General features: G+C 43.1%; 4 protein-coding genes and 1 long non-coding RNA gene across 7 annotated transcripts; 4 read left to right on the top strand and 1 right to left on the bottom strand.

The window, feature by feature from the left end:
* Positions 1 to 21,773: 21,773 nt before the first annotated feature.
* On the bottom strand, positions 21,774 to 63,820 carry QDPR (quinoid dihydropteridine reductase). 2 transcript variants are annotated; one of them, XM_075568948.1, is made up of 9 exons: positions 63,457 to 63,820; positions 63,305 to 63,352; positions 55,689 to 55,758; positions 42,726 to 42,818; positions 41,630 to 41,726; positions 32,000 to 32,140; positions 28,665 to 28,773; positions 22,685 to 22,768; positions 21,774 to 22,261 (listed from the first exon to the last, which is right to left on the bottom strand). In XM_075568948.1, the coding sequence occupies exons 3-9, from the start codon at positions 55,695 to 55,697 to the stop codon at positions 22,156 to 22,158; spliced, it is 639 nt and encodes a 212-aa protein (XP_075425063.1). In that variant the 5' UTR covers positions 55,698 to 55,758; positions 63,305 to 63,352; positions 63,457 to 63,820; the 3' UTR covers positions 21,774 to 22,155. The 2 variants fall into 2 exon arrangements, with proteins under 2 accessions (XP_075425063.1, XP_075425055.1); XM_075568940.1 differs by lacking the exons at positions 55,689 to 55,758; positions 63,305 to 63,352; positions 63,457 to 63,820 and adding an exon at positions 43,196 to 43,354.
* Positions 43,517 to 48,368, top strand: LOC142465073 (uncharacterized). Of its 2 annotated transcripts, XR_012787776.1 has the most exons (3): positions 43,517 to 44,000; positions 47,620 to 47,836; positions 48,005 to 48,368. It is a non-coding gene; the product is annotated as an uncharacterized LOC142465073 (long non-coding RNA). The 2 variants fall into 2 exon arrangements; XR_012787775.1 differs by having other exon boundaries at positions 47,620 to 48,368.
* Positions 57,852 to 68,270, top strand: CLRN2 (clarin 2). Its single transcript, XM_075568960.1, has 3 exons — positions 57,852 to 58,294; positions 61,041 to 61,220; positions 67,721 to 68,270. The coding sequence occupies exons 1-3, from the start codon at positions 58,042 to 58,044 to the stop codon at positions 67,984 to 67,986; spliced, it is 699 nt and encodes a 232-aa protein (XP_075425075.1). The 5' UTR covers positions 57,852 to 58,041; the 3' UTR covers positions 67,987 to 68,270.
* Positions 68,271 to 76,484: 8,214 nt separating this feature from the next.
* LAP3 (leucine aminopeptidase 3) lies at positions 76,485 to 103,894 on the top strand. Its single transcript, XM_075568911.1, has 13 exons — positions 76,485 to 76,684; positions 77,179 to 77,294; positions 78,716 to 78,770; positions 81,463 to 81,568; positions 91,313 to 91,472; positions 91,730 to 91,894; positions 94,178 to 94,336; positions 95,733 to 95,857; positions 96,575 to 96,663; positions 97,963 to 98,065; positions 99,963 to 100,042; positions 101,389 to 101,501; positions 103,111 to 103,894. Exons 1-13 carry the CDS (start codon positions 76,580 to 76,582, stop codon positions 103,304 to 103,306), a joined length of 1,572 nt encoding a protein of 523 aa, XP_075425026.1. The 5' UTR covers positions 76,485 to 76,579; the 3' UTR covers positions 103,307 to 103,894.
* Positions 103,895 to 105,877: 1,983 nt separating this feature from the next.
* Positions 105,878 to 123,139, top strand: MED28 (mediator complex subunit 28). Its single transcript, XM_075568926.1, has 4 exons — positions 105,878 to 106,081; positions 120,741 to 120,807; positions 121,451 to 121,563; positions 122,796 to 123,139. The coding sequence occupies exons 1-4, from the start codon at positions 105,932 to 105,934 to the stop codon at positions 122,991 to 122,993; spliced, it is 528 nt and encodes a 175-aa protein (XP_075425041.1). The 5' UTR covers positions 105,878 to 105,931; the 3' UTR covers positions 122,994 to 123,139.
* The last annotated feature ends 11,342 nt before the right edge of the window (positions 123,140 to 134,481 follow it).

Raw genomic sequence — 134,481 nt, 5'->3', positions numbered from 1 at the left:
AATAGTATATCACTTGTGAGCACATTCACATGTCTCAGACAGGCCTGCAACCCTGCTTTTCCCCAATATCTCTTAACATACAATGCTTCCACTGCAGCCAGGGATTCTGGGTAATGGCATGCAAACAAGCAAACATGGTCCCCTATAAGCTTATGCCTGCTATATTACACAGCTTTTTCAGCAAAGCTTGGGTTAAAGAAGTGCATTCTCACCTTTTACTTCATATTCATTTTAAAATTGACCCCTATAAAATGGATATGAAGTAAAAGGTGACACTGTGTGCTTATTTGCATGTTACTAGTAGGTTCACTGGCTATGAACTTCTTTAACCCAAGCTTTGCTGAAAAAACTGTGTAATATAGCAGGCATAAGCTTATAGGGGACCATGTTTTCTCGTTTGCATGTCATTAACCAGAATCCCTGGCAGCAGTGGAAGCATGGTATGCTAAGAGATAATAGTGAAAAACAGGATTGCAGATCTGTTAAGGAAAGTGTGGGAGCAAAAGCTGGATTGTTTTTCTGTGGTCTGAACTCCAGCTGTTGCTGGTCCTAGTTGAAGCACAATTTCCTGATCTTCTCCCTGACCCTATCAGCTTCCAGCAATCACTATGCTAAGTGAGTTGGGAACCTCACTTATGGCCTTTTTTTGGAGAATTAAGAGAAAATTGTAACAAAAATTGGGATTTCCAAGCACAATACTTGGTATTAAGTATTGGATTTTTGGAGAGGAACTATAAAGATCATTTGAGAGATTCTGCAGGACAATAATAACAACCTTTTTGATTCAAACATGTTTCATCACTACGTTTAATACTGGATCTTGGCCATGACCTTCTGTGTCCGTTTTTAACAGATAACTCTAGATTTATTTTTAAATAGGCCACCTATCTTACATATATTTTGCTTAAAACATTCAACGTTACATGATTTTGGTTATTCTCAAAGCCTTGGGGTTCCCCCCCCCCGCCTCCAAAAAAAATATAATAAATGTAAAACTTATGAATATGAATTCATGGATCAGGTACATTTAAAATCCAATATTACAGGAGAGTCCTTTACCATTAGGCATGTTTTTAAGTGAACTGAAGATCATGTTATGTGGGCTACCTTCTTGAGTGCCCTTATAACCTCCAATAAGTAGGTTGCGCTAGGCTTGGGCGGTATACTGATATATCGAAATATCGCAATAACATAATCTCCCAGTGTGCAGGTATGGGAGATTGCCTGTTTTATCGCGATATTTTGAGATGCTGGCTCCTGTGGTCAGACGTGCAGTCAGAGCAGCCATGCTGGGATGTCTCTCTCTGCCTCTCTCTCTCTCTCTTTATCTGCTTCTGAATGCAGACTCAGGGAGAGGAGGAGGAGCTTGTGGCAGCATGGGGAGAGAGCGCATGTGAGAGCAGCTGGCTGCAGCACTGCAAAATAATTCCACTCTGTACTTGGTTCCTTCTGTTAACCCATTCACCACCCTTGCCCTGGGTCACTTAACCTCTTCGCCACCCTCCCCCATGGGACATTTAACCCCTTCTCTCCCCCTGGGGCACTTAACCCCTTCACACCCTCCCCGTGGGATGGGACCCATAACCCCTTCCTTTCCTTCCCCCTCCTCCCCAGGGTACTTAATCCCTACCTCTCTTCCCTCCCCCACCCCCGGGGCACTGAATCACATCCCGACCTTCCCCCAGGGGCACTTAACCCCTTCCTCTATTTCCCATGAGGCGCTTACCCCCTTCCTCTCTCCCCATGGGGCACTTAACCCCTTCCCCACTCTCCCAATGGGGCACTTAACTCCTTAGTCTCTCCCCCCATGACCCTTAACCCCTCCACCCCCTTCCATGCCTGCATTTTCTCACCTACACTGATTCCATCACCTTAACATCTCCCTCATCCCGTAACTCTCCTTTATGAAATTTTTTTAAATTTTATTAAAAGATAAGGCAGTGCACTGCCAAAAGGAACAGAAGGAAGCTCACGGCGTGCAGCATCAAAATGGTATTTATTCCATGTTAAGTGGATCAAAGGTCCCCCCTTAGGTAACAACAGGGGTCCACCAACGCATTTCGGGCATACTGCATACAGGTGGACCCCTGTTGTTACCTAAGGGGGGACCTTTGATCCACTTAACATGGAATAAATACAGCTAAACCCCGTTATAACGCGCCTCGCTATACCGCGATTCGGTTATAACGCGGTTTTCCCGTGGCTCACTGCACACACACTGCTCATTGCTCACACTGCACACACACTGCACACTGCTCATTGCACACACTGACACACTGCACACACACTGCACACACACTGCACACTGCACACACACTGCTCATTGCTCACACTGCACACACTGCACACACACTGCTCATTGCTCACACTGCACACACACTGCTCACACTGACACACACTGCTCATTGCTCACACTGCACACACTGACACACTGCTCATTGCTCACACTGCACACACACTGCTCACACTGACACACACTGCACACTGCACACACACTGCTCATTGCTCACACTGCACACACTGACACACTGCTCATTGCTCTCATTGCTCACACTGCACACACACTGCTCACACTGACACACACTGCACACTGCTCATTGCTCACACTGCACACACTGACACACTGCTCATTGCTCACACTGCACACACTGACACACTGCTCATTGCTCACACTGCACACACTGACACACTGCTCATTGCTCACACTGCACACACTGCACACTGCACACACACTGCTCACACTGACACACACTACACACACACACACACACATATACATAAATCAGCCTTACCTTGGGGATGATTGGTGAGGCATGTGGCTGCAGGGGGGGGGGCGCGTGCCGATGGGGGTGGTGCTGCGGTGGAGGGGGATGATGGCTGCGGGGGCCCCCGATGCTCCGGGGGCTGGTGGGATGGCCCGGTGCAGCGCGGGGGGGCAGGACGACCTTGCGCTACGGCAGGGCCAGGGGGCCCTGTATTGCGGCGCGGGCCCTGTGCTGCGGCGGGGGGAGCCAGACCGGAGGGGAATCCCCCCTCCCATCTCCTGTCACGCGGTGACAGGGGAAGCGGAAGCCGGAGGGGAATCCCCCCTCCCATCTCCTGTCCTGCGGTGACAGGGGAAGCTGAAGCCGGAGGGGACTCCCCCCTCCCATCTCCTGTCACGCGGTGACAGGGGGAAGCCGGGACCGCGGGGTAAATATGCACTGATGCGGTGGCCATTTTTTTTTTTTTTTAAATTAGCGCGACCCCGTTAGTAACGCGGTGGTCTCGGGGTGGACCCCGAGGACCGCGTTATAACGGGGTTTAGCTGTACCATTTTGATGCTGCACGCCGTGAGCCGCTTTCTGTTCCTTTTGGCAGTGCACTGCCTTATCTTTTACCTGTTCCTGCTACTACCTGGGAGATTGCACGCCTAAGAATTTACCTGTGGTTGGACACCCCAGGAGAATATAAGTGAGTGATACTTATGGGTCGCGTACCCTTCATTTCTCCTTTATTATGGGACTCTGGTCTGTACTATTCATATATGGTGCCGCTGGCATTAGGTACTAGTCCCCTAACCCTATTAGGGCTATGCTGCGATACATGCTTATATGGAAGGAGTTTATACCAACTGCAGTTCTTTATTACAAAACAGGACTTGTTTTTTCTGATGCGCTGGCTTTCTATATAATAAAAAAATTATTAAAACTGATTTTTTGACCATTCTTAATTGTCGAAAAATCTGTTTAATATATTAACATTTTATAAGTGAAAAGTATTTTGTGAAACTTCTTTGCTGGCACCTACAGAGTTTTGATGGGGAGAATGTCATTCGTTGTAACAAAAACGTGTGACGGAAGTGACGTCATGACGCAGAAACGGTTGTGGGCCAGTGCGCATGCACAAAGGCCTCTGGAACACGGCGCGCATGCGCTGAGGCCTCCGGCGCACGGCGCGCATGAGCCTAGATCTCCAGTGCTCGGCGCAGCAACAACAACACTTGGGAGACGGAGACCACACACACACAGAGACAGAGACACTCACACAGACACACACATAGAGAGAGACACACACAGACACACACAGATGGACAGACACACACATAGAGACACACAGAGAGACACACACACAGAGACAGACACACACATACAGAGACACACACACACAGTCACACATAAATTAGGAATTTACAGTTAGTATAAATATAGAAGTGCAAATAGCTAAAACAGGGGGGGGCGAGCATGCACGTTTTAAGTAAAACGTCTTTGCGTTTTGTCACCGAAATTGTGTTTTGCTTTTTAATTAAAAACATCATCACAAATACAAGTTCTGTGACAAAACAATGACAAAAGACAAAGAAGTTACACTTAAAATGCGCGTGCTCGGCACACCCACCCTTTTGTTTAAATGGAGGGAATATCTCAGGTGAAAGTAATGGGATGAGGGGCGGATGAATGAGGGGGATGTTAGCGTGATGGGAGCAGTGTAAGTGAGAAAAATGGAAGTGCAGACATGGGAAGGGTTTGGGAATGAAGGTCTCTTTGTACTAGTAAATGTAAAGAAGATGTATTTATTTTGAGAACACATTTTATTTACATTTATTAGACCATTTTAAGACTTTTATTTTAACAAATTTATTGTGATATATACAGTATCGTTATTGATATAACTTTCTTAATATCTAGTGTACGTGACGATCGAACCTGTAACGTACAGGAATTTTGCTGTAGGTGTCCATGTTCTCTGAGCAGATCTTGGATTGCTGGGCCGGCCATCCTCATGGTTCCATGTGTCTGTATACGCTACATTTGAATGACTTTCTCTATGAGTGTGCAATCCTATCCTGTTTTTAAAAGTTTAGCGCAATGAAAACTTGATTACACTGTCAGAGCATTTTTTTTTCTTTCATTTTGAACTGTTTAGGGAGTTTTTATACAAAGTAAAAAAGGTGTCCATAAAAGACTGACACATCATATACAGGATGTGTATAGGGGAAAAAATGTAGTGTGGAAGAAGTTATGGAAAATAATGATTGGATTTCTATTAATAGCTACAGCTACAGTACAGATCATTCAGACATGTATGTATAGCCATTTCTCTCATTGTCCTTTAATATTTTATAGGCTTTAAAGTAACCATTGAAATAGAGCAGAAAAGTTTGATAAATTACTTCTAGTCTGTATTGATTTTCTAAATGGCAGTATTTGCCCTTTGCTGCATGAACATTAAAGCAGAAACCTGAGATGGGAACGGAACAAGAAAGAGACATAAGCAGCGGTGGATTAAGCCCCTCGGGAGGCTCTAGGCACCAAGACTTTGGGTGCCTTTCTTGTAGGTTTTTTTGTTTGTTTTTTAAAGCCTGAAAATGTTCTAGTAAATCTAACTACAGTGTTCAAAAGAAATACATTTTCTTTAGATATTACTAGAGCTAAGGGCCCTTCATTCCGAAACCTTTTCCATGTCTGCGCTTCACCTTTTCTCACCTGCCCTGCTCCCATCTCCCTCATCTCATCACTCATCTACACTGCTCCCAACATCCTAACATCCCCCTCATCCCATTGTATTGTATTGTATGTCTTTATTTATTTAGCGCCATTAATGTACATAGCGCTTCACAGTAGTAATACATGTGGTAATCAAATAAATAACAGATAATATAAATAACAGATCACGGGAATAAGTGCTTTAGACATAAAAGTAACATTTCGGAAGAGGAGTCCCTGCCCCGAGGAGCTTACAGTCTAATTGGTAGGTAGAACGTACAGAGACAGTAGGAGGGAGTTCTGGTAAGTGCGTCTGCAGGGGGCCAAGCTTTACTGTATGTATCGTGTTCAGAATATCCACAGTGCTATTCATATGCTTCTTTAAGCAAGTGTGTCTTAAGGTGGGTCTTAAAGGTGGATAGAGAGGGTGCTAGTCGGGTACTGAGGGGAAGGGCATTCCAGAGGTGTGGGGCAGAAAGTGAGAAAGGTTTAAGGCGGGAGAGGGCTTTAGATACAAAGGGGGTAAAAAGAAGACATCCTTGAGAAGAACGCAAGAGTCTGGATGGTGCATAACGAGAAATTAGGGATGAGATGTAAGGAGGGGCAGAAGAATGTAAAGCTTTAAAAGTGAGGAGAAGAATGGAATGTGAGATGCGGGATTTGATCGGAAGCCAGGAGAGGGATTTCATGAGGGGAGATGCTGAGACAGATCTAGGAAAGAGTAGAGTGATTCTGGCAGCAGTGTTTAGGATAGATTGTAGGGGAGACAGGTGAGAGGCAGGAAGGCCGGACAGCAGGAGGTTACAGTAATCAAAACGGGAGAGAATGAGGGCCTGAGTCAGAGTTTTAGCAGTCGAGCAACAGAGGAAAGGGCGTATCTTTGTTATATTGCGGAGGAAAAAGCGACAAGTTTTAGAAATGTTTTGAATGTGAGGGGCGAATGTGAGAGAGGAGTCGAGTGTGACCCCTAGGCAGCGTGCTTGGGCTACTGGGTGAATGATTGTAGTTCCAACAGTAATGTGGAAGGAGGTAGTAGGGCCAGGTTTGGGAGGAAATATGAGGAGCTCTGTTTTAGCCATGTTGAGTTTAAGGCGGCGGAGGGCCATCCAGGATGATATAGCAGAGAGACATTCAGAAACTTTGGTTTGTACAGCAGGTGTAAGGACAGGTGTTGAAAAGTATATTTGTGTGTCGTCGGCATAGAGGTGATAATTAAACCCAAAAGATGTTATTAGGTCACCTAGAGAGAGTGTGTACAGAGAAAAGAGAAGAGGTCCCAGGACAGAGCCCTGGGGTAACCCCACAGAGAGATCAATAGAGGAGGAGGAGGTGTTAGCAGAAGAGACACTGAAAGTACGATGGGAGAGATAGGATGAGATCCAGGATAGAGCTTTGTTCCGAATACCTAGAGTATGGAGAATGTGGAGGAGAAGAGGGTGGTCCACTGTGCCAAATGCTGCAGAGAGGTCGAGTAATATGAGCAGAGTGTAATGACCTCTGTCTTTGGCAGCATGGAGGTCGTCAGTTATTTTAGTGAGGGCTGTTTCGGTGGAGTGAGCAGAGCGGAAGCCAGATTGTAGAGGGTCTAGGAGAGAATAGGTGTTGAGAAAATGGAGCAAGCGAGAGAATACAAGACGTTCAAGGAGTTTAGAGGCAAAAGGCAGGAGGGAGACAGGTCGATAGTTAGAAAGACAGGTAGGGTCAAGCTTGCTGTTCTTGAGTAATGGTATGACTGTTGCATGTTTGAAGGAGGATGGAAAGGTTCCAGAGCAGAGGGAGGAGTTAAAAATGTGTGTGAGCGTAGGGATTATAGTAGGAGCTAGAGGTTTTAGGAGATGGGAGGGAATGGGGGCAAGTGGTAGAGGGAGAGGAGGCGATCAACAGCGACACATCCTCCTCTGAGACAGTGGAAAAAGAGTCAAGGAAGGCAGGAGGAGAGTTAGGAAGAGGTGTAGGATGGGAGGAAGAAACAGAGGGGATGTTCTGCCGTATGGATTCCACCTTTTCCTTAAAATAGTCAGCAAAGTCCTGAGCGAAGATGGAGGAAGGAGAGGCAGCTGAGGGTGGTTTGAGTAGAGTATCAAAGACAGAGAACAGTCGGCGTGGGTTAGACTTGTGCATGTTGATTAGTGCAGAAAAATAGGCTTGTTTAGCTTGCGAGAGGGCAGAGTTGAAACAGGATAGCATAAATTTGTAGTGAAGGAAGTCTGCGAGAGTGTGAGACTTCCTCCAGAGGCGTTCAGAGGAACGAGTGGAGGAACGAGTGGAGGAACGCAGCATGCGCGTGTGGGAATTTAGCCAGGGTCTAGGGTTAGAAGGGCGAGTGCGGCAGAGAGAAAGCGGGGCATGTAGATCAAGAGACGAGGACAAGGCAGAGTTGTAGTTTCTGACCAGGTTGTCAGGGTCAGGGCCAAAAGAAGAGGTTAGAGAAAGAAAGCGGGAGGCCCAAGGGAGAGAGGGTTCATCAATGTGGCAATTGAAGTCCCCAAGGAGAAGAACAGGGGAGTCTGAGGAGAGAAAGAAAGAGAGCCAGGATTCAAAGTGAGAGAGAAAGGCAGAAGGGGAATGAGTAGAGGTAGGTGGGCGATAGATGACCGCCACATGGACCGGGAGAGGAGAGAAGATCTGGACAGTGTGAGCCTCAAAGGAGGGAAAAGCAAGAGAGGGGGGAATAGGAAGGGTTCGGTAACGGCAGAGAGAGGAGAGCAGGAGCCCCACGCCTCCACCCCTGCCATCAGGGCGCGGAGTGTGGGAGAAGGAAAGGCCACCATAGGAGAGGGCAGCTTCCAGAGCAGAGTCAGACTGAGTGAGCCAGGTCTCAGTTATAGCAAAGAGAAGCAGGGAGTGAGAGAGAAAGAAGTCATGCACAGAGAGGAACTTGTTAGAAAGAGAGCGTGCGTTCCAAAGGGCACAGGAGAAAGGGAGAGAGGAGGGAGGGTGGCGGGATGGGTATGAGGTTGGAGGGGTTAACACCAGAAGGAGTAGAAGTTGCATGTGGGAGGGAGGACGAGAGCATACAGAAATAAGGCAGGGACCAGGATTGGGAGAGATATCCCCAGAAGCAAGGAGGAGAAGCATGGATAGAAAGAGGATGTGTGAGGATGATTTGTAGGGGTGTGTTTTAGTGTAGGGGATATACACTGCTCCCAACACCCTAACATCCCCCTCATCCCATCACTCTCACCTACACTGCTCCCAACACCCTAACACCCCCCTCATCCCATTACTCTCACCTACACTGCTCCCAACACCCTAACATCCCTGTTATCTAGCCACCCCTCAGCCCATCACTCACTTACACTGCTCCCATCACCCTAACATCCCCCTCATCCCATCACTCCCACCCACACTGCTCCCATCTCCCTAACATCCCCCTCATCCCATCACTCTCACCTACACTGCTCCCAACACCCTAACACCCCCCTCATCCCATCACTCTCACCTACACTGCTCCCAACACCCTAACATCCCCCTAATACCATCACACCCACCCACACTGCTCCCATCTCCCTAACATCCCCCTCACCTACACTGCTCCCATCACCCTAACATCCCCCTCATCCTATCACTCTCACCTACACTGCTCCCATAACCCTAACATCCTCCTCATCCCATCACTCACCTACACTGCTCCCATCTCCCTAACATCCCCCTCATCCCATCACTCACCTATACTGCTCCCATCTCCCTAACATCCCCCACATCCCATCACTCTCACCTACACTGCTCCCATCTCCCTAACATCCCCCTTATTCCAAGACTCATCTACACTGTTCCCATCTCCCTAACATCCCCCTCATCCCATCACTCACCTACACTGCTCCCATCTCCCTAACATCCCCCTCATCCCATCACTCACTTACACTGCTCCCATCTCCCTAACATCCCCTTCATCCCATCCCTCACCTTCACTGCTCCCATCTCCCTAACATCCCCCTCATCCCATCACTCTCACCTACACTCCTCCTATCACCCTAACATCCCCCTCATTCCATCACTCACCTACACTGCTCCCATCTCCCTAACATCCCTCTTATCCGATCACTCACCTACACTGCTCCCATCTCCCTAATATCCCTTCATATCATCACTCACCTACACTGCTCCCATCTCCCTAACATCCCCCTCATCCCATCACTCACCTACACTGCTCCCATAACCTTAACATTCCCCTCAGCCATTTAAAAACACATTTAATTTATAAAATGTTAAAAATACATAAAATATGTTTTATGTATTTTTAACATGATATAAATTAAATGTGTCTTTTAATGGAGGGAATATCTAAGGGTGAGTGCTGGGATGAGGGATGGATGGATAAGGGGGGTGGAAGCACTGAAGGTGAGAAAAGGTGAAGCGCAGACATGGAAAGGGTTTGGGAATAATGGGATTAATCCTTTTTGTTACAGGAGGGATTTGCATCTAATCTCCCTGCAGCCTCTTTGGTAGTAAAAGGGTTAATAAAAGGTTGGATGAGAAAGGGGTTAAGAGGAATGGAGCAGAGGAGTTAAGCAGAAGGGTGAGGAACTTAGGGGGGGAGGCAGTTAACAGTGACAGGCAGGGAGGGGGTTAACAGTGACAGGCAGGGAGGGGGTTAACAGTAGCATGTAGGGAGGGGTTAAGTCCCACAGGGAGGGTGACTGAAGGGGTTAAGAGTTTTAGAGGAGGCGTTGTTTTGGGGCATGCTGAATTCCTGCTCTCACTATCACCTCTCCAGCCTCACAGACATGGAGCTGTCCATGGAGGGAGTGAGAGCAGCATGTCAGCCTGCAGCTTCAATCTCACAGTGCAGCAAGTTCCCATCTCCTGCTCTTTCCCACTCACTCTATTGGGCCCCTAAGGTTAGGGGGCCTAGTTTGGACCCCCTAACCTTGGGGCATGCCTACTGTGCCTAAGGCTTCAGCCATGGTGACCGTGCGCTCGCATTCGGCCACGCGCGCGTGACTTCATCCCCTTTTTAGCGCCAGCGCTTTGAGGCCAGGGTGGAAACGACCGGGGGGGAGGGGGTGTGGCCGCGACGCCACGGAGATGGTTCGCCCTCATTGGGCGAACCACTCATGTGACCTGGCCGTCGCGCTGTGGAATTAAATGTAACTAATTTCTCGTGCACCCCCTCGCGCTGTCGCACGCGCGGTCTATGGCTGAAATAATTGCCTTAAAGCATTGTGACCGCGCCGCGCGCGCACGCCTCCGCGCCGGCTCCACAGCCTATAATGGATAATCCGTCCCTGAGCATGAGCATGAATCGAAAAGTTTTTGGTGGTATTTCTTTTAGTAGAATGTTAGTGACACCTAGTGGTGAAGTGTACCAATAAAAAATAGAAAGTAGAATATTTACCTTTGTTTTTTAATGGTTGATTAAATCCTGGTTGGGGTTCCTCACAATGCATCTGATCTCAGGCGCGCTATTAGAGAGGGTTGGGGTTCCTTACAATGCATCTGATCTCAGGCGCGCTATTAGAGAGGGTTGGGGTTCCTCACAATGCATCTGATCTCAGAAATGCTATTATAGGCGTGGGGCTCCTCCTCTCCTCAATCTGCCATTACCGAACCCCTCCTATTCCACACTCTCTTTTCCCTCAAACTGTACAGCTTTTATCTCCTCTCCCTCACCACGTTGGCAGTCATCTATTGCTCACCTACAGTACCTCTACTCACCCCCCTTCTGTCTTTCTCGACACTTTGAATCCTGGCTCTCCTTTCTCTCCTCAGACACGAACAATTAGTGCTCATAAATGTGTGAACAGAGACCCTTAGTGTGAGTGTGTGTGCGTGCGTGCGTGCGTGCGTGTGTGAACACAAAAGAGAAATAAGAGGTCCTGTACCAAACACTGAGGTTTAGCAAAATAGGATAGATTTTATTAGTAACACAGAAAAAACAAGGGACAGTTAAAATACAAGTAAAAAACGAGAACCACTATACTCCTGAATACTAATAACTCTGCATGACAAAGAAAGTGAATGTGAATTTACATACCAAACGTGGCAGAATACATTGAATGCACACATGTGCAAATAATAAAGCAACAAGTAAAAGCTGATACAAACTAGAGGAAAAGATTATTCAACTAGGATGTTAATTGACCGGCCGGTCAGAGGACAAATCTTCCTAACAAGGTATATGGTGGCACAAAACATAAGCTCACACCCATGTGTAACCCTTATTCCCTCCCTCCCCCCCAATCTCACATGGGGTCTCCTTGGGAATATACTGCTCTGCCTACATGTCTTAGAGTGGTCCATACCTGCTGGCAACAGGGGGCCCTGAGTCTCCCATGATGGCATGGGGGATGACAGGACAGGCTTCTGGGGTTGTGCCTCAATCTCACTTACTGGTGCAGCGCCTCCATCTCGTGCAGCCCCCAGCTGTATGGGGTGAAGTATCTGCAAAAGAATGATGCACCCCTCCTCCCAATATACTTCAGTCTCAGGCAGGAGGTATAGGTAAATTTGCAGTGTCCCTTTATTTGGTCTCATCTTCTATTCAGCAGCACAGATCATACAGCAGGCTGTCTCCCTTAGGATGTTCCTGAACCCAACTCCCAGCCAAGGGCACCGAGAGAGGTTCCAGCTCTTCCCCTATCCTCTGGTAGGAAGGTATGGGTATACCCGCACTCCCCAGAGGGAGGCCTCAAGCCTGCTAGCGCCCTGGCAGCTTGGTCTAGGTAACTTTGTCCCTCTCATGGTAGGGACACACTGACTAAATAGGCAGTACACTAAGTAGCTCCAGCAGGCACCACCCCGTGTCTCTAATTAGACATAGAGACTGATGACACTGCCTTCACTGACTCACTGCACGAAGTGGGGAAAACCCATGATTACTCCTGGCAAATCTGCCCTTACACCGGTATTACGGCCAGGAGGAGGGCAGACCTATAGCCCAACCACACAGGGCTACACATGTAATAAATCTGATGGGCAAAAATAAAGAGACGTAATCCCTGTAGATTTAAGACTGCGCAGCGAGTTTTTCTTCCAGACACTGTGTATGTGTGATATAATACAGTATGTATAGAAAAGAATTGTTATGAATCAGGATAATATCATGTGTGGCATCTTGTTTTTATACACCAATTTCAAACCTAATTACAATATAATAATGTAACTGAACTGAAATTCTTACACAAACTGAACCCTGCTTATGTTTCTAGTAATTGGACTCTGCATAACTAGCTACAATGTCTCCAATATGCTTAATAAGAGTTGCCTATGGGGAATCCTGTGTTTGTATTGGAGGAGCTGTGGGCTGAATACATCCATTCTCTTTCCCCAAACTTTTCTGTTTGTTTAAAAATTGTTCACAATTCCTTTTTAAGTGACCCGTCTTTTACAATGGAAGCATTTTGATATATCTTCCCGTGGATATTGATCACTTCTTCTCCATGTGTTGTAATCATTTCTGCTATTTTGAGCTGTGTGTGGAATTTGACTATCCCAGGGACTGCTAACCCTGAGTGCAATAAGGGAAATCTCTCATTAACGATTTCTGAGATTTTAAATCAGGGATTATTTTTCAGAAGCTGGCGTCTAATACTAGCAATAAAAAGCGCTGCAGCTTTTAATGACTCTTTCTCTGAAGCAATTGCTAATGTAACCGGCTCCAAAAACGTAATGGTTTTTTTTATTTATTTTTTTACAAATTCCAGGATCATGTTTTCTTGAGAATCATTGTCTGAAAACAGTCATTTATATGCAGTTCGGAATTTTAACATGAATTGAAAGGTATCATCTGTAATTTTAGGTCTAAGATTTTCTAAGATATCTACCGTTATCGTTTGTTCCCCAGTGGTTATGTGAATTAATTGATTTAAGCCAATCTTTGCCAGTCCCTTATATCAAATAACCTCCTTGATCTTCTTCTGGGGCACTGAGATGCTTTGCTAACCTTCTCCCCATGTAAATTGGTAACCAAACTTTAAATGTCTTATTTTTCTGCTCTTCAGTCAAATTAAATCTGTCAGAGTAAGATTAAAACATGTCTGCATTATTAGTTAGCGTTATAGACTGGAATGTCCTTTACTGGTTTCATTGATTGTTCATTCATTTTTAATTCAGTGATGCTACCTTATCAAGGTACTTTTTTGTTTCAAATCTATTTAATCTTTATCACTAAACAGCACTTTTATCTCTCTTGCCCATGCACGCATACTTAATATTAGATGTTTCAATTTTTTGTTCTAATTCATGTATGCGGTGATACAAAATGTCAGTTTGAACATTTGTCTGTTTTAGTAGAAATTACATGCAAATTCTCATCTTTGAAAGCCATTCAATTGAACACGTTTACCATTTTCAGCATATTTCTCATTTTTATTCTTTTCCCTATATATAAAAAATAATTACTTATCAATCACTTGGTTTTCTTTGTGTACCTGCTTGTCCAAGGAATGCCACAGATCAATATCTGAAGTGTGAGGTAAGAAATGAAATACGATATTACTATCATCTGCAAATTTATTAATAAATTCCGTACTCCCATTTCACTGTTTTTTCTTATTAAACGTGTGCCTCCAAGGGCCGTCTGCTTTGTCCACACGAATGCAACAAATAAAACCTCAGCCCCCCTTCTGTGGAGATCTCTGCTTGCACCTGTCCTGTTCCCTCCTGGTCACTTCATGTGTTGGACTCGGGATGGCTAAAAACAATTCTTCCTGTTCGGTTCAGTCTTTTTTTTCTAAAGCCTTGGATCTTAGATTTTGCAATCTCCCTTCTTGATTCAATATGAAGGGGGAAAATAAAGGAATTCTGGTGGCTCGCCAATCTTAAGTCAATTACCATCATATCTTCTTCCAAGATATAAAATGTCAGTATTTTCGTTTTGCATATACATTTATTCAATATTACTCACCGATATATGTATTTATTTCCCATCAAATATGGCATGTGTTCTTCCAAGATGGCAAGTTGTCTTTCCTTCCTTATGTATCCTTTCATTTCTCTGATGTTATCGCTGTCCTAACTCACCCACAGGTTCTCTGCTGTTATACAGGAAAAATTACTTACACAATTTTTCCTATTCTAAGTTATATTTATGACTCCCACCTTCTAAACCCCTCTTCCGTCTAAAACATGTCACAAACGGCCCCACACCTTTTGGAATGCCCTTCCCCTCAATATCCAACTCGCACCCTCTATATCCACCTTTAAGACCCATCTTAAAACACACCTCTTTAATGACGCATATGGGTAGCTCCATGGCAGATACTATACATCTCATACCGTGCCCCTTGCAGACACTTACCAGAACAGAATGGAAACAAAAAAACAGCTCAAACCGCATAGTGAAGTACATCAAAATTATATTTGATTCGTATAAAAGGTAAGTATTAGGCGTACATCAGGTATAAAGAACAAACGCATTGAGTGCATCTAGCACAAGATGTTACCGCACTGCAGGTAGTAGTGGAGGTCACTGGCATTTACAGATGAGTCGACTCATAGGAACAGCTTCACATCCTCTGTAGAAGGGATTACTGGGACCCCGTCTGTCCGGTAGCCTCGATTTCGCCAAGGGACTCCTCTCCTCTCCGTGGAACCGGCGTGTGTGAACGCACACCACAAGCTCACATCACGGCATCAAAGATGGAAAGTCTCCTCCGCACACTTGATGTGTGGGTTAGTTCAATAGGCACCGAGTCCCGATCACATTAGAATAATGGAAGCACAGCTAATATCGCAGGTGCAATGATGCAGTTGCCAAGAATAATGGGCTAAAAGATCGTAGTATTGAAATATGTAATCCTACGCGTTTCATAGCTCACGCTACTTCATCAGGGTAGGGTGAGCTACGAAACGCGTAGGATTACATATTTCAATACTACGATCTTTAGCCCATTATTCTTGGCAACTGCATCATTGCACCTGCGATATTAGCTGTGCTTCCATTATTCTAATGTGATCGGGACTCGGTGCCTATTGAACTAACCCACACATCACGTGTGCGGAAGAGACTTTCCATCTTTGACGCCGTGATGTGAGCTTGTGGTGTGCGTTCACACACGCCAGTTCCACGGAGAGGAGTGAAGGAGTCCCTTGGCGAAATCGAGGCTACCGGACAGACGGGGTCCCAGTAATCCCTTCTACAGAGGATGTGATGCTGTTCCTATGAGCCGACTCATCTGTAAATGCCAGTGACCTCCACTACTACCTGCAGTGCGGTAACATCTTGTGCTAGATGCACTCAATGCGTTTGTTCTTTATACCTGATGTACGCCTAATACTTACCTTTTATACGAATCAAATATAATTTTGATGTACCTCTCTATGCGGTTTGCGCTGTTTTTTGTTTCCATTCTGTTTTAGTTCTGTTGGAGTGCTGAGCCACCCTGACCTTTTACAGCTGCAACCATCACATTGTTTGCACTGTCATTGTATGTATAATTATTTTTAGGCTGAGGTTAATATTGCCTCTATTTCACTATTCACTATTAATATATGATTAATGATTATTATATTAGTTAATTAGCTGTGCACTTTTTTCTGGTTTGTTACTTAGCAGAACACCCTTCTACTGTCTCTGTATGTTCTTCTTATCACTTAGATTGAAAAACAAGGATTACAAGTTCAATGGAATCTGGTTCTCCAAAATATTCCTAGCAAATAGAGACTGTTGAGGTCCCATTAAACTTGAACAACTTCTTAAAAATATATGGATACGATCAGGCCCATACATAATCATAATAATAATAATAATAGCATGTTCTTGTATAGTGCTGCTAGTTTATGTAGCGCTTTACAGAGATATTTTGCAGGCATATGTTCCTGCGCCGTGGAGATTACAATCTATGTTTTTGGTGCCTGAGGCACAGGGAGATAAAGTGACTTGCCCAATGTCACAAGGAGCCAACACCGGGAATTGAACCAGGTTCCCCTGCTTCAAACGCAGTGCCAGTCAGTGTCGACTCACTGAGCCACTCCTCCCATATGTATATGGAGTATATGTTTGGGGGTATCCAAAAATGGGCCTATCTGGCCCCACTCATAGAGCGTGCAGCATCCAGGGAGATAAATAGCATAGAATATTCTTATATGTCCTTGTGAGACTGAGTAAACACTCCCCTAGATATCCATAGGTCTTCTCCAGTAAGGTAAATGTACATATGACTTGACTATAACTGCACCTTATAACTTCGAGTTCTAGGCCTGATCGTTGTCCTCCGGTGTGCCGTCTGCAACACACCACCAAAAATGAAGGAGAGACCTCGAGAAAGCACCGTAAGTGCTAAACATGTCGGTCTATTTGCCAAGGATACATTAAAGCTATTTTTGTATCCAAGTTACCCTCCTTTATTTTTTGGTGGAGCGTCGCAGTCTCTTCGGTTTTTTCCCCCACTTAGATTGTAAGGTCTTTGGGAAAGGGACGCTTTACCCAATGTTACTTTTATGTCTCAAGCGCTTATTCACATTTTATGTTATATTATGTCACATTTATTACTGCTGTGAAGCGCTATGTACATAGATGGCGCTATATAAACATACATAGATACATACTGCGCATAGCCAGGAGATAAGCCATTTGTCACTTCCTCCCTGTAACTTCACCTCTCCACCTTGCCAGGAGCAGGGGAGCAAATATTTGGGGGGGGGGGGGCGGGGGGAGGTGAGGAGAAGGGGAGGGGGAACCGGTAGCTTCAAGGAGTGGGGCAGGCTGAGGGGGTATTTAGCAGGGGTCCATGCTCCTGTGGACACAGCCTAATGATTTTCTTACTTTTCACTTTCAAAAGCTGGTGATGTAGGAATATAACCCGGCGCTAGTGAGGTTTGTGCAATGTGCACTAAATGAGAAAGTAGCAGCTCTAAACCCAAAAATTATTTACCTCTAAATTCAAGGACATGTACGCAAAATAAATATATTGTGGGAGCGCTGAATAAAGTGTTAAAGGCAGTGAAAATATTTAAGTGCTAATAAAGTGCAGCAAGCTCCAGCCACTCCAGCCCCATATCTAGCTTCTTCCTCCTCTACCTACCTCCTGCCCCCCTCCCTCCTCCTCCTTGAGACATCTCAAAACCACATCCCCTAGTCAGACGCTCGATCCACCCATCTCGCCTCACCCACTTAATGGCCTCCTTGTTTCACAACCCAGAACCACCTACCGCTCCGCCATGCTTCTGTTCACCACATCTTGCATTGCCCCACTCCTGCCTCAGCACTAAACTTGGGTAAGTGCTGTGTGGTTTTTAAATGTCAATTGTAACAATTGGCCATAGATCTGGGACACCTCCTCCTTGGTTATAAGCTCACCCATCACACTTTCAACAAGCCGCTCTTAGCATACACTTGTGAACGATCAGTCTATTGAGACATTTCTTCCTCCAGGAGAGAGGGGAAAAGAAGAATTACAAGTAAGGCCTGCAGAAAAGGATTTTTACCTTGGCGTTGTTGCAGGCTTTAGCCAAAAGATAACTAAAATGACCCCTGCCTATAAGACAACCCATTCGTATTTAACTATAGAATTTGTCATATCGGATGCAGCAATGGGGATTCTTGTCTTTGTTGTATACATTAGGCCACTATCCCAATAGCACTGCTATTGAGAAATACAACACACACCCACGATAGGTACTAAATGGGATATATAGGGCTCCCAGGAAACTAGTTAGTTTCTATTCAGGTTAGAAAGAACAGCCACAGGGTAAATGTGCTCTCAGTTTCTTAACAAGAAGAAGTAGTATGCTGCACACAAAAAAATAAAGTATACATATGTAGCCCTTTTTGTGAACCGGCCGACCCACCCAATATCACATTGGCCCCTTGTGGTCTAACCGTCCCTTTCCCTGCAACACATCTGCTCTAAAGGACTACTGGTACTGCATAACCTGTGTGGCTCCAGGAGATCTGAGCCTCCGCTAGCTGGGAGCCTGGGGAAAACCCTTACTTGGTGCAGCGCCTCCACTTACCCAGGATCCCCCGTTAGGAAAGATAGCCCTGAGTAAGAAATACAATGACACTCGTATACGATAAAACAATAACTAACACTTTACTTAACACACACATATAACTCATTACATAACATCACATAACATAACCTGATGCTCTACCCGCATCACCTCAACCCAATGTCTGGTGTTCCCCAACCAAGTGTCCTGTGATCACCCCACACCCAATGTCTCGTAACTCCTACGGAGGTCGTGGGTGACTGCGCAGTCACTATATTAAGCTAGGGCCCAGTTGGTGCACTTTATAATATTGAAGATACCTTCCGAGCACTCCGATGCTCGGGACCGCAACTTTCTTCTCAAAGGGTCAGACGTCCGTCTGATCCTTTCCAGGTACTCTGCCGGTGGACCCCAACGAGGGTCCCACCGCTCAACGGGAACTGCAACCGGACCACGGCAACACCAACCGCATGGGAACAGCAACCGCCGCTTCCTCCTATCGCTAACTACTACTTAGAGTGACAGCAACCCTAACCTAGGGCCTGTCCCTGAAGAACCGCAACCTGGGATGGCTTGAGGGAAACTCCTAGGGCCTGTGGACATAACCTGCCCCCCCTTCCCCTAGCTACCCAGTCCTAACTGTAACTGCTACTAGCTATTCCCAACTCACCTGCAGCTGACACACCACACACACTGTCAGCCTGCAGGGATCCACACTTCACACACACTGCACGCACTGTGCCCAGCACATACAGCGACACTACTCACAGGCAGCTGCAATCACACACAGCCCCTGGATCCCGCAGCAAACACACTGCTAGCACACTGTGCCTCTTTGACAGTGCCCACAGCACTCTCCGCTGCGACACTGCCAAACCAGCACCTTCCACACTCAAGGGTCACCTCCCTAGCTAAGGCGTCCCTCTTCAGTTACCCCCTGCCCTTAACCCGGGAATTGGGGCCTGCCTGGGAATCTAGGGAGGACCCTTACCTGATGCAGGAGCCACGCGCTCCCTGCACCCTTCCTACTCCTTCCTCTGCTCTGCCCTGACTGCTGTTGCAAAGCCCGGGAAATGTATCTCTTTTCCCGGGCTGAGCTTCCTTCAGCCCTATTGGCCACTAGGGAGCACCTGACCTCTGCCTCCCTAAGCCTCCTGGGAATTGTAGTTCCCAGGGGCTGCCTAATGCATTGGGGCCGCGTGCGCGCTTCCCTCGCGCAGGCGCGAACCCCTAATGGCCGCCTCACTCTCTCTACTACCTTCCCTACTCTCGCGCGATCTCTCTGGGGCCTTCCCTGCGCTTGCCACCTACTGCGCATGCGCGAGACTCCCTGTAATGGCGGCGCACTCTCTACAAGCCGCCGAGCCGGTGGCAACGCGATCGTGGCCCTAGCGACGGCCCGATCGCGTCCCTGGCAACCACAAGCGCGATCTGCTCCCTGCACTGGCCCCCACCCTCGCGAAGTGCCGGCGGGTCCGTCAAGGCCTCCGGCGGCACCCGCTACCGCACGGCACTCGCGGAGGGGGGCCAGAAAGAGAAAATTTACCTCGGGGCTACACATACAATATTACCGGTGCTGCTGGTTCAATGGGTACCCGTCGTGGTAATCCAGATCTGAGCTAATGAAAAGGAGATCCAACGCACTACAGATTTGCTGAATAAGAAAATGTATTAAGCCACACACAGTTTCGAGCGTGTCGGTCACTTGATAAAGACCTTCACGGTCGAAACGGTGTGTGGCTTAATACATTATCTTATTCAGCCAATCCGTAGTGCGTTGGATCTCCTTTTCATTAGCTCTGTTTCACAGCTGCTGAAACTGGCGGATGGGATATCCAGACCAGAGTTGGCTGTTGCTCTTGTTTCTCTCAGCTGTACTGCTAATTGGAACAACAGGTTTTAAGGTTGTTTTCTAGCTGTCTCTCTACCAAATAAGCTGGGGTCTGGGCTGCTGGCAGCAGACAGAAAGGGGGAAAAACTGCCACCTGAATGGCAAAACTTCAACAAATAAATACAAATAAATATTTATATCTTTGAATTTTGTCCCTTTATGTTGTTGGAAAAGCATGTTGCCCAACGTTTGAGTTTCCTTTCTGTTTAGTTAATGCTTAGTTGAGCAGGACTTTATTTTGTCTTTTCATTTAAAGTGTTCCAGGCCCCATGCCTGGGACTAATAAAGCAGGCAGAAGCCTGGAGGAACCCAACATGTGTCTATCTGGTTACCCTGAAAGACCGTACAGACGGGAGAGCCACCTGGGGGGGGGGGGGGGGAGAGCAGGGATAGTGAGTGTACCAGATGTTAATAAAATTACTTCCCCTATGCATTTGGAGGTACTTACAAATCACGATGAACACCCCCCCCCCTTCCCCCACACATAAAAAAAAAAACACTCAACTCCTGTAGAACAGAATGTTGTTGTGGAATGTTGTTTGTACAATGGCTTTATTTTTTTTGCATAGGTTTGTTGCTGCATTAAAGTTTTCCAAAAGCAATGAAGAAACCTGCACTATACAAACCTTAGGGAGGAACACAGAATGTGTGGATTCTACTACCCTCTACACCAGGGGTGCTCAACTGAGTCCTCAAGGGCCACTAGCAGGTCAGCTTTTAAGGATCCCTGGTTCAGCAAAAGCGGCTGAATTAAAATGGCAGCCAACTGTGCTGAAGCAGGAATATCCTTAAAACTTGACCTGTTGTGATCCTTGAACTGAAGTTGAGCACACCTGCTCTATACAGTTGTAGTGGTGGCGAGAACTCCAACCAAACTACTGTATATATTTAAAAAAAAAAAAAAAAAAAACCACCGCTGCAGGTTTAAGTTATGTTGCCAGTGGCTGGCTTAAAATATATTCCCTCTTTTGTTTTATAGAAATACTGCATGTTTTTTGCTTTAATAACTTTATGCAAATTGATGGAATAGATCTGTTTTGTACCTTCTGATAACAGTTCAGTTAAAAAAAAAAGTTAAGAATTATGTTCCTATGCATTTGATTACGTCATTGATGCCTTAGTTCCTGGATCCTGCAAAGCATTGCTCGAACATTATTTTCTTGTCTTATAATCTGGGATTTCGTTGCTTGGCATTCTTCAGGTACAGAATATCCAATTTCTTCTGCGTGATTTAACACTTGCAATCTTTTTGTTAACATTTTTATAAGATATACTGTCTTGTAATAGCCAGTTATTCCGTAAGGATGGAATTTCTATAATGGAAGTAAACCGTTCATCCTTCAGTGTGGGGGCTTCTTACAAACAGATTGGACCGGTAAGATGTACAAATATTTTCTTTGTAGGGAGATGTCTAAATTTAATTTTTTTTTAAATCACCAGAGTGTGTAGTGTACACATGTATGGATCAATATTCTCCTACATACAGTGGTATTTACAACTAAGATTTGTGCACTTGATAAGCATGCACATACACCTGTAGATTGATATCAAATTGCAAACATCTTTATTCATTACACAAAGGCCAACTCAAATAGATGACAGGTTTATTTAAAAAACATACACCATGCTTTCTGATCACAATCCTTCCAGGTGGAAAACAGGCAAACAAATGTAGGAATACACAAAACTAACGTGGTGTAAGCCAAGATCCTTTTGCATTGAATTACACACACATTGCATGATTTAATAAATCATTTAATTTTACAATAATTATACATGATTAAATCAAGAAATATTTAACCTTAACTGAAATAATGTAGGCTATGAAATTAATGAATAGTATGTGCCACAATGTGACTCAATTGTAAACAGATAATACAGATTTCCCACACTTATTACTGATGTATGCATATACTGTATATCTTACAGGTTAGCTGGAATTAGGTCAGTCTTTCCTTTATTAGTAATCACCTCAATAAGACTACCAGACTTTGGTCGGTCTTTCCCTGTGGTCCAGTTAAAAAATGTTCTATAGAAGAAAGGAGGAAAAAAATACAAATATTTCAGTAATGTACAGTAGGTGGTAGCAAGCCTTAAACCTACATTACAATCCATTATATAAAACAGAGAACCTGCTGATCCCGTATGACAATTAACAATGGACAGGTCAGTAACCCTTTGCGACTCTCGGGGTTGGAAGCCTGTCCACAAACAAATGGGACAAGCCCCACAAGGTCAGTATTGGCTTTGCCCAGCTAAATATTTAGTATGGACACAAGACATGTAGTCACAGATTATTGCATATACACAAACTCTGTTTTAATGAATGATGGGATATTGAATCCTAAAATCTGTTACACTGGTCTGTACTGAAGCAAAAGATTAACAAACTAAGAAGAACAAAGTCTGCTGTGTACCTTTGTCAACTAATAACCAAGTATCATGTACTCACTCAGCAATAAACTCTAATGGTGTCCAGGAACTGAAGTCTGCATCAGGCATCGATGCTCTGTTGGCAGGCGTATCCAAGGTAACCCTACGATTGGGAGAGATAAGCTTATTAAAAACACACTTTACATGTAAAATAGAGCTCCTTTGTAGCATCAACTCTTCTGCAGCTGAATATCCTACAATGTTTCTTGGCCCTGGCCAGCTACAGATACACAGTTCACAATGTATATACAGCAGATAAATACTGTTTGACAATGTTACAAGAGCATAGATTGGATTGATAGACGTTCTTTACTACAAAATATTATTTTCTTATATACTGTATTGAGTAGAATGTCTGTATGCCGCCGGGCTGTATGTACAATGAGGTCCTGCCCCAAAGAACTTCCAATCTAATACTGGTATACAACAAGCGACAGAGAAGCCCAATGCTACCTCCAATATGACAAAAATACACAGTAAAACACTTCTATATTCTCTTGAAAAAAGGGTCATTTAGTTTAACCCTTTGGCCAAAGCATTGTAAGCCTGTGAGCCACGACAAGGCAGACGCTGTCCCAAAGAGAGCTTGCTGGGGTTCTGTGTGTTTATTAATCTAATACTGGTGCCCGAGACAGAGCTGAACACTGGGATTTGTTCAACTGCAAGGCAGCTACTTTATTACAACCCCACACCATCGAACAAAAGAAGCTTCTTATTATTTAACAATGACAGAACTACGGAAATGTAAAGTAACTAATGCCTTTAAATAGAAACCTATGGTAGATAAGAACTGGTTGGCCCACCTAGTCTGCACGTTTTCTTATGTGTATTAGCCTCTAGCACCTCTTTTGGGAGACTATTCCAATAGCCAATCGCCCGCAACGCACTGACGTCGATGTCACGTCGGCGCCGACATCACGGCGCCATGACGTTGACGCTGCTTAAGGCCGATTGGATGTTTTCAGCCGACAGCGCGCTGAAAAACAGCTTGGCGCTCGGCTGAAAACTCCAAAGCCTGAGCACGCCTGCGGACGCTCGCGTGAGCCCCCTCTCAAGGCATCCTCATTGAGGATGCAGAGGCTCAGCGCGGAGCGTCCGCACGCCTCAGCGCTGATTGTCCTTCTATGGACGCAGCCTAACTCAGCAGCTACAATGTATTCTTATATTACCAAGGTAACATTATCTATTGTTACGGTTTACAACTCACACTGCTGGTAATATTGGCAACAAATTATCACAAACAGGAAAGTGTTGCAAAAGTCTTGCACTACTGGGGAATAAAGCAAAAGCCAGCTATAGAAATCAAAGGATGTACATTATATTAAAACTAAAAAATGGCAGGGTTGAAAAATGTAGTAAATATCTAATACTACAGAATCGATTATTTAAAAAAAAAGTTGGATATTGTATGGATTGCGCTGTTAATAAGGTAGAGACAATTAGTCATTGACTCAACTTTATCTGTTTATGATAATTTCACTTTATTATAGTGGTCACCTGACAGTGTATTCAGAAATATGAATATTCAACCACGTAAGTGGAGCAAACACAAACTTCCTTAAATAAAAAAAAAAACACCTTCCTTCACCGCTGTCAAAAAGCAACAACGGAGATATATTCTGTGTAGCAGGGCCACCCCTGGGTACTATTCTACCCAATGGGCTGGCAGTAAACCCTGGTACTATCAGGTTGCCAGTAGTTGGTATGGGGTTTTCCCTCCCTCACCTTTGGTACTGCACTAGTGACATCAGGGGGTGGTACATCCTGTTGTAGCTGGGACAACGGGGTGCCTGCCTTCTGGATGTACTTAATGGCAGGACCGCCCTAAAGTTAGGTTGTTCCTTCCCTCTTAGGAAGGCAGGTTACACAACTGGGAGCCTGAGATTGGGGCCTTCCCATGTGCTCTTACCTTCAGGGAGGAGTGAGTGTGGACCAATACCTCTGCCTCCGCTAGGGAGGTGGGGAAGAGCTAGGACAGCTGCGGGTGCCCTGGGCCTGTAGTGACGGTCCAGGGACCCTCTTCAGTGATTGCTGATCTGAGAGACTGTATCTGGCAGAAGACTGCAGAGTACCTGTTGTGTTACTGCAGACCGTAGTAATAAACCGTTCCTGTTTTGCAATATACCTCTGGCCTGGTGTGTGATCTAACTGGTGGGAGAGGTAATCAGTTCTACCGTGGGAGATCATCTCCATTTCCCTGCAGCCTACGGCAGATGGAGGCGCTGCACTGCTAAGTATTATGTGGGGTATGAACCCCAGAAGCCTGTTCCTGTGTCCCCAAGTCATCGCGGACGACTCGGCCCTCCTGTTGCCAGCAGGTATTAGCCCCACACACTCCATAATGGCCCCTGTGATTGGGGGAGGGGGCGGGGGGGTGGGAGGCGAAACACTGTTACACCTGTTATAAATAAGTGTCATTCTATTTGGTTCTATATATGGAACTGTGACTAATTCCGAACTCAATATATGCTGCAAAGTTCGACTGCAGAGTTTTCATGCATATCTTTATTTATATAGCGCTATTAATGTACATAGCGCTTCAAAGCAGTAATACACGTGCCAATAATATAAATAACAAATCATAAAAATAACACAATGGAAAGAAATGCTTCAGAACCAAGTGACATTTAGGAAAAGGTGCCCCTGCCCCGAGGAGCTTACAATGTATTTGTAAGCATGAATGTAAATAATTGTTCCGTTATTTGTTTATGATGTTGCGGGTATACGCTATACTCTATATACACCACATTGGTGACTGCTGATACCTGATATAGTGTATGAAAACAAGAAAACGAGCGCAAAAAATACTGTGAATATAAATAGGATACTTATAGTCCCAATTTAAAGCTGTAGGCAGAAACTGGTGGGTGCAGCAGAGGGTGGTAAGTGGGTTCTTCAACCACTAGGGATGGTGTAGAGTAGGAGGATCCAATGCGCACTCACATCCAGATGATATAAAAATAAAATGTGATACACTATATGGTTATAGAATTTATATCTATATATACAGTATTACACTGTGTGTGTTTATTTCTCTATATCCGCATAATATCCTGCTGCCTGTGAGCCTGGGAGAAATTGGGAATATCCTGCCGTCAGATATATATATACATATAAGAAGTACCCTGACTCCTGACGTTTCCCTACTACAGTTTGGTTAAACTGATTAACCGAGATGCCTGCTTTATCTTACTAAATGTGAGTGCATTACCAGTGTAGCCAGGTAACCCTTTGCCCCCTGCGACCCCCTCGGGAGCCTCCGTGGGCACAAGCGATGCCGGGTACTGCCGGAGGACAGCGGCAGACCCGACGGCCATCACAAGGGTGGGGGCCGTTGCAGGGAGCGGTGCGCTGTCTCCGCGAGCAGGCCGGTTGCCGGGGACGCGATCGGGCCGTTGCTAAGGCCGCGGTCGCGTCTCTAAGGTCCCGGCGGCCGGCGAGGAGAGCGCCGCCATTAATTAGCCATTCGCACATGCGCAGTGATCGCGCATGCGCAGTTAGAGCCCCAGAGGCAGGGAAAGTCGCGCGAGGGCCAGAACAGAGTAGGGAAAGGTTGAGGAAGCTCCCTATAGCTCGCGCATGCGCAGGAAAGGCGCGCACGCGGTCCCAATGCCAGGATAGGCTCTATGGGACTACAACTCCCATGGAGCATAGCGAGGGAGGCACCAGGTGCCTCATAGGAGCCAATAGGGCTGCAGGACTGCCCTGGAGGAAAGGATACATTTCGCGGGCTTGCACCACGCTAGTCAGTCAGCGGAGGGACCCTGTGAGGGAAGGAGGTAGGGTACAGGAGAGAGGGACTCCCCTGTATTAGGCCAGCACCCCTTTGGTCCAGGATAGCTCAGCTCCCCAGTAAGGTGAGTGTTGCCAGGGGCAGCCCTCAGGTTAGGGACCCTGCCACTTACATTAGTGGGAGCTGGAAGAAGGCAGTGTTGCAGTTAGAGAGTTGGAGTCGGGGAGCTGTTAGGGAAGTAGGGTGTAGGGAGCGAGTGCAGCTTCTGCCCCATATAGGTACCTACACTCCAGGTAGACCCCAACTCCCCACTAGTTGGGTGGGTAACTGTTGAGGAAGGTGATAGAGAGTTGGAGCCAGGGAGCTGTGAGGGAAGAAGGGTGCGGGGAGTGAGAGCAGCTCCTGCACCCCATAGGTACCCACACCCCAGGTAGGCCCCAACTCCCCCCCCCGCTAGCGTAGTGGGTTAAGACCTGAGGGAGGCCCAAGATAGGGACGCTGCCCTTAGTGTTGTTAGAGTGCTGCATTGTCAGGGTCACAGCGAGCAGTGCTGTGAGGTCTGATAGGCAGGCACCTTGTTGCGCAGCACGTTGGCTGCAGCCTCCAGTGAGTTACAGCTTGCTGCGGTAGGCGCTGGGACTAGTCAGAGAGTAGTGGGTCTGGAGAAGGGCTATAGCTGTTCTAGTCACCTTGAGGTAGCGCTAGGGGTAGGATGCCTGAAGGGATAGCCTGTTAACGAGGTCAGGAATTCTGGAGAGGATCTGCACTAGGCTAGCCAACAGTAGGTAGACGCCCAAGTACTGCATGGAAGAGTACTCTAGTCCATTCCAGATCACTTACCGAAGGGACTTGGGTAGTTGGGGGAGTGGGACAGGTCATTACCCCTGCAGGCCCTAGGAGTTCCCCAAGCCACTACAGGTTGCTGTACTACAGGGACAGGCCCTAGGTTAGGGTTCCTGTCACGTTAGTACCACTTATATAGATAGGGACACAGCGGCTGCTGCTGTTCCTGTGGAAGCGGTTGGACCCACGTTGGGGTCCTCAGAGACGATTCCAGAGTGGGACCGCCCTAGCGGTCCGCACGTGCAAGGAGTTCGGTTGGAGGATCAGACGGACTCATCACACGTCTGACCCTTTGAGAAGATTGTTGCTGACCCGAGCACCGGAGTGCTCGGCAGGTATTATACCATCACATGTGCACCAACAGGCCTAGAGGTTCCTAGTGACTGCGCAGTCACCCATTGACTAACTCTGTAGGAGTACGGGACATTGGGTGGGGTTCTTGGGACACTGGGTGGAATCACCTAGTGTTTGGGAATCGTCCTGCGAGACGTCACGGGTAGTGTCTCCTCGTGAGAGGGACACAGGTTATGAGGATATGTAAAGGCGATGATATGTTCTATGTTCGAAGTAAATTCCTTAGTTATTATATAATCACTGACTGTGTGTGTGGTTTCTAATTGGGTTCCTATGTAGGGTCATTCTACACGTCCATAGAATCCTACATAGGTGGAGGCGCTGTAAAAGAAGATTCGTTCCAGAGGATTCACCCCAGGCTCTCATTAGCGGAGGCTCAGACCTCCTGTGAGCCTGCAGGTATACGCACCACACCGGTAACACTACATGTTCTACTCACCCACACTATATATGAGATTGGGTGGGGTGGAATACCCGTTACACCATCTTTATCTATACCGAATATATACAGAATGACACCATTGTGTTTTCTCTTTTATTTCTATATCATCTGGATGTGAGTGCGCATTGGATCCTCCTACTCTACCTGATATAGTGTGCAGTGTTTATTTTTTATTGTAGGTTTACTTGTTCTATCACGTAATAACATTCTGTATAATGGGCAGCTGCACTCGCTGCCAGTTTGAAAGCAACGGTCAGTGCCATACATTTGTTGCCAGGAAGACATTGCCTTTCCCAGCAGACTCGCAAGAGATTTTAATCAAGATTCAATTCATTATGAAGATTTGCGACAAAAAAAATCCATGATGTGTTTTCCTGTTATTGGATTGTATTCAGACGGATTGGCAAATGTGTTGACTTAATGCTTTATTTAAAGGGGAGGTCGTGTTTCTCATAGTCATAAAGATGGATTATTTGCAGGTTGACTGGACAAACATAATTGCACTGAGCGGATTCATGGTTTATATGAAGGCCCTTTCCTTACAGCATGCAACATACCAATCCTAGTAGTACAGCTCCTAGGTATCAATGTTCCAAGAAATACATGCAAACGTTATAAAGTACTTACGGTAGAATAGCAACAGCAGCAGAATTAGTTGGCAGTCCACTCTTCTCTCCGCCAAGACTTTGACACAGCTGATGAACAGTTGCTTTTGCCATGCCATAAGCCATCATTCCTAAATAAGGTATGTAATACAATTATTCAGGTAACTATGATACATACAGTAGTCGTACTGTGGATTAAAAAAAATTAAAATAAATAAAATACTAGAGCAAGGATTCACAAAGTTGTCCACATCCCAGACCACCTCAGAGTTAATTGTTTGAAAGACCAAAGTTACTTTTGTGTTCCAATACACACACACACACACACACACACACAAGTCTGTGTGTGCAGCTGATGGCCATGGCACTAGTTTGAGAACCACTGCACTAATGCATTAACCCAATTCCTTGGATGGTAATGTCACTGTTTTTCGGGCATCTTGTATTCTGTATGGATTGCAGATGGAACAAAAAAAGTACTCAGGAGGTACTGAGGAAAGAAATCCCTTTGGTAGGTGCATCACAGTTGTGAAGTATAAGTGGTTTAGAAACGAATTTATTGAGCAGCAGAAGTGAACAGGGGCACGTGTGAGATGGAAACCCTATTCAATGTCCTAACAGGCTAGTATGATGAATCAATCTTTAAATATATCCAAAATTACATAAAATGCCTGGGCCATCTACACCCAACGTCTTCTCGTCTCTGGCCCCTTTAGATAATTTGTTGCAGAGCTTTACGACATGATTTTCTTGCAAAATTGTGAGAACTGAAAAACTCTGCTCGCTGATAACCGAATGCATCTCTCAGCTGGCACTATATCTTCATATGTTTCATTTAGGGAATAGGCCAACATAACTGGAAATACTGCAACAGAGCAAATTAAAACTGGATTCAGTTTCATTTAATGAACGAGGTAGTTTGTGGACCAAATCATCCGGCCATCAATTCACCTGCCCATTTCTATTTTTCAATGATTTCCAGACTAAAATGTATTTGTATTACCCATCCTTTCATGTGACTCTTCCAATGTAATTTTCTGCCTTAATTAACCAAACTAACTCGGGAAAAAGATGTTGCACAACAAAGTTCTTTTGCAATTTTTGCTTCCTGCAGGAATAACGCAATGCATATGTTCACAAACACACATCATAGGATTGTGTCAAATTCCTCCAAAACCAACCAATCTGCGGTTAACAAAAGCAAACGCAAATTTAATCATCAGTATATAACATATGGCAGATCACTCTAGTCAACAGTAAACCACAATAACTATTTTGTTTCTTAGTTATTGTAATATGCATTACAGATTGAATTCGTTTTTAGTTCTAGTCTCAAAGCTTCCCCAGTACTTCAGATGTGTCTGATTTTCAAAACACTCCCAGATCTCCCCCGCTGTGGCTGGGATCAAAGGGCACAGAGTACATTAAACATGATTAAAGGGACAGAAAGTAGGAGGATACATGTCTCCCTACTTCTCTGTGCTTTATGCCAGAATGTGCTCAACTCCAGTGTTGGGTGGGGGGGGGGGGGGGGGCTTGATTGGAGTGGAGAACCCCTGCCTTATGCAATGACTCAGATTCAAAGCAAAACAAGGTTGTATGTCGAATAAAATATGCCAAGTCAATTACCTGTTACACGGAATAACCCCTTTTGCATCAAAAAAGGAGATAAGGGGAAGGTTTGTTAAAAGTAGGTGTTGCTTGGCCTTCTGGAAACACAGCAGTTACTTAAGGATATTAAAAAAAACAAAAAAAAAAACCACACGTTTCCAAATATTGACTTAACACATCACTAGATGCACTATAGCCAACGTCTGCAAAAAGGAAGCATCTCCACCAATGACTAGGATTTTATAAAAAGTTAATCTTATGAAACATCTCATGTCTGCCAAATAGATATTTTGATACATTCTGTAAGATTTGGCTCCCCTGGGAATCTTCACAATATGTCAGAATGTGATCACGTAAATATTTACATTTTATCAGAATTGTAAATTTATGAGCAAATAGAAATGTATATGAATTGTACCATTACCCCCCCCCCCCTTCATCCTCCCTTTCCCTCTCCCCTGTTATTTTTTGCATCAATCCCCATTCACCTTTATAATTGATTAACATTTTCAAAACAAACAGTTAAAAAAATATATATATTAAACAGTAAATCTATATTAACACTTTTGCGGCCAATAAATCAGCTTTTTGTAGGTGTTCAACATGCTCACAGTTAGGGTACAGTAACTGTTCGTATTCGGGGGACATCACATATTCGTGAACATACTACAATAAAAAGCAACACCTTCCTGCCAGAATTGCTCTTCTTGCCAGGCTAGATATTCTAGATTTGTTTGATTTATACAGGGCAGCAGAAAGTCTGAACAGATGGCGGAAACCGACATTAATAAAAATTATATAAATATACCCCCATTAAATAGTACATTACTCCACAATAAAGAGTTTTATTTTATGGGGCGGGGGAGCATGAGGAAGTTATTAATGTATAGTAATAATACGTTGCTTCTTTGTCGACTCATACCTCATCTGAATTTAAATATTGGTGCCTCCCTACCAGCCAAACTGTCTCACCGCCCCCACACGACCCCTAGCCGATTTCCCCATTCCCATCTATCCTGGCTAATCATTACCCCTTCCTTGTCCCTCTCCCCTCCTTCCCAATTTAAAATCTCTGCCAACCTTTGTAACATCCCCCTCCCTAAATGTCATTACTGAACTTTAACTTCAAAGCCAGATTACATATTAATGAAGAGCTCTGACTTTAGACATGCTTACACTGTACTTGCTTCTGGCACTTCAATTTATTTATTTTATTAACCTACAGATTAAAATGATTTGTTAGCCCATTATTGAGTCGATGGTTTGGAGATTTAAGGACATTGCCACTTCTATTCCTAAAGCTTTTGATTATTGGGTGTACAGACTTGTGCTCCCCAAGTTAATCAGTATTGAACAAATCACTTCTGTTCAATACATTTGGACTAGTGTTTCACTGTATTTTAAAAACAACCCTGGCCAATGGTAGCTCTGCTATGTCACAAATTAGATTAAAACTGTACAGATAGACCTCAGAACCTGTACATTATCATTCAGTTTAGGTTATGTACTGTTCTACTACATGCTTTGTTAAAAAGTTGTACAGCACATGTATATTAGCTGCCTTATATTAAGAGATAATTGTAAAATTCTATAAACATAACAATGGTTGCCAGAAAGATTTAAATTTAAAAAAACTGCTTTGTGCAAAAGATATATATAAAAAATAAATTAAAAAAAAGTTTTACATTTCAACATTTTCTGCACAGCAAATACAGAAACCAGATTTAAAAGCGTCCTCCTATGTACCTGGGGTTGCAGATAATGCAGCCTTTGCACCAGATAATGTAAGCAAGCCACCTTCCTTCAGATGCTTTGTAGCGAGGTGACTGGAAATAGCTGAAGTCCAGACGCTCTGTTTCCACATCTGATCACAGCTCTTATAGAACGCTGATGGCAAAAAAGGCAGATGTGTTACATTTGGGAAAATATGTTACAAATTCGCAAGCATGAATTAAACATTGAGGGATTGTTCTACTGTATGTCCATTGGCATACACCAAGAATCAGTGTAAAATGAAACAAATACAGTTATCAGAGCAAGGAATGCATAAGCAAAGTGCATATACATATACACATACACACATACACACATACACACGTTTGTATTGATACAGTGCTTTATTTTCTGCTAGCGTTTGCGTAGTGTTAGAATGTATTTCCTACATTTTAGGCAAATTGTTAGCCAGAAAAGTTTGCGTCACTTCACACCTGGCAGGTTATTTTGAAGTAAATACAATACACAGAATTTGAAACATCTCATTAGAATTTGCGCATTGTGTATCTCCTACTACTGATACTCCCCAAATCGCAAGGCGATTCCAGACTTGGAGCCCAGATCTTGATAAATTGATGCAAAATTGACACCATGCATAATTTTTATAATCTGCATCAATTTTGCGCCAAGTACTAAATTGTTGCTATTTCAGTATTGCGAAGAAAAAAGTTCAACCAATTAATATGGGATCTTTGAGAAGTTTTGCTGCAGTGAACATTGTGGATAAGCTCCAGCAGTGCTCATCAACATGTAAGGAATAGACAAAGTAAAAGCATGTGTAAAAATGTTGAAATGTTTCAACGGTTCAAATAATTAAAGCCTACGCAGGACTTTTCAAATGTATGACCAAAAGCCTCAAGATATGGGAGTAATTCAGTAGACACGATCTGCTCTCTATTTAGAATGAACCAGAATCATCAATACTAGCTGTACCCAGTGTAACATACGTCGATCTAGCAGATCTTAAAAATGTTATTAAACATTACTCCTATGTTTTTACCCCTCCCTGTAATGCCTTGCTGTCTCTTGACCCCTCTTCCCCACCTTACTCTCTCCAACATCATGCCCTGTTCCTCTGCCCTCACCCCTCGTTGCACCCCCTTCTGCCCCATGTGCACAGTGCTCTTCATTCCATCCTCGTCCTCCATCCATCTCCTCCTCTTGCGGTTAGCAACCCTGTAACAGCCAAACTTTTGTATGGAAATAGTGGCGAGAGTTTGTGAGCCCCAGTGATAATTACAGAAATGGCAGTTTTTCCATAACATTCTTGAATAATAATTTTAAAAAAATAAAAAGGTTTTTTCTTAAATATCCAATAGGGTTTATATTAACCAAATTCCATGTCTTTTGAAACAAAATGGTGTATGAATTAGACAAAAGAGTAATTAAGAGTCAGGGTATGTGAGAAGTGAAAACCTGGTTTTATCAGCTAAATTAAATAGGATAGTTAGAATCCGGTGTTTAAATAATTAGGCAGATTTTCAGGTGCGAGTTTGAGAGACTTCACCCTACCCTACATAAAGATCAGAAACTTTGTGAGTTTGGTCTTCACCATACAGGTGTGTGGAAACGTGTCAAGCCACGATCTGAGGACCTCAGAAAAGTAGTTATTGAGTCTCAGTCTAGAAAAGGGGTACAAAACTATTTATAAGGATTTGGTGCTCCACCAATCCACTGTCAGACAGAAAATCTACAAATTAAGAAAGTTCAAAACCACAGTCACTCTACCCAGGAGCGGTGGCCCTACCAAAATCTCTCCAAAAACAAAACAAAAAATCGGCAAGTCATCCAGGAGTCACACAAAAACCCAGAGTAACATCCAAGGATCTGAAGGCTACTCTCTTGGCTAATGTGAGGATTCATGACGCAACTATCAGAAAAAGACTGAGCAAGTATGGTGTTCATGGAAGGAAAGCCAGGAGGAAACCACTGCTCTCTAAATTGAACATGGCTGACAATCTGAAGTTTGCCATAGAGTACATGAATGATCCACAAGACTTCTGGAACAATGTTCTTTGGACAGATGAGTCAAGGTAGAACCTTTTGGCCTCAATGAGAAACGTTATGTTTGGTGAAAACCAAACACTGTGTTCGAACAGAAGAACCTCATCCCAACCGTCAAGCATGGTGGTTTGGGGCTGCTTTGCTGCCTCAGGATCTGGACGGCTTGCCATCATTGACACAACCGTGAATTCTGCATTCTATCAGAAGATTCTAGAGGAGAATGTCAGGCCATCCATCCGTGAGCTGAAGCAAAAAGCGAGTCATGCAGAAAGAAATGATCCTAAACATAATTTATTTATTTATAAAAATGTTTTACCAGAAATACATTGCGTTACCTCTCGTTTTCAAATATGTCCTGGGCATAGAGTTAAGATGATAAATAATACATGGTTACAATACATAGTTACACAAGTTAACAGGGTATACATTATATGCAATACATTGCATGCACAGTTAAGAGACAATATATATTATAGGCGTATGTAACAGTTACAGACCAGATCAAAATGTGAGACGGCTTTAGTTTTGAAAGAACTTAAGACTGATGGTGGCTGTGAGTCTCTCCGGTAGATTGTTCCAGTTTTAGCGTACACAGTAAGAGGAGCGGTCGGATACTTTGCTGAACCTTGGGACCATGAACAGTCTTTTGGAGTCGGTACCCAGATAACTGCTGCATGTGGTAGGGGTGAGGAGCTTGTTCAGATAGATGGGTAGCTTGCCTAGAAAGTATTTGAAGGCAAGACAGGAAAGGTGAACTTTGCGCCTAGACTCAAGTGATGACCAATCTATTTCTTTGAGCATTTCGCAGTGATGCGTGTTGTAGTTGCAATGGAGAACAAAAACGGCAAATTGAATTGTAGAGGGTATCAAGTTTGCTAAGGCGGGTTTGGGGTGCCGAGCCGTATACTATGTCCCCATAGTCTATAATTGGCATTAGCATCTGCTGTGCGATACGCTTTCTGACCAGCAGACTTAGGGAGGATTTGTTCCTGTAAAGTACACCTAGTTTGGCATAGGTTTTGGATGCCAGGGTATCAATGTGTATCTCGAATGTTAAATGGGAGTCAAACCATATGCCCAAGTATTTAAAACTAGTAACAAGAGTTAGGGTGGAAGATTTAAAAAATAAATAAATTTAAAAAAAAAAAAAACAAAAAAAAAAAAGGTTTAGCCTTGGTCCCAAATACCATTGTTACAGTCTTGTCAGTGTTTAAAAACAGTTTTTTTGGGGAAATCCAAGTTTCAAGTCTCAAAGTCAGTTTGAAGTATGTGTTCAAGGTCGGAGAGGCTATGGCTGTGTGCATACAAGATTGTGTCATCTGCAAAAATGTGTATTGAAGCTCCCTGACGAGCTGTAAGAAGATCATTATTGAACACTAAGAAGTGAAGGGGCCCCAGAACAGAGCATTGCGGGACACCACAGGTGATATCCAAGGGGTTGGAGTTAGAGCCCGAGATGGACACATGTTGGGATCTACCTGATGGGAATGAATGAAACCAGTTTAAAAGCATGCTTCCCTATACCAGAGCACTGGAGTTTGTTAAGCAAGATAACATGATCAACAGTATCAAAAGCCTTTGCAAAATCTAGGAAGTGTTCACCAGTGAGTTGTCCCCGTTCCATTCCACACTGGATTTTATTGCAAACATTTAGCAGGGTAGTTATGGTGGAGTGCTTGGGCGAAAGCCAGATAAGAATTGGCTAGGGAAATTTGTCTTGGTATAGTAGCCTCTTAATTGGAGTGAACACATTTTTCTATGACTTTGGATAGTATTGGGAGAAGAGAGATTGGCCTGTAGTTTGAGACAGTGTTTTTGTCCCCACTTTTGAATATTGGGACAACTCTAGCAGTTTTCCAGGTCTTAGGGATATGGCCTTCAGACAGAATAGAGTTGACTATGGAAGCAATTGGTTTGGCAATGGCGGGGCACCAAGTCTTAGGAACTTAGATTGCAGTATGTCAGGTCCACATTGGCTGCTTAGTTTTAATTTGAGGAGCCCTTGTGTAATCTCCTCTTCGGATACTGGGACAAATTGAAAATTGTGAGCAGTGTTGGGAGTGAGGCTATAGGGGAATAAGATTCATGTTTGTGGTCTGGGATGCGTTTCGCTAATAAGTTAGTAACCCACCCCACAAAGTAATCATTGAATGCATTTGCAATGTCCTTAGGGTTTATCAGAGTAATATCCTTCTTAGGGATATTACATGGTTGTTGATGGTTAGAAGACTGGAATATATTGTTGATAACCTTACAGAAGTTAGCTGGGTTTGATGTATTTTGGAGAAGATTGTCAGGGTAATATTGTGCTTTTTCATGTCTTGTTTGCCTTGTGCACATGTTCTGCAGGCATCTGTAGTGATTAAGATCCTTGGTAGTGCCAGTTACTTTGTAGCTTTCCCACAAGGCATCAATGAAATTCCAGTAACCAAGATAGGCTTAGAAAACGGGAGGCAGATTTTGCCAACTAGGATTTCAAAAGATGGTGGGCAATGGGATAGTGTAAATTGTAAGGTGTCTGCTATCTAAAATAACACCACTCCTCCCTTTGACCCATCTCTCCTAGAAATGGAGTATCCCTGAAGGGCGATATTTGCATCAGGGGTTTTGGTGGTTAGCTATGTTTCTGTGAGAATGATGGCGTTGGCTTTATGCATAGGGCACCATGCCCTTAGTTCAGGCCTGCACAACTCCAGGCCTCGAGGGCTGCAAACAGGCCAGGTTTTAAGGATATCCCTACTTCAGCACAGCTGGCTCAATTAGTGGCTCAGTCATATTGAGCCAGCTGTGCTGAAGTAGGGATATCATGAAAACCTGGCCTGTTTGCGGCCCTCAAGGACTGGAGTTGTGCAGGCCTGCCTTAGTTCATGCAGTTTGGGCAGCAGGCTCCGGGTATTTATATGGGTGACAGATGGACCTTTTTGTAATTTGAAGGGGGTATTCTCAGGGGTATGGGACAGAGTTGAAAAGGGAGGGCCTGGGCTAGGTTCAATAATCACCTGTTAAGAGAGAGTAACAGTACCAGTAGAAATGTGAGTAGTTCTTTGCAAGTTGTATATTTGTGATGTTTGCCATTAGAGTGAGCGGAGGTTGGTGTGCTGGTTTTCAGAGTTCTCCACCAACATTCAGTAGATAGTGCAAGGCTTTTGAGTAGTCCAGGGTGTATGGTGATATTGGGTGTGGGCCTGGAGGGAGGCGCTTGTGGTGGATTGAGAGAGTAACATTTCCATGAGGCCACGAGAATGAACAAAGTTGAGGTACATACCAGGTTCAGAGGTAGGTAATGCTACATGAAGCTGTTGTGAGCCAAGTGAGTGTGTGCAGACTAAACAGCAGATAGAAGAAATTCTGCGGTTTAGAATGGCCAAGTCAAAGTCTGGACCTAAACCTCATTGAAATGTTGTGGCAGTACCTGAAACGAGTTGTCCATGCAATGAAGCTCTCAAATGTCACTTAGTTGAAGCAGTTCTGTTAAGAGGAATGGGCCAAAATTCCTCAAAACAGATGTGAGAGACTGACCAGCAGTTACAAGAAACACTTAGTTGAAGTCATTACTGCTCAATGGGGTACCACCATGTACTGAATCTAAAGGTTCACATATGGTTTCACACATGGATATTGAATATTTAATCATTTGTGGATAAATAAATGTTGAAAAAGTAGTGTGTTATTTGCTTGATCAGGTTATCTTTATCTATTAGGATTTTCACATATTTCAAACCTGAAATGTTATCATACATTACTTTAAAGGTTCACTGTCAAATTGAGATATATAGATGTATCTCAATTTGACAGTAAACCTAACGTAAAGTGAATGTCACCCAGGCAGACAAGACGTCCTAGCAAATGTTAGATTTGTTAAATCTGGTCTTGGAGAATTTCCAACGACCATAGATTAGTTACTGACATCTACTGTATCCAAGTATATGAACTGACTGCTTTTAGTCAAAAACCATCTTTGAGGATTGTATTGTGCAATTACTAGAAGCAAAACAGATGGAAGCTAAAGTGCAGATCCCCAAACACCAGTAACTGTATTATATACATAAGTGGGAGTTTCAATGCTCTGTGGCCTTACTCTTACATGGAGATAGCTGTATTTCTGTCTGGCAAGCACTTGGACTAATACAATCAAAATATTATGTTTCTTTTTGTTTGACCACCCAATTTTCCATGCTGCAATTTTGAGATTTACATGCAAGACAAACTTTCACTGCCGCAAATGCATACAGTATCTCCTGATTTGAACAGGTAGGGTCCTACTATGTTATGCCGAGAGACCTGCGAGTCATAATGAGAATTTTTTTTTATTGTTTGCCATTTCCTGTGCTACAGGGATCATGAAGAATTGAATAAAGAGCTTGTGATGAACAGTAAGGCCAAGAAATGTCACAGAAAACATCAGTGCAACAGATGGCATATTGGAAGGAGAAACTGGAACAATAATGTGTCATTAATTTAATTTAATAGAAATGTGGTTGATCAACTCTTTAGTACATAATTGTTGTCAACCCATGTGAGCCCAATAACTATGAGAGTCTGGCCCCTAAAGTAGAATACAATCTGATGTCATTAACATCAGAAGATACTCCCTAAAATTGATGATCTTATTCAAAGCTGATGCAAGACTTGAATGCTTACAGCCCTCGCAAGGACATTCTAAACTCTGCATGTTAACACATTAAGCTTCAAAAGGTTTTACTGCAACCATATAATATTAATTACACTGTGGGACAATAACAAAAAGTTTTGTTTTTTTTTAAAAGACATCACTTTCAATATTAAGATTTTTGGAAGATGTTCGATTTGTATTGTAATGAAATATGATCCAAGTGGTTCTATGCCTTCCATTTTTGGCTCTGGAAGACACCCAACGACCCAAATCAAGAGAATGGGCCATATGCCTTCTGCCACAGGATAGGGTCTTATGGAATTGCACCTCTGTAAAAATGGACCTACATGCTGTAAATAAAGCTCCCATGATATTGAATATACTGTATGACTTAGCGAGCATTGCATGCAGTGTAAGCACTCTAGCAAGTAATTTTTTTTTATATAAAAGCAGTTAACCATTTTCCAGATAATTGTACTGTGTCTGTTGAGTTTCTATTACATGTCAGTAATGTAAACCATCTGCCCCAGAAATCTGCAGTATATTCCTGTCCTCTCCAGTACAAAAGAAAATGTAATTACATAAAAATCCACAGACTACTAGTGCACAATTTTAAAACAACTGCTAGAGATTGGAGTCAATATGCATCACATGAAATCTAAGTGTCGCTGCTATTACAATTACTTGACCTACATTTCAATAGGTGCAGATGCTCCATATACCAAATTGTGCACAAATGTGTATATTGGTTATTTTTTTAATTGTATGTATATAGCGCTTTACAGTATACGTGATATAATATAACACAATGGGAATAGGCGCTTCGGACATAAAGCAATAGGAAAGGGGGTCCCTGTTCCAAATAACACACGTTCTGTGATTCCTGATTACTGCAGTTATCTTGTTATATGACTTGTAGTGTGTCTGATATGCTTTATTGGACCCCTAAAAATACATTAAAATATTTTTTTGGCAAGCACGACTGCAAAAAAAACACGTCTCTTCTGTAGATGGGATCAGTAGAGCTGCTAGACCTCTTCACTAGAAGCCGTTAACTGGCAGTTATTAGGAATTATTAACTAGTGAAAACACAGTCCAGAAAATATCAGAATACAAATAGCATTTGATCTTTAAAAAGCTAAACTACTGCAATGTGATATATTCAGAGTGTAATGGATAGTACTGCCGCTTAATAATGCAAAAATATATATGTCATTGCATAAGACTGTAGAACTTCGTTTCCGATCATTATGATTGATGGATAGATAGGATATAGACAAAAGGATAGGCACACCAAAAATATGCGATAGAGGCTCTTTTATTAACCCACTGTTTTGGCTACTCTCTGACGCCTTTATCAAGAATGTTGGGCCAATGAGAGATACTTTTTTGCATATTTTTGGTGTGCCTATCCTTTTGTTATTTTTATACAGTACCCAACAGGTACTTTGGTAGCAGCACCCTCTCCAGTAGTCTAGTTCAGCGGTGCGCAAACTGGGGGGTGCTAGATTTTCTGGGGGGGCACAGCAGTTAGAGAGGCCCCCCCCCCCCCCAGGCATGCAAATTAAATGCTGGGGGACCGCGCGAGGCCTCTATAACACACTTACCTGCCAGCGACGCGTCGCCATGGTATCCCGGCGTCACTTGGGTCATGGCAACGTGCCGTCACATAACCACGCGCGTAATTTGACGCCGAGCAGGGGGGGGGGGGGCGAAGCGCCGAGGAGAGCAGGCAGGGGTGCGCACGGGGAAAAGTTTGCCCACCCTTGGTCTAGTCTATACCATTTAAGTGTGCCCCCCAATCCCCATACATAGGTTTTACTGACAATTCATGATTTTCTTTTTACTTCAACGCTAGGATCAAGATACCAGGGTTCAATATTTAGGAAAGGTCAAATAAAAAAAGGAAAATAACAAAGACATAGGATTTAAGAGAATGGGAGACAATAGTTTTAAAGTGCATTGAAAAATAAACAGAAATTGTTTCGTCTACCAGGGGGGTTTAACACTTTTTATTGCTCTTCAAGTCTGCTCCCAGTTAGCATTGTAACCAGTTTGCATGTGGATTTCGCTATTAATATGGACCACTGCCAGCCAGAAGGACATCTTGTTCAAATGAGTGACTCACTATGAAGACGACTTTGTCAAGTGCAATTTTCTGTACAAAGGAGGATATGGCCCTCGATATTATTTACCGTTACAAAATTTAGGGGATACTACATAGATTTTGGTTGAAATCAAAGCTACTAACTGAAGAGTCGCAAAGCGGAACTTCTGTCTAGTTTCTACAAGTCATGTAATCAACACTGCAAAATAATTCAAGGTGGCGGCATTGTGCCGCTCTCAATTGCCTTTTACTGAAGGCTTTGGCCAAGTAATCAATGTTGCCCCAGAACACAAAAAATCCTATTTAAAATCGGCATCACACACACACACACACACACACACACACCAAATGTTTCAATCATTTGATCATCATTACACAGCAGCTTTTCCCCCCCATTATGGTAAAGATGCGATTAGGCTAACTGCTACAGAGTGTTAAAACGTTATCTAGCATTTGAAATGGTGTGTAAATATCTTACCCATGGTTTATAACTGTGTTTTCCTGCACTCAAGCACAACACTACATTACATTACATTTCTAATGGCGCTTCAACCAGTGAATGAAAGATACACAGGCAAAGGTGTTTCTCGATAAAACTACTAAATGTCCTGATTTACACAGGAAGTACCAACTGCAGTATTCTGTTAAAAAAAAAAAAAAAAAAAAAAAACTTAAACTTGCTATATTTTTTTTTTTAAATATAAGATATGATGAATTACATTTTTAGGGCAGCCACCTATTCTATTGCCAATATATAATTAGCTCACATAAACCTGTCCCAGCTCACCATTCCTATAACGTGCCATCTTTTACCTAGCGCAGCCCACGTCTGTGTTGTGCAGAGTACTCACTGGTACATTGTAGGTTTAAAAGAACTCACACTTTGCTTTTGCAGAGCCACCTGCCCAGCCTCCTGCCACACACAGGATAGCATCAACCTTCTGACCACCCAAAAGCTGTTCAATCCCTGTTGTGATCTGAAAAAGTAAAAAAAAAAAAAAAAAAAACACTCGAAAACTTTGGGATTGCAGAAATATTTAATAAACAATGCAATTCTGACACCTGTGAAGCACTCTCTGGGATGGTTCTGCATCAATTTAAAAAAAAAAAAAAATCTAGTGCAGGGGTAGTCAACTCAAGTCCTAAAGGGCTTCCAACAGGTCAGGCTTTCAGGATATCCTTACTTCAGCACATGTGGCTCAATCGAAGACTAAGCCACTTGTGCTGAAGCAGGGATATCCTGAAAACCTGACCTGTTGGTAGACGTTGATGACTGGAGTTGGCCACCCTTTATCGAGTGCAATGCTGTTTGACAATCGTTTTTATTTTAGATGTTATGGATTTTGACGAGGGTCAGATGATAAAATGCTTTAAAATGTTAAGTTTAACGTTTTGAAATGCTCAAAAGTACTGTAAATATCAATTTCATGACTAGCCAATTAATTAAAAAAAAAAAAAATCAATGTGCTTATGCTTTCCAATTTAAAATAAATGATAATTACAAATGTGCAATTTATTTTTTGCCACGCGAGCATAAAAGCTAGAAGTGCTTCTAGAGTACAATTCTCAAGGCCATACTGGGGCACAAATATTACAAAAATAATAATATTTAATGTCTCATATTCCAACTGCAAACAGACAATATATTGTTACTAAAAAAAAAGTATGCCAAAAATAAATAAATGTCCTATTTTATGAGCAAGAGCTCCCTCCCCCCATCTCCTACTATTAGTATAACAAAAATGCTTGCGTTCCACTTCAGTTGCCTCTTACTGCCCACCCTGCCAGTGATTATCCTTCCCTTCTGTGCAAACCACAAAAGTCCTGGGTGAAGCAGTGTTGATGAAAGATGCCGAAACAGGGCAGATAGCACTTGGTAGAGCAGGGGTCAAAACTAAATCACCAACTCTAGGATTTTAGAAGGGTTAGGAATAGGTTGAACATGCAAGTTAATTACAACCAGAAAGTAGACTCACCTGATCTGACTGCTCAGTGAAAGAATCTGACATCTTCACAACAATATTTGCACTTGCAGCTTCATTTTCTGTTATATCTATTGATGCCACCCACTGGTAACAGAGAATGAACAACATTAGAAACGTTTTGCTATGAAATCCATACATTAGATCAACAACCTCTAACTTGAAGACAACTAATTGCAGCGTTTAACAAAAGAGACAGTCATTGGAGTTAGGTGGCAAAACGGACAGCTAGGACATTATCCTAACCCTTCTCCATATACACTTTTGAATGTATGAAACCTATATTGGCCCTTTAAAAAAAAAAAAAAAAAAGGGAGAGCACTATATAACATGCTAATAACAGATTGAGTTTACTAAACATCACACCAGACAAAGTGGGGGAGGAAAGACATTCAGAAACAAAAAAAAAACGCAATGAGAGGAAAAGCATCCGTGTATGAGATAAGAATGTCCTGTTTATATACCCAGCTTTTCGATTTGAAATACTCCACACATTTGGTTCCCAACGCGCCTCTTCCTCCATACACCAGCACTCTCTGCGCCTCTGTGACAGCAGCCATCCTGCAGGAGTATCGGGGTTAGAGTGCGATCAGCGGCTCCTGTCTTGTGCACAGCCCCTTGTCTGTCTCCTCCCCCCGCCGACGTCACAATCCCTCCTGCCAAGGTTCGATTCTTGCCTCATTGTGACGTCAGACAGCCCCCGATTGGATGCTCCGGGTTGCTGCTGCTCTGGTTTCTCATGCACCTTGCTGATTGGCAGCATGTTTTTTCGCCCTCACCAGTCAACGATTTGACATTACATTGGCTGCATGGTGGAGTGTAGGACTTTGTGACCCAGCAGCAATGTTGCTAAGATATGTATTTTATTTTATTTAGTCATTGCTATCTCCAAAAACAATAATAAATCAGATAATAAGTGAATATTTGGGCAGCATTAAATACCTGACCCTCCTTTAAGCAGTAATCACTGGCTGGTAACAAGTAAAAGCAGTTGGAGGAGTTATTTGGAGGCCAGTTACAGCACTTCCGATAGGTTTCCCCAATTGGGAGCGGCCGCGTGGAATTCTGGGAGTTGTAGTTATTCCTGAGAATAAACCAGTATACAGCTTATTATGCAAGGACCGCAACTCCCATAATGCTTTAGAAATTCTATCCGATTTCTGCCATTTACATTGAGAACTGTCAGACTGCCCTTGTAATAAGTGATAATAAAGACTGAAGTTCCCCCTGCACAAGTGAAATGTAATGGCAGACAGACTGCATCATGTAGTAAGTGAGACTATAATGCACAGTAAATAACTAAACAATTCTCCTTGCAATGTTGTCTGCACAAATGGTTCAGTTTAATTGGCTAATGTAGTGTTTGTTCCTGTTTGTTTAGGTACAGAATAACCTGTAAATGTAAAACCGACTTTTCCATGACACCACATTAACATCTGCAGCACCCCAAAGTAAGGGTAACCTTACTATGGGGTTAATCCTTGTCAATCCTTAATTGACAGCTCTTCTTGTACCCCACAGGTTAATGGGGGATATCTGTTTTACATTTACAGGCTATTTTCTCATAGCTAAATATATAAAAATTGCACTTTAATATTCATACATGATAAATTGCTCCTGCTTATCATGCCTCCAACAGTCTGTAGCATGTTTTAACGTATGAAGGGGATTTTTGTATTTACTGTAACTCTCCTGGCTGCAAAACTGGGGTAAAGTCCGCTAAAGAATTGCACCAGATTTAACAAAGGAAAAACTCCCCTTGTTTTCAATGGGATTCCTTTACTTTGCGGAATATGACTTTATTATTTTATTTATAAAATGTTTTACCAGGAAGTAATAAATTGAGAGTTACCTCTCCTTTTCAAGTATGTCCTGGGCACAGAGTTAATAATAATATTTAGTTATAGCAATGGCTGGTCCAGGCTATCTTTCTGCCTCCCTGTCACGTAAGCCCTAGTTAGCTACAGGCAGTGGACAGGCTATCCTATGGGGTTTCCCCTCTCCTCATACTGATTCCCTGAGTGACAGAAGGGAGGTGACATGGGAATCTGTGTGCAGCCTATCATGGTGCAGATCCTGTGCCCTCCCCTCCAAGCCTCAGGGAGGAAGTGACCAAATTATAGGAAAGGGCTCAGTCCCTTAGGCTAAGTCCCCGCTGGCGCTGATCGGGCTGAGCGGGCGGCGCTTGCGGAGGAGACTTACATATATAGATATATGTAAGTCCCCGCTCACGCGGTGCGCGCGGCATTCGTGCGTGTGCACTCACGCTCAGCCGCGATTGGCGCTTAGCAAAATAAAAAACTATACTTACCCGCGTGCTCAGCTGGCCCACAATGCCTCCTCCCCCGCGTACAACAGGACACCCAGCGCTCATGCTTGGAGCACTCTCCAAGCATTAGCGCGCTCAGCGCCAGCGCGGACTTAGCCTTAGAGGGGAGTGAGAGTCAGTCCAGCTTCGCCCTTCATGGGGTAAGGATGTACAGTCTCATCCCGGGTGGGAGAGAGACATGGCTTCAGCCCTCACGGGCTGAGTGCAAGAGCTAATCTAGCATGGCCTCAAGATTGCCAGCAGGCCAGAACCATCTAGAAGCCTGGGTCTTGCCCTGACAACTAATGCATTCGCTGTAATAACATCCACAGTGGCTGCTACAATAAAGCATTCATTTTTATACTTCTGGCTAAGTGGCAGTCTATTGGACAGGAGTAAGGCCGCGCTTATAGTGCAGGCGACATCGACACGACGTGGAGTGTCAGCTTTTATACACGGGGGGAGGGCTTGCAACCCCGCCACATAACAGGGCATTCCAGGTACTGACAGGTATCACAACATACACATGTGTCCCAGTCATTACCCTCCCCACGTATGACATTCCAACTGCCGGTTTAGGCCTGCCCCTGGATAAGGCAACATAGTACCCATCCAGGCTGCAACTGCAGGCTAGGCCCTGCACAGGAGATTCACCCCAACACTGCCTGTTCCTATCAGGATTTATAGTGTTGAGGCCAGTAGAAGGCTATAGCCAGGGGCACTTGGCAAACATCAGTTTTCAGGAAGTTGCCTAATTTTTACTGTAAATGTCACATAATACTGCACTTGACAAACGTCATATACCAAACACATTGTCATTAACTAATTAAGTAATAATCACCGAAGAACAGGGCATTACTGGCCAATAATGCCCTGTTCTGAGGGGATTATTACTAATATAGGCTAAATATAGGCTTTTTTTTTTAAATTTCATAAAAAAGATACATTTTTGTAGTCATTGATTTTTATCAGAATGATTGTCTACATTCTTATGCTTTTACTGCAAGTTTATTAAAAGGAAATTGTACATACACACACACACTCACACTATAACCCCCCTCTATATACGCAAACACACTGCAGTCCCCCCTACACAATGTGCAGCCCATCTCCTCTACACCCACAAAACACACTGCACACCTCCTCCACCCTCTACAGTCACAAAATACACACAGCAGCCCCCCCCTCTACACCTACAAACACACAAAACACAGACACACAAAACACACTCTGCAACCCTCCTCCACCATCTACACCCACTGACACACACACACACACACTGCAGCCCCCCTCTACACCCACAAAACACACACCAACAAAACAAACTGCTGCCCCCTCTAAATCCATAAAACACACACCAGCAGCCCCCCTCTACACCCACTGCTGCCCCCTGTAAACACACGCACAAAACACTCTGCACCCCTCCTCCACCCACAAAACACACTGCAGACACACAAACCAACAGACTGCCAGCTCTACATCCACAAAACACACACACACACACATAAAACACTCTGCACCCCTCCTCCACCCACAAAACACACACTGCAGCACCACCCCCCTCCCCAAACATTGGGGGTGGGTGGGAATTCCATTAGCTCTGTCTCTCTCCCTTGGGGGCCCACTCTTTATACCCTCTCCCCCCTCCCCCTGCATGGGAGGAGACAAGCAGCCTTCCCCACCCCGAGGGGGAAGGGGGGGGGTTAACCGACCACCCAGCTCATGCCAATCAGGACGTCGCAGCCCTTAAGAAGCCTACGACCCCATGCTGGGGGTTCTGCCTCTTCAAAACACACACCAGCAGACCCCCTCTACACCCACTGCAGCCCCCTGTAAACCCACACACTGCAGACACACACACCAGCAAAACACTCTGCACCCCTCCTCCACCCACAAAACACACACTACACACACTGAAGACACACATACTGCAGCTCCCCCTCTACACCAACAAAACACAAACACAGCAGACACACACCAACAAGACTCTGCTGCCCCCTCCACACCTACAAAACACACACCAACAGAAGACACACACTAATAAAACACTCTGCTGGCCCCCTTTACACCCACAAAACACACACCAACAGAAGACACACACACACTAATAAAACACTCTGCTGGCCCCCTTTACACCCACAAAACATAGACACACAAAACTTTCCCCTCACTCTCCTTAGCGGTGCTCTCTGCAGGCAGGGAGGGGGAGGAGTCATTGCCTTCTGTCCAATCACCTCCCCTGTCTAAGAGCAAATGTCACTCTTTGTAAATGAGAACTGAAAGCTGATTGGCTGAAAAACTTGGCAAGCTGCCAAAAATTCCTGGCCATTACTGATTGGATAATGCCTGGAATTTTAACCAATCAGAGAGAAGGGATTTCAATAATGTCCGGAATTTACCAGCTTTATCCTATAATAATGAATATACTTCAACAATGATCAGTATAACTTTTTTATAGCAAAGTATCAATAATCTTAGTGAACTTTCTACAAGGCTGTAGTTTTCTTGTAATATTAATGTAACTGTTCGTTGCTGGCTTAATGCTCCCCAACATATACCTCATTGCTTATCCCTCTTCAGAGGTTGCAGAGGATGTTCATGTGACACCGGAAGAACATTCAGAAGCGCTGTACACACGGATACTAGAGCCGGCACAACAAGAGCTCCCAGCTCCAGAAACACCAGCGGCTCCGTGATGACATTTCCTCAGGAGACCATTCAGCCCCACCTAGCTCAAGTTACGCATCGGAAACAACTGATGTCTAAACTAACTCTGCTTCAGCAGCAGGTAGCACAGGTGAGTCGGTGCGTTATGGCTCACATGGCACTCAGCAAAAAAAGAGCCGTTTTTTATTAAAACAAATGATGAGGCTGAAACAGCAACTTACAATCCAAAAAGAGCAACCCAATGCCAGTAAGGAGAAGAATGCCATACATTCTACATTTTTTTTATGTCAAATTACAGAATGGGAACCAATATCAATAATATCTCCACACAACCCCTGAATTCTAATGACCAGGTGTGTGTGGACTTTTAAATAAGTTCATCACTGTGTGGCGGCCCCAAACACCAGGTAACAAATTCCAGAAACACCTCATGTGTCAACAGATACCACTCCTGCTACCACCTCTCTATCCACCCCGCTGCCCAACACATTGAGGAGCACACACCTGAGGAGGTGCAAGATGCAGCACTCAACAAACTCTCCAGGACCACATCCCTGCTAAGGGAGGGCAAAAATAAATTTCAGTTTATACCACCAATGTTTATATTTTTTTTGTTTTTGCACAATTTGTTATATAAAAAAAAAATCTTATTTACTACAAAACAGACTTGCTTCTTTGTATTTCCACCCTTATCACAACATAGGAGAGTGGGTGAGCCTGGAGATTGGGGACAAGAGTAAGGAGGGGAGGAGTTGGTCATGTGGATGGTTGGGCAAGGCTGGGTGTTTTGTGCTCCCGGGGTTTATTTGTCTATGTAACTTGACTTAGTGATTAATACAGGTTTGAGTAAGAGTTGTCTAATAGACCAGAAGTTGGCAAAGTGATTTAAAATATAAACACATGTATATACATTTATATTTCATCACCTATTCCATGCAGGTTTATCTTATATAGACTGTGTATGTCATTTCGTATTCATTTGGCAGTACATATATAGGAAATATAGGGCTCGCGCCAGCTTGAAGTAGGATATAAATCATTTAAACAAGTCAGTTAAATTGCGATCATTATCGAAAATGGAATAAATGTATATTTTTACAAAAATATTTATTAATTGAACGATTTTTACATGTAGCGATATTGGTTCACTCGCGAGATCAAAATGTACAAATTTCTGGTGTAGCCAAGGTACTATATGGTAGCTGACAAAAATTTACTCATTTTTGGAGATAACATCAACATTTTTCCTTAACGCAGCTTGACGAATCCGGGCCAATGTATTTTTCATTTTTTTCATTTGTGAAAATCTAATTTGCCAGTCTACACAATAAAAAACAATTGGTTCATCTACTTTTGTGACATAATTGTGTCCTGTGTATATATATAACAGAATCATAAAAAAAAATTAAGAAAATTGAATAGAAAATTCAGTAAAACCTCCTAGGGCTACTTTTTTTGTATTGATACTGTACAGTATGTAAGAAATGCGTTCTGTTGAAAACTAGTTTTGACTACATTTGGCCTACTTTTTAAAATGATGTCTGACACCACTGCCAGGCATCTGATTTAGTTTAGTACCTCAGTTACTGACGTCCTAGCTGTTTAGTTACAGAAGCATAGCAGCAGGAAATACCTCTTGTGGAGACTGCTCTGGATCTGCTTTAATACATTTTGCTATCCTCCCCATGTCTGTGTGTTCTTAAGCCAGATGTGTATTAATTTTGGAAGCATTAAATTAACTCTTAGGAGCCACATAAAATCAGCATAAAGCACGAAGAGCCGAAACATGATACTTAGGCCAGAATTAAGAACTAATTTGCACGGTGTGTTGTCTTCTATTAAACAAAAGAGGATATGACGTTTCAGTCAAAATCATCATTTAAATATACAAATGTTAACCTGGTAATATGGAGGTGCCTCCAGCAAGGAAGTCAAGCGTCCCTCAACACTCAACAGAAATAGACAAAAAATACAAAGTGCAAACCGGGCACTCATTAAACAATCAATTTATTATCTAAATATTAAAAAGTCATCAAACAACAAAAGAAAGGCCCAGCACAACACACAAAATGACACAACATATCGTACAATACTTCAGTGCTTATCTGCTCATGAATAAGGGTCATTTAGTCAAACCCTTTGGCCAAAAGGTTACAAGCCTGCAGCCACTTCACGGCACGACCAATCTGCAGGTCCTAACACTACCTGGTAAAATTCTCATGCACCTCTCTTTTTTGCTGGAGGGAGAAAGACCATACTGGGTCTGTGATACACAGGAACATGATAAAAACTGCTAATTGGAAAGTGTAGAGGGACGAGTCATCGTTCCAATGTTTCGGTCTCAGAAATTGGGCCTTCATCAGGGCTTTAAACCAACATTAATAGATCTTATTGCGATTAGTATTTTCTCATTTAGGTTTATGTAGATTTTTGGGGTTGAAATACAGTAACGGTAAATGGATAACATAGGGCAAAAATGCAAGTTGTTAATTACAAGCACCTACATTGCTGGCCATTACTAAATAAAGTCCTGTATAATGCATCTGCTAATGTGAGATTATTGTACTTTGTACCTACTGTACAGTACCTGCGTTCATGGACTGCCTTTAATTACCTAACTAGGATTTCCCTGTATGAGTAAAAGTTACAGAAGCTACAGTAGGAGTATAACCCATACTTGTCACTAGGGTACCACAGTATATTGCTTGCATACTAATGCGTGTCTATTTGTATTTAAGATAGATGTTGGCGGGAGAACTGTGTTCCAAACTACACTTTTGCCTGAGTCCCGAAATCTCCAGCTCACATGCAGCAAACTATGATTACTCTTTGTTTCAGTATCACAGTTTGGCTAGTCAGACACCCTTTGAGATTATTAAGTTTATGTTACCAGTGGCATAGATAAAACAGTATGGCCTGATAGGGCAAGCACCGATAAAAAAAAATTCATCATGCCCACCCTGCTACTGCCATTGGACGCTTTAACTGTCAGTAATTGCCAAGTCCGGGAAAGTCACGAGTCACAAGGTGCTTCTTCCTAAACTGGTAAATTATCTGGTGCGGCTAGAAGGAAAAATACTGTAACTATTTAAATTGGGCTAATATTGTCCCTAGCAAGGACCAGGAAGAAAACAGCTACACAGCATATTGAATAGGGGCCATTGATGTAAAGAGAAGCAAGATGAAAATGCCTCACTATACACCAGTTATGCTCCATATAAATACATTTTCATGCATATGTGTTTTACCAGTTATTATTGTTAATAAGCAAGCAGTAAGTATACTATTTATACACTTAACGTGATTGATTGGTTTATTTAGTTAGGCCAAACAGGAATTAGATAGCCTACTATCAATAACATTAAGAAAAACATTATACAAAGGCTAAGTGAATTGGATTACCCTCAGATAAGGCATCCTCTCAGTGGTACAAAAGAGAGCATATGCCAGATGGAATACATAACATGGGGGGAGTTCCCAGCACTCTAATAACGATACAATCGCAACGATGTTGGTCAAAAAAAATTAGAATTTTTATAGTTGAAATTGCGTAGAACAAACATACATATGTATATATAAATAACAAATATTATAAGCTAAATATCACAACAAGGGATGCAAAAAATAGCAAAGCCCAGTTATATAACTCAAAGAACTAAGCAGCTTACTGCAATCAAAACATATACAAACGAGGTGTGAACAATATAAACAGCCCAGGAGACACTATTAAGGAGACAAGGAAAAGAGGGATGGTGGGGGAAAAAAAGCTGTGTGTGCTGTGCACGCGCATAGTAAGTGAAACTTCTTTTGACTTTTGTCACAGAAATTGTATTTGTATTGGTGATGTTTTAATTAAAAATCAAAATACAATTTAATTGACAAAACGCAAATAAATTTGACTTATAATGCGCGTGCTCGGCACACATCCCCTGTATTAGCTCTTTGCACTAAGTGTGAATTCCTTGTGTGTATGTGTGTCAGTCAGTGTGTGTATGTGTGTCAGTCAGTGTGTGTATGTGTGTCAGTCATTGTGTGTATGTGTGTCAGTCAGTGTGTAAGTCAGTCAGTCAGTGTGTATGTATGTCAGTGTGTGTGTGTGTGTGTGTATGTGTGGGGGGGTGGTGTGTGTGGGTGTGTGTGGGGGGGGGGTGGTGTGTGTGTGGGGGGGGTGTGTGTGGGGGGGGGTGGGGGGGGGGGGGCGGGGGTGTGTGGGGGGGGGGTTGTGTGGGTGTGTGTGGGGGGTGGTGGTGTGGGTGTGTGTGTGTGGGGGGGTGTGGTGTGTGTGTGGTGGGGGGTGGTGTGTGGTGGGGGGTGGTGTGTGTGTGGGGGGGGGGGTGTGGGGGTGGTGTGTGTGTGGGGGTGGTGTGTGTGGGAGGTGGTGTGTGTGGGGGGGGTGGTGTGTGTGGGGGGGGGGGTGGTGTGTGTGTGTGGGGGGTGGTGTGTGTGTGTGGGCATGGTGGGTGTGTGTGTGTTCGCGTGGTGGGTGTGTGTGTGTGTGTGGGCGGGGGGGTGGTGTGTGTGTGGGGGGGGGTGTGTGTGGGGGGGGTGTGTGTGTGTGTGGTGGGGGTGTGTGTGTGTGGGGGGGTGGGGGGGGGTGGGGGTGTGTGTGGGGGGTCAGTCAGTGTGTGTGGGGGGTCTGGGGGGGTCAGTCAGTGTGTGTGGGGGTCTGGGGGGGTCAGTCAGTGTGTGTGGGGGTCTGGGGGTCAGTCAGTGTGTGTGGGGGTCTGGGGGGGGTCAGTCAGTGTGTGTGGGGGTCTGGGGGTTCAGTCAGTGTGTGTGGGGGTCTGGGGGGGTCAGTCAGTGTGTGTGGGGGTCTGGGGGGGGTCAGTCAGTGTGTGTGGAGGTCTGGGGGGGTCAGTCAGTGTGTGTGGGGGTCGGGGGGGGTTCAGTCAGTGTGTGGGTCTCTGGGGGGTCAGTCAGTGTGTGTGGGGGTCTGGGGTGGTCAGTCAGTGTGTTTGGGGGTCTGGGGGGGTCATTCAGTGTGTGTGGGGGTCTGGGGGGGTCAGTCAGTGTGTGTGGGTCTCTGGGGAGTCAGTCAGTGTGTTTGGGGGTCTGGGGGGGTCAGTCAGTGTGTGTGGGGGTCTGGGGGGGTCAGTCAGTGTGTGTGGGGGTCTGGGGGGGTCAGTCAGTGTGTGTGGGCATCTGGGGGGGTCAGTCAGTGTGTGTGGGAGTCTGGGGGGGGGTCAGTCAGTGTGTGTGGGGGTCTGGGGGGGTCAGTCAGTGTGTGGGGGGGTCGGGGGGGGGGTCAGTCAGTGTGTGTGGGGGTCCGGGGGGGGTCAGTCAGTGTGTGGGGGGGTCCGTCAGTGTGTGGGGGTTCCGGGGGGGGGGTCCGCGCGGGTTGCGCCCAGGTTTTTGTACCACCGCTTCCTGGGGGGCCCGCAAACGCCCGCGTCACTGGAGGGCTGAATGGCACCGCTGCCAGCCGCTTCTGTGCATGTGTGGCGTCCTTCAGCGGCGCCATCACAACTGCGCATGTGCGGCATGGCAGCGGTCGTGGAAGTTAGGCGGGCCCATGTGTGACTGAGTCTGTAGCTGGGAGGTCCCATTCGGGTTAGGAAAGGGGGGGGGGGGGGGCTGTCCCGGTCGGGCGGTCTCTGCTGTCCCGGGCAGCAGACGGGGAACGGCAGCACATGTCAACAGCCGCGGCAGCGGGCGGGGAACGGCGCCGCTGCCAACCGCTTCTGCGCATGCGTCGCTTTCCTCCAGTCCCCATGACTACTGAGCATGCGCGGCTTGGCAGCGGATGTGCGGGGGGAATGGCGGCCGTTAGGAGCGGCGCCGGCGGCTATCGCCGCCGCCGCATATGTCATCGGCCATGTGGGGGGAGCAGCGGCCGTTAGGAGCGGAGCCGCATCTGATTTGTGGAGCGGGTGTGATGTCAGTGTTGGGGTTGGGCTGAGCCAGAACACAGCCCGGCCTCAACTGCCAGCACTGACGTCACATCCGTTTCATTTCTGTCTCCACAATCCATTTTTGCCCCAGTTCGAATGAGGTGCCACTAAGGAAGTTTCACTTCAACAAGAGAAAGGAAAAAACAGGGGACTAAGGAGGGCAACGAAAGTTTGGGGGTTCCTAGCCCCTTCTTCTGGCCCGTTCCCTAGAGTCAATTAAATCTAGGTACTTCCCTTTTCCCTGTAGAAAAACAAGTACTCCCAGACAAACCAAAAGCACATCAGAGATGCAATTAAGAAATAAAGAACTGTATGTTGAAAGAAATCCCAAAATGGGAGATAAAGCCCAAAATAGCTCAAATTACTGAAGTGCGAGTAGTATACAGATAGGCTGTCACATATGAAGCAGCTATGTCCTAAAATTATTCAAGAAAATAATATACCAGAGAACCAGTCTGCTCCTAACAATTAGGTATACACAATGCTATATCTGAACCCTGTAGGCAATAAGAATATAAATAACTGTAATACACGAAAAGGATCAAACCAACTGGTGCCACCAGACACCTCGAGATGGAAACACAACTACTTAGTGTCCACATGCAACCAAAATCTGTGAATAAGAATGTTACTCTAATAAGAATTATTTAGTGTGTGAGATGATGCAGGAGACGCTTCGTCATTAGGCTACAAGGACAATTTCCCCAGAACATCTGGCATACGAGAAACATTCACACACGTGTTTTTGGTGAACCTTGGACATTTGGGGATGGGAAAAAAGTTATGCAAATAGCCAACATAAATATCATATTGAGAGAAACTTTTATCCCAATATTTACAAATACTTAAGAAATAAAAATTCATTTAAATGTCGAAATTTGCATGTTTTGCTTACAAAAAAGGAAGAAAGAGAGAAGTACCCATATTTAGTCTTGCGATTGACCAACTGGCATTTCTGTGAATTTTTTGCAGTTATTATTATTATTGTTTATTTGTAAAGCACCAACACATTCCGCAGTGCTGTACAGTGGGGGTACAGAGTTATGCAGCTATGCAACGGTATTCATATAATCAAAGGAACATTTGCAAACTGAGCTGCAACATATTTGCACATCTAAATGCAACATACTGTACATCGGTTGAATTGTGAATATAAATACAGATGCAGCGGCCGTTATTCGAACACTTCACGTGTTGTATACCTTGGAATACCCATGTCATGGGGCGTGATTTCTTCCAACCTTCCTGCCCCTTCCCGCCTTAAGACGCGAGTGCAGAAAATGGCTTTTTAGTGTTAAACAGTGTTAAACACTGAAATTGGAACAGTAGCACAGTACTGTACACATTACAATTCATTCATTTCTGCCGCGGATACGAAACAGAATCCATGAAATTCAAACAAAGCAACCGCGATAAACACGAATCAGTTTGGTAGGTGTTTCAGAGACCAGGAGATGTGATCATTCGTTTTTTAAAAGAATGGAATTATAGCATCTAATCCACTCAAAACAAACCATCCCGCCTCCTGAGATCATATGCTGGTGGCTGTAAATCTCTAGCCTTCTCCGCAGAGGTAAGTATAAGCCCTTCTTATTCAGAAAGGTAGAGGGTAGCACACGGGACATACAGTTCCTTGCATATAGAGTGCCACAATGTGTTAGCATAAAGTCGCATAGCAGTTACGTACATTTAGTATCTAAATAGAGAACATTCGTTATTAGTGCAAGTCATGGAGCTTGTGAATAAATGTATCCAAATCACTGTTCTTGTAATGTTGAACAGAGGAATCACAGGTGTAAGTAAGTGTGTCAAGATATACTAGCAGTGGCTAGCCTGAGTAGGGAGATCCTACTGTAGCAAGTCAGAGCCTTGCATGTATACTGTGTTTTGCCTAGGTACCACGTTTAAGGTACATCAAAGCTGCAGTATATTATAACGTTGTGTGGATCTGGTAGTATATTGAGGGTTGGCAGAAAAATTAGGGCGCAAATTTCATCCAGGGACATAAAAAAGATAAATAACAACAATAGTGCAACACAGTATACACAATCTCACTCAGAATCGGAATAAATCTGTGAATGTTAAACTCACCTGCTCCATGTGACAATCAGGCAGTGGGGTTATATAGAGTAACCAACTCCGAAGAACATCTAAATAGGCTCTTCATACATCCAGAAACGAATTTCCATAGGGTCAGTAGAGAAGAAGAGAGGGAGGGGATTCCCACAGAGGAGACAAAGCAAATATAGTGAAGATTGCTTCAATCAATATAAAACACAAAGTAATGCACTTACATAAGTGTCTTTCAGGTGAGCATTCAGACCACCCTGGGTCAAAGCACTTGAACTGGACAGCAGCACTCCCAAACAGTCCTTGAGGTGAACAAATTAAGGCGCAAACAAATAAAATTGATATTTTGTGAGCAAACTCAGATGCAGCCTAAACACCTGTGGTAACCCAGACCGCAAAACACACTAAACTAAACAAATTGGTGTTCGTGGCGCAAAATGAATGTGAATATAACAGTGCAATATAACCATGCAATAAACCCAGGGAATATAAATAGACACTGATATCACTTATACTGCAACTCCATGGAACAGGGTCCTCCGAAGTGGTTCCTCCTTGAAAACCCTCATGTAGAAAAGAAAGCACAGATACATGCAATATGGTGCATTAACATTTTACTTTAATTGACAAACAACACAAGGGGGGAAAGGACAACTCACACTTTTCCCCCTGGTCAAAAGCAGAGAGTGACTTTGGGCGCACTCCAACCTTACTCCAGACTCTGCTCCGTGCTGTGTGCGTGTCCGCGTGCACGGCTTACCCTTTCTACGTGTCTCACTCACGTCCGGGGTTGCCTTGCATCAGTCTCGCGTCAGCCGCTCTGGTTCTTGGTGTAGTGGGTACAGTGGCCTCTGCAGTCCAAAATGCCCTTATGCAAGGCAACCCAGAAAGCGAGTGAGAGACACAGAAAGGGGAAGCCATGCACGCGGGTACGCACACAGCAAGGAGCCGAGTCTGGACCTGAGTCTGGAGCAGGGTTGTAGTGCGCCCAAAATCACTCTCTGCTTTTGACCAGTGGGGAAAGTGTGAGTTGTCCCTTTTCCCCCCTGTGTTGTTTGTCAATGAAAGTAAAATTTTATCATGTCACCATATTGCATGCATCTGTGCTTTCTTTTCTACTTGAGGTTTTTCAAGGAGGACCCACTTTGGAGGTGCAGTATAAGTGATATCAGTGTCTATTTATATTCACTGGGTTTATTGCTCGGTTATATTGCACTGTTATATTCAAACAGTCCTTCAACCTGCTAAACGCCCGCTAAGCAGTAGATGAAATCACAAGGCTGAACATCTGGAACCAATTCTCGGAACCAATGCCCCCCCCCCCCCAAAGACTACTGTATGTATAGCAAGATGGGGATGGATTAAAATTCTTGCACCAGATTCTAGGGTTTCCACGCGTCCAGTATTGGTCTGGACTGTCCTGTATTTGGACGCTCTGTCCAGTAAAAAAATTAGAGGTAATAGTGGACTGGTTTTCTATCCGGTATTACCTCTCTGGACATAGTGACCTGACCGGCTTAGGGGGTTGCAGGATTTCCCCGAGCAGGCAGAGAGCAGGGCTGTTGCTAGGGGGCTGGGCTGCCTCCTCCATTCTGATTGGTTGCATTACCCAGCATCAGCCAATCAGTTGGGGGTGTCAGGAGCTTGGGGGTGGGACCAAAGAGAAGAGGAAACAACATCGAGCGGAGATAAATGTGTGTGTGTCTTCTACGTGTCGCACCTTTCACCATTGTGTCCAGTATTTTTGGAGAAGCCACTAGGCAAACTTAGAGTCTCCTTTTCACTAGTTCTGCCTCTGGTTCACAAATCCCAGAGAAATCAATTTTTTTTCACAGTTTAAAATTATAATGATCCATTTTCTATTTTCTAAAATTGAGCACAGCTTTCTATGTTTAGTGGCATTTTATACAGCAATGATATTTATATCTTTTTAGCAATCTATAGCTACTTATTATCAAGTGCCACCACATTTTCATGGAAACAGTTGACATTTACTTTACATGGACCCTTCATGTTAGTGTCTGGTGCAGCAAACATACAGCTATTGTCACCTGAGTATTTAAAACAGGAGACAATAAAACCCTCTGCTGAAATACTAGCAGTGCACTACAGATAGGGTTACTTCCTCCAGGATCTGAGCCACAATGTTTTACACACTCTGCTGAAGATCTCCATTGCAAGATGTCCTCAAGCATGCAGTCTGTGTTCCAGAAAATATATGAATCCCGCTCCACACACTGAAGCCTGAAACCCACTGGGTTCCAAATGGAGCATTCCAAGGACCTGCCGATCAACCTTCCAATATCTGAAAATGATATTAAAGAATATCTTTGCTGTGCAGGAGTCCTGGGGATGATTTCTTGAAAGCGTTAGGATGCCTGGATGCTTTAAAAAAACGATATTCTCTTTGGCTTCTGCCTTTAGTTTTGTGTCTTTCCTGCTGATAACAGTTGCCATGGGAACTCAGAAATGGATGACGGGAAAAATGCTTTGTCAGACAGGAGTTGATTTGGTGAATGCCTCAGATCCGGAGCTAGTAAAGTTTATTGGAGACATTTACTATGGACTCTTCCAAGGCGGGAAAGTACGACAGTGTGGGTTGGGCAAGCGATGGTTCAAGTTCACAAGTGAGTAAAAAATATTTTGATAATTACATGACACAACGAAAATAATATATCTTTTTTGATCTATATAATAAATTGTTTTGATATTCCGTAATGATTGTGATGTAAAAAAAAAAACGTATTGGTGAAAAAGCCTCTTTTACTGACGGGAAAAAATGCTAATTTTACAGGTGAAATAAAAACCTTACTTTTTCAATCAAAACACAAAGTTGCTGTCAACCCAAATACATTAATTTTAGTTTATTTTTATTGCATATTTCACAGATGCAGGAACAATGAGTAACGTTTACAGTTACAGTTATGTTTAACAGTGGAATATGCTGACACAGTGGTTCTCAAACTGTGGTCCTTGCATGATTAGTGGTCCCTGATTACCGTAAAGGTGGGCCCCAAAATTTCTATTATTAATTTCAGGCAACTCTCACTACCACTGTCAATAGATCAGTGCTGAAGGTTGCTTTGTGATGACATGCTTCTTTTCATTCAAAGCCCTGTTCATTTTGATATATAGGCTTTGTATTTAGGAATAATGATGATCTAAGTCAGTGGTTTCCACCTTGTTTTTATTATCGAACCCTATCATTATATTGTGAAATTCTGTGGAACCCCAAACCTCTCTAATAAGCGCATCTGAGATGAGATGCATTGTAAGGAACCCCAACCCTCTCTAATAAGCGTCTGATATCAGATGCATTGTAAGGAACCCCAACCCTCTCTAATAGCGCATCTGAGATCAGATGCATTGTAAGGAACCCCAACCCCCTCTAATAGCGCGTCTGAGATCAGATGCATTGTAAGAAACCCCAAACCTCTCTAATAGCGCGTCTGAGATCAGATGCATTTTAAGAAACCCCAACCCTCTCTAATAGCGCGTCTGAGATCAGATGCATTGTAAGGAACCCCAACCCTCTCTAATAGCGCGTCTGAGATCAGATGCATTGTAAGGAACCCCAACCCTCTCTAATAGCGCATCTGAGATCAGGTGCATTGTAAATTCTTCTGTATTTGGTACAATTTTCAAATTACCTAAAAATTGCAGGGAACCCTTTTGAAAAACAGTGATCTAAGTGCGCAAAGTGGGGGGCGCACCCCCCAGGGGGGCAGGAGAATTTCCAGCAGGGGCGCAGTGGCTACAGAGGTCCCACGCTCTCCCCCAAGGCACTTACATTAAGTGCCAGGGGGGGGACCGCGTGAGGCCTCTGCCGTTTCTCTTACCTGATCTTCGGCGACGTGTCGCCATGGTAACCGGCGCCACGGGGTCCCGTGACGTCACGTTACCATGGTAACATGACATCACATGACACAGTGACGTCATTTGACGACGGAGGAGAGGGGGTGCGAGGCAGGAGGTAAGGAGGCGGGGGGGGGGGGGGGGTTGCAAGTTAAAAACTTTGCACACCCCTGATCTAAGTAAATATGATAAGGAAAAGTTTGAGAATCCCTGTTTTAATCCAAAATATACAAAGGGCATACATCCATTCAAAATAGTAACCAAATACTTGCGTGCTCTGAAACTTCTGGGGTACTATCCAATAAGAATAAAGAGTAGCATTTCTACATGTGTTTCAGTAGTGATTAACACTTATGTGCCAATGTTTCGGTACAATGCAGTGGACCTTTCTTACATTAATTCATGAACATCATTTTTTCTCACAGTAAGAGTTCACAAAAACAAGTTAATGGTGCGGTGTTAGTGCTTATAGTGCTTATAGTGAGGAATACCAAGAATATGCTCTTATGTAACATCTTTTCAGCAAGGTCATAGATTTCTTCATCCAACACGGAAAAAAAATACAGAGTTTTTTTTTTAAGATCACATCTGTACAAGACCTCCATATTGTGTGTGCAAATGTACAGTCATGGCTGATTCTATAATTGCAGATGTTTGTATTCCAGTAATGTAATTCTACACATTAAAATTAAAATCCAGATGCACATTTCAGAATATCCTTCTTGGTAAAACATATTTTAATGTCATCATTTAGACAAGTTCCGTGTGTTTGTACAACAACACTGCAATAATGTATCTAGCAAAAATGTATATATTTTTTTTTCTTAAAGTGAATAATGAAACTTTGGGAAATATGAAATCAAAGAGAGGATTATGGAAAAGAAATGATTGCCTCATATTTTGTGCTTCTGCTGTTTCTTGGCATTAGATGAATGAACCAACTGGATACTATATGCAAATGACCGACTACAGATTTGTTTTTTAAAATGTTACAGTACATGCCATGATATTTCTAAGGCCGCGTCCATGTTTAGTGCTTGCGGGCGGCACGCGCTTCCGCTCGGCACTGAGCCCCTACAGCCGCAATGGCTTTAGTAGGGGCTCGTCTACGCTTCCGCGCGCTTGCGGAAGCGTAGGTCTTAGGAACATTTTTCATTTTCCCGCTTGCCGGAGCGCAGGGCCGGTCACGTGAGCGGTTTGCCCAATGAGGGTGAACCAGCTCCGTGACGTCACTGGCCCGCTCGCCGCCAACACGCCCACAGACGGCGCGCTGTCTAAGGCCAGGGAAAGCACCCGCTTTCCCTCAGCCTCAGCGCGCCTCAGCACGCCAGGAAGAACCATGGACGAAGCCTAAAATGCTTGCAATAGAACAGGGATCAAAAATACATCATTATTGAATAAAGGCCCTTTGAATGTTTTTTTTCCCCCTATTGAGATTCAGACAAAGTTAAAGTTTCACAGGATGGGTGTGAAAGCACTAATAAAATATGTTTTTTTTTTTTTTTTTGTATCTTCCAGTCTTTCCACATCTGATGAAAAAGCTGAATACCACACTTCATTTGGTCATTATCATATTCCTATGCACAGCCATTTCTTTTGCTCTGATCAGTTTTGGATTCTGTATTCACAATGCACTAAAAGTCCCATATCGAGCAATCAAAGGTCCTGCTGGTATATGCCTTTGGAATTTACTCGCAGGTAACTTCATTTGCAATGTACTATGACAGAAGTATAATTACATTGTAGTGGAGAATGGAAAATGAGTGTTTGATGGAGCTTTTTTTTGCCCCATATAAAATGACCCAGAAGAGGATACTGTGTTAGCCTGTAGAGCAGACAGAAAAATAAGCTTTTCTAAAAAAAAGAATAACAGTAAGGTAAAAGTGATGCGTGAAATGTGCCAATGTGCAGGATTTAATGGAGGTGAAACAGGACACAGAGAAAAAGGATAAATATGAATCGCCATCATCAACATGAAAAAAACAGACATACCAGTATTGTATTGTATGTCTTTATTTATATAGCGCCAAAAGTGTACTCAGCGCTTCACAAAGAATACAGTACAGGGAATTATAATAATACAATAAGCACAGCAAAATCAGACAATAGGAAAGGAAATCCTTGCCCCCAAGAGCTTACAATCTAAGAGGTTTGATGAGGAACCTACAGAGACAGCAGGTGAAGGAATAAGTGCTGTAGATGGCAGTGCTTGGCCACAATGGGTGGTCACAAGTGAGATAACAAAGTTGTAGCACTGGTCACAACTTTAAAGACACGAGAGTCACCATATTAACAGGAAACTTTAAAAGAAAGAGCCAGAAAAACATTGGAGCATAAACTCATGTAAAAATTTGAACGTCTATATGCAGGCTTCAAGCAGCAATCCAGGTTTGCAGGATTGAAGCAGGGGGTCTCCGGAGTTGACCCGCATTAATTTCTGCTCTGGTGACCCCCTGCTTCCTGAGATACTTACCTCCGTAGCGGGTGCTGGTATCTTTGGCAAGTTACAGGTCCTGGTTACCCGGGCCAATAGGGATGACATCACGGCTTCATATTGGCCCGCCGGACATTTAAACGCTGCCATTATGTTAGGCACACAAGTTTCCTGTCTGCAGAGACACTGGCACCAGCATCCCAATGGAGGTAAGTATCTCTGGAAGTATGGGGTCCCAGAGCTGAAATTAACACAGTACAGCTCCAAGATTCCCTGCTTCAGTACTGTAATTAAAAAAATTCAACCTGGATTGCTGCTTTAACCCAGGATAAGGGTTCAAGTCACAGTACCTTCTATAAAGTGTTCTACCACTCAGAAATATCATAGTGATGCCCTATAAGTGCTCATTTGCATGTCATTAACCAGATTCCCTGGCCGGAGTGGAAACACAGTGCGCAGTATGCCGTATGCAGTGTGATTATGGGGTAAGGCAGGTTTGGGGATCTGTCTGATACATGTGAATGTGCTCTTAAGTGTTCTCTATCATTACTGTACTCTGTATCGTGGAGTATTTTTGTTACTATTTTACTCACCATAACTTGTTTGTGAACCTTGTATGCAGCTTTCTGAAGGTGGCAATAAGCCAATGAAATGAAAGAAGGGGGGTTAAGGATCACAGAGGAGAAAGGGAGGATTGGGTTAAGAGTCCCAGGGGGAGGATGGGGTTAAGGGTCCAAGGGGTTATATGAGGGGGGGTTATGGAGCCATGGGGAGAGGGGGAGGATGGGGTTAAGAGTCCCATGGGGGAGGATGGGGTTAATAAACCCAGGCAAGGAGGAAGGTATAAAGAAACCCACAGGGAGGGTGAGTGAAGGGGTTAAGAGCTAGGGAGGAGGGGTTGGGACTTATAACTGCCTTTATGCTCTCATGCTGTCTCACGGTCATGGAGCTGCCAGATGCACCTCCCCTCCCTTCCTCCAATGACAATCACGGCTGGCCGGGAGGAGGGAGCGAGAGCAGCATGTTAGCCTGCAGATCTGGTCTCACACAGCACGGCAACCTGAAATCTGCTCCTCTCCCCCCCTCCACACTCCGGTACCCTGGTAATACTGCAATAACAACTAATTTCCCACATCGGCATACCATCAGATGTTATTATTGCGGTATTACTATGATACCGGTATATCGCGCAACCCTAGCATTCGCTATGTTTTTTTCCGGAAAATATTTGCGTTATTTTTAACTCCAACATGCTAAATTGTATGCAAGTGAGCTATCTATGATCAAAATCATCCAAGACTGACAAACACATGCTATTATTAATTATATGTTATTACATCATACTTACGTTTGGTGTTATAGACAAGTTTGCATAGTGCCTGTAGATGTCATGGTCCTAGAGAAAAGTACATTTGAAAATCAATAACAGCTCAGGGATTTACAAAATTATGAATAAATTATCAAAAGCAATCATCCCAAAGTCAGAAAAATACACCATACATGTGTTAAGGGGGAGACTCCTGGAGCAGGTAGGACCTCGGTGGCTGGAACAGCGAGGAGCAGGTAAGGATTGTTGGGGTCACAAGCAGAGGTCTGAGGCTAGCAGCAAGCAGGATCGTTATTGTCACAAGCAGGATTCAGTGGCAGGCAGCAAGCAGGATCGTCATGGTCACGGGCAGGGTCAGCAACAGGAAGGCAGGAGCAGGGCAGGGGAGCAGAAACTGAGAATAGGGAGCATGAATAGGACTGGGACTTGCTAGCAGGAAACAGACAGGGGCAATCTAGTTTAATAGCAAGGGCCTTTAATATGAACAAGACTCAAAACAGGAACATAAACAGATCGGGGCAGAGGGAGTCCGGACACAAAACAAAAGCAAGGGAGGAACAGGAAACTATAAGGACAGAGGACAGGAGCAACAAGGAGACAGACAGGCAGAGGAACCCCAGAGCGGACCGAAAACAGCAGCACACCCGGTGGACAGAGAAAGGAACTGAGAGAGAGGGAGATCTAGGAAATTATGTCAGGGCTATTTCCTGACAACATGAAAAAACACCTCTCATAAATTGTATGTCCTTTTTATAATCAATGTAATTGATGTATACATATCACTAGTATTTGTGTATAGGCAGAGAAGGAGGGGAATAATAAAGCATAAGGCTTTTTGGAAAAGTTCTGTTAATGTGACTGTTTTGCAATATTTACTATTTGCCCACATACCTGCTATTTAGAAATGACATGCATTTACCATGTATGCCTCCTGCTAGCCATATACTAATGTTACAGAAGGTATTTCTGTATACAGTTATCCTAGTGAATCTGGAGTGAATTTGGGGAAAATAACACCCATTTCTCTTTTAGCTAATGTACTGTAGTGTAAATTCTAGACCTGGGCAAACATTTTCAGAAATGTGGATGTGCAAGTTCCTTTCAGTCGCGCATTTCATTGGATCGGTCTCAAAAAGGCAGATACGTTAATTTTTTTTCTACCACTGCAATTCTGAGTAAATCCGTCTGCAGATACGAAGAAACAGAGCAGATTCAGATAAATCTGCATGGATGTAGGAGCGTCCAATCTGCCTGCGGATTTACGTGCGGGTATTGGATTGTAACCAAAATGTATCTGAAAGTCAGGAGATTGGATTTTGGCAGGTTTGCACATCCCTAGTTATTTCCACTGTTTTTGGTGAGAGGATCTGGGGCTTAATATGTTGTAATTTAACAAATTCTCTCCCATTTTACAGTTGAGTATAATGTCCACTCCTCCTTTAAAAAGTATTGTAAAACCAATGTCACCTCTATTTGTTAAAACTAGACCCAAAAATAAAACCTGGTGCAAACTGCATTACTATTTGGAGCAGAAAAATGTGAAATCTTATATTTTTTAAGAAATCACTTCTGTCGTATTAGATAATAGTGACAGTTTTTCTAAATTATTATTCAACTCTTGTTGCCATTTTTAATCTGTTTTCATATACTGAGCATCCTTTAAAGCTGCAGTTCAGTCTTTTTTTTTTTTTTTTTTACATTTATTTTTTTACTTCAATAGTTTCATGTGTGCAATCTCTAATTACCTAAAGAACTGTATAGCTGCAGGTCAATTCGTTCTCCATGTATTGATAGGTCGAAATTTGGTGACATATTAAAAGCTGGGATTTGTTTATAATCTGCTTGTATGTCAGTGGAAGCTCATGAATATTCATGAGCATTTATGCACTGACATGTGCTAGAGGGAGGGCAGGGCTGACAAAGGGGTGTGCCAGGGCTTGTGACAGGACATGAAGGGGCAGTGCCTTAGCAAATGGCTGTTAAAATAGAATACAAGAAAATTGGTCTTTCAAAGTTGTTTTTTTAAAAACATAAAATGCTAAAAGTATTTTTTCTTACTACAGAACTGATTTATTAAAAAAAACACACATGCAGGATATTGACTGAACTGCAGCTTTAAGTTCTGTTGCAGGTTTTAGCACACTTACCAAGCAGTGTAAGATCTGTGCAACTCTTTCCTATTTGTGATAATTTGTTGCCAATGATTACCAGCATTTTCAGCTGCAAACAGTAACAGTAGTCAATGTTACCTAAGTAAACATACATTGTAGCTGCTGAGTTACACTGAATGAAGGATTGATTGAAACTGAAAGGGGCCCATTTCATTAGGCATACAAGCGGAATTTTTACAGATTTATAACAGGAGCACCAAATGATTGCCAACTTAGGTAAGGATGTAGAATTTTACATTGTCACATGCTTTAAATATAGAAAGACGAAAAATAGGGGGGAACCTGTTTTGCTGCTTTGAGAGGATAAGCGTAACTCTAAATCTGAAAATGGATTCAGACAGCTTAGATGGCGAATTCCATCAAATCTTACAGTTTAACTAAGCAGTATTAGCCTTATGGACTTCAGTGAAAGTGCAATTATTAAACGTAGAATTAGCCTTTATTTTCATATCTCTTAACAAGACGTGTGTATGTAGTACTGGCTTCTCATCCCACACTGGACATTGTGCTCCAGAAATGTGTTTATTGGGGATGTTCAGAGAGTTCAAGGACAAGTAACTTTTGCATGGGAGAAACTTGAGAGAGTGAGACACAGACCTTGGAAAAATAGGGTAGATAAGAATTGGAAAACAAAGTTTAGGGAGACAGGCAGAATCATGTACTGTTATCAAGTAACAAGGGAGATTTATAAATAAGAGAAGAAAAAGTGGAATTGAAGGAGATGCACTGTAGGGGGGGAGAGGGGAGACACAGAGACAGACAGACTCTTTCTCGGTGTGCACTAAACCCTTCCTCCAATTTGGATGTGAATACCCTCAAGACTGCACTTTAAGCCCATATTCATTATTTAACTGTAACTTTAATTTATTTTGGTTCACAGCCGAAATAACAAAACTTGTATCAGTGTCCAATTATTTACGGACCTAACTGTATATGGTTAAAAAATGCAACAAACATTTTAGAATTTCATCAAACAACAACTGGGAATGATGCATTTTAGCTTTGTAATTAATAAGCATGCTCACTCTGGCTTTCTCCTTACATCCCAAATCATAACACAAATCAATGCATTTTATGTAAAATTCATAAGGATATTGTCTATCAGAAGATACAGTATGATTTTTCATTTGATCACAAAACCAATAGGGCACGGCTAGTGTGTTTCCAAAGAAACGGAGTCTCCCAAGAGGGAAAGAATGGGGCTTAAGGAATATGGGGTGCACAGAAAACAGAAAAAAAAGATTATATATAAATTCTGAGTTTCCAGTAATAAGCAACATTGATGATGATACAGCAGGGGGCACTATAGGCAAGTCTTAATATATAAAGAGTTCCAGAATGTGAAGTCTGCTGGAGGTGTATGAAGTCCCATACAAGGAAATGCAGTTTTGCAGATAAATAACCAGGTATACAGGGACAACCTCCCATATGCAAGACTAAATCCAGATGGATGAATAAAACATTAGTACTCACAGAATTGAGAATGTTCTTCCTCCGTATCTTCACTTGCTGGGTGCCACCCCTAGCGTGCGAAGCGCTGTGGAAAGTACAAGTTGAAAGGCAAAATGACAAGAATATCGCCGCACCACTTCGGGAAAAAAAAGCAAAGAGGGTGAAAAAATAACGAATTTATTGCTGACAAAAGGAGAAAATCACACGTACACTTTGATAAAGCCCTTACGGGCGAAACATGTCAGTGTGATTTTCTCCTTTTGTCAGCAATAAATTCGTTATTTTTTCACCCTTTTTGCTTTTTTTCCCAAGTGGTGCCGCGATATTCTTGGCATTTTGCTTTTCAACTAGTGTGGTTCCAAACCCTTCCATGTCTGTGGGAGGCCAATAACGCTTTAATATATATATATATATATATATATATATATATATATATATATATATATATATATATATATATATAAAAAAGTAGATTTTACCAGATTGGAGTCCGGAAAAAACGAGACAGCACACAGTCCAGTAGGTCCAATAAAGCTGTATTCAGTGTAACATGGCACCACCTCCAACGTTTCGGTCAACCTAGCGTGACCTTCCTCAGGACGTGGGACAAGCATCAGCATTTCTTCATTTGTTTACAGTGTGCCAACTGAGTGTGATTTTTTTTAATAATATATATATATATATATATATTTATACCCTATTTGCTGTATGTTTTTGCATTGTCGGTCCTTCTGTTTTCCCACATTCGAGTGTGCTCACGTTGCTGTAGATTTCCTGCGAATAAATTGACATTTGCATTTTAATGTCTCTGCAGGTTTGTTCATTGTGTTTGCGGTCTCGAGCTTTGTTGCTGCAGTCAAACTTCATCAGCTCACGGAACGGATAGCAAATTTTCAGGAAACTGTTTTCAAAATTGTCATTTTGGAAGAACACTATGAAGACTCCTTTTGGTTATGTGTAGCAAGCGGAGTAACTCACGGTGTAAACATGTTACTAATGGCGGCCAGTGCAATACGACTGCCGAAATTTAAGACAAAAACAGAAGAGGCAAATGTAACTGCAGAAGACATCATGTATTAGTAACCTATTTGGATGAAGCTTTCTCTGTCTTATCTGTTTTTACACACGTGTGATATCTTACAGTTGGTTCAAACCCTTCAGTAAAATGGATATACCTCATTAATGAATCCCTATGAGCTCCGATGACATACTTTTTCCTGTGTCACACAATTTTATAATGTACACAAAAGTTGTGCTAATTTAAATATCTTTAGTAAAAAGCTTGCGACATGGTCTAACTCTAGACTGACGGTTCTCATGGTCGAATTCTAGATTGACGGTTCTCATGGTCTAATTTCTGACGTCTCAACACAGTATTATTGTACAATACTTTGATATAACACCACGGTGGTACATCAAGGACTAAAGTACTGCTAATGAATGTAGTAGTCATAAAATATAAAAACATGAGCATGAAAATCTATTTGAACAAGTTGTGGTACTTTTGATGCACGAGACAACGGGAGTGACTTGCTCAGTCAGACCAGGGTTATAGTGACGGTAAAAGAGGGATCCTATTTGTATGGCAAGATTTGTTCTGTTGTGCTGGTTGCTCTGTTCACCTGCTACTCTTATAGTCAGAATAGATGGGAATACATCTGTAAACTTAAGATTTCAGGTTCTTGGGTCTGGCCCAAGCGTAACCACACGGCTTCTTTTCCAGGTAGAAAAGTAAAATAAACAGCATCATTTATATTTTTATTTATTACATAAATGCAATATATTTTTATCTGCACTACAAGAAAAAAATAAAATACACCAATATGTATGCTGATCTTCCTGTAAACAAATTAAAATATGGACAAAGAAATGAAATAGACAAAACAAAATAGAGAAGAAAAAAAAAAACAAAGAAATAGATCAGTTATTTATTTAATAGAAATTATGCTTGGGAAAAGCTCTCAGCGTTGGGTTAAATGGAATTTAAGAAGTAGCAGTAGTGGAATTATGTAACAACGATATGTGTAAAGTTGGTCTTAAAATGTATATTGAAAAAACAACTAGGAAATAGAGATGATTAATGTCAACATATTTAATTGAATGCACTATAATGGAATTAGACAGAAAACCGAACTCAGGTACCAGAGTCATCTTTCAGCCAAATGTATCATGTTACTGTGATCACTTAATTCATTGAGGCAGTAGTTTCTGTGTGGCTGACATGGGATAGAGAAAAAGCCATTTATGCATTTGGCAGGGCTTACAGATAAATAAGCAAAGATGGACATACACATCTTTGTATAATCAGACTATCAATGGACGTCACTTAAAAGGCCTCCTCCCAGTAGTTGAGCAACTGAGTGTCTGGGCATCTGCTGACTTACACAAGGGGTGTCTGGGGGGACCGCCTGGCAGGTGATATTATCTGGGGGAGAGTGTGGTAGGTGATTTTATCTGGGGGGTGGGGGGGGAGCTATTGGCAGTTTATTTAATCTTGGGGGAGAGCCAGGTGGGAAGTGATTTTATCCGGGGGTAGTGTGTGGCAATTATTTTTTTTAATAATAAAAGATACAACAATTTAGCCTATAATAGTAATAATAGTAATAATTCACAAAAGACAGGGCATTACCGGGCCTGCAATGCCCCAAGGCCGGGTGGCCGTGAAGTGAGGCCTCAGGCCTTCAGCACTTTCACTCTGGGCATTAATGGCCATGTAATGCCCTTTCCTTTGGGGATTATTACTGTAGAAATACCTGGAAATTGTGGCACCTTGATAATTTATACATTTTAGCCAATCAGCTGCATCACTTGTCATACAGACAGATGAGTCAGTCCAGCAGCAATCAGACTGGGAAGGCGTAAGGGCAAGAGCACACATGGCGCCTTGCGGCGCTGCGTGCGCGCACCTCTATCTGCTGGGCGATGTGTGAACATCCCCAGCAGACAGAATGATCCACGAGTGGACGGGGAGATCGGGGGAGCGGGCGGGTGGGATAGCAAGCGGGGGAGCGGGCGGGCGGCGGATAAATAAATAATGTAATAAAAATAATGTAACATAATGTAAATAATGTAATAATGAGACTAAATAATAAATAAAATAATAAAACCAGCAATTTCAGCAGCCAATCAATGAAAACGTCTGTACATTGATTGGCTGCTGGAACAGACGTCGCGCTGCTGCAGCCGGGAATCACAGTTTTGAAAGACTCCAGCTACAGCAGCGGCGATGGCGCCGTGCTTCGCAGCCAATGGTAGTTTTAACAATGAACACTACCATTGGCCGCCAGGGGTTGGTGATGGACGCGCGCGCGCACGTCGCGTAGCGCTGTGTGTGCTCCAGCCCTAAGGAGGCTGCAGCAGACTGCATGTGAAAGCTCTGTGAAGGGGGGAGATACTATGGAGGAAGGAAAGTGAGTCTGTGTATATACAGTGGGGGGGGGGCTGTAATGTGTGTGTATATAACGTGGGCAAGGAGGTATGTATGGGGGGGTGCAATGTGAGTATATATAGAGGCAGCGCTGTATTGTGTGTGTATACAGGGGGAGGGCTGTACTATGTTTATATAGAGCAGGGGTGGCCAACCTGACTGGGAGTTGGAGCCAAGGGGGGCAGTTGGAGTATAGGGGGGAGGCAGTTGGAGCGATGGGGGCAGGTGAATTGATGGAGAGCAGTTGGATTGACAGGGGAGGGGCAGTTTAATTGAAGGGGAAGGCAGTTAGTTTGACGGGAGTGAGGGGGGCAGTTGGAATTACAGGGGAGTGACAGTTGGATTGACGGGAGTGAAAGGGGGCAGTTGGTACAAGGGAGTGACATGGGGGCAGTTGGTACAATGGAGTGACATGGGGACAGTTGGTACAAGGGAGTGACAGGGGGCAGTTGGTACAAGGGAGTGACAGGAGGGCAGTTGGTACAAGGTAGTGATAGGGGGCAGTTGGATTGACAAGGGGAGTTAGTTGGATTGACGCGAGTGACAGGGGAGCATTTGGTACAAAGAAGTGACATGGGGGCAGTTGGTACAAGGGAGTGACAGGGGGCAGTTGGTACAAGGGAGTGACAGGGGGCAGTTGGTACAAGGGAGTGACAGGGCAGTTGGTACAAGGGAGTGACAGGGCAGTTGGTTCCAGGGGATGACAGGGAAGCACTGGAATGACAGGGTCAGCAGTGGTGGACAAGGGGGGTGACAGGAGTGTAAGAGAAGGCAGTGGGGGAAAAGAGGGCAGTGGTGTGATTGCCCCTACCTTGCTCTCCTGTGTCCATAGCCAGCACCATGTGGAGCTCTCAGCAATTAGGGTGTATACTCACTGTACCCTGTGCTGCTTTGGAGTCCGGCAGTGGTCGCTAATCCATAGGCACTCAGAAGAGGAGCTGATTAGAGGGTGCTCTGGTTTCTCCTCTCCCATGTCTCTATGATCCCTCTGCCTACAGTAATTTCCCCCCTCTCCTCCTCTTCAGGGGCTGCACAGGAAGCACTGGAGTGCCGCAGGCCACCCCTGATATAGAGGGTGGGGCTATAATGTGTGTGGACAGGGGGCACTATGCTGTCTGTGGAGAAGGACTATACAGAGTGTATATCATAAATGGGGACTGTACTGTGTGTGAAGAGGAGGCGGGTTGTACTGTGGGTGTAAGGGAGGGGTCTATACTGTGTGTGGGGACGATTGAGTCTGTGTTTGTGGAGAAGCTATTCTGCATAGAGGGGAGGGCTGTATTGTGTGTGGTGACAATGGGGGATGTACTTTGGAGAGGGGGAATGTACTGAGTGTCTGGTGAGGGCTATACTTTAACACTTTATTTATAAGAAAGTTTCAGTTCGGGTACAGAAGGAAGAAGTGACAATATAACAAATTACACCGCGCACCAGTTTGAAATTGAAATATTAAATTATTGTGAAAGGTTGATGTATCTCAACTGATAAATATCAAAGTATATACAATATCCTTATCGTGAAGTATATAAACAAAAAAACAGTGTATTGTAACAAAGGTTTAAAAAATAGTGTCCAAAAAGTGACACTAATGAAGTGAATATACGATACAAATGTAACCTTCAACAGATATATACAGGAGTCTGTAGCTAGTCAGTGTGGATGGCTCAGCATCCTAGGTACTAGTGAAAAAGAAAAAAGATAGCGCACAACTCATAGTATATTAAAAAATATAATGTGTTTAGTGTAAAGCAGATAAGTAATGCACGTACAAGAAACTTGATCATTCAGGCAGTACATGTTAGGGACATGTTACCACATATAACGCACGCCTGGACCTCTGCATCCGCCGACATCCGCCACGGTCTGCTTCTGGGTTAGTGAAGTTGGGTCCTTCCATGATTGTCACACATATCCTGGGTCTCCAGTATCCGTCCTCCAGTCAGTCCATCGCATTTCGGCGCTACGTTAGGTTAACATACAGCCATAGGGGAACTCCCCACAGAGACAGAGATGCACGCTGTAAAAGTGATCTCTGAGACTCGTGAGGCAGCCGCTGACTTCACAAGCTTGCGTCGCTGTTAGGCATCCAGCAAGTTCACCGTCAGGGGTACAGGTGTATACCGCAGACTCAGAGGATCCTGGCAGCGCACTGTCAATGTATTTGGAGCAGTAATAGACAATAAGAGTCAAGTTTCCTACGCGTTTCGTAGATGTTCTCTACTTCATCAGGGAATACCTTTTACAGAAGGCAGAACCGCTCCCTGAGGGCCACAGAAAGGGGGGCAAGCAAGGCTCCCTCAAATGAGGACTGCATCTCTATTCATTGAAGGGTCATTAAAAAAAATCTTATCCAAGGGTCCCCATATTCTGGTAAAGCTGGGGCATCTGCCAGATAAGAAGCTTATAAGCTTTTCCATTGACATCACGTACCATATTTTGCTTTTAATTTTGTCTCTACTTTGGGGGTCGAGCTGCCTCTAGCAGGCCGCTGTAACAATATGTTTCACAAGCTTTCAGGCCGGGGAAGTCATGGTTAGGCTTGAGAAGCGCCACCTTGGGGTTCGGGCGCACCGCAGTCCCCAGGATTTCTTTCATTACCTCAAATTTACTAGACCACATTGCGAATATCTTGGGGCAATTCCACCACAAGTGTCTGAATGAGCCCGACTGCTCGCAGGCCCTGAAACACTCAGGGGGACCTCTGGGTACCTGTGCCAGATACCACGTATGCAATATTTTATACACTTTTTCCCTCGTGGTGACACATATAGAGCTTGTGGCTGCGGCCCCACAGATGTCCAGCCAGTCTTCCATGTCTTGTGAGTCTCCCCGATCCCTTTCCCACAGCTGCATGAACCCACTGTTTGCCTTCCTATTGGGATTTCAAATGATTTGATACACTAATATTATGCCTCTGCAGCCGGCTGCATCCCCCGCACACACTTTCAAAATATGCCAACCTCACGGAAACAAAATGGGCCAGTTGCATGTATCGAAACGTACAATTTTGTTTTAAGAAACAAGGACAAAGTACGGTAAAAGTTGAAAAAATTATGTAGAAGTTCCAAAAAGAAAACGAAAATTACGAAATTGTATAATATTATGTACTGCAAAAGGGAAAAAAAAGGTTCTACATTATTATTTATAAAAAATGAAGAAAAGAAATCCATACCTTACCTTTAGCATATAATGGTAGTAATCCCATACTGTAATCCCAAATAATACCGTGGTTGGGTGAAATGCCAAGCGCTTCTCCTACTACAAGGCTCTTCTACTGCTGGGCCAACATGTTGAGTGGGAGCTGGGAGAGGGGCTGGATGGCTGAGTGAGTGAGCATGGCGGACCTGGAGTGAGGATCTGTGAGGAACCAGGGCCGTCAGAGAGAGGGTAGAGGTGTGACCATATGTGGCATCCCAATCGGTTAAACAGATTATTAATGTGAGAACAAAATCATATAAATACATACCTGTAATGCAGGGAGAGAAGAATGCAGAGCACCTGGTCGCCTGGGCACCTAATATTTTACCTCTATCGACTATGCTGCGGGGCAGCACTGACTGAAATGTTAGTCACCGCAGTGGACGGCAACAGCGTTCTCAGTCATCCTTTGCTAGCGCAACCTCAAATCAGGATAGTGCACGCTGTTACCAATTGTGGCTGTGTCTGAGAGCCCTGCACTGCTTTTAGTCTGGTGTGCTGGGGGGTAGGTGTGAGGTGTGATGGAGGGAGTGATGTGGAGCCAGTGACATAACTAAAAAATGTTGCCCCCGGCAAAAAAATGTAAAGGCCCCTCCCACCAAAAAAACACAATAAATCTAGTTTCCACTGGAGCCCTGTAGGAGATGTGCAGAGATATAACCAGGGAGACAGATGTGAGGGAAAATAATATTGGCTTTTATTTCGCCGGTGGAATTGAACAGTACAGCTTTTGTCAGCATTTAAAATAAACTAAACAGGCCTATCCCTATGTAAGGGCTAACTCACACTACCCAGTCCCTATCTGCAGGGCTAGGAAGGCTTGGCCTCTTACCAACCTCTGACCTAAAAGTCCAAAGAAGTACCTGGAGGCAGGGGCTCTTTACATCAGTCTCCGGGTCTGGGTGAGTGTCATCGGAGGGCTGTGTACATATCGCCACAGAGGAAAGACTTTCCCTTCTGCCTCACCGGCTCCCGTAAAAGGAGGACACTAATCGAAGAAAATCATGATATTTAATAAAAAAAATAGAACAGGACATGTTCAGGGGGCAAGATACTAACATTTTATGAGTTAAACATTTGGGCATTAGGAGGGGATTGCTGCTTTAAGTTAAACTTTAGACCATATAAACTAATAACTGATATCCCATATCTGAAAATTTGCTTTATTCCTGCCAAAATGCGTTAGCAGATACAGTAATGGTCCATACATTTGTAACTAATAAAGCGGATCCAACATCGCCTGCTCCAAAATATATATAAACAATGTAAAAAAAAAGCCCAGTGTGTAAACAATGAAACCGTCGATAAGTCACATATACACAGGGCCAGGGCTCTTCAACTGGCAGCCTCCGGGCCTAATGCACAAAATGGATATTTTAGATCAAGTTCATCTTATTATCTAGTTATAACCCTTTTGACATGCTGTGAACTACTTTAAAAACGTTTTTTTACTAGACCTTGAATAATTTAATTTTTTTTTTTACATTTTGTACTCTTTGTTTCATAAAATGAGTACAGTAATCTTAGGAACATTAAGGCAGCAATACAGTATATATTGTATGTAATTATATTTTATAAACATATCACTTTATTTATGCAATTTATGGTGACATGATTAAACACATGTTCACTTGCTTGAGTAATGATTAGTAGAAATTGCTTGGTGAGACAATGGCTGAGCTTTGACAGGTTAACCCAGAATTATCTCTCGGTACCTTGGCCCAGTTCCAAAAAAAAGGTGCCAAGCCTTTACTCCCATTCATATGGGTCGAATAGGAGTAAAGGCATGCAAAACCTCTAGCACCCTTTTGTGGATTTGGTCCCATGGGTGCATGCTAAACCTAGCACAGAGTATCTTTCCAATTGTAATCTGCCCCAGCAGAGAACCAAAGAACACCTGACCTATGGCTTCTACCAAATGAAGAACCCGGGCATGGCGATCTATTCATTAAACTGCGATCATGGCATTACTGTGCGAAAATGGCCATTTTCATTAAGTACTTTTATGCATGTCCAACTTGCACGAAAACATCTCTCTTTGACGCCATGTATTTCTAACTGTACGATTCTGTGCAATATGCTAATTTTATATGCAAACTCGCAAATAAACATGTTCACAGGTTATTCTTTAATAAGCCTGCATATCGCCCGGAACGTCCCAGACAGAATTTGCACCTTTGAGAGCAGAGCTTTCTCAGGTATGTTTCCAGGTATCATTTGCCATAACACGAGGATTATTGGTTAATCTGTAAATGAGCAAACTTCTACCTTGTTCTTTCTTTTTGCTTCAGCTTTGAGAGAAACATACAATTGTTAAAATATTAGCATTACCTGATTTTCTTTTTTTGATTTATATTTCATTTCCCTTGCTGTTTTTTATGTAATTTTCTGTTGTCTGTGTAATACTCTACTGAGCCTTTTCAGCAATAAACCTTGCATCACTCCGATTTAAAACAAATAATCACTCCGATTTAACCTGTGTCTTCTAAATTGTTTTAATTTAAAATAGAAGTAATTCTATCAGCCAGGATCAAGTATCTAGAGTACAATTTCTCAGATCCAGTGGCTTCATATACACTATATTTGAATTAAAACTGTTTAAAATATATTTTATTTATTATCAATTCCAATCTTTGGAATCAATGGATCAAAACTAGGAAAAGCCACCAAACTAGGAGCATGTACTATAAAAAGGAGGACATCTTTGGTATCTCCAACTCAACATACTGTGTCATTATAATGCATAGTATTGTACAGGTAATGTTACAAAACCTGCTCTATTTCCAGCAATAAGCAATGAATGATATGACTTGTAATGCATCACAAAGAGGAAGAAGTGAGCTAGCTGTATCCAATCAGTGAGAGTGCCAAGTTATTCACTGTATACTATAACCAATCAGGATATGTGTTACATGTGTGCTGTGGGAAGTGGTCGCTGTGTGATGCTGTCTCCACCCAGCGTCACTCAGTGCACATGTAGAGGGCACACACAGGCTGTAATCAGGAGTCTCAGCTTCTCATACACAGGAGTCAGCTGCACTGCCAGACATGATGATGCTGTTGCCTTTAAGGACCGTCCTTCAGAGGAGCGTGAGCCGGAGCTGCTGCAGGGGCTTCTCTGTGTCACCCCAAACCTATAATAGTGGGAAAAAGGTAACTTCATCATTGCTGTGATTCAGTACTTTGCCAGTGCGTTTCTGCAGCACATGCCTATAACACAGGCGGGAAGTGCTGCCTTGGAACAGTAGACAGCATGTTTAAAGAGCTTGATAGTGGGAATTAAAAACAGATGTGTTTTAAATGGAATACAGTAACTGGCTGGGAAAGTGTCAATGTGTTATAGGTACATTGTGTCCACTGACTACCTATTGTGCCTTGATGAAGTCCATGCTAGGAGGGGGTTGTTATAAAAAATTAATTACTTAGCATTTTTGGCCTCATATGTAAGTGGACGTTGTACTGAAATAGTTTATCTTGGCACTTTGGCCAGAAATAAGACCATATTTCAGTAAAACAGAATTAAGTTATCTGATTTGTTTTCTGACTGTAGCCTCCCCGCTTGGAGTCATGCACTAAATGCAGTTATACAGTATAAAAAAGTAACTTTGGAAAAAAAATAATTTTGCTTTAATTGTCTTTTTTGTAAGGGCCTTATTTTGGGAGTATATGAAAAAGACAAGGAGGAGGAGTCCCTCGTCTTTACAAGTGCCGGAGACACATTTGATAATGTTGTGTCTGGGAAGCTCCGAGATCATTTGACAAGGTAACATTGTCTTACTCTTTCCACTTCTACCTGTATTTGCTTTGCAGTTCGAACCACAATGTTTTGGGGATATATATATATATATATATATATATATATATATATATATATATATATATATATTATGCAGAGGTATCAGTACCGTGTTAGCCGAGCTTTAATAATCAAAAAAGAATAGACGATACCGTTCTGTGGCTAACAAAATGCTTTTATTATTGCGAGCTTTCGAGATACACCGATCTCTTCTTCCGGCGATGTTACAATGAATGAAGCTTAAAAAAAAAGTGGGTTTAAACTTAAAAACAGTGCACACTGGAATGTGATATGTGATGGAAGACAATCCCTCCCCCGTGCAGTTTTATGGCTAGAGGTGATAAAGTGTGTGTGTGTGTGTGTGTGTGTGTGTGTGTGTGTGTGTGTGTGTGTGTGTTTGTTTAAGGTTATGGTGGGTAAAAAAAAGTGACAAAAACCCTCCACAGTAAAGCATATAGCAACTGTAAATATTGCTGTAATATTCATTTGCATGTCTTAGACAGGTCTGCAACCCTGTCTTTCACCATTATCGCCCAGCACACAACACTTCCACTGCAGCAAGGGATTCTGGGAAATGACATGCAAATGAGCACACAGTGCCACCTTTTATCTCAAGCTCACATTACATGAACAATCCTTAGCCAATGCATGCTGCTTTAGACACAGCTTTTAAGCAAGGGCTTGGGAGATGCAAAGCCAGTAAACCCACTCACAGAAACATGTCTGGGTTTACTGGCTTTGCATCTCCCAAGCCCTTGCTTAAAAGCTGTGTCTAAAGCAGCATGCATTGGCTAAGGGTTGTTCATGTAATGTGAGCTTGAGATAAAAGGTGGCACTGTGTGCTCATTTGCATGTCATTTCCCAGAATCCCTTGCTGCAGTGGAAGTGCTGTGTGCTGGGCGATAATGGTGAACGACAGGGTTGCAGACCTGTCTAAGACATGCAAATGAATATACAGTAATATTTACAGTATGTGTGCAGTGTTCGACAAATCCATTAAAATACAGGCCCGTGGCGACCTCCTCATGGCCGACATCAAGGCGGGATTGGGAGCGGGACTAGGTGGCGAGTAGAATTTTTTGGGTGATTTGTCAACCAGTGTGTGTGTGTGTGTGTGTGTGTGTGTGTGTGTGTGTGTGTGTGTGTGTGTGTGTGTGTGGATTGTCTCTTTAAGATGTCAATATATTTTATCAATGTACTGATTTTATATTAAATACATTTTATAAAGATGGGTCTAAAAACATTTTGCAACCTTTTCCCTTAGTCGATTTTAGAAGAGTCTGTGTTTTTTGTTAATTCTGTAGAGATGCGTAAAACACTTCAAATCAATTAACCATTTTTAAACTTTCTTTTTGTGTGTGTGTGACTTCTGCTCTCTCTTACCTCAGATCTGGATCACTGGTGAAAAAAGGCAAAACAAGGATATTTTACGGTTTGCATGAGGTATTTCTTTTGTATTAATTTTGTCAATTTTAATGGAATACTGTATTTCCACACATCCATAAAAACTCTCAGTGCAATCAGTATTTAGTTTGCTAGGCCTCAGCCATTGGGTAATGGTATCAGTGTGGTAAGAGCTTTGAAGTCCATGTCAGGGGTATACATTGTAGCCTCTCCATGTTCAGTTTTAGTTAAAACATTTGGTTGTCAGAATGTGAGATGTTTAACTGGCCTCAGACTTAATTAAATCCATTGAAGCGTCATTCTGTGGTTCCTTGAACTTGTGCAATGGTGCAGTCTTAGGCCCGTAACATAGTGGGAGTGCACACGTGTGCCTGTGCGAACGCTGGTGCACGTGACGCACACTTTTTGTGTGTACGGTCCATGCTGCTTTGAGCGACAAGCTTGGAAGGTACTATGTGTGTGTGTCACTGGGGAAGGTGTGTGTGTGTGTGTGTGTGTGTGTGTGTGTGTGTGTGTGTGTGTGTGTGTGTGTGTGTGTGTGTTAAATTAAAACAGACATGCTGTGAGAATAAATTATTAATATTGTACATACACATATACAGTGGTCGACAAATCACAAAAAATCTACTCGCCACCTAGTACCACACGTGTGCTGCTTGGGCCAATAGGAGCTCGCCATGATGTTAAATCCACTCGCCCCGGGGCGTGCAAATGTATAGGTTTGTCGAACACTGCACATATATACACACACAAACAGTTTTGAAAAGAGAGTACACCCTCTTTGAATTCTATGGTTTTACATATCAGGACATAACAATCATGTGTTCCTTAGCAGGTCTTAAAATTAGGTAAATACAACCTCAGATGAACAACAACACATGACATTACACAGTGGCATGAGATATTTAACAAAAATAAAGCCAAAATGGAGAAGCCATGTGTGAAAAACTAAGTACACTCGTACTGCTTCCATAGGAATTAAGATGCTAAGTAGCAGACAGGTGCTGCTAATCAAATGCCCTTGATTAATTGATCATCAGCAAGGGTGACCACCTATATAAAAGCCGAATTTTAACAGTTTGCTGGTCTGGAGCATTCAGGTGTGTGTTAACACAATGCTAAGGAGGAAAGGCATCAGCAATGATCTTAGAGAAGCAATTGTTGCTGCCCATCAATCTGGGAAGGGTTATAAGGCCATTTCCAAACAATTTAAAGTCCATCATTCTACAGTGAGAAAGATTATTCAAAAGTGGAAAACATTCAAGACAATTGCCAATCTTCCCAGGAGTGGACGTCCCAGCAAATTCACCCCAAGGTCAGACCGTGCAATGCTCAGAGAAATTGCAAAAAAAACAAGAGTTACATCTCAGACTCTACAGGCCTCAGTTAGCATGTTAAATGTTAAAGTTCATGACGGTACAATTAGAAAAAGACTGAACAAGTATGGTTTGTTGTGAAGGGTTGCCAGGAGAAAGCCTCTTCTCTCTAAAAAGAACATGGCAGCACGGCTTAGGTTTGCAAAGTTGCATCTGAACAAACCACAAGACTTCTGGAACAATGTCCTTTGGACAGACGAGACCAAAGTTACTTAGCAGGTCTAAAATTTAGGTAAATACAACCTCAGATGAACAACAACACCACATGACATATTACACTGCGTGTTCTTGATTGTGGAACAATATTTTTGTGACAGATTTTCTGAAAGCTGTTTTATCACTGCAACTTTATAACTATTGCATACGTTTTGCTCACTCAAGTATGAGCTACCAAATAGATCTGAGCTAAAGCACTAGTAATATGTATGATTTTATTTATTTTGTGATGGTTGTGAAGGATTTGGGATTACATTTGTAAAACTGTTAAATATCGTACATGGTTGTTACAAAAGATGTTACGTGGCTTAGTGCTTAACTCGGGGCCAATTTAATATATGTGGGAGACACATGTTTGGTGTTTTCTCATTCTTTGACCATTGACTCTTTTTAACTGGTGGTTATCCATCTTTGAATACCATAATAGGAAAATGTGACTTTGGTCACGTAAAGTGCGCTTACTTTGCTTATTGACCATGAACAATAAACCCAATGCACCTTTACTCCAAATCTCTTATTGGAGAAAATGAGGTGCATTAGGGGGCCTGGAGAGTGGGCAATATCTTGCTGCTACCATCTCTGTCCTTTTAGCCACTGGTTTCCGACTTATGCCTGATGCACTTATCTTCATAAAGTACAGTTAGTCTGTGAGTACTTATGCCATTATTCACCAAGCTCTAATACAGTTTATTGTACATTAATAGTCAATGTAGGACCGCTGTTAAATAACCCAAATCAGAGCGTAGTGAATCTTCCCCATATTTACAATAGAAGTACTGTACATGTATGTACATAATTAAATGTTTTACATTACGAATAGATTCTTTTAAACAAAACAAGTATTGAAGACTTCCCTATGTACACTCTAAAAATATCTGCAAATTGAGTACATGAATATGCGCACCTTATAAATTGTACATTGTCTGTATCCAGCTGGGCGCTCTCGCTTTGCATCTTAACATAACATACACCTTCATCAGGTTTAGTTAACACTGAAACGTATATGAGTACATTTTATTAGTGTGTGTGTGTGTGTGTGTGTGTGTTTTTGCAATACACCATACACTTTTCATACACTGTAAAAATATAACAAGTATTACTGTACTTGCTAAAATGTGCAATATTTTTTTTTGTGGTAGGACTTTCCCAGTGTTGCAGTTGTTGGTCTGGGTAAAAAATCAGCTGGTGTCAACCATGACGAACATTGGAATGAAAGCAAGGAAAATGTTAGAACAGCTGTATCAGGTAATGTACAATGCAGATTTCTGTATCCAAGCACTTTGCATTAATTTGTCAATGTGTGCATGTTCAAGCCATAGTGGTAATGTTTATCTAGAGGAATTAGGGGTCATATTTAATTCGCTATGCTATACCAGCATAACACACATTCCAGCATGATTCAGTAAATATGCCCATTTTGCAGTCTGAGTCTTGTTTCAAATGCACCCAACATGAAAAAGGAGTGTTACATTTTATGCAAACCGTGATTTGGGGGATGCTGCAGTGATTAGTGTAAATGACACTAATACATAATTTTCATTAGTCCACTTTAATCTTTATTAAACTTGACTGCTTCCTAGTGAATTTTACACTTGTTCAAGGTTTATAAAAGTTCTGTTGCTTGTTTAATAGTGTAGAAAGAACAACAAACATTTTAGTTTTCTATTTGGAAAAATGTCTGTATTTGCGCCAGATTTATAGGTGGAATAGGAAGTGTGCCAATACAGCTAGTGACCAGATGGCCACAAAGGTCCATATTTGATGCACTCACGGTAAAAAACTGATGGGAAGTATAAATAAATATCCCCAAAGTGTGGCAGATTACCCTCACTGATCCATGTACCAAATGGGAACAAAAGCGTTCTAACCAATAGAATAAAATAATACACTTTAATAGTATTTAGATAACAACGCCGAGATAAGTGAGCATATAGTACATTTTGAAAACTAAAAATGGATTAAAAATCCCCAGAGCCGAGGAAACAAGGTGAGACCGGGGCTAATATGTTAAAAAAAAAACTTAATTATGTATATACTGATAAATGCACTCAGCCAAACAATTCCTAATACAATAAAGTAAACAGTATTAAAATAATTTTGGTTTTAATTGATGTTAATACACCTGGGCTATATATCAGAAATCTGTCTGATATGACTGAGAACCAAAAACGATGTGGTCACAACAGTGTCTAAAAACATCAAAACAATTCAATTTTATTAGCCAAATAAACTCACTAAGTGCAACATATATACACGCAGTGTCAATTGTTAAAAATCCCCAGTGGTGGGATACAAAGGTATATTGAAGCAAAGTCAGCATACAGATAGATATAGGGAAATCATCTGTTCTGTAACAGGTGTTGGCTTTATTTTTGTTAAATAAATCATGACACGGTTTAATATGTCATGTGTTGTTCATCTGAGGTTGTATTTACCTAATTTTAAGACCTGCTAAGGAACAGGTGATTGTTATGTCCTGATATGTAAAACCAGAATGTATATTTGTATGGTATGTCAAAAGGAGTGCTACTGGATGTGACCATATGTATACAACACAAGACACAAATACCCAATGCTACATACAATGTGACATTACATAGTTAAATACTTAAATGTTTGTTTTCTCATGAATAAGGGTAATTTAATTAAACCCTTTGGCCAAAGCATTATAAGCCTGCAGCCACTTCACGGCATGATCAGTATGCAGGTCTTAACACTACCTGTGAAAATTCTCATTAACCTCTGCAGTGGAGGGAGAAGGGTCTCAATAGACCTGTCCTGCACAGGTAAATGAAAATACCTGCTACCCTAAGTAAATCACCCTTTCTTATGAGAATACACACATTTTAAGTATACAGTAAGGTCCGGAAATAATTGGACACTGACACAATTTTCATAATTTTTGTTCTGTACGCCACTACAATGGATTTGAAATGGAACAACCGAGATGCAATAGAAGTGCAGACTTTCAGCTTTAATTCATGGGGTTGAACAAAAATATTGTATGAAACATTTAGGAATTGCAACCATTTTCATACACAGTCCCCTTATTTCAGGGGCTCAAATGTAATTGTGCAAATTAACACAATCATAAATAAAATGTTCATTTTTAATACTTTGTCAAGAATCCTTTGCAGGCAATGACTGCTTGAAGTCTGGAACGCATGGACATCACCAAACGCTGGGTTTCCTCCTTTTGTGATGCTTTGCCAGGCCTTTACTGCAGCTGTCTTCAGTTGTTGTTTGTTCGTGGGTCTTTCTGCCTTAAGTTTTGTCTTCAGCAAGTGAAATGCATGCTCGATCGAGTTGAGATCAGGTGATTGACTCGGCCATTGCAGAATATTCCACTTCTTTGCCTTTGTGAGGAATCAGGGATCGCGGCGCCCGCGCCCTGGTTCCTCTGCTGATATATTCCCTCCAGCTGCCGTGGCGCGCACCCCTCGCCAGCGCCACTCACCTCCGTCGGTTCTGGGGGTTCCCCGTCGTCCTCGGCGTCCCCGGTTTCCAGCAGTACCTCACGCGGCCGCCATGTTGCTCGGGCGCGCGCCTGAACAGCGCGCGCCGGGCGAAGTTAATTTATTCACTGCTCTGGCAGTGAAGACCCGCCCCCAATACAGGAATATGATCTCCTGTCAAGACAAGAGTCCTCACCTGCCTGCCAATCAAGGGAACCTATCCAGGATGGCTCCACTCAGTCCTCCAGGTCTGCCTTCACTTCTGATTGGTCAGCCACACTTTATAATGCCAGTCCTTCCTATCATTCATTGCTCGACATAGTTTTCACTTGGATTACTACTCTGGCGTTTTCTCTCTCATTCACTCAGGTTACGACTTGGCTTGGCGGACGTCTCTCTCTGGCTCTAGACCCCTGCTTGGACAAACGACCTTCCAGTATTCTCCAATCCCAGACTTTGGCTAACGGCAACGACAACGGCATTTCTACACCGGTACCGGCAAGTATTGCTAGCTAAATACACCTGGCCTGGCAACGCCAAAATCACCACACTCCGGACACGCTCCCTTTGCTGCGGGTGCGTGCTTCTATACGTTCCTCACCTCAGTGAAAGGAACGGGTCTGGTCTGCGGGCAGCACCGGCGTAACATTATGTCGAGCCCACAAGACGCAGACCAGACTGTGGACTCTATGATGACGGCCATGTACCAACAAATACAGGCCTTAACGGATCAAGTGGCTCTCCTCTCCCAACAGGTATCGGACCGCCCTTTACAGGCTCCGCCTGCGGCTGCACCCCCGGCGCAGCCTGACTTATCTTCCACTTCATTTTCAGTTCCGAAGATTCCGGCTCCAAGGCCCTACGCAGGGGATCCACACACCTGTCGTGGCTTTCTCAACCAGTGCGAGATCCAGTTTGAGATGGCTCCCCAGCTGTATGCTACTGGCCGGAAAAAGGTAGCCTACGTATATAGTCTGCTCACAGGTAATGCACTGGCATGGGCCTCTCCGATCTGGGAACTACGCCCTGATATTACCCGCGATTACGCGGCCTTCAGACGGGACTTTCGACAGGTTTTTGATATCCCCGCACGTCAAGAGACTGCTTCTGATACCCTGCTAGAGCTTACACAGGGACGTCGGCCTGTGGGTCAATACGCCTTGGAATTCAGAACCGTAGCAGCTGAGACTCATTGGGGTCAGGAGGCTTTAGTCGCCGCCTTCTGGAAAGGTCTATCGGAGTCTCTGAAGGATGAACTTGCTTCCCACACCAGGCCAGAGTTACTGGAGGATCTCATCACCCTGGCTACTCGTATGGATCAGCGCCTTCAGGTACGCCGCGCTCAGCGTCAGCTTCCCCGGGCTACGCCTTTCCGTGCTTCCTTTTCCAGGTTCTCTACTAACCAGAGACCCGTCGTATCCCCGTTACCGGCGCTGGAGGCTCCAGAGCCGATGCAACTTGGAGTTCAGCAACCTCGGGTACCGTCACGACAACTTCGCTCTACTGGGGAATCGTGCCATCATTGCGGAGCTTCTGAGCAGCGTACCCGTAACCATCCTCCATCTCCGGGAAACGACTAAGCCCAGTGAGTACGAAGGGGCGCTCTTTGGGTACTGAATCTCCTTGTCCCCCTCCAAGAAGGGAACTTCCCAAAAGATTGACTATTCCCGTCTCCCTTTCAGGACCGACTTTCCGCACCTCCACTGCTGCATTTATCGATTCCGGCGCAGGAGGGAATTTCATAGATCAAACCTTTTCTGAGCAAAATCAAATTCCGCTTTCCAGGAAGGACTCTCCCGTTGCCTTGGTCGGGATTGATAATCGACCTCTCACCCCGGCTTATATCTCCTTAGAGACCGGACCTATCACCCTTTCTACTCATTCTCACAAAGAGATTCTGGGTTTTGATGTTATTCATGCCCCAGGAACACCTATCACGCTTGGCTTGCCCTGGTTACAGAAACATAATCCACTCATCGATTGGGTGTCTCCTAACCCTATTAACTGGAGGTCAAGGTCAGAGAAACCTTTTTACTCTATCAAGCAACCATCCTTTCTATTAGCCAATACATCAAGTTCTCTGAGGGAGTTGCCTTCTCCATACGCCGAATTCCTGGACGTTTTCAGCAAGGCTCAGTCTGAACTTCTACCTCCTCATCGTTCCTACGATTGTCCGATTGATCTGGTACCTGGTTATACCTTGCCGAAAGCCAAATCTTATCCTCTCTCGTTGCCCGAGACCAAAGCTATGGACGAATATATTTGTGAGAATCTTAAGCGGGGCTTCATACGTCATTCCAATTCTCCTGCGGGGGCTGGATTCTTCTTTGTCAAAAAGAAAGATGGTACTCTCAGACCATGTATTGATTACCGGGGTCTGAACCATATCACGGTGAAGAATCGTTATCCACTCCCACTCATCTCCGAACTCTTTGATAGACTTCAGGGGGCCAATCTCTTTACTAAACTGGATCTCCGTGGGGCATACAACCTCATCCGCATCCGGGAGGGCGATGAATGGAAGACTGCCTTCAACACCCGTAGCGGACACTACGAATATCTAGTGATGCCCTTCGGGTTATGCAACGCACCGGCAGTTTTTCAGGACTTCATCAATGACATCTTTCGAGACGTTCTTAATATATTTGTCATTGTATACCTGGATGACATCCTTATTTTTTCTCAAAACTTACAGGATCATATCATCCATACGAAGTTTGTGCTTTCACGCCTCCGCGAGAACAGGTTGTTTGCTAAAATGGAGAAATGCATTTTTCATCAGTCTACCACTTCTTTTCTCGGATACATCATCTCCAACAAAGGTTTGGCCATGGACCCAGAGAAGCTAAAGGCCGTCGTGGATTGGCCACAACCCAATTCCCTCAAATCTGTTCAACGGTTTTTGGGTTTTTCTAATTATTACCGGAAGTTTATCCGCAACTTTTCCACCATTGTCGCTCCTATCACGGCACTGACCAAAAAAGGTGCAGACCTTTCATCTTGGTCTCCAGAAGCTGTCACGGCATTCGAGACACTGAAACAAACTTTTGTCTCTGCTCCCATCCTTCGACACCCTAACACGAATTTCCCCTTCACCTTAGAGGTTGACGCTTCGGACTGTGGGGCTGGGGCGGTTCTGTCGCAGAAATTTTCTTCCCAGGATAAACTTCATCCTTGCGGGTTTTTCTCCAAAAGATTTTCATCGGCAGAGAGGAATTATGACGTGGGCAATAGGGAAATTTTGGCCGTCAAAATGGCTCTTCAAGAATGGAGACATCTTCTTGAGGGGTCAAAAGAGCCATTCACCATCCTTACGGACCATAAGAACTTATTGTACATTGAGAATGCCCGTCGCTTAGGTCCTCGCCAAGCTCGCTGGTCGTTATTTTTCTCTAGATTCAATTTTGTTCTCTCATACATTCCCGGCACTAAGAACGTCAAGGCGGATGCTCTCTCCCGGCAATACTCTTCTGAAGAGAGATCAGAGAAAACCACTGAGTCCATCCTCCCTAAACAAAGAATCTTAGCAGCTGTGGCATTCAAGAATCTGGAGAGGATCATCAAGTCTCAAGAGAACCTCCCGTCCGGTCTTGTGGTTCCTAAAGACTCTTTGTATGTGGAACCCAAATTTATCCCTGAAATACTGGACTGGGGACACGCCGTCCGTTCGGCAGGGCATCCTGGATTCAAGAAAACCTTGGACCTCATCCGTCGTACCTTTTGGTGGCCCAATATGGCTAAAACCATTCTGGAATTTACACGGTCCTGTCCGGTATGTGCGTGTAACAAGATTCCTCGTCAGAAACCTCAGGGTCTTCTCTTACCTTTACCTATTCCGGAGCGTCCCTGGTCCCACATTTCGATGGATTTTATTGTGGAGTTGCCTAGGTCGAATGGCATGAATACCATTCTTGTGGTAGTAGATCGGTTTTCCAAGATGGCACACGTTATCCCTCTCAAAGGATTACCCTCCTCACCCGCCCTTGCGGATATTTTTGCCAAAGAGATTTTCCGGATCCATGGGATTCCTACATCCATCGTGTCCGATCGGGGTTCCCAGTTCGTCTCCAAGTTCTGGAGAAATTTCACCAAGAGACTAGGTATCTCGTCTTCCTTTTCTTCTGGATATCACCCTCAATCCAACGGACAGACCGAGAGGGTTAATCAATCCCTCGAGAAATACTTAAGGTGCTTCGTCTCTAATTCTCAGGATGACTGGGCAGAATTACTTATCTGGGCTGAGTACGCATTCAATTCTTCCAGGAATGAGTCCACCCACGAGACTCCCTTCTTTATCAACTACGGATTCCATCCGGCTCGCCTACCTATTACTAAAGAATCCTCTGGGGTACCAGCCGTGGACGAACATATTGCTCTCCTACAAGACTCTTGGTCCAGAATACAATCTGCATTACAAAAAGCATCCTTGACATCTAAAAATCAGGCTGATCGTCACCGTCGTCCGGCACCCGAATACAAACCCGGGGACAAGGTTTGGCTATCTTCCAAGAACATCCGTCTCAAAACGCCTTCCCTTAAATTGGCTCCTAGGTTCCTGAGTCCCTTTTCCATTTTGGAGCAGGTTAATCCGGTTTCTTTTCGACTCCGACTTCCTCAAAGCATGAGAATTCCGAATGTCTTTCACACCTCACTTCTCAAACCTTTTATCTCCAGTAGCCTCTTTCCGGATCACACTTCGAAACCAGATCCTGTGATGGTACAGGGTAACGAAGAGTAGGCTCTACTGGATTCCCGTCTTTCAAGAGGTAAAGTCCACTTCTTGGTCCACTGGAGAGGTTTTGGACCCGAAGAGAGGTCATGGGTACCCCTGAAAGATATTCATGCTCCAGGACTCCTCAAACGCTTTCGTAAGAAGTTTCCATCAAAACCATGGAAGGATCGTCCTGAGGCCGATCCTGAAGGGGGGGGTACTGTGAGGAATCAGGGATCGCGGCGCCCGCGCCCTGGTTCCTCTGCTGATATATTCCCTCCTGCTGCCGTGGCGCGCACCCCTCGCCAGCGCCACTCACCTCCGTCGGTTCTGGGGGTTCCCCGTCGTCCTCGGCGTCCCCGGTTTCCAGCAGTACCTCACGCGGCCGCCATGTTGCTCGGGCGCGCGCCTGAACAGCGCGCGCCGGGCGAAGTTAATTTATTCACTGCTCTGGCAGTGAAGACCCGCCCCCAATACAGGAATATGATCTCCTGTCAAGACAAGACTCCTCACCTGCCTGCCAATCAAGGGAACCTATCCAGGATGGCTCCACGCAGTCCTCCAGGTCTGCCTTCACTTCTGATTGGTCAGCCACACTTTATAATGCCAGTCCTTCCTATCATTCATTGCTCGACATAGTTTTCACTTGGATTACTACTCTGGCGTTTTCTCTCTCATTCACTCAGGTTACGACTTGGCTTGGCGGACGTCTCTCTCTGGCTCTAGACCCCTGCTTGGACAAACGACCTTCCAGTATTCTCCAATCCCAGACCTTGGCTAACGGCAACGACAACGGCATTTCTACACCGGTACCGGCAAGTATTGCTAGCGAAATACACCTGGCCTGGCAACGCCAAAATCACCACACTCCGGACACGCTCCCTTTGCTGCGGGTGCGTGCTTCTATACGTTCCTCACCTCAGTGAAAGGAACGGGTCTGGTCTGCGGGCAGCACCGGCGTAACAGCCTTAAACTCCTGAGTTGCTTTCGCATTATGTTTTGGGTCATTGTCCATCTGTAAAGTGAAGCGCCGTTCAATCAACTTCGCTGAATTTGGCTGAATCTGAGCAGACAATATATCCCTATACACTTCAGAATTCATCCGGCTGCTTCTGTCTTCTGTCACATCATCAATAAACACTAGTGACCCAGTGACATTGTAAGCCATGCATGCCATGCCATCACACTGCCTCCACCGTGTTTTACAGATGATGTGGTATGCTTCGGATCATGAGCCGTTCCAAGCCTTCGCCATACTTTTTTTTTCTTCCCATCATTCTGTTACAGGTTGATCTTAGTTTCATCTGTCCAAAGAATGCTGTTCCAGAACTGGGCTAGCTTTTTTAGATATTGTTTGGCAAAGTCTAATCTGGCCTTTATATTCTTGAGGCTTATGAATGGTTTGCACCTTGTGGTGAACCCTCTGTATTTGCTCTCGTGAAGTCTTCTCTTTATGGTAGACTTGAATAATGATATGTCTACCTCCTGGAGAGTGTTCTTTACTTGGTTGGATGTTGTGAAGGGGATTTTCTTTACCATGGAAAGGATCCTACGATCATCCACCACTGTTGTCTTCCGTGGACGTCCAGGCCTTTTTGTGTTGCAGAGCTCACCCGTGCGTTCCGTTTTTTTTTTTTTTTTTTTCTCTCAGAATGTACCAAACTGTTGATTTGGCCACTCCTAATGTTCCTGCAATCTCTCTGATGGATTTTTTTTTTTGCAGCCTAAGGATGTCCCGTTTCACTTGAATTGAGAGCTCCTTTGACCACATGTTGTGGGTTCACAGCAACAGCTTCCAAATAAGAATGCCACACCTGGAATCAACTCCAGACCTTTTACCTGCTTAATTGATGATGGAATAACGAAGGAATAGCCCACACCTGTCCATGAAACAGCTTTTGAGTCAATTGTCCAATTACTTTTGGTCCCTTAAAAAAGAGGGAGCTACATATTAAAGGGATGTAATTCCTAAACCCTTCCTCCAATTTGGATGTGAATACCCTCAAATTAAAGCTGATAGACTGCACTTTTAAACCCATATTCATTATTTAACTAACTTGAATTTATTTTGGTACACAGCCGAAATAACAAAACTTATATCAGTGTCCAATTATTTCTGGACCCAACTGTAACTATGTATTGTTTGTCATATTGGGTATTTTTTTGTTTTTTGTTGTATACATTTTGGTCATGCACAGTAGCACTCCTTTTGACACATATGATATGTGGTGGGTGCTGGGGTTAGGTACTCACAGGTAGTGTTAGGACCTGCACACTGGTCATGCCGTGAAATGGCTGCAGGATTATAATGCCTTGGCCAAAGGGTTTAACTAAATGACCCTTACTTATGAGAATACAAACGGGTAACTCTCCATGTAATTTTTTCCTGATAACATATTTTATGAATATTTGTTAAAGAGACCGCTGAGTCTCCACCAGTGCTCAAACCACCAACAGCAAAAGAGGTCAATGTGGTATCAAATGCTGTTGTTTTGTAATAGCCAGAGCCTAATAGTCATATAAATTCTTGCTTGTGAGTGCTATATGCGGCCATATTTATTAAGCAGTGCTAAGCCGTAAGGCACTTTATGGCCCGGCCACATGAATAGATTACAGCTTACCACCTCTTGGTGAACGTGGCCATACATTTTCATTAATTGTTTTTGGCAACCATAACTGAAACCCATAAATTGGCCTCTGCTTTTTTTTTTTATTATTACAAATCCTCAACCGCACCTTTTTTGATGCTTGATCCCATTATAGGACCTGACTTTGATCATTTCCCCTTTTTTTTTAAATTTTGTTTTCCTCTTGTTCCTTCAGCGGGGTGTAGACAGATGCAAGACCTTGAGATTGCACACGTGGAAGTGGACCCATGTGGAGATGCACAAGCGGCAGCGGAAGGAGCTGTCCTGGGACTCTTTGAATATGACGAGCTTAAGAAAAAAAAGAAAAAAGTCGTTTCCACGCAGCTATATGGAAGGTGAGCAGAAGGAAAATTATAAGGGTTGGTTTGTAGTCACACGATGCGTTTTATACCTTCATTCCACTGTAGTGTTTCAATAAGAAAATATTAATAGTCCTCAATGGAGGAATTTATTCAACTTTAGTAATGATTAATATAACTCGCGCATGGGTTATCTTCTTTGGATATATAACTCCAACCGATAAGAGATGGTTTAAATACAGGCAATGCTGCCTATCAAATTTTAACATTAAGTGACCATTGTTTCATTGTAGCCATGATAATGAGGCCTGGCAGAAGGGCGCATTGTATGCAGAAGGCCAGAATCTGGCACGCTACCTGATGGAAGCCCCAGCAAATCACTTGACGCCTACGAAGTTTGCGGAGGTACTTGAACAGAAGCTGGGGAAAGTGGGCAGCAATGTTAAAGTTTTCACCAGGTAAGACTTGGTCAGCGTCTCAAAAATACTGTATGGCTCCTGACTAGGTCTCTAAGATAACTACCCTTTTTTGTTTATTAAAGCAGAAATCCCCCGTTACATTGACACATGCTTTAACACGTCAGCACCATGCGCTAGTATAGGAGAGATGGGTAGTATTGCAAAAAAAATATAATATAGGGTATGAACTGGTATTCAGGTGTGTGTGTGTGTGTGTGTGTGTGTGTGTGTGTGTTAATAAGAGGAAGTGGGAGGGGTAAAAATGATTGAATAACAGCATATTCAGGATGGATATTTTTACATTCATTATATAATGAACACTATACAGTAGAGTGCAGGGGTAGCTTTGCTTGCAAGAAGTCAGTTTGGGGCACTGACCTGTTGGTCATCCTATTGAGGATGACCCCGAACTTTGTCTACACCATAGTTCCCAAATGTTGGTGAAATTATGCATTGAATCGTAAGAAGCCAGTTAGTTTTTCCACATCTTGTTTTCAATCGCAGATATGTATGTTCATGTTTCAATCGCAATGAATTGTTTCCAATTGGCTGCAATCATGCACCTAGTAGCGGAGATCAAGCGAATTATGAGTTGACCTTCAGATCTAGAAATCCTAGAATTGCTGTATTTAGCAGTGCAGCGTGAATCTGGGCTCAAATGTAGTCCTACAATCCTATTAATAATGGTGTATATTTGTGACCACAGTTCGCTAATTCCCTTACAGTTCCACCAAATGTGTAACATATTGCCTATTTGGTTACAGCCTCTAAGCACATCGGGGGATTCATTTTTGTACATTTAGTTTCTCAGTTTATAACCATTCTCTTTGATTAAAGTACTGATTGATTCCTCCCAATCCGGCCAGTCGAGAGACTTTTCCTAGATCCTCTTGTATAAAAGTTTGATCTTGGCCCAACTGTAAAAAAAAGTTTGATATAGAGCGGAGTTCATGTTTTTCCCATAGGGAGCAGATTGACAAATTAGTTCAAAATATCTGTTGGAGGAATTAAGTTTATCTACATCAGTGTTTCCAAACTCCAGTCCTCCTGGAATCCCAACAAGTCAGGTCTTTAGGATATCCCCAGGAAACACTGATCGACATAATAGGAGGAGATGACATCTTAACAGTTCTCGGTTGTGTTTTTTTTTAACATTATTGACATTTTGACGAACCGTGCACAATATTTATTTAACCCCCCCCCCCCCATAAGTGTTAAAATCATGGGTTCTGGTATCCTGAGATTCAGTATAATTTCCTTCTTGTGTTATCTTGTATTATAGGCTAAAGCAGTAAAATTCAGGGCATGATTGAAAACCCTGCTCTCTGATTGGTTAAAATTCTGGGCATTATCCACAATAATGCCCTGAATTTCAGCAGCTTGCAAAATGCAGTTTTCAATCTGTTTATTTCCAGCCAATCAGCTTTCAGAACAGCTGAGACAGGGCAGGGGATTGGTTTGAATTAAGTAAAAGCGCTGAGACATGGCAGGGGATTGGTCAAAAAGTATCAGCCGAGCTGAATGATTTTCTGATCAGATTCAGTTGAATTGGCGGGGTTAAAGTCCCTCGGCTTCGCCTCGGGCCTTCAACTCTTCCAGCCAGGGCATTATTGGCCAATAATGCCCTGTTCTTCAGGGATTATTACTTAAATATTGTTGCACACTAGAATTGCAGTGTCATTTAGACATTGATTTTGTATGAGAATGCTATTTCGATCATAGAAGTATTGCATGACCATCTTATTTTCACATTTGCAATTATTTTGGTCAGCGACATGAATGAAACCACACTATTGACTATAACAATTTAGACTTTATGGAGGTCTGTATGTCAGAATAAGATATTCCATTGCCCACCTGTAGGTGGAACAATGAAGTCAAACATCAGGTTGCTTTATATATTTCACTGTATGTGTGTATTAAAGCGGACATTTTTGACTGCAAATCTCGATTGAAGTCTATGGGGATTTTAGGCCAAAATTGGCCCGCACGACTGTTTAATGTGAAAAAGTAAACATGTATGTTTGTGATGATGATATATTCTATTCATGTTAGTATTAGGACGCATCATTCATTTTCTGAATGCGTAGTGATCACAGTTCTAGTTCGCCTCTTGCCGTTGGATCATTGTACTGTATGTGCAAAATAAATTACCGTCATGGTTTTTCAGAAGAAAAATTATAACACCTCACTCTTCTTAAATCTGTGTTATTTAATAACCATAAAATGACCTGTCAGCTGATTATTATGTACTTTTCTATATTTGCTATATCTGTTTTGAAGATCAAAGACCTGGATAGAAGAGCAACAAATGGGGGCGTTCTTAAGTGTAGCCAAAGGATCTGATGAGCCACCAGTCTTCTTGGAAATTCATTACAGTGGCAGCCCTAATGCAAAGGAGTCTCCTCTCGTGTTTGTGGGGAAAGGAGTGACTTTTGACAGGTAAAGTTACTATTGGTAATAATAGAGTATAGTACCGTGTTAGCTCGTAGAGTAGATGCAATGAAAAGTATTTTGTAATAAAAAGAACAAAATTAAGGTAGACGTGATACCTTAAGGCCTCGATTTATAGTGGCTGCGCGCGCCGCGCGAACAAATGCGTGTTCCTCAATGAGGCCGCCCATAGTGCGCGCGACCGTGCGGACAATTTTTTTAAAATTTTTTTAAAATTCAAATGAATTTTGTTTTTTCGCACCATGTGAGCGGTTCAGCCAACGAGGGCGAACCAGCCTTTTTTCGTCCGCCACGCCTCCCAATGGCCTCCAGCCATGTGCATGTTTCGTGCGAGCGTGACGTCATGCGTTCTGTCGCGGGCATGTGGCAACTATAATCGCGGCCTAAGACAGGCAATTAAACTATTGTGTGCATTATTTTTCTGAGCTAAGTAAGCGTGCCACTTTAACAGGCGATTTGTGCAAAATAAAACAGAGTATAAGTGCGCTACTACAAGTTAAACACTCTTATACACCACCCCAGTGAAAGTGATGTGAACAAGGAAATAGGATAATTATAAAATACTTAGTGAAAATCACGAGAGCGTCTGCAGCTGTAGAGCGGGGGTGGCTCAGACACACCCCCCCGAGCTAATACAGAAAAAACCCAAAAAACAGCGCACAACGCTCATAGTGTATTAAAAATATATAATGTGAGGCACAATAAACGGTAAGTAAACTGCGTACATCAAAGATTTATTATTGAAGCATTTCAAGGGACAACTTATACCAAGCACCAACCAGCCGAATCGTCTCTACTCAGATGTCATCTGGTATATCATGGGGTCTCCACATGAGGGGTTCCACATCTGCCACACGGCGTTCCAGCCCGATCGATCTGTGGCTCAGTCACCCGTGGCGCCGTGTGGGTAAATGATGGGTAAGTCCCAAGTAGGCAAAATCCATCACGTAAGAGGATCTTAGCACAAACTCAGGACCACTGCAATAGATCCGGTCTGTACTGTGTGCTGCCTCCGTCCACCTCGGATGACGTCACTCGGTCGCGCGGTCCAACACCAAGATCTCACAGTAATAGCTACTTCAGAGGGGTACTGCACGGATGTGATAGTCAGCTCACTAAAGTCTTAGAAGTCCTTGATGTACGCCGTTTACTTACCATTTACTTACCGTTTATTGTGCCTCACATTATATATTTTTAATACACTATGAGCGTTGTGCGCTGTTTTTTTGTGTTTTTTCTGGATTTGCGCAAAATGCCTAGCTTTCTTGGACTAGTTATATTTCATGCATTACCATGGTCATTTCATTGGCCACGTTACAGAACATGCAGCATGAGAGACCTCACATTGCTAAACAGGGACATCTTTATTTTTGCATCATCCTAGTGGTGGAATTTCACTCAAGCCTTCATCAGGTATGGACGCGATGAGAGGGGACATGGGCGGAGCGGCCACAGTGTGTTCTGCAATCGTGACAGCCGCAGCTTTAAAATTGCCTATCAATATCATTGGTAAGTGAGAAATCCATGCGGCAGGTTTATGTCCATTAAAATGTTGCGATATTTATTTTACAATGAGCCAACAGTTTAATTTCCTCTAAAATCCTGATATTTACTCTGCATGTATATTTTTATTTAATAAACCAAGATAGGAAAACATTGCTTTTAATGTTGCACTCTTGAAAAAACCTTAAGTAGAACTTGGGTCAATGAAATCAAACGTTAAAACGTTGTGTATTATTTATTTAAAGAGCCCAGTGCACGCAGTGCTTTACAAAAGAGTAAAGCAAATGTCATTGTAATCCTCCGTACTATGGAATAAGTTGTGTTTTTTTTTTTTTTTTTAACCCACAACCAATTAATTTTTTTTACCTCCGTGGACCAAATAAAGCAACATATCTGACCACCTGTTGCCACCCAACTTTCATATGTACATCTGGACAACTTCTGTATATTTATTCTCATTGAGTGCTTTAGGTAACGGGGTCTGATGAGCTCATTTTACTGCCTATGCATTACACACACACAACATATATAGCTTTTACCCCTTCCAGTTATTGTGGAAGATCTCTTGGGTAAGATGCTATCTGGAATACATGGGCCTGGACAGCAGGGAGCACTGAGTTTTATATACACGTCTTTTAAACTTGCAGTTACTGTTGTGACTGATTTTATATCCGTGTCATTTACACACCATGCTGAGCTAATACTTTTCTTTCATGTTTCAAGGTTTGGCTCCTTTGTGTGAAAATATGCCAAATGGCAGAGCGAATAAACCTGGGGATGTTGTCAAGGCCAGGAATGGGAAGACAATTCAGGTATGCTGAAACTGGCAAAGGAACAACATGGCATTTACTTCCACCGCCTTCAACGGAGGATATCATGTACAGTATTGCCCCTATTGTCATTATGGTTGCATTTTCTTTCTCATGCATCTGACCCTATTACATTTAGCCTGATGTGTTTATGACCTGGTATAGCTTGTCTCATGTCGGTGAGTAATTCCCAGTGTAGTGGTAACAGTGAGCAATTCAGTGCCTAGAAGTTTCCGTTCCAATCCAATCGTATGCCTGAGCCACAGTGAGATAACATGGCTTCGTGTAACAACAGTTACATTTAAACTGGATTCAATAGACTTCAGAGGCAGTGAATTATTATTATTTTTTTACATTAAACATAATATTTAAGCAGTTCAGAGTATTAAAGATTTGTGCTGTTGTGTTACAGTATTTGGGGTGGTGTGTATCATGCACCCCAACAATGGATTTCAAGAACTCTGGCCGAATGTCTTAAAGCCTCTCAGACTCCATTGGATGCACGGCATGAATTGTACTTACATTTCAAAAATGTACAAAAATGCACATTTTTACAAATGCTTTGCTATAAAAATCTGAACCCCCTCCCCAGTAAATCCTTCAACAGTTTGCTTTTGAAATGTAGCGAAATATCACAGATACATGTATGTCATCAAACGTTCTTAAATCATTACTTTCCCAAGAGAAATGCATTGCATTGCTGTGAGCAGATTCCCCAGGCAACAAAGGATAAAATATGTATTTTTATTGCATAGTGAACGGAGCACGTATTTTGAAGAATCTGTGTGACTGATTTGCAATACTTTCTTTTTTTACAACCACTTAGTGACACTTTTTTTTACTATTTTGGTGGGGATGTTTTTCTAATGTAACTCTGTACAAGGTTTTTTTTATTTGGCATTGATGCAGCTAGTGAAAAACTGGCGACCTTGTGCTGTTTGCACCATCAACACTGTGATGCTTTTACTCCTTTTTAATATAGAGGTGTATAAATACATATATAATATAAACAGAGTATTGAGGGCACTCACGGTTACTTTATATCAACCGCTTGGGTGCTCCAACACAGGAATGATTTCAATAAAATGTTAGAATAAATAGAGCACTACTCAGCACTTCCAAGTGAAAAAATGTTAGTTTGATTTTGTTTTAAAAATCGACATTTCGGTCAGACCTTTTATCAAAATAATCACACTGTGACCAAACAACCTTTTTTTTTTTTTTTATAGGGCCTTAAGCTGAGAATACACCCACTCAATAGAACTTTGTGGATAAACCATAACATACTTTATTTTCTCGCAGGTGGATAATACTGATGCTGAAGGGAGGCTTTTACTCGCTGATGCGCTCTGCTATGCACACGGTTTTAACGCCAAAGCAATTGTAAATGCAGCAACATTAACAGGTAAATGAATTGCTCTTTTTAACCCGCCAATGTGACACGGTTCCTGTAAGAATAAATGCTACTCTTATGTGAAGAGGTAAAGAATATTCACATAGCTAAGATTTTTTTGTTAACTTGCGGTGCTGCAGCAGGAAATCAAAAAATAAAAGGAAAAAAAACTTTGAGGATACATTTATTTCAAAACTGAACTGGGAGCAGAGGGGTCTATACATATATTCTGCTATATAGTATACTGTATAGACTATACACTGTATACAGTATATATAATCTATTTTTATAACCATATAGAGAGAGACTTCCAAGTACATCCACTTGTTTTACACAGGCTCTTGAAGTCTGTTTCAGTCTCTCATGGAGCATACGTAAACGGCATATACAGTAAATATGTTGGGCATTGATACCAGTACATTATTTGCCACTTTTTGCAAGGATTTAGACCCAGATTAACTAAGCATTCAATCAGTGAAAATAACACCACGGGAATGGGCGTTGTTTCCCCTGAGTTACAGATTTAGCCAGATTCTCTGTTTTTCGTGCCGTGGACAAACGAGAATAAATCAGCGGCGCCGAAAACCTCGTTTCCCGGGATTGAGCTGCGTAGGTTCCATGCTTCTGAATGGGACCCCTGCAGTGTTAATCCTTCACTTGATTGCGCTGTGTACAGTGCCTGATGACACAAGCTACCAGAAGCCAAACAGTGTGGAGGAGTTGAGCGGGTGGATAAAGGGAGTCCAGAGCAGCTCAGAACTCTTGACGTAAGCAGCAGTCTCCATGCAAGGGCTAAGGACCTTTTAAAACCCCCTCGATGACGTAGATGCTCGAATAGGGGTAACTGTATCATGCTGTGAGGGATCGTGAACTGCGATTGCTGACATAGTCCTATTCGGTCACAACCCCTTTGATGTAGAGGACCGAATATGGTATTCAGTTTCTTGATGTAGATGCCCATATACTGGCATCTACGTCATCAAGGTGGTTTAAATGTCCTTAGCCCTTGCACAGAGACTGCTTCTTACCTCAAGCGTTCTGAGATGTTCTGGGACACCCTTCATCCACTCGTGCAGCTCCTCCACACTGTTTGACTTCTGATACAGATTGCAGCTGACGGCTCGGAAAGGATTAATGCTGCGGGGGTCCCATTCAGAAGCATGGACCCACGCAGTCTTAATCCTTTCTGTTTTCGGTGCTGCCATGTGTGTACATCCAAATAGTAATGGTGTGTAGGTCTAATGAAAGGGCTCAGTGCCATCTGCTGAATCGCACCGTTTTTTAAATTTTTTTTATTTCTGGGGACCTTCTGGTTCCTGACTTATTTACCGGTTTTGTTGCCATAGTTTCTGGAGGGCATTTAAATGGCCATCCAATAAGAAGCCGCAAGGGATGATGTTGCAGGCTACTATCGACCGTGGAACCCGCATGACTTGGTGGCCATTTTGGGAGCACAGACTACTGTGACTACATTTGTAATTATCTTGCGATATGGGGAGGTCCTCAGAACTAAAAATAGTGATTCTGCTCTGGAAGCTCCCCCAGTTTTTTGTTTACAATAATCAGGTGGGATTGCTGCTTTAAGTGATCATACTGAATAACGATTTGTTCAGACTTTGGGATGATTATGATTCAGGCCCTAATTGGGTCATTTGCATCCACTTTTACAAACAAAAACATTAACATTCTGATTAACAAATTGATTTAGTTACCTAATGTGTTAAATTACATTAATGCCATGCTGACTATGCTAATGTCCTTTAATGAATCCGGCCCAAAGGCTGCACTGAGAAACTATAGCACCAACAATCTGTTCAGCAGTAACTTCCCAGACTCTTTACTCCAACATCTCGTTCATGAGTAGACGGTTATTGTATCCCACTGGATATTGTTCTTTTGTGTTGTGCAGGTGCAATGGATGTGGCATTAGGATCTGCTGCTACAGGAGTATTTACTAATTCTTCATGGCTTTGGACTCGCCTTCAAGAGGTAGATGGCATATTTTATTTTTTTTTAATCTTTTTACACTTATCTTCTGATTTTCTAATGAATAATACTTCAGAATAATGGTACGTCTAAATAAATTATCCCATTATTAATATAAAATTGCATTGTGATATTTGTTCTCTTGCATAGCACTGACTGGGTACGCAGCCTGGTCACAAGGAGTTGACCCCGAGATTTGTATTATATTTTAAATGTATAGTCCCTGCGTTATAGCGGATCGCGCTATAACGGGGTTGAGCTGTATTTATGTGCATGTAGTGGTTCAGTTATAACACAAACATAACATGTTGTTTTAATAAAGTGGGTAAAAACTCCAGATCTTAAATGTAAGGCAGGAGCTATTTCTTGTAAGTCCAAGCAGGAATTCCGTGGACACACAGCTGTGATATGGGTGAATGAGCTTCGGTATTTTTATGATGAAGCCTCAAAGAGATCGAGCTGATTAGCATCTTTCTGTCTAAAAGAGTGTCAGTTATGAAAAGACCCAGCAGACCCATAATGTATACAAAACTGACATACTGATGCACAGCAGGTGTCAGGCTAGTGACCCCTCCGTGTCAAAAATCAGACTTAGTGGTGCCAAGAAATGGGTGTAGCCCAGGTATGCTAAGTGGCATGGGCGACAACCTGACCCATGCGCCCTGCCCACCGGACAGCCCTTTTGACCGGTCTTATGAACTGTGGGTAACTTGGCTATTCATGGGTTTTTTGTTCCCACGAGGGGATTGGATCCACATGTTAAAGATAGCTTTGGGCAGTCTATAACTGTGGCTCCCCAGGTATCCCCAGTGTGATTCCTGAATTTTGATCCATGATGTAAAGATGCAAGACTTTGTTCCAGCACAGGAGCAACCAGTCCAGGAGTGAAGGGGTTAACAACAACATAACCACAGGACTTTTAAAACCAAGGTTGCATTTCTGGTGCTTGCAAGCAAAGGACAATTTCTTTCGTTCCAATGACAATTTATTTTGTTCCCTTATCCCAGTGAGTGTTGTTTTAAGTGTATTCTGCAGATGTCGTGTGTTTGTCTATTAAGGAAATAAATCACAATTTATTTTGCAACTTGTTCTGTTCAATCAAGTACCCAGTAATATAAATGTGTTGATAAAGTTGATGTCATCGTGACACCCAAATAAGCTTTTCTTATTTTAAACGTCCAGACCCTCTAGCTCCTGACCTTTTTCTTGCCTTTTTCCATGTCTGGGAATGCTTGTAAAATTGGAATATTAAGTATTCATTACTCGAAAAACGATTAGCATTATTCATAGATCATTATCCATAGGCTCATGTTCAATCAATGATGCATGTTTTTTTTTTTTTTTCTTAGGCCAGTATTGTGACAGGGGACCGTGTATGGAGGATGCCACTTTTTGAACACTACAGCAAACAGGTCACAGAATCGGCACTTGCAGACCTTAACAACATTGGAAAATATAGCAGGTATTCTAGTCAATACAAAAGTGAATCTGACAGACCGGCACTTCCTTAAGGGCTAATGAGTAGATTGTACACTACTTAGGCCTTTTACCGTTTAGTTTATAATCTAATCTCGAGCCAGCTGACTCTTATCTGTTGTGCAGTTCTTTTCTGAGTTCAGTCCATAACTTCGAGTACACAGTAAACACGGACCAAATATTTTCAATATCATTCCATATTCTGGGCAAATTGTCATTTTAGTTATGATTTACAATCAAAGCACTCACAATTTTATATACAGGCATACCCCACATTAACGTACGCAATGGGACCGGAGCATGTATGTAAAGCGAAAATGTACTTAAAGTGAAGCACTACCTTTTCCTACTTATCGATGCATGTTCTGTACTGCCATCGTCATATACGTGCATAACTGATGTAAATAACGCATTTGTAACAGGCTCTATAGTCTCCCCGCTTGCGCACAGCTTCGGTGCAGGTAGGGAGCCGGTATTGCTGTTCAGGACGTGCTGACAGGCGCATGCGTGAGCTGCCGTTTTCCTATTGAGCGATATGTACTTACTCGCGAGTGAGTACATAAAGTGAGTGTCCTTAAAGCGGGGTATGCCTGTATAGTAAATTCAGAATATACAGATATTGGAAAAAAAATTAAATGATGAACCTAGTTATATGCCAACTAAAGGAAAATAATGTCATTTAGTAATGCACATTTTTGGGGTTTTCCGTACCGTTCATGGGATTACGACGTAACCGATTACTAAGGAGTCTTCTCTTCCATTTCTCGTCCTGTCACATCGCGTTCAGCGCTCCACAGGTGTGATCCTCCCCAGAAAACGAGCAAAAACCCTATGACGTAGCTACTACTACTACTATGTCCCCAGGAACATTCTCAACAGACGTACCGGGGTTAAATGCCATCTGTTCAGTACCTTTTGCAGGCATTTTCTTTGATTTGTATACAAATGGAGCTTGTGGCGGCCGCTCAAAAATGTCCCCGAGACCTCCGGGTCTAGGACTAAAAGGTCTTCCTCCACTAGTGATACTTGATGCCGTTTTTAATATAATGAGCATCCTTCGATTTCTATAGCGGGTTTTTCAATAGCTGGTTTTGGCACACCTCCCCAGCAGTGCACGATCTTTGTGACACTTTCCTGTGATCATTTGTTGACAATACTCCCAGCAGTGTGAGCTGCAAACTGTAATAATAAGGTCACCTTAGTAATATAAGAATACATTGTAGCTGCTGAGTTACACTGACCTGAAGAATTGATTGAAACGGAACCACAGCCATTGAGTGAATCCTCGGAAGCAGGATCTTTGCCGATCGATCACGGGAAAACGAATCAATCTGCAGTTTAGGTAATTGGTTTTCAATAAAGGTAATCTAGGGCTGCATATATTAAAACAAACAAGGATTATTTTTATTAAAGTGCCGCTTGGATTGTTTCTTTAAAGGGACAACAAATTGATCCTGTAACTTGGACAAGGTGCTTAATCTGATACCCTTTTTTTCAAAGGACACAGCTAGTACTTCAACTGTATTAATTTGCTACTTCATGTTGCCTTAAAGACAAACTGAAATCGGTGTAACTCTCTGCCTCCTGTATTGCAGATCTGGAGGTGCTTGCACGGCTGCTGCATTCCTGAAAGAGTTTGTCACGGCCCCTCATTGGGCTCATCTGGACATAGCTGGTGTGATGTCAAATAAGGACGAGGTGCCTTACCTACGCAAAGGCATGTCTGGCCGACCAACACGGACATTAATAGAGTTTGCTGCTCGTCTAAGCAAGGACAAGTCAAGCACTTAACAGAACGGCCTTTGTCATTGTGAATCAAATGGCATTTAGGAACCGGTGCTGTGCTGAAGAAGATTGGGTCATAATTAACTCCTATGTTGCTGCTCAGCGTTGCTCTTTGCTGCAACCTTACAGGAAGAGCTGTATAATAATTTAAAAAAATTATATTTTTCAACTATTTTTTTGTAATGTCTGGAACAGTTAGCACTCACCTCGAGCAGTATATAAACTAGACAGAAATTACCACACACAACACATCTGCTGTGTTTCCCTATTATTAGGACTATTTAAAGGGGAATAAAAGCTAAAAGATCTTTCATGTTGAGGTCTGTTTTTGAATGTGGAGTCATAGTAAGAAAATATATACTGTATATAGAGATGCCTGTGTATGCATCATATGTACAATCATCACTGCAATACTTCGGGGCTAATCACTAACCTCTGTTGTGGGTTATTGCACCTCATCTGGCCATAAATGGCATTAAAGTCAGTGGCATTTTGCACAGAATTTGGTGTGTTAACCCATAAAAGGTTTGTGGATCTCCGTCTTCATTGTAAAAGCACTTCATGAAGCGCCAATTAAATACCCATTAAGCAAAATAGGTCTCAACCATTTTTTTTCTTCATATTTTTACTACCAAATGTGAGCAGCTACAAGCTAAGTATAAAGGCAAAATCCTTTTCAAATAGTTTTGAGAAACTCTGACATGCCGCCCTTCATTTTATATTTTCCTCCTTGCGAGTCAAAATGCATTTTATCAATAGACGCCAATACAGTTTTTACCTATGATAGGAATATACATACAAGCAGTCACCTTTTTTTACGATTTGCTTCAGCCACTAATAACATATGCTACACACAGTAAGTGGTTAATGGTTTTAGATCAATGATCTCCAACAGGGTGTTATGGAACTTTTATAGGTGTTTCGACCCCTCCCCCCCCAAAAAAAATATGTAAGGGATGGTCCCAGGCAGTATAGTGGAGGCCTGAACCCGTGTGGAAACTGCGCACTTAGCACGGCCCCCACACTGCACGCTGGCAACGGTGGCATAGCTGTCAATTACTGCAGGAACTTCCAAAGTTGCTCCCCACAGAATAAATATTCTAGCAGGGGGTGCACAATGTAAAAAAAAAAAGGTTGGGAACCACTAATATCTCAAATCTATCTCACTTATAAAGCGGAAAGTATAATATGCGGGATGATACTGGAGCATACTGACAGTGCAGCTCTTTGCCTTCCGGGTATGAGCTGCGTCAGTAAGGCCGTACTTATAGTGTTGGCGACGACGACGCGACCAATTACGTCGCCACCCGCGATAGTTGCAATTAGGTTTTTAGCGACTGTCGCCAGCGACGTCACTAAAGGGGGTGGGCCGCACAATTTGATTGGTTTAGAGATAGTCACATGTGACGACCGGCTACCAATTTTCCAATTTTTACTATAAGCGCTGCCGACGGAGTCAATTGTTTTTTGTTTTCGAGCGCCGTCGCAGGCACTATAAGCGCAGCCTAAAATGCAATACACACCATGCAGAACCTGCACAGTCAAGAGCATTGTAAGCAAGTTTCTGATATTGTGGGGTATCCGGCACACAAGGATTTAGAGTAACAGACACGTGTTCACTGTTGTGCAGAAATGTGGTTTGTGGTGATATATGAAATAAGTAATCATCACTTCATTTCTTCTTTAAAAAAAACAACCCGGATGGGACAAACAGATATGGGCTGGTATTTACCAAGCTGTCTACCGTGCTGTGAGATAGATAGGTTACACCTCATGGACTCAAAGATGGCCGGTAGGGGGGTCTTATGACAGAAGACCGCTAATTAAATGTAACTTGTCCGTAACCAGCTCCTGAGCTACACATTTGTAACTGAAGTATCGACATATAGTTACTTATATTGTTGGTCTGCGTGTTGTAACTTTAAATCCAACGGTGGCACTCTTCGATTTTAACCTACAGCATTCCCAGATAAACAGGATGAAAAGGACAGGGTGACAAACTGCAGAACACGTAGAAATTAAATGTAGCAATGACTTGGAGGTACATCTGACCGCAAAGATGACACCCACATTAACCTCCTCACTGCCAGGAGGACAATTGTTAGTTTTATTAAAAAAAAAAAAGTACAAGCCTTACCACAGCAATACTATTTTCCCTACATAGAAGAGTTGGGACATGTTTACGTGGCTTCCACTAACGCAAAAATTAAAAAGTGACAGTGACGCTCCTGGCAGATTCAATCTCAGGCTCACTTGCCCACATTAAAAATGGCCGGTGTTCTTCAGGCTAACCTCAGGACGGCAGTGTTCTGTGACAACTCTATAGTTCTGATTCACTCAAGGTCTTTGTGCTCAAATCAAGAATGGCTGACGCCGCTAGGTGGTTAGATCTAACCTCAGGACGGCAGTGTTCTGTGACAACTCTATAGTTCTGATTCACTCAAGGTCTTTGTGCTCAAATCAAGAATGGCTGACGCCGCTAGGTGGTTAGATCCTTTTGCCCAAATCCAAGATGGCCGACCTCGGCGTCAGTGTTTTGGCGACGGTGTTTTCATTCCCGGTTTGTCCTCTATGGTTGTTAATTCCATACGGCTCCTCCCCTTCCTGACTATCAGGTTGATTGTCTGCATCATGGCGTCCTCTCTCAGCGGGATGTTCCCCTCGCAGCCGCCGGTTCCCCCTCCCATCCCGCCAGGGAGTGCGACCGGACTCATGGCGACTCCCCCCGGGCCAAAGAACCCCAATGTCACCTTGGTGGACGAGCTGGAGTCGTCATTTGAGGTGTGTGTGCGCGCGCGCGCGCGCGATGATGGATCTCCTGCGGTGGGGAGAGCCCCCGTGGTAACCCCGAGTCTGACAGTGGATGGCGAGCTTTGGATGGGTGGCAAGAAGGGAGGCTTTGTGGAGACAAAGTGGGTAGGTTGTAGGTGATACTAATGGCTACTGGAGGTCGGCAAGAGACCTGTCATGTCTCATTCATCTTGGTGCGCTTCACTTGTTTCTTTTGGGAAAAGACGAAGGAACTTGTGATGCTGGAAAGCTTTTTACACTGCCAACTGCTGGTTTAATAATTGTATTTTTATTCATATAGATCTTAAAATTAAATGAAAACAAATTGTGAACCTAAAGAAAGCTGCGTCTCATTTCAACTCTTCCTATTTCTCCTCACTGCCGACATCCGGATTTGGAGAAAGATACCATGTTTATGATATTGTAGTTCAGCTGTTACCAGCCTCCCATACTTTGCACCAGCACATGAGAGAGGTAAATTTACACAGCCTATATACAAGGCAAGTCGGGTTAATAAGGCACTTATCCAGCCTTATTTAACTGGCAGCTGGATAAATTATGGACTTGAGAAGCTTGGCCCTAATGTGCCAGCCTTAATTTAACATGCCATCATAACCCTTACTCCCTAAATCCTAATCATTGCTGGCCAAGTGAGGAGGTTATACAGCTGTTTTAAATAAACACTATCTATGAAGAATGCAACATCCTGCACTGGTCCACATGTATCACAGCTATGTGTATTCATATACTTAATTATGCTACTCCAGTAGCAAGCAAAGAGAGGAGGTGTAATCACAACTTGCCCAGACGAGTTTACAATCTGTTTTTGGTGCACAAGGAGCTGACACTGGGGATTGAACCAAGGTCCCCCTAAAGCATCTTTGCTTTAAGAGTTATTGTAGCCAGTGCCGCTGGCCCTGGGAGAAGTATAAAGTAGTTTATACGTATGTTTACCCCCGCTTCAGCTTTACTATAGAACAATGAAACTGGTGCTGCAAAGGGCGTATAACTTAATACATAGTGGACAGACAGAGCCCCTGTAGATAGCACTCTGTTTCTGTATGAATTGGTGATTTATTTAAAATAACTTTATTAATTGACAATATCGTTAAAATATTGGGGTTTAAAACAATGATTAAATGATGCCAAGTGTGGCTAACTCTATGGATAGGTGTATCCAGAGGAGTATACAATGGTGTATTAATGCCCAGTGTTAGGGTAATTCACTGGCCCTAGTGTTCCTCATATGGAGAGAATGGGCTAGAGTTCTTGTAATGAAAGTAGCGGCTGTGTGTGGGGGGTCCCTTTTTAAGAAAATACCATGCAATTTGATCAACTAAATTTATATCAATCCATATTCATACTTCACCCACTTTAAGTTGCGTGCTCATTGCCAGCTGTACAGCAGTCTTGAGAAGCAACAAATATTGTGATTGGTTAAATCAGGGGTGGGGAACGTCAGGCCCGAGGGCCGTATAAGGCCCTCGAAATCATTTGGTCTGGCCCTGCTAAAGCAACTGCTATAACCGGGGTCGCGCTAATTTAAAAAAAAAATGGCCACCGCGCGCCCGATCGGGAGGAGGTGGTGTGAGGCGCCGGCAGCCCTACACGATCCCCAGCAGCCACTGTACTAGCCCCAGCAGCCACCATACTTCCTCTGCAGCATTCCCCGCTCTTCCCCCATGCTTCTCCAGCAGTTCCCCCCGCACTTACCCCAGCATCCGCCCTACACGATCCCCCCAGCAGCAGCAGAGGTAGGGGGGCGGGGTTCTGTGTGCCTACATGACTGCCTGTCTGTGTCTGTATGGCCCGCGAACGATGTTATAAATATCCAAATAGCCCTTGGCAGAAAAAGGTTCCCCGCCCCTGGGTTAAACGGGTGTTAATTCCAATATTCAGTCGTTACTTTAGGCTGCGTCCCCGCTAGCGCTGAGTGGGCGGCGCTTAGCAACGTGACTTGCATATATATATATATATATATGTCCCCGCTCACGCGATGTGCGCGCGTATGCGCGTGCACACACGCTCAGCGCTTAGATAAATAACATTTTTATACTTTCCCGCTCGCTCAATATTCGGCGAATAAATGGATGAAAAAATCGTTTTTTGAAGCTGCAGCAGCGTCATAGGGACCTAGGCAGCCAATGAAATCATTCTTGAAAATGATTTCATGACTGCAGCTTGGATCCCTAAGCTGCCGTCTGTAGCCCCGCCCCCTCCTGAACTCCTGAAAACGACTGCTGGGGATGAACACACATCGCCCAGCAGACTCCCGCCCTCCCTCCAACTCCTGTCTCTGGCACCCTCAACGAGGCCTTAGCCAGGCAACGGCTGCGTCACATGAACGGTTCAGCCAATGAGGGTGAACTGCTCATGGCCACGCCTCCCTGTCTCCTCCGGCTGCCTGCAGTTCAACTTGCCGGATCGCAGCAGTGACGTCACCGGATAGCGCTGCTGCCCTGCAGTTTAGGTATAATTAGGATAGCCTAAGACTTCTACCTCATGGAAAACAGCAAAACGTGTTGCTTTTATTTCTGGTGTATTATAGCAGCAAATAACTCCACTCTCTTTAGTGCCCATTGGCTGAAATGCAGAACCCACTGCGGCTGAGGCAGCTGGGGGACTGATTGCATACTTATTTTTACTTATTTTACGAATGTAGACCTGATTGTGTAAGTAAATTAAAATAATTACCAAAATATCCAAATGTTATGTTTGAAACATTTTCTTTGCATACATCCAGAATCCACCGTTTGGCAAGCTCGCCCGTTGCATAGTAATGTGAAACTGTATCATTTCTATGGGGTACTGCCATTAGAACTGTAAGACGTGGCATCACTGGGTGAAGTTTACAAACGGGACATTCTGAATTTGTTTTAGAAACTGTAATCTCATCCTCCTCCCTTAGGGTGATGTCCCAGTGTGTTCTGATGCACGCGCGCCCGCCGGGGAGGGGGCATGGTGGTGGGTTTGCAGGGGCGTTGCCATGACCTCACGTGGCTGGTTAGCCCTCATTGGCTGAACCGCTGGTGGGGGCGTAGCCACGCCTCCGTCGCAAACTCTGAGTTTAAATTCCCCTGCCTGACTGAAAACCTGTCGCGCACCGCTGGGGAAAGGTGCGTGACAAGGTAGGAACTGGGACCGGCCTGACTGTGGGGGGCGGAGCTTGAACACACGCCTCGAGAAGGGACTGGGTCCGCCCCCGTAGGCTTTGCTTATAGTGACGGAGACGCTGACATCACGCTACAGTCGCTGGGAAAATCAAATTGAAGTGACTTCCAGCGATCGCGACCAATCCGTTGCTCCATCGCGCTGTTGCGTCGCTCCAACTATAAGCGCACGCGACGGCTTCAATACATTTGTTTTGAAGCGACGTCGCTGTTGTTAGCACTATAAGCGCAGCCTAAGGTTAAGCTCCCCACCTTGTCACAGGTGATCCCTCTCATGGGACAGAACAGCAAGTTCTTTTCCCCTAAATATGAAAGACAGAAAAAAGTACAGCTGGAGAAACGAGGCTAAAAAGTGTTCCTAACCTTTAGGGTTTGCCTTGTCCAGGTGCCAGGCTAATCGTGACCAAAATGGTTAACTAAAGACCTGCCCTATTTTGAATTAATACATACGAAGGGGTTAAATGCCGTATATTTGGGGCTTTATACTGCATGATGTGTTCAGTGAACAGAAAGGGTTAATTATTTTTAGGGATTCCGTTTTGTAAAATTGATATCTAATTTTTCCAGTGTTTTCATTTCATTAAAAATAAAAAAAAATCACTCTTGGAGATTAAATGACTCCCTACTGAACCATCCTGAGATAGAGAGAGATCAGAAACTCACTTAAGGACTACTTTTTCTTTAACTCAGGATCAGTCTTGTCCCCAGCGATCCTATGGGAAGCCCATAAGGCAGCAATCAGAGGTAAATTTATCTCTATTGCGTCCCATAGGAAAAAAGTTAAACAGAAACTGATCACGGAACTCACCGATAACATTCTAAAGCTAGAACAAGCCCATAAAGCTAACCCCTTGAAAAAAATCTATAAAACCCTAATTACAGCCAGGCAAAAACTCAAACAAGTCCAACTAGAAGATGTGGAAAAAGCCCTTAAATGGACTAATCAACATTACTATGACACGGGCAACAAGGCCGACAGGCTGCTGGCCAGCAGACTAAGAGACATCCAAAAGAGATCTCAAATAACGACGATTAAGAATAGGTCTGGTGAGATACAATATAGTGACAATAAGATAGCAGCGGAGTTTACTAAATACTATACAGAACTTTATAACTTAAGATCTAAAAATGGTCGACCCGAACCAAAAGCATCCGAAGCAATAAAAAAATACTTTGACAAATGTCAACTCCCTACCTTAACAGAGGAGGAAAATGAGGTCCTCAACGCTGAGATCACAAAAGAAGAATTGGAGGAGGCAGTGAAAGCTCTGAAAATCTCCAAATCACCTGGCCCTGATGGCTTCACCAATGTCTACTACAAGAGATACTTGCCCATACTATCCACGCATCTATTAAAAATGTTCAACCATTTTTTGGAGGGAAATTCGATCCCCACCTCCATGTCTCTCGGCAACCTAGCCATCATTCATAAGGAGGGCAGAGACCCGATGCAATGTGGCAGTTATCGTCCAATCTCCCTTCTCAACAATGACCTCAAACTATATAGCAAAATCCTGGCTAATAGATTAAACCCTATGTTACAGAGGCTGATAAATATAGACCAAGTTGGATTTGTGGCGGGTCGGCAAGCCTCAGATAACACACGTAAGATAATTAATATTATTGAGCGCGTCCACCTCACAGGAACCAAAGCAATACTACTTAGTTTGGACGCAGAGAAGGCGTTCGATAGAATCGATTGGCTATTCCTAGACCATACTATGTGTAAATTCGGTTTCAAAGACGCATACTTAGAAGGGGTCCGCAGACTCTACCAAGACCCATCAGCAATGGTAAAATTACCAGGGGGCAGTATCCAGAGCTTTAATATTAAAAATGGCACGAGACAGGGATGCCCCTTGTCCCCTCTCCTCTTTACACTAACTATAGAACCCATGGCGGCCACAATTCGAAATAATGTAGATATCCAAGGATTAGAAATTGGACATACGCAATACAAAATATCCCTGTTTGCAGATGATATAATACTAACACTTTCAAAACCCCAAATTTCCCTCCCAAACCTACAAAAAGAGCTTTTAGACTTCGGAAACATATCAGGATATAAAATAAATAATGATAAATCCGAAGCACTAAATCTAAACCTGCCAGAGCCAGAGGTGAAGCTCCTAAAGCTAAACTTTAACTATCCATGGAGCTCCTCCTATATCAAATACTTGGGAGTAAAGATATCGGGGAGCTACCAATCCTTATACCATCATAATTATCCAGCCCTTTTTCGGAAAATCAAATTAGATCTAGACAAATGGGGAGCGTACCAAATATCATGGATCGGGAGAATGATCTCGGTGAAAATGAATATACTCCCCAGATTACTATACTACTTTCAGACACTCCCGATCCGCATCCCTGGCTCAGAATTGAAGAACATCCAAAAACAAATTTTCCATTTTATCTGGCAGGGGAAAAAACCCAGAATCGCAAGGGCAGTTCTACTTGCTTCAAGGGGGAGAGGAGGCCTGGGAGTTCCAGATATTGTAAGATACTATCAAGCCGCCCAGCTGCAACAGGTAGTAGTATGGAACGCGGAACCAGGCCAATATTGCTGGCTGGACATAGAAATGCAATAGAAAGTTATCCAAAGATAGCAGCGGAGCACAGCTGAAGGACGGGATCAACACCAGCAATGAAAGGGTTAAAATTCTTCTTTATTGTAACATGGTGCAGTGGGGGAGACAGCAACAACTCTAACGCGTTTCAGGCTATGCAGCCCTTTTTCAAAGAGTGAAATCGCGTCTCCACTACTCGCAGTTTTGAAGGGGAAACCCCGCCCACTTTTCCCAGAGATGCCGTGCGGTTTTCGCGCGAATGCTATTAGCTCTCTGGTTGGTCAGAATAGACCTCCAACTGGGAGCTGGATCGGAGAGGCGTCTCTGGTAGCTGCAGATACCAGCTAGCCTTCTGTTTGGTCAGAGTTAGTCTCCAATCAGATTACTGATTTAGAGACGCATCTTTGGTGGTCAGGGTTACCCGTTCAGCCGCGGGAGTGGGGGAAATAACAAAGGGTAAAACATACAATTGTGAATGACAACACAAATATAAAAACAAAAATCAATGACAACGCAATCAATTTCCTCATATGGATAGATTCAGGATATGGAATAGCCTAAGGTATATTATTGGTATACAGTGTATGGTTATATCAGAAGTATATAATTCCTTCTAGCCCTTAATTTATTTATAATCAATATACAGGGCAAAGAATTGTTCATGGAGATATTTAGTGATGAACAGTATGTTCCTATTTTTGTTCAGAACAATAAATGCCGAATCCATAGAGAATGAGTACACAAATGCAAAGAGAAGGCGACAGAAGAAGATGGGAGAATAAGTAAAAGAATGAGCCGGGAGGAGGGGAATAAGGGGGTTAGGGGGAAAGGTGGTGGGGGGGGGGAAGGGGGGGGGGAAAGGTGGTGGGGGGGGGGGGGAAGGGGGGAGGGGAAAGGTGGGGGGGGGGGGGGAAGGGGGGGGGAAAGGTGGTGGGGGGGAAAGGTGGTGGGGGGGGGGGGGGAAAGGTGGTGGGGGGGGGGGGGGGAAGGTGGGGGGGGGGGGGAAAGGTGGTGGGGGGGGGGGAAAGGTGGTGGGGGGGGGGGGGGGGGGAAAGGTGGTGGGGGGGGGGGGAAGGGGGGGGGGGAAAGGTGGTGGTGGGGGGGGGGAAGGGGGGGGGGAAAGGTGGTGGTGGGGGGGGGGAAAGGTGGTGGTGGGGGGGGGGAAGGGGGGGGGGAAAGGTGGGGGGGGGAAAGGTGGTGGGGGGGGGGGCTGGAAAACAAGTGAAAAAAGGAGAATAAAGATATACTGTGGATAAAGAAAAAGAAGAAGAAAAACAAGTCATTATAATAAATCATAGACATGGAACATAAATAAATCAAGTAAGAAAATGTTTTAATTCCCAGTCCTGGTTCATGCCCCTGGGTGCCATTGTCCCAAGGGCATAAATCCAGAACATCTCTCTACGATTAAGCAGAGCTTCTCGATTGCCTCCCCTGACATGACTCTGAATGTGTTCAAGAGCACTATATGTGAAAGATCTTAATGTTCCCAGAGGGCAGTGATTAAAGTGGCGTGCGACCGGGTATCTGTCATCACGTTTCTTGATGCTCCTGATATGTTCATTAATGCGGACTTTTAGCGGTCTTATTGTGCGGCCTACATAATTACTCCCACAGGGACAGTTAAGTAGATATATCACAAAGTTGCTGTTACATGTAAGAAATTTCTCAATGCGATAAACCTGATTAGTATATATGTTCTTAATAGATTTAAGTTCCTTGGCATATCTACATGTGTTACAGTTCCCACACCTAAAGAATCCCTTTGGTGTTGTGGGGGTGGGTTTCTTAGTAGAGCAGAACAGACTAGGTGATAAATGATTCCCAATGGTCTTGGCCTTTTTAAAGACTATTTTGGGGTTAGATGTAACTAAACTCTCTAGATCTCTATCCAATTTAAGGATAGACCAATGTTTTTGTAAGATGCACCTAATCTGTTCTGCCTGCTTAGAGTAGGTGGTTATGAAGAGTGGTACCTGAGGGGTTGTATCTCTCTTAATTTTAATTTCTCCTCTTTTCTTTCTAGTATTTTTGCTGTTTCTGTTTAGGAGCTCTGCTCTATCCATTTTGAGTGCGTTCTCAAACGCAACCTCTAGGTTCTTCTCTCCATAACCCCGACTCAGAAATCTTTGTCTGAGTTCCTCAGCCTGAAGGAGGAAGGATTGTTCCGTAGAGCAAATCCTCCTTAGTCTGAGAAACTGTCCCTTTGGAATACCCCGAATTAGGGATCTGGGGTGAGCACTGTTGGACCTGAGCAGCGAGTTTCTTGAGTTCGTTTTTCTAAATACATTTGTTTGTATACTCAGATCTATGTCTATGTATAGGTGTAAATCAAGATAGTCGATCTTAGTTTCATGATAGTTATGAGAAAATTTCAAATTATAAGTATTTGCTTCCAGATATTCAAAAAAGGAGTGTAGAGTGTCAATATCACCGTTCCAAATTAATATCAAATCATCTATAAATCTACGGTAAAACATAATGTTGTGCCTGAAAGGATTCTTATCACCAAAAATGTGAGTGTTCTCCCAAAAACCCATGAATAAGTTCGCATATGAAGGTGCAAATGATGTGCCCATTGCTGTGCCTTGTGACTGTAAATAATATTGTTTGTCAAACATAAAATAATTATGTTGTAACAAAAACATAAGTGCATCTAGTAAAAAAGTGCTCTGTGCTAGGTTAAGGTTAGAGTGATTCAGAAAGTGACTTATAGCTTTAGTGCCCAAGGTGTGTTCAATTATTGTGTACAGTGAGGTCACATCCAATGTGACCCATATGAAAGTATTAGACCATTTTATGTTTTGAATATCTAGAAGCAAATCTGAAGAATCCCTTAAATAAGAAGGGAGTTCTTTTACAAAAGTCTGCAAAAAATAATCAACGTACCTAGATAGACCATCCCCCAAAGATCCAATACTAGAGATAATAGGTCTGCCAGGAGGGCTAACCAAAGATTTATGGATCTTTGGGAGATGGTGAAAAATAGGCACGTTGGGAAAAGGGTTATACAAATAAGCGACTTCTTGTTTTGTGAGAACACCCAACACGCTGCCCAGGTCCAACAGGTCACGAATTTCCACCAGAAAGGCTTGTGTGGGATCTTTATCCAATTTGCAATATGATTTCACATCACTAAGCTGTCTAAGGGCTTCTAAATGATAAGCCTCTGAGTGCATCACAACCACTGCACCCCCTTTATCCGCACTTTTTATAACTATATTTGATCTTTTTTTGAGTGTGGAGAGATGTAGATGTTCCTCTTTTGTCATGTTATTAAAGGGGGGTGTGGTAAATGAGTAACCCTTGGCCATAAGTTGTAGGTCCTTCTCAACCAGTTTCTCAAATGTCTCTAAATGAGGGCCTTTTGTAAAGTTCGGGCAGAAGATTGACTTATTTCTAAAGGAAGTGTGCTTAGCTCCCGTGAGGAATGCCAGTTGTTCCTCCTTATCTATACAGTCTGCAATTTCTTCTTCACCTATAAGATCAGTGAGGTCTTGTATCGCGCCAAACTCTTTGAAAGATAGTCTTTCCCCCCGTGTGTCATCGATCACATGGTGGGGATCAATGTCCCCAGCATCTGATGGAGGAGACATGGGGATCTGAACATCCTTAGAAAAAAAGAATTTTTTCAAGGAAAGTTTTCTAATAAATCTCTGGAGATCTATAATAGTATTAAACAGATCAAAGTCATTCATAATGGCAAAATTGAGGCCCTTGTTCAGGATCGCCAGTTCTTCATCCGGGATCGGAATGCCTGAAATATTCAAAACATTGTTAGTATTTATTATGGATCGATCTTTCGTTTCTTTAATGCCACGTCTTTTTGGCGAGCGCCTAGTCCTTTTGTATAGTTTTTTGAGGACTTATTACTTCGTAGTTCATAGGAAGTAGACGCTTCTCCTCTTTGACTTGATTCATAATCCGTGCTGTCCCGGCCTCTGTCCGTGTCCTCGTCAGTTGAGAATGACACTATTTGTTGACGGGTCTCTACGTCCGAGATGTCAGAGACACTGGATGTTTCAGATGATTTCTTAAGGATAGATCTCTTTGGTGTTGATTTCTTTGGATGTTCCTTTTGTGATTTAGGATTTCTATATGTAGAGTTTTGGCGAGTAGGTGTCCTAGGTGGTGGTACTCTTTGCCACATGTACACCTGGTTCCGTTCGTAATCGACTCTATCTCGGTCGAACTTTTCTTGTTTTTTGACCATAATCTTTTTTTCAGCCTTTTCTATGTTGTTAGACAACCTTTTATCCATGGTCTCAAAGTCTTTCATTTCCTTGAATTGATTGAGTTTCTGCTGTATATTTTTAATATCTTTCTTCACATTAATTCGTTCTTGTACCTTTGTCTTTATTATTAGGTCCATCAATTTAAGAGAACATTCATTGAGAATACTCGTCCACTCCAATTCGAAATCTTTGGAGGGGAAGCCAAAGGAGGGCGCTTTCTTAACGCGAAGTCCCCTTGGTATTCGTTTGGTAATGAGATAATTGTCAAGCGTGGTGATGTCCCACCACAACCGAATATTGGTGAGAAGGATCCTTTCCAGTTTATTAAAATAGAACCCAAGATCAGCCGTATCTTCACAAACATCATGTACAGTATTGTCAAATAAATACGCTGCTCTGCGTTTTCTAGTGGTATTGTCTGCACATTTCTGAACATATGTACTGTTCATCATATCCACTGTGTCTGAGTCCTGTGCATCCTCATCCATTTTGTGGAAATAGAGTGCCTCCCCCCTGGCAACCAATATTAAAAAATAGGTTGAAACCGTGATTTAGTGATCACAATGTGTGTGGGAACTGTAACACATGTAGATATGCCAAGGAACTTAAATCTATTAAGAACATATATACTAATCAGGTTTATCGCATTGAGAAATTTCTTACATGTAACAGCAACTTTGTGATATATCTACTTAACTGTCCCTGTGGGAGTAATTATGTAGGCCGCACAATAAGACCGCTAAAAGTCCGCATTAATGAACATATCAGGAGCATCAAGAAACGTGATGACAGATACCCGGTCGCACGCCACTTTAATCACTGCCCTCTGGGAACATTAAGATCTTTCACATATAGTGCTCTTGAACACATTCAGAGTCATGTCAGGGGAGGCAATCGAGAAGCTCTGCTTAATCGTAGAGAGATGTTCTGGATTTATGCCCTTGGGACAATGGCACCCAGGGGCATGAACCAGGACTGGGAATTAAAACATTTTCTTACTTGATTTATTTATGTTCCATGTCTATGATTTATTATAATGACTTGTTTTTCTTCTTCTTTTTCTTTATCCACAGTATATCTTTATTCTCCTTTTTTCACTTGTTTTCCAGCCCCCCCCCCCCTCCCAACCCCCCCCCCCCCCTCCCCTCCCCTTGTATTTCCCCCCCCCCTTCCCCCCCCCCCCCCACCTTTCCCCCAAACCCCCTTATTCCCCTCCTCCCGGCTCATTCTTTTACTTATTCTCCCATCTTCTTCTGTCGCCTTCTCTTTGCATTTGTGTACTCATTCTCTATGGATTCGGCATTTATTGTTCTGCACAAAAATAGGAACATACTGTTCATCACTAAATATCTCCATGAACAATTCTTTGCCCTGTATATTGATTATAAATAAATTAAGGGCTAGAAGGAATTATATACTTCTGATATAACCATACACTGTATACCAATAATATACCTTAGGCTATTCCATATCCTGAATCTATCCATATGAGGAAATTGATTGCGTTGTCATTGATTTTTGTTTTTATATTTGTGTTGTCATTCACAATTGTATGTTTTACCCTTTGTTATTTCCCCCACTCCCGCGGCTGAACGGGTAACCCTGACCACCAAAGATGCGTCTCTAAATCAGTAATCTGATTGGAGACTAACTCTGACCAAACAGAAGGCTAGCTGGTATCTGCAGCTACCAGAGACGCCTCTCCGATCCAGCTCCCAGTTGGAGGTCTATTCTGACCAACCAGAGAGCTAATAGCATTCGCGCGAAAACCGCACGGCATCTCTGGGAAAAGTGGGCGGGGTTTCCCCTTCAAAACTGCGAGTAGTGGAGACGCGATTTCACTCTTTGAAAAAGGGCTGCATAGCCTGAAACGCGTTAGAGTTGTTGCTGTCTCCCCCACTGCACCATGTTACAATAAAGAAGAATTTTAACCCTTTCATTGCTGGTGTTGATCCCGTCCTTCAGCTGTGCTCCGCTGCTATCTTTGGATAACTTTCTATATACTTACCTACTCAGCGTGATGCACGCACAAGATGGATCAAGGTTTCCAAAAGAGTTTGATTCTCCCCACTCATGGATTCAGGGGAGTTGCTGACCAGTAACAGTGCCGCAGGTAAGAGAGATTTTTTGTCTGGTGAGGTGCTTTTCTAGCATTATAAATGTGTCCTCACCAAAGACAGATTAATCTTTAATATCACTCCCTGCTTTATGATGCACTGGGTCCAATACTCTGTATTACTTAATTAACCTTGTCCTAACCTGTTCATCTACATTTTTGAGCAACCATTGCCATTGCACCCCATTTTGCTGAAGCACTGTTTTTAAGGAACCTTTCCTTTACCTTTTATAGAAATGCAATACGCTGGCACGCCTTCTCTGCCAACATGCCTTTGGTCCCTGAGCAGGGAGGACTTGCAGAACAGTAAATTTAAACTAGGACCAATGAGGCACACATGGGAGACTTGGACGACATGCAAACTTAAATTCAAGCTCACAACAACCAAAGCTCAACTAACACCAATTATCCAAAATCCCAAATTCCCACCTGGCTGTGAGCCCAGACAATTTGAGCAGTTCACGACTAAAAAAATAAGGGCGATTGCCGACTTCCTGAGCATAGGAGAGTTCCTGAGTTATCAAAGACTACAAAACAAATACGAAATAGCGGGACTGAATGTCTTTAAATATCTCCAAATTCGGCACTTTATTCAAACAATATCACCAACATTGGAATTTCCCCCTCTCACGAGCTTCGAAAGGCTGTGCAAGGAAACGGCACACCAAAAAGGTCTCATAACACAAATATACGCAGAGCTGGAAAGGGCAACAGAAGCCCCAGTTCATGACTACATGCTCCATTGGGCGGCAGAATTGGACATGGTTATAGACCGAGAGGATTGGGAAAGCATTTGGGAATCAGCCTCAGGAACTTCCATATGTACCACAATCAAAGAAAATATATATAAAATACTATTTCGCTGGTATCTTACCCCAGTTAGAATAAATCAAATCTACCCTCTGGCCTCCGACCTATGTTGGAGAGGCTGCGGACAAAAGGGTGACATGGCCCACATATGGTGGTCATGTCCAGAAATTCAGAAATACTGGGAAACCATACAGTCTCTAATTACAGAGGTCACAGACCTCACCATACCCATTGATCCGTTGACCTACTTATTGGCCAGGCCAATTGAGAATATTGACCGTCCAACAAGAAAATTGATCTCCTTCATTCTCACAGCGGCAAGATGTGCGGTGGCGGCCTCGTGGAAAAAGGTGTCTTCCCCCCCCCCCCCTAGGCAAACAGTCAAAAAAAGAATACAGGAAGTTATGTGGATGGAGAAACTCTCGGCCTTTCTAAAGAGGAAGACGGAACCCTTCTATAACACGTGGGAACCATGGCTGACCCGAATGGTAGACTAAAAGACGACCAATCGCGGTAAGCGAAGGTCGGAATATAGAAGGAATCTCCCATGGTGAACTGAGGAGGAAGGGACCTCCCTTCCTCAGACCCTGTGTCTCCTTCCTGTGGACGGGCTGCCACAAGAGGTGGGATTTAATGGGAATGGATGCTTCATATACCGTGTGTTTCGACTTTAACTGAAGGTGCAAGATGATCAGTTGGTGCTGTTTTTTGGGGTGTTTTTCTGTTAAACCGTATTCCCTAATTATATTTGTATTGCAGACTTTTAAGCGGCATTAAATGTAAGAAAGTTGATCATCTAGACCACGGGTGCGCAAACTGGGGGGCGCTGGATTTTCTGGGTGGGGGGGGGATGCTTCAGAGGCCCCCGCGCTCTTCCCCAAAGCATTTAAATTAAATGCCGGGGATCACGTGCAGGGCCTCTAAGTTCCCTTACCTTGTCTCTGGCGATATGGAGTTTCCATGACAAGTTAAGGAGGGAGGAGAGCAGACGGGGGCGCAGGGGAAAATGTTTGTGCACCGCAGAAGATGGAATGTTTGTTGTTTTACTAACATTTTCTTTGCACTCACTAACTTGCACATATTAAAGCAACAATACGGGTTTCACATTTTTATTTTCTATTTATTTTGAATTACAGGATTGAAGTAGGGGGGTTTCGGAGCTGAACTGTGTTAATTTCAGCTCCTGGGACCCCCTGCTTCCAGGGATGGTTACCTTTGTAGGAGTGCCGGTATCGCTCTTCAGCTTAAATGTCCCAGTCACACGGACCAATAGGAAGGTGCACCGGATGATGTCACTGGTTCCAGTTTCCCACATGACTTGGGACATGTGAACACCGCCATTATGTTAGGCACACAGTTTCTCTGATTGCAGAGATACCGGCATGGCTCTCCAGAGATCCCCTGCTCCAATACTGTAATAAAATAAAAACCTTATTGTTGCTTTAAAGCAACAGTCACCCGTTCTGAAAACTTAATATATAAAAAAAAATTGGCATTTTTTTTTTTAACTTATTCAACATACGGTACAGATCGCTCGCACCGTCTTATGCCAGCACACCAATTAATAAAGCAAATGCTGTGACACCTGGCGGTTTCCTTATCTGTGGGTTGCTATAGCCCGCAGAATCATGCCTGCTGAACGGGACAGCGCCAGCGGTACCAAGATGTTCCATTGTTTTTATCCATAAGAGGGATCAGTATGTGTACTAGATTTTTCACGAAGTTCAATTTCTGTGGCTTCTATTTCAGGCTTGTTTTGCTTCACTTGTTAGCCAAGACTATGTCAACGGTACCGATCAAGAGGAAATTAGAACGGGTGAGAATTTAATTTAATAATTTTTTTTATTGGTACAAAAATAAAAAATAAACGAATGTATGAGAAGCAAAGCGGTAGAATAAAAATCCACTAAAATGTCAATGTTTTGCTCTGGGGTCAAGATACTAATTGTATGTAAGTTATAGGCCTCTGTTTGGAGATTGCTGCTTTAACGAACCTGTTCAGTTGTTTAATTTGAACATGTTGCTGCACAAGCTGAACAGTTTACCCTGTTGACGTAGCTGGCATACAGCTGGCCCTTCACTCCTTAAAAGTGGGACCACATTATTTATTGCAGCATCTGAAAATAAAATGGAACGAGAAGCTACAGTACTCTAGTATTTCAGGCTAATGTTAAGCTCTGGAACTTATTAATGGAGCTATTAATATTGTCTAAATTGTTTAATTTTTTTTGCTGTGAAAATGGTATGTTTGAAAACTATTAACTTTCTATGTCACCGCTGCTGGTAACTGATTCTGTTTTTTGTAACTTATTTTTGTTTGAACGGGTGTATCCGACCTGCTGGTAAGGATCTGGTTCAGCAGATGTAAAGCTCCAGAAAGCTTGAGATGTGAGCCATTTTGTATGAAGAGAGCAATGAGATCCAAACATTTCTTTAATAACGTTTTGTATTGTCTCCAGGGGTTGATCAATGCGTTCAGAAGTTTCTGGACGTTGCCAGACAAACAGAATGTTTTTTCCTACAAAAAAGATTACAGCTTTCAGTTCAGAAGCCTGAGCAAGTTATTAAAGAGGTAAATAGCAGCTATTCCTTTTTATTATATAGCACATGGGAGCTGGTTCACTGCAGTGTCTGACTCTGGCATCAGCAGCCCAAAGAAGGAAACAGATTGTAGGGTTCCTCGGTAGGACAGAAACAGAAACGGGTATAGTAGGACTTGCACTCATGATTACATACTGTACACAAGCGCATTCACGTAGGCATAAATTCTCACATGCATAGACCGAGACTATCCCTTTTTTAAGACGAACTCATACACAGATGGTCATGGAAGATTTGTCCTGTTTCCTGAGTCTATTGAAGGTTTTGGGGATATCCCCGTCATTCCAGGATATTTGGCTAACCTAGATCTTAACTTCCCACGTGTGTAAACTAAATTAGTGTTACTTGATGACTGTCAAGCCGAGGACTAATCTTCTTGGACTGGGAATGAGTGATTTAAGGTCTGAATCATTTTGAACAGCTAATTCTAAAGCAACCTTTACACTATACAGTAGGTCATTCTAATTAAGTGGTACCAAGCCATAAAACACCTTACAGCCCAATTCAAATGAATTGGCCTTAAGGTTCTTTATAACTTGACACTGGTTAGCACTACTTTATTTGAATAGACAAACTTAAAGGTTACTGGATTGTGGGGCTGACTTCTGCTCTCCTATTGGTCCCAAATAAACCATGTATTATACCTTTTTTTTGCATCTTTGAACGGGATAGTATTTCTCATCATTTCCTCTCCCAGTAGTGCCCTTTTATCGGCTACATCCTCAAAGCAGCGTTAACTCCGCGCTCATAACGTGAAGGCTAAAACATTAACACTTCTTATTTTTCCTGATGTTAACACATCCACATTGCAAATGATATGCAAAAACAACGGCTGTTGTAGTGTGTCATCAGCATAGGCTTTGTCACATTATTGTAGCACAATGTTGCGTACAACAGTTGTCATTATCAAGCATAAGGTGTAAACCAGGCAGTTGGCTACCACTGGTGTAAACAATATTACTATATGGTTATAATGTTTTTAAGTTCTGGTTTTGTTTTTCCGATATTTTCTTTTACCTTCCCCCATATACCATTTTTCTCCTTGTTGTCCTATTTGCCGATTTGTCATCAAAATAATGAATTGAGTATAATATGTATAAATAAAGCTGCCCGCCAAAGCTTTAACCTTCTAAGAGATCTTTTCGGCAGCTTTCCGATTCTAACCTCGATGCACTGCCCTAATTTGTTCTTTATTTGTGTCAGGATATTTCCGAGCTGAGAAATGAGTTGCAGAGAAAAGAAGTGCTCATTCAGAAGCACCTGACTAAACTGCGGAGCTGGCAACAAGTTTTGGAAGAAATAAACGTTCAGCATAAAAAAACAAGTGAAATGACACAGGGGCCACTTGCTTACCTGGAGCAAGCTTCAGCCAATATCCCTGCTCCCATGAAGCAAACGTGACGTGTCTATATCAGGAGGACTTGTGTACATTTTCATGCACTAGGCATTTTATATGGGAAAAAGTAGCTAAAACATACATTTTAGTCGATCATTAGACTTGAACAGTTGATGATCAAGCAAAATAAAGATTATTTTTGTGACATTTATTTTATATCTACTATTTTATGTTTTTTTAATGTAACAGTTACATTGTAGGAAAGTTTCTATTTCTCCCATTGATATTCATTGTAAAATAATGCTTAAACCTCTGGGGCAGTCATAATTTACATGTAGCGCCAATATACTGTACAAATAAAGTACAGTATTTGGGTGATCTAGTATGGTGTTGATGCTTTCCTTCATTATGGCTTTTGTTTCCTTAACTCTGCAATGAGCCCTGAGAGCTATCAGTTTCCTATAGCCTTTGGGACTAACAGTAGAAATAATGAGGGAGATATATCAACATTAAGAGTTCACATAGAAGTTTGTTTTGAGGCATTGCCCTTTTTTTTGTTTGCATCATATGTAAGGAAATGTAACACCAGAAAAGTTTTGACACAAATACCTTTTTTTGGGGGGGATAGGGGCGCAGACACACAGTTTAATACATTTAATAAACATGTCCAAAAAAAATAACTGTTCCCTATCGACACTCCCTTAAAAACAAGTTGGTGCACCCACTGCAGAAATTGGAGCAAAGACCTTAATACATTTTGACCCAAATGTATATTGTAGATCACCCCCAATACCTCTGGTTCTTCTAAGCAGTACTGGCATCCTGCGTGTTTCAATCCGTGCTTAATATGCATTGTATTCAAAGAGGCTGCTCATGTAAAGTTGCATCAGCAACAGGATCCAGGCAGGTGACAGTATAACTGGTTTGAGGTGACATAAACTCTTTGTTACAGCTTTCACAGACAAATTAAGCATAAGTATTTTCTAATCTTACTGATTTCCTGTTATGGGCTATTTTTGTATTTTCTAATTTACTAAATAATTTCTTACTGTTGTGGCTTCTTTATGCTTATTGTCGTGCAATTACTTTATGGTATGGTAGAGTAGATGGTACTTTATATTTCCTACATGATAAAGGGTCACTACATGGCCTGAAACATTGGATTACTGTCCATGTGTATGTAGAGTAAATGTTTACAAGAGTTTGCAGTGATTCAAGTATTCATTAGGTACACACCTACATTTAATTAATCTTATATTGGGGGAGATTATACGGTAGTGATCAGCATCCAATGTTTGTTTGATTTTGTTGCCCTTTTTGTTTTGTCTATTTTTCCAAACCTAACCTACAAAGGACATTTCTGTCATCTTTTTCTAGTCCTGCACTGTATTTGGTGATTTATAGGTTCCCACCCATTATGTGTGATATGCATCTACATTTGTAAGAATCAAATTCAATATTGCTTCCTCGTGAGTGAGTTTTCTTACTGAATGTCTGAATGAAGCCCCTTTCAAAGAACCCAGAAAATGCCTGCTTCCTATTGAGGGTGCAGCAGGAATTTCCATCCTTATGTATCAGAATTAAGGGAGTATAACCCAAAACTGTTTGCTTTAGGTGCTAGACTTCATCTTGTGCCTCTCCCTTTCTTATCACTGCTCCTCTACTTACCCCTACAACCTGGTCAATATGATCTATATGCCCCTCTTCTCGGCTGCTCTAGTCCTTCTAACTCAGGGATGGGCAATTATTTTGGCTGGTGTGCCACTCCATGAGCTTTGGTAAGCTTCGTGGGCCACCCACAATGTTGATCCAAATGCTTAATGATAGCTCAAAATCAACTCATTTGTTCATGCAGGAAATAAGGCAAGTATAATTGACATTAATTGAAAATTAAGTTTAAAACAAACAATTGAGCAGACTTTCAGTCAATATTGGGTGAGTTATTCACATATTGATGAGAATGTGAAACCCAAGGTTACCAAACGGGTGCGAGCCTAGATGGGGTTGACATAACCCTATACTGTATTTCTTTTTGCCCATTTGCCAGAGTTTCAAAGTAAACCCGATTACTGCCGGCTCCGACTGACTCCCAGTCCCAGAACCCGGCCATAATAAAGAGGGCAGCCCAATCGGGTCCTTGAGCGAGCTTTCTAAATCCACCCAGGCATAGGCCCCTCTCGGGGAGTGCCAGTACACCATTTGTTTCATATGAGAGACTATATAGTATTTTAAAATATTTGGGACTGTCAAATCACCTTCGTCTTTAGCCTCCAACATAATTGACCTAGTTATTTTCGTTTTTTTATGCTCCCAAATAAATTGCATAATTCGATTCTGGATTTCTTTTATAATTGTATGTGGGACCGATTATTGGTAATGTCTGAAAATAATATAAAAGTCTAAGGAGAATATTCATCTTAACCGCAATAGTACGCCCTATCATGGAAATACAGTGAGAATTCCAAACTTGCAAATCTTTTTATATTTTTCAAAAACGGTCAGGATAATTATATTAATATAATAAATTATAGTCTCTAGTAAGATATATCCCAAATATTTTAGGTGGGTCATTTTCCATTTATAATCAAAGTGCCGTTTGGTTAAACGACTTCCTCTTTGGTTAACGTTAAATTTAAAGGTTCCGACTTAACCATATTAACTTTATACCCAGACAGTTCACCAAACCTCTAAAGAGAAGATTGCAAATTCGGGAGAGATGTCAATGGGTTATATATAGTAACAATGATATCATCTGCAAATAATGATATTTTATAATACTCATCTTTTATTTTGATCCCTTGTATATTTGGGGAGGCTCTTATAGTAGCCACGAGAGGCACTATTGTTAAGGCAAAAAGAAGAGAGAGGAGGCACACCTGCCTCATCCCATTATTAATTGTTAGCAGATTCCCCTCCCCCCTTGGATCTTCAAAGTGGCCGTCGGCGACTGATAGAGGGCACGTACCCCCTGTAAAAAAAAAACAATCCAAATGCCTCTAGCGTTTTATCCAAAAAATTCCACCTTATCCTATCAAATGCCTTCTCAGCATCTAGGCTCAGCAACACAGCTTTCTATTTAGACTTATGTATCTGGTCAATAACAATACGTTTACTTGTATTATCCGACGCCTGAAGTTCGCTCACAAATCCCACCTGATCATAATGAATTAATCTAGGAAGTATTGGATTAAACCTGTTAACCAGGATTTTACTATAGATTTTCAAATCCATATTAAGAAGTGAGACTGGCCTGTAGCTGCCGCCACGTAAAAGATCCTTTTCCTCTTTAGGGATCACCACTATGTTGGCCTTCGTCATCTGTGGGGGGATTTGTTTTCTGCTGAGAAAATCATTACATAAATCCAACAGACAAGGACCTAGAATTCCTATAAAAATTTTAGAATACAAATTTGAAAAACTGTCTGTACCAGGTGCCTTTGAGGGCTTCAATGAGCTGACCGCCCTCCCAAGCTTGGCCGAGTTATTTTAGCATTTAACATTTTATGATCCTCCTCTCAATTTTGGAAGATTATAATCTCACAGATGACCTCAATATGGGCTTTTAGAATTCGGGGTTGAATTATCTAGGTCGTAGAGATCCGCATAAAATGTAGCAAATTCCTCTGCAATCTTTGAGGAATTGTATGTGACTCTCCACCCTTTCTACTAATAGCGGAAACCGAAGCCCTCGCCCTGATCCCTCTAAATTTATTTGCCAATAAGCGGTCCGCCTCCTCTCCCTTATCATAGTATGACTGTTTGTTCCATTTAAAGGCCCTGTCTACATCCGCCAGTTTCAATCTCAAGATCCTCCCTTGCCTGGCTCAATATTTTATCAATTTTCCTCGACAGGTTTTTTTATGTGAACTTTCCAACATTGCAATTTTTTCCGTTAAATATTTTTGTTTTTCCATTTTTATTCTCTTTCTATAGGAAGCTATTGAGATGAGCTGTCCTCTAATCGTGGCCTTATGTGCCTCCCATAATATTGCTGTAGATTCTACTGACCCATTATTAATCTGAAAATAATTTTTAAGTGAGTGTCCAATTTGTGTGCTAATCTCCGGGTAATTTAGCAGCAAGTCATTCATTCTCCAATGGAATGATTGAATCTTGGCAAATGGGGGGTCAAACAAGATCGCCACAGGAGCGTGGTCCGACCACGTAATAGAACCTATATCTGAGTGAACCAATGCTTCCAGAATATTTGCGGTTACAAATATATGATCAATTCTAGAGTAGGAGTTGTGTGGAATTGATTAAAAAGAATAATCTCTGCTCTTTATGTGAGTGATGCCAGGCGTCGAAAAAGCCAAATTCTTTAATTAGCAATCTAAATTTCTTTGATACACTATAAGTCATTGCAGAGTGTGATTGCCCTGGATGAGTGGATCCGGGTCTGGGTCCATATTAAAATCGCCTCCTAAAATCATTAACTGTTCTCGGCTGTACCCCCAAAGATTGTAATGTTTCCCTTAAAAAAATCAATGTGTCCCTCAGGCGCATATACATTCACTAGTGTGATATGTAGGCCTGAAAGTAGGCCGTGGACCACAATGGACCTCCCTTCTTCATCTCTCTTAATCTCCAATGTCTGGAACGGGATACCGGGATGCTTTATCAAAATCGCTACCCCCTCTTCTTTTGCTTGTAAAAGACGAATAGAGTCCTATAGGGTACATCCCGCTAAAAGTGATTGGGAGATCCTGAGTGTCAAAGTGCGTCTCTTGCAAAAAAACAATACAGTATTTGCATTCAGGTTCCTAAGTTCTTTTTGGGCCAATCTACGTTTACCATTACTGTTCAGACCCTTAACATTCATAGATACTACCTTCAATTGTGTCTGACTAGTCATTTCCAGTGTCATCACTTTCTCTCTTGTGAAAGTTATGCTCCAAAAATCTCGATGGCTGTGAAAAACAGGAAGGGGAACGGGACAAAAAACAATGGGGGGTGGGGAATTTTCCCAAATTGGGAACTTCGAGAACAAAAAAAACTTATTTTAAATTGAAAAATAAGATGAGTGTAACCAGCCACTCATCCCAATTTTGCAGCCAGTCCCTACATGGATTGGGCTGACGGGCATATGGCCCTACTGGGGTCGCCCTAACGTCGGACATACTGAACTCTTTACTCACCCCCACATGCCGCCACTACTTAATCTCTATCACCTAACTGCACCTTTGTTTTACCTTTCTTAAAATGTCAGTCATTAATTATTTTTCCGGGCTCACAAAAAGTAATTTCCCCTGCTCCGGGCAGTTCTTAGTCTCTACTACACCTAGAAGGGTCTTCTCTTCTCTGCAGAGTTGATCCTATTGCCCAGGGAGTGGGCAAATAATCTCAGTGCCATCATAAATAAAGGAGACAGAGAGAGACAAAGCAAAAACAAAAAACAGCTCCAACTTGGGCTTCTTGGGAAATCTTGGGTCGTGACCAGCAAAAAGACTCCCATGTGACATCCCAGGTGCTCGGCCGGTCTTAATTATTCGCTCATCGGGCAATCGTTCTCTCAGATGACCTCCTTTCCTCTGGATTTTTGTCTTGGCACTGACGTTGTTAATCTGGCCTGCTCTTGGGCTCCAGACACAACACCAAAAGAAAAGCTGATGACTCCTCCGGGTAACGAAGCGAAGCCTGCCACCCTCCTTGATTAGTGATAAGGCAGATTGGAATGGCCCACCGATAGTGAATTCCCTTTTCCTGGAGTATCGCTGTTACCGGTCGTAATCCCCTTTACCTGTCTATGGTCATCCTAGACAAGTCCTGGAAGATCTGGATGGGGGAATTATCAAAGTCGATTGAACCCCTATTTTTGTTCCCCTTGTCCATCAGGATAAGCAAACTGAGAAAGGAATCCCAGTCACGTGGCACTGTTGTCCTGTGAATTATTGAGAAATTTCACAAAATAAATACACTAAAAAAATACGTTTTATTTACAGTCATGTGAACAAGAAAGTACAACCTCTATGAATTCCTTGGTTTTACATATCAGGACATAATAACAATCATCTGTTCCTTAGCAGGTCTAAAAATTAGGTAAATACAACCTCAGATGAACAACAACACATGACATATTACACCGTGTCATGATTTATTTAACAAATAAAGCCAAAATGGAGAAGGTATGTGTGAAAAACTAAGTACACCATTACTGCTTTCATAGGAATTAAGATGCTAAGTAGCAGACAGGTGCTGCTAATCAAATGCCCTTGTTTAATTGATCATCAGCAAGTGTGACCACCTCTATAAAAGCCGAAGTTTTAGCAGTTTGCTGGTCTGGAGCATTCAGGTGTGTGTTAACACAATGCCAAGGAGGAAAGACATCAGCAATGATCTTAGAGAAGCAATTGTTGCTGCCCATCAATCTGGGAAGGGTTATAAGGCCATTTCCAAACAATTTAAAGTCCATCATTCTACAGTGAGAAAGATTATTCAAAAGTGGAAAACATTCAAGACCGTTGCCAATCTTCCCAGGAGTGGATGTCCCAGCAAATTCACCCCAAGGTCAGACTGTGCTATGCTCAGAGAAATTGCAAAAAAACCAAGAGTTACATCTCAGACTCTACAGGCCTCAGCATGTTAAATGTTAAAGTTCATGACAGTACAATTAGAAAAAGACTGAACAAGTATGGTTTGTTTGGAAGGGTTGCCAAGAGAAAGCCTCTCGTCTCTAAAAAATAACATGGCAGCACGGCTTATGTTTGCAAAGTTGCATCTGAGCAAACCACAAGACTTCTGGAACAATGTCCTTTGGACAGATGAGACCAAAGTGGAGATGTTTGACCATAATGCCCAGCGCCATGTTTGGCGAAAACCAAACAGCATATCAGCACAAACACCTCATAGCAACTGTCAAGTACGGTGGTGGAGGGGTGATGATTTGGGCTTGTTTTGCAGCCACAGGACCTGGGAACCTTGCAGTCATTGAGTCGACCATGAACTCCTCTGTATACCAAAGTATTCTAGAGTCAAATGTGAGGCCATGTTTCCGACAGCGAAAGCTTGGCCAAAATTGGGTCATGCAACAGGACATTGATCCCAAGCACACCAGCAAATCTACAACAGAATGGCTTAAAAAGAAAAGAATCAAGGTGTTGCAATGGTCCAGTCAAAGTCCAGACCTCAACCCGATTGAAATGCTGTGGCTGGACCTTAAGAGGGCTGTGCATAAACAAATGCCCACAGACCTCATTGAACTGAAGCAAAGTTGTAAAGAAGAGTGGGCCAAAATTCCTCCACAACGAGGTGAGAGACTGATAAAGTCTTGCAGAAAACGATTACTTCAAATTATTGCTGCAAAAGGTGGTTCTACAAGCTATTGAATCATAAGGTGTACTTAGTTTTCCACACGTCTTCTCCATTTTGGCTTTATTTTTGTTAAATAAATCATGACACGGTGTAATATGTCATGTGTTGTTGTTTATCTGAGGTTGTATTTACCTGATTTTAAGACCTGCTAAGGAACAGATGATTGTTATTATGTCCTGATATGTACAATTATAGAATTCAAAGAGGGTGTACTTTCTTTTTCACACAACTGTACATTATCTAATAAAACATGTGATATGGGGATACTCAATTACTGACTTCAAATATCTGCCTATAACATTAAAACTGAGCTGTCTCTGTACCTCTGGGTTAGGTTAACCTCACATGTAGACAGATCTATATATACTTTGGGTTAATCACATATAGAGGTTACAGCAGTATCACTAATATCAATTCCTATGTTCACAATGTTGCTATTTGACTTTTGCCTTGAGAAAGCGTAGCTATTACGTGAAATGTACGTCGGCAATTCACGACGTCCCTAGATGACGTCATCAGGGAGAGCGAGATCTAACATACTGTAGTGGTCCGTGACACCACCCACTCGTTCCGCCGATTAGACGCTTACCAGCATCTGCTTTTAAACCATGCAAGTTTAAAACTCTTTCTTCCGCATTAAAAACGAGGACAGAGCCCGCTTCTCTATGATACTTCTATCCCCAAACTGTAATGCTCCAGAATAATGCAATTCTGAAAAAAGATATATCAATATAAAAAAAATGGAGCTTACACAATACTTAAATTAGACTGCTGAATCCATTTGCTGTTATCAGGCACTGGTATTAGGAAATCCACAGTCTTCTACCAATTCAGTTATAAAAACGACTTTGATTGATATAGGGCAGCCTCTAAAACAGAATCTCCAAGGGAATGTATATCTATTTCAGTGATTGATTTTCTTTAAAATGTGTGACTTGCAAGAGCAAAGCCAGTATATCTGAGGCTAACCTTTGTCTAGATAAATAGCACCATTGTGAACATGGGAATGGATATTAGTGATACTGCTGTAACCTCTATATGTGATTAACTCCAAGTGTATATAGATCTGTCTACATGTGAGGTTAACCTAACCCAGAGGTACAGAGGCAGCTCAGTTTTAATGTTATAGGCAGATATTTAAGTCAGTAATTGAGAGTCCCTGAATCACACTTTATATTAGATAATGTAAATAAAATGGTTATTTTTGAGTATTGTTTATTTTGTAAAATGTCTAAATTATTCATAGGACTACAGAGTGCCACGTAACTGGGATTGTGTTCTCTTTTCTCCCTCCCCCTCATATCTATCATCCCAGATGAGCACCTTCCAAGCAAAACATTTTCACAGGCCGAGTACTGTACCTTTCCAGTTCTTTGTTTTATCAGGATAAGATTGTTATGAGGCCAGTACAGGCATACCCCGCATTAACGTACGCAATGGGACCGGAGCATGTATGTAAAGCGAAAAATGTACTTAAAGTGAAGCACTACCTTTTTCACACTTATCGATGCATGTACTGTACTGCAATCGTCATATACGTGCATAACTGATGTAAATAACGCATTTGTAACAGGCTCTATAGTCTCCCCGCTTGCGCACAGCTTCGGTGCAGGTAGGGAGCCGGTATTGCTGTTCAGGACATGATGACAGGCGCATGCGCGAGCTGCCGTTTGCCTATTGGGCGATATGTACTTACTCGCGAGTGTACTTAAAGTGAGTGTCCTTAAACCGGGGTATGCCTGTACCTCAGTTCCTTCCTAAGGTAGCCTCTGCATTTCATATCAATCAGGACATCATTGTTCTCATTTTCATTTTACAGTAGATGCTTTTAAGTGTGTACCAATGAATAATGTAGGTTAACAGGTACTGTAGTAAGTGTTAAGCCTTTTTTCAGTGGCATATCATTTGGGGAAAATAATATGGTGACATTTAGAGGTTGTATGTTTAGTCTATGGTTAATGGACAATGGCTCTCAGTATTTTGAAATTAGTGCAAAATGTTACTTTGAGTTTTTATTATAATTTGGAAAACTACTTGCAATTTTGTTCTTGGGTGCATTAAACGCCTTAAACCTCCTTTTATTTTGACAATAAGATATATACTTTATTTCTTTACATGTAAGTGTTTTATACATGAAAAGCCACAAAATGCCGCTATCCAATCAGCCTGTGGGAGGACGTAAAAGAAACATTGTGGGAAAAAATAATTCGCAAATAATCTGCAACACTAGATAATCCACAGCGCTAGATAATCCACAGCGCTAGATAATCCACAGCGCTAGATAATCCGCAGCGTCAGATAATCCGCAGCGCCAGATAATCCGCAGCGCCAGATCATTTGCAGCGCCAGATAATTCGCAGCACCGTATTTGTTCACTTCCAACAACACATAATTTGCGGAATATATGGTGCAAATGACGGTACATGATAGGCCAAGGTTCAGTGTTAGAGCATTAGAGAATTAGGGGGGGTATGATGGTTAATGGAGGAGGAAAAGACAGAATTATATGTATTGACCAGATTGTCTGAGGTAGAGCAGAAGGAAGAGAGGTTCGAGTTCAGGGTGAATCTCAGTGCACAGAGGTGAGGCAGAAGGAAGAGAGGTTCGAGTTCAGGGTGAATCTCAGTGCACAGAGGTGAGGCAGAAGGAAGAGAGGTTCGAGTTCAGGGTGTATCTCAGTGCACAGAGGTGAGGCAGAAGGAAGAGAGGTTCGAGTTCAGGGTGTATCTCAGTGCACAGAGGTGAGGCAGAAGGAAGAGAGGTTCGAGTTCAGGGTGAATCTCAGTGCACAGAGGTGAGACAGAAGGAAGAGAGGTTCGAGTTCAGGGTGAATCTCAGTGCACAGAGGTGAGGCAGAAGGAAGAGAGGTTCGAGTTCAGGGTGAATCTCAGTGCACAGAGGTGAGGCAGAAGGAAGAGAGGTTCGAGTTCAGGGTGAATCTCAGTGCACAGAGGTGAGGCAGAAGGAAGAGAGGTTCGAGTTCAGGGTGCATCTCAGTGCACAGAGGTGAGGCAGAAGGAAGAGAGTTTCGAGTTCAGGGTGCATCTCAGTGCACAGAGGTGAGGCAGAAGGAAGAGAGGTTCGAGTTCAGGGTGAATCTCAGTGCACAGAGGTGAGGCAGAAGGAAGAGAGGTTCGAGTTCAGGGTGTATCTCAGTGCACAGAGGTGAGGCAGAAGGAAGAGAGGTTCGAGTTCAGGGTGAATCTCAGTGCACAGAGGTGAGGCAGAAGGAAGAGAGGTTCGAGTTCAGGGTGAATCTCAGTGCACAGAGGTGAGGCAGAAGGAAGAGAGGTTCGAGTTCAGGGTGTATCTCAGTGCACAGAGGTGAGGCAGAAGGAAGAGAGGTTCGAGTTCAGGGTGAATCTCAGTGCACAGAGGTGAGGCAGAAGGAAGAGAGGTTCGAGTTCAGGGTGTATCTCAGTGCACAGAGGTGAGGCAGAAGGAAGAGAGGTTCGAGTTCAGGGTGTATCTCAGTGCACAGAGGTGAGGCAGAAGGAAGAGAGGTTCGAGTTCAGGGTGAATCTCAGTGCACAGAGGTGAGGCAGAAGGAAGAGAGGTTCGAGTTCAGGGTGTATCTCAGTGCACAGAGGTGAGGCAGAAGGAAGAGAGGTTCGAGTTCAGGGTGTATCTCAGTGCACAGAGGTGAGGCAGAAGGAAGAGAGGTTCGAGTTCAGGGTGAATCTCAGTGCACAGAGGTGAGGCAGAAGGAAGAGAGGTTCGAGTTCAGGGTGTATCTCAGTGCACAGAGGTGAGGCAGAAGGAAGAGAGGTTCGAGTTCAGGGTGTATCTCAGTGCACAGAGGTGAGGCAGAAGGAAGAGAGGTTCGAGTTCAGGGTGAATCTCAGTGCACAGAGGTGAGGCAGAAGGAAGAGAGGTTCGAGTTAAGGGTGAATCTCAGTGCACAGAGGTGAGGCAGAAGGAAGAGAGGTTCGAGTTCAGGGTGAATCTCAGTGCACAGAGGTGAGGCAGAAGGAAGAGAGGTTCGAGTTCAGGGTGTATCTCAGTGCACAGAGGTGAGGCAGAAGGAAGAGAGGTTCGAGTTCAGGGTGAATCTCAGTGCACAGAGGTGAGGCAGAAGGAAGAGAGGTTCGAGTTCAGGGTGTATCTCAGTGCACAGAGGTGAGGCAGAAGGAAGAGAGGTTCGAGTTCAGGGTGTATCTCAGTGCACAGAGGTGAGGCAGAAGGAAGAGAGGTTCGAGTTCAGGGTGTATCTCAGTGCACAGAGGTGAGGCAGAAGGAAGA

This window comes from Ascaphus truei, chromosome 1 (assembly GCF_040206685.1).
Source record: "Ascaphus truei isolate aAscTru1 chromosome 1, aAscTru1.hap1, whole genome shotgun sequence".
Classification (NCBI taxonomy): Eukaryota; Metazoa; Chordata; class Amphibia; order Anura; family Ascaphidae; genus Ascaphus; species Ascaphus truei.
This window is presented reverse-complemented; position numbering and strand designations above follow the sequence as displayed.

Excerpts from the sequence above, each read along its gene's own strand:
- QDPR (XM_075568940.1), bottom strand. The coding sequence starts at position 43,291 with ATGGCTGCTGTCACAGAGGCGCAGAGAGTGCTGGTGTATGGAGGAAGA. Across the intron at positions 28,774-31,999 it reads TGCATTATCTGCAACCCCAG|GAATGATGGCTTATGGCATG; the intron begins GTACATAGGAGG and ends TACCTTATTTAG. Across the intron at positions 22,769-28,664 it reads GCTGCTGTTGCTATTCTACC|GGTTACCTTGGATACGCCTG; the intron begins GTAAGTACTTTA and ends TCCCAATCGTAG.
- CLRN2 (XM_075568960.1), top strand. The coding sequence starts at position 58,042 with ATGCCTGGATGCTTTAAAAAAACGATATTCTCTTTGGCTTCTGCCTTT. Across the intron at positions 58,295-61,040 it reads GCGATGGTTCAAGTTCACAA|TCTTTCCACATCTGATGAAA; the intron begins GTGAGTAAAAAA and ends TGTATCTTCCAG. Across the intron at positions 61,221-67,720 it reads CCTTTGGAATTTACTCGCAG|GTTTGTTCATTGTGTTTGCG; the intron begins GTAACTTCATTT and ends ATGTCTCTGCAG.
- LAP3 (XM_075568911.1), top strand. The coding sequence starts at position 76,580 with ATGATGATGCTGTTGCCTTTAAGGACCGTCCTTCAGAGGAGCGTGAGC. Across the intron at positions 95,858-96,574 it reads ATTGCCTATCAATATCATTG|GTTTGGCTCCTTTGTGTGAA; the intron begins GTAAGTGAGAAA and ends TCATGTTTCAAG. Across the intron at positions 98,066-99,962 it reads AAATGCAGCAACATTAACAG|GTGCAATGGATGTGGCATTA; the intron begins GTAAATGAATTG and ends TGTGTTGTGCAG.
- MED28 (XM_075568926.1), top strand. The coding sequence starts at position 105,932 with ATGGCGTCCTCTCTCAGCGGGATGTTCCCCTCGCAGCCGCCGGTTCCC. Across the intron at positions 106,082-120,740 it reads AGCTGGAGTCGTCATTTGAG|GCTTGTTTTGCTTCACTTGT; the intron begins GTGTGTGTGCGC and ends CTTCTATTTCAG. Across the intron at positions 121,564-122,795 it reads CTGAGCAAGTTATTAAAGAG|GATATTTCCGAGCTGAGAAA; the intron begins GTAAATAGCAGC and ends TATTTGTGTCAG.